At 39.7% G+C, this 109,418-nt stretch overlaps 3 protein-coding genes, 1 non-coding gene and 1 pseudogene across 15 annotated transcripts; 2 read left to right on the top strand and 3 right to left on the bottom strand.

Moving 5' to 3' along the window:
- Positions 1-20,529: 20,529 nt before the first annotated feature.
- LOC120363712 (U6 spliceosomal RNA) lies at positions 20,530-20,636 on the bottom strand. Its single transcript, XR_005579165.1, has one exon. It is a non-coding gene; the product is annotated as a U6 spliceosomal RNA (small nuclear RNA).
- A 4,837-nt stretch (positions 20,637-25,473) lies between these two features.
- ABRAXAS1 (abraxas 1, BRCA1 A complex subunit) lies at positions 25,474-51,665 on the top strand. 2 transcript variants are annotated; one of them, XM_003923971.4, is made up of 9 exons: positions 25,474-25,634; positions 28,667-28,757; positions 35,978-36,014; positions 40,591-40,657; positions 42,586-42,779; positions 43,822-43,941; positions 45,319-45,403; positions 48,686-48,800; positions 49,687-51,665. In XM_003923971.4, exons 1-9 carry the CDS (start codon positions 25,548-25,550, stop codon positions 50,118-50,120), a joined length of 1,230 nt encoding a protein of 409 aa, XP_003924020.1. In that variant the 5' UTR covers positions 25,474-25,547; the 3' UTR covers positions 50,121-51,665. The 2 variants fall into 2 exon arrangements, with proteins under 2 accessions (XP_003924020.1, XP_074252483.1); XM_074396382.1 differs by lacking the exons at positions 25,474-25,634; positions 40,591-40,657 and having other exon boundaries at positions 28,743-28,757.
- LOC104650722 (brain mitochondrial carrier protein 1-like) lies at positions 33,154-35,130 on the bottom strand (annotated as a pseudogene).
- Positions 51,194-57,483, bottom strand: MRPS18C (mitochondrial ribosomal protein S18C). The gene is made up of 6 exons (XM_003923972.4): positions 57,292-57,483; positions 56,467-56,522; positions 54,535-54,618; positions 53,152-53,209; positions 51,573-51,632; positions 51,194-51,484 (listed from the first exon to the last, which is right to left on the bottom strand). Exons 1-6 carry the CDS (start codon positions 57,389-57,391, stop codon positions 51,408-51,410), a joined length of 435 nt encoding a protein of 144 aa, XP_003924021.1. The 5' UTR covers positions 57,392-57,483; the 3' UTR covers positions 51,194-51,407.
- A 4-nt stretch (positions 57,484-57,487) lies between these two features.
- HELQ (helicase, POLQ like) lies at positions 57,488-108,867 on the top strand. 11 transcript variants are annotated; one of them, XM_010334756.3, is made up of 18 exons: positions 57,488-58,073; positions 60,123-60,837; positions 65,450-65,628; positions 67,687-67,887; positions 68,634-68,706; positions 72,088-72,198; positions 74,621-74,719; positions 76,060-76,205; positions 78,697-78,936; positions 82,961-83,102; positions 83,472-83,576; positions 85,199-85,421; positions 87,197-87,354; positions 88,802-88,900; positions 92,157-92,330; positions 95,963-96,076; positions 97,298-97,432; positions 107,355-108,867. In XM_010334756.3, exons 6-18 carry the CDS (start codon positions 72,127-72,129, stop codon positions 107,460-107,462), a joined length of 1,815 nt encoding a protein of 604 aa, XP_010333058.2. In that variant the 5' UTR covers positions 57,488-58,073; positions 60,123-60,837; positions 65,450-65,628; positions 67,687-67,887; positions 68,634-68,706; positions 72,088-72,126; the 3' UTR covers positions 107,463-108,867. The 11 variants fall into 11 exon arrangements, 10 of the variants coding, with proteins under 10 accessions (XP_010333058.2, XP_003924019.2, XP_010333054.2 ...); XM_003923970.4 differs by having other exon boundaries at positions 72,088-72,185; positions 107,355-108,861; XM_010334752.2 differs by having other exon boundaries at positions 57,488-57,962; positions 72,088-72,185; positions 107,355-108,859.
- Positions 108,868-109,418: the final 551 nt, after the last annotated feature.

Below are 109,418 nucleotides of genomic sequence, written 5' to 3'. Positions count from 1 at the left end.
CTGAATGGTGCAATGGTAATAACAGAATTTGGAGTCAAATTTCAGGATCCTGTTCCTTCTCAATCAAGGATTCACTTTTGTGTTTAATTCAGCCCTTGGCAGAGGGAAACTCAGGAGTAGGTTTTCAGACATCTTTACCATGTGGCTACAGCAGATGAAGGTTTATTTCAGGGCAGACACAGAAGCTTTCAGGTCTTTTATGTGGAGCATGACCTGAGAATTTGAAGGCTTGAGTTCATCCTTTTCTTTTCCTACTACTCGGTAAAGTTAGAAACAATCAGCAAATCTCATTATGTACCGTAGTTTGAGTAAAAGCAAATACTTGGCCACCCAGGACCTTGCCTCCTATAGATATTTTATTAGGAGTACCCAGGACCATGCCTTGCATATCTCTTAATATCATAACGTAGACTACCAGTACCCTCTTTATAACTGAAAATAGAGGCACTGGTGCCTTCAAATCTAATCAGATTAGAAAACCGAGAGAGATCCAAGATGGCTGATTACTAGCAGCTCAGGATTGTAGCTCCCAGTGAAAGCACAGAGAAAGAGAGGACGCCACACTTTCTGACGAATTTTTGTTGCTCATGGGCCAGGAGATTCCCAGCGGAGGAGCCCCATGGGTCGCCAGCGCTACTCTTGTGGCCAGCACAGCGGTTTTGCCGGCGCCCCGGTGCTGCGGTTCTTGGTGCAGAGTAAACGGGACTGGGTCCCCTTTTGGTCCACGTTTGGAGCTCCGGGAAAGCAGAGTCGCCTATTCAGCTGATTTGAAAAAGGGACTCAAGAAGGAAGCCAGACCGGAGATTCCCAGGCAGAAAAGCACGACTAACCTTAATGCCGCTATTTTGGCCTGCGCAGTGGGTTGCTCAGATTCTGGCACTGGAATCAACAAGTTGGATGTCCACTCAGACCTAATTTGAAAGTCAGTAATTACAAAGTCGACAGGTGGATAAACTTACAATGATGGAAAGAAACCAGCGTAAAAAGGCTGAGAATACCCAAAATTAGAATGCCTCTCCCTCTATAGGGGATCACAGTTGCTCATTAACAAGGGAACAAGGCCTGATGGAGAACGAGTGTGTTCCATTAACAGATTTAGGCTTCAGAAAGTGGATAATAAGAAACCTCTGTGAGTTAAAAGAACATGTTCTAGCCCAATGTAAAGAAACTAAGAACGTTGAAAAAAGGTTTGATGAAATCCTAATGAGAATAGACAATCTAGAGAGAAATATAAGTGAATTAATGGAACTGAAGAATACGAGAACTCCACGAAGTATGCACAGGTTTTAACAGTCAAATGGATCAAGCAGAAGAAAGGATATCAGAGGTCGAAGACCAGCTTAATGAAATGAAACGAGAAGACAAGATTAGAGAACAAAGAGTAAAAAGGAATGAGCAAAGTCTCCATGAAATATGGGACTATGTGAAAAGACCTAAGTTACATTTGATAGTTGTACCTGAATGTCATGAAAAGAATGAATCCAAGCTGGAAAATATTCTTCAGGATATTATTCAGGAAAACTTTCCTAACCTAGTAAGGCAGGAAAATACACAACTTCAGGTAATACAGAGAACACCACAAAGATATTCTTCAAGTAGAGCAACCCCAAGACACATAATCGTTAGATTCACCAGGGTTGAAATAAAGGAGAAAATTCCAAGGGCAGCTAGAGAGAAAGGTCAGGTTGCCCATAAAGGGAAGCCTATCAGACTCACAGCAGATCTCTCAGCTGAAACCCTACAAACTGAAGAGAGTGGGGGGTCAATATTCAATATCCTCAAAGAAAAGAATTTTCAAACCAGAATCTCATATCCAGCCAAATTAAGCTTTATAAATGAAGGAAAAATAAAATTTTTCATGAACAAGCAAGCACTCAGATTGCATCACCACCAGGCCTGCTTTACAAGAGCTTCTGAAAGAAGCACTATACACAGAAAGGAATAACCAGTATCAGTCATCTCAAAAACTTACCAAAAGGTAAAGAGTATCTCCATAATGAAGAATCTATATCAACTGATGGGCAAAATAGCCAGCTAGCATTAAACGACAATATTAAACTCACAAATATCAATATTAATCCTAAATTTAAATGGATTAAATGCCCCAATCAAAGACATAGACAGACAAATTGAATAAAAAGTCAAAACCCATAGGTTCACTGTATCCAGATCCATCTCATAAGCAAGGACACACAAAGACTCAAAACAAAGGGTTGGTGGAAGACTTACCAATCAAATGGAGAGCAAAAAAAAAAAGAAAGAAAGAAAACAGGAGTTGTAACTTTCATCTCTGACAAAATAGACTTTAGTAGTAACAAAGACTAAAAGAAGCAAAGAAGGACATTACATAATGGTAAAAGTTTCAATGCAACAACAGGAGTCAATGATCATAAATATATATGCACCCAATATAGGAACACCCAGATACATAAGAGAAGTTCTTAATGACTTATAAAGAGACTTGGACTCCCGCACAATAATAGTGGGAGACTTTGACACCACATTGTTAATATTCGACAGATCAACGAGATAGAAAATTGTCATCTGTGATTTGAACTCAGACCTGGAACAAGTAAACTCTGTGAATATTTATAGAATTCTTCACCCCAGGTCCACAGAACATACATTTTTCTCAGTATCATATTACACCTATTTTGAAAGTGACCACATAATTGGAAGTAAATCACTCTTCAGCATTTGCATAGCATTTCACAGACTTAAATGAAATATTGGTTGGCTGTTTGTTATTTTCTTCCCTTATTCCTTCCTATCTCCGCTGTTAAGCACAATTATCAGTATAAAAGAGATTTTTAATACCTATTTTTAGATTGCATTCCAGCCCGGGCAATAGAGCAAGACTCCTGCTCTCTCTCCCCCTTTCTCTTTCTCTTTCTTTCAAAAAAAAAGAAAAAAAAGAAAACCAACTCCAAAAAACTCATTGTTATGATTCTGTTTCTCTATAACGACTTCCACTACCAAAATTTCTATCAGTCAAAATCTATTTTTTTCTTTTCTTTTTTTTTTTTTTTTTTTTTTTTTTTTGAGACGGAGTCTCACTTTGTCACCCAGGCCAGAGTGCAGTGGTGGTGTGATCTCGGCTCACTGCAATCTCTGCCTCCCAGATTCAAGTGATTCTCATGCCTCAGCCTCCTGAGCAGCTAGGATTACAGGCACCTGCTACCACACCAGGCTAATTTTTGTATTTTTAGTAGAGACAGGGTTTCATTATGTTGGCCAGGCTGGTCTTGAACTCCTGACCTCAAGTAATCTGCCTGCCTCTGCCTCCCAAAATGCTGGGATTATAGATGTAAGCTACCACAACTGACCTCTGTCAAAATCTTGATCAGAGAAGCATAACAGAAAAAAAAATATGTATTAAGAGATACTGTAAAGAATCACTTATGCAATTGAGGGGATAGGCAAGGCAAGTGTGAAATCCATAAAACGGGCTCTCAGATGTGGCTGAAATTCTAAGGCTATAAGAAGCTATAAGTCCACTTGGAATTTCTTCAGAGAAACCTCAGCTCAGCTTTAAAGGCTTTTGGACTGATTGATTCCACCCACCCAGATTATCTAGGATAATCTCCTTTTTACTTTAATTCACTTTAATCACATCAATAAAATAACTTCACAGTAACTTCTAGATTGTAACTAGAGGACTACAGCCCTGGAATAACTGGAGACAGTATCTTGGCCAGGCTGACGCTTCAAAAACATCATCAATCACATGTATGAGAGAATGAGGACAGAAAAAAAAAATGATATCTCAGTATTATTTTTAAAAAATAGTTTTGACTTCATGGACCCTCTGAAAGATTTTTTTTTTCCCAGGCAGGGTCTCACTTTGTCACCCAGGCACAGTAGCATGACCACAGCTCACTACAGCCTTGACCTCCTGGTCTCAAGCAATCCTCCCAGTTCAGCCTCCAGAGTAGCTGGGACTACAGATGCGCACCACCATCTCCAGCTAAATTGTTAATTTTTCTGTACAAATGGAGTCTCTTTATTCCCAGGCTGGTTTTTTTTTGTTTGTTTGTTTTGTTTTGTTTTGTTTTTTCTGAGACAGAGTCTGGCTCTGTTGCCCAGGCTAGAGTGAAGTGAGGCGATCTTGGCTCACTGCAACCTCCACCTTCCAGGTTCAAGCGATTCTTCTGCCGCAGCCTCCCGAGTACCTGGGATTACAGTTGCCCACCGCCATGCCTGGCTAATTTGTTTCGCCATCTTGGCCAGGCTGGTCTCAAACTCCTGATCGCGATCCACCCTCCTTGGCCTCTGCTCCCAAAGTGCTGGGATTACAGGTGTGAGACACCAAGCCTGGCCCCCAGGCTGGTCTTGAACTTCCAGGCTCAGGCAATCCTGCTGCCTCAGCCTCCCAAAGTGTTATGATTACTGAGATGAGCCACAGTGCCCAGTTCCCCTGAAAGGTGGTGAAAACTTCCAGGAGTAGCTGAGCTATACTTGGAAAACTGTTGGATTACACGAAGTTAAACATCAAACAAAAAATAATAGTGCTTGAAGATGCATTATTTACAGTGGAGTTGCCAATATCCCATGCCTTAACATATGTCAGTTAAATTCTATGACTAAAATATTGTAAAGAAAAAAATTGAAATAGTGGTCATTCCACAAAGAGAGCTTTTTGAAATTGGGAATATAAAGGTGCTTTTTCTTCTAGAGGTCTCAGTTCCTGGGGCAGGGTCTCTCAAAATGTGAACATTTTTTCCATGGAGTACAATTCTTGTGTTTAAAGCTATAGTTCGTATTTTCAAACTACTCAGCCCTAAAAGCCGCACAAGTACTTCACCTGTGCTCAGCCCAAGAAGCCGTGAATCTATTCCATACTGGAAGTGTAACTGCCCAACAGGTTCTTCTTACCCACTGCCCAAATAAGCCAATTTATTAAGGCAAGAGAATTGCAAATAAGAGTTTAAGCCAGGTGCAGCGGCTCACGCCTGTAATCCCTGTACTTTGGGAGGCCAAGGTGGATGGATGACCTGAGGTCAGGATTTCGAGAGCAGCCTGGCCAACATGGTGAAACCTCATCTCTATTAAAAATACAAAAATTAGTCATGTGTGGTGGCACTTACCTGTAATCCCAGCTACTCAGGAGGCTAAGGCAGGAGGAGACTCACTTAAATCCTTTGTTATCCCAGCTATCATCTTTGTTTCAAAGTTAAATAATAAGCTAAATTCCTCCTGTAGTTAGCTTGGCCTATACCCAGGAACAGACAAGGGCAGCTTGGAGGTTAAAGGCATGATGGAGTCAGGCCAGATTCCTTTCACTGTCATAGTTTTCCTATGACAGATTAGTTTTTACGGTCATAATTTTTGCAAAGGTGGTTTCAGAAAGAAAACTAACATAGTAAGAGGTGGTCTAAAATGATCACCATGATGGAGAATTTCTAGGGAAATTTTCAAGGATGATATTGATACATCCAACTTTTTCTTTATGGGTGGACTTAGAGCCTAATTCTTGGATCTACTATTGCAAACTTTAGACAAATTAAATTTAACAGAGTTTAATTGAACAAAGAATGATTTCTGAATCAGGCAGCCCACCTTCCCAAACCAAAAATAGATTCAGAGCGACTCTGGCACTACTGCCTGGTCAGGGAAGATTTATAGACAGAAAAAAGAGTGACAGACAGAAAATGGAAGTGAGGTACAGAAAGAGCTGGATTGGTTACAGCTCAGCATTTGTCTTGCTTAAATTGTTGGCCCCCTGTGGATGGTTGAAGTATAGCTGCTGTGATTGAGAGTCAGCTTCTTACTCAGTTACGGTCTGTTTACACATCCAGTTCACTATGTACAGATAAACCTTTAGGCCAAACTTAAAATATGTAGGGAGGTAGCTTTGGGCTAAACTAACTTTCTTTCTTTCTTTCTTTTATTTTAAGAGAGACTCGCTTTGTTGCCCAGGCTTGAGTACAGTGGTGCTGTCTCAGCTCACTGCAACCTCCACCTCCCCGGTTCAAGTGATTCTCCTGGCTTGGCCTCCCAAATAGCTGGGATTACGGGCATGGACCACCATACCTGGCTAATTTTTGTATTTTTAGTAGAGACAGTTTTTCTCCATGTTGGCCAGGCTGGTCTAGAACTCCTGACCTCAGGTGATCTGCCTGCCTCAGCCTCCCAACGTGTGGGGATTACAGGCATGAGCCACTGCACCCAGCCATGGCTAAAGTTAACTGAACATTAGGATGGGACCCTGCCACAGATGATTCTAATCTAGTCTCATTGGAACCACCGTCATAGCATCTCATACCTGAACCTACTATATCAAGTCTTCAAAGTAATAGTGAGAACTAAAGGTGAGAATTTTCATCCCAGGGCAAACAATGATGTCACCACACACTTTCTGAATTGAATGGAAGGTCTCACAGGGGCAAGTATGAAGTTTGAAGGAGTGTGTACACAGGGGAAGAGAAATCTCTGAAGAGGGAGCCCATTTATACACTGGTTATATGTAAATCAGCAGTCACAAGCCAGAGGGCCATGGGCTAGATGGCTTTTACAAAGGTCTCATAAAATGTTCTCTAAAAATTCTGAATGGGCTGGGCACAGTGTTTCCCACCTACAATCCCAGTACTTTGAGAGGCTGAGGTGGGAAGATTGCTTAAGCCCAAAAGTTTGGACCAGCCTGGGCAACACAGTGAGACCCCATCTCTACAAAAACTGAATTGTAAAAATTAGCCAGGCCAAGTATTTTACACCTGTCGTCCCCGCTGCTCAGAAGGCTGAGGTGAGAGGATTGCTCTAGCCTGGGACATAGAGGGTGCAGTTGAAACTGCCATTGCAAAATTATGATGATAAGAGAAATCTGATATTGTTGGCACCATCTTGCTTCTAACCTCCAAGCTATTCCTGGGTGCAGATGCGGGCCAAGCTAACTTTCAGAGAAATTTTGTCTATAGTTTAAATGATAGTAACCTTTCTCAAAACTAAAATGCCTTTGTAAAACTAAAGAAAGGCCACCAGGTAAGGATGACCTGAATTCTGAATTCTGCTCAAATGTAGGCTTAGTTTAATAATTACCAGCCATTATTCTGGAGACTACAAGACTTGCAACTTTTACATTTCACTATTGTAGAACCTAAGATTGGCCTTTTCAGACATCTCTTTAGTCTTTTGCATTTCTAACAAGTAGATAGCCTCACCCAGACCCTCAACTCTTGGTTCAATCAGTCCTGTGGCCCCTCCCCAGAAGCAGACTCAGTGCTCAAGGACTATTTCCATAGCTCTATGATTGCATCCCCAACCAGTCAGCGGCACCCATTCCCCTAGCCCCCTGTGCACCAAATTATCCTTGAAAGACCTTAGCCTCTGAATTGTCAGGGAGATTGATTTGAGTAATAACTCCATCTCCCTATGTGTTGTGGCCAGCCTTGTGTCAAACTCTTTCCTTACTACAGTGCCATGGTCTCAGTGAATCGATTTTGTATTTTTGGTAGAGATGGGGTTTCACCATGTTGGCCAAGCTGGTCTCAAACTGTGAAGCCCACAAGAAGAAACTGTTGGGTGATTACATAGTGAGCCATGATCATGGCACTGAACCCCAGCCTGGGCAAGAGAGCAATATCCTATTTCAATAAATAAATGGCCAGGTGCAGTGGCTCGCACCTATAATCTCAACACTTTGGGAAGCTACGGTGGGTGGGTCACTTGAGGTCAGGAGTTTGAGACCAGTCTGGCCAAAATGATGAAACCCCATCCCTACTAAAAATACAAAAATTAGCCAAGTGTTATGGTGGATGCTTGTAATGCCAGCTACTTGGGAGACTGAGGCAGGAGAATCACTTGAACCCAGAAGGCGGAGGTTGCAGTGAGCCAAGATCATGCCACTGCAATCCAGCCTGGGTGACAGAGAAAGACTGTCTCAATAGTAATAAAAATAATAATAATAATAATAAACAAATACAACTTTAAAAATTTGAACTAATTGCCCACATATTAAAATATTCACACTAGGCTGGGCGTGGTGGCTCACACCTGTAATCTCAACACTTTGGGAGGCCAAGGCAGGCAGATCACCTGAGGTCAGGAGTTCAAGACCAGTCTGGCCAACATGGCAAAACCCTGTCTTATTTATATATATATATATATATATATATATATATATATATATATATTCACACTAAAATAAAAATGCCTATATTATTCTAAAATCAGGTGTTGGAGAGGGAAAAAATGACTTCCCTCCACCTTTCTCTGTTCTGTGACTGTGCTCTAAATTAAACTCACATAAAACAGAGTAAAAGGAGAAAAACCATACTGGATTACATATATATGTATGAATCCCACAGCATATGGAACTTGAAGAGGAGCTAGGTGATTGAAGCTTTTATAGCACTCTGAACTACTTAAGAAAATCCAGGCTTGGAAATTCTGGTACGTAATAAAGAAAAGTTATGAGAGCGTGAGGTGAGAAAATTCATGGTAGATAAAAGCTGTCTTGATTTTGGGGATTTTGTTTGTTTTTGGTTTTTTTGAGACAGAGTTTTGCCCTGTCACCCAGCCTGGAGTACAGTGGCACAATCTCGGCTACTGCAACCTCCACCTTCCAGGCTCAAAGCCATTCTCCTGCCTCAGCCTCCCGAGTAGCTGGGACTGTGTGAGTGTGCCACCAAGCCTGGCTAATTATTGTATTTTTAGTAGAGATGGGGTTTCACTGTGTTGGCCAGTCTGGTCTCAAACTCCTGACATCAGGTGATTTGCCCACCTCGGTTTCCCAAAATGCTGGGATTACAAGCATGAGCCACCACACCTGGCCAAAAGCTATCTTGTTATGCAAATGAAGCCTCTCAGGTAATAAAAGTAATCTGGAGTAGCCCTCTTCCAGATACAGATACTTTTCTAATGTAGATTTTCTTTATAGATCTAAATTTCTTTTATAAAACAAGAGCTTTTCAGAGCTACTCCTGTGTCTGCAGTTCCTCAGAATAACGAGCTCAAAATATGCCAAAGAAGTATACATTGAAGTGTCATAGTCTAGTCTCCTATAGTCATATTTTGGGGTGGTGGGTCCTGAGCCCTAACACAGGCGACCCTGAGCTCAAATGTCTGCAGAACATAACCTCTTCAGTGTGTCCTCTCTCCATCTTTCCCACAGTCTTTTGTCATCATGCTGGCATTGTTATGTCACTTATAATAGAAGAGACTTAAGAAGAAAATGACGTGCCAGTCATGGTGGCTCATTCCTGTAATCCCAGCACTTTGGGAGACCTAGGTGGGTGGATCAATAACCTGAGGTCAAGAGTTTGAGACCAGCCTGGCCAACACAGTAAAACGCTGACTCTACCAAAAATACAAAATTAGCCAGGCATGGTTGCAGGTGCCTGTAATCCCAGCTACTGAGGATGCTAAGGCAGGAGAATCGCTCGAACCCAGGAGGCAGAGGTTGCAGTGAGCTGAGATCACACCACTGCAGACTGAGACTCCGTCTCGGAAAAAAAAAAAAAAAGAAAAAAAGAAGAGAAAAATAACATGTACTTTGTACCTAAGTAGTTAGGAAAATGTGTCTTAACTTCGACTTACGTTCTCCTTTTCATTACCTGTCTAGCCTCTTTCAGTAGGCATTTAAATTTAAATGCTGATAAACTTCAGCTAATGTCAATTAATCAGAACCTCTTTCCCTGGGACTTCTAATACCCTCCCCCCTCACCCCCCATCACTCCAAAGCTGCTTTAGATTTTCAGGTTTTTTTTTTGTTTTTTGTTTTTTTTTTTGAGACGGAGTCTCAAATGGAGTAACATTTTGTCTAGATGCTGATACAATATCTAAAATCTCACTCTGTTGCCCATACTGGAGCACAATGGTATGATCTCAGCTCACTGCAACCTCCACCTCCCAGATTCAAGTGATTCTCCTGCCTCAGCCTCCTGAGTAGCTAGGACTACATGCGTGCCACCACGCCCAGCTTTTTTTTTTTTTTTTTTAATAGAGATGGGGTTTCACCATCTTGGCCAGGCTGGTCTTGAACTCCTGACCTCGTGATCCACCCATCTCAGACTCCCAAAGTGCTGGGGTTACAGGCGTGAGCCACCGCACCTGCCCTCTAATTTTTGTATTTTTAGTAGAGACAGGGTTTCACCAGGTTGGCCAGGATGGTCTTGATCTCCTGACCTCGTGATCCACCCACCTCCGCCTCCCCAAGGGCTGGGATTACAGGCAGATTTTCAGTATTACTAAGAGCTATGTAGGGATGGAAAGTGTGATACTTTTCCTCACTCATCACCTTCGTCACAGCCAACAGCCCTATAACAAAAGATGGGTTAACAAGAGAAAAGCATGATAAATTTAGATAATCAAAGTTTAACACAACATAGGAGTCTTCAGAAATGAAGACCCAAAGCCCCAAGGAAAACTGTCTATTTTTACACTACACTTCAATGAAGAATGGACAGGTGTGTGGAAATGTAATTGGACAAAAGGCTACGGCCTAATGGTAACAGACAGGGCAGACACCCAGCAAGGCCTGTCCAGATTCTTCTTGGCCTCTCTGTGTAGCATTCTTTCCTCCCAGGTAAGGCAGGACTGTTACAGGAAAGAGGTCTGGATCTAGACCCCAAAAGACAGTTTTTGGATCTCAAGAAAGAAAGAATTCAGGATGAGTCCATTGTGAAAGCAAGTGTTAGGAAAGTAAAGTTAAAGCAAGTTGTTAGGAAAATAAAGGAATAAAAGAATGGTTATTCCATAGAGCAACCCTGAGAGCTGCTGGTTGCCCATTTTTATGGTTATTTCTTGATGATGTGCTAAACAAGGGGTGGATTATTCATGCCTCCCCTTTTCAGACCATATAGGGTAACTTCCTGACGTTGCCATGGCACTTGTAAACTGTCATGGTGCCGGTGGGAGTGTAGCAGTGAGGATGACCAGAGGCCACTCTTGTTGCCATCCTGGTGTTGGTGGGTTTTAGCGGGCTTCTTTATTGCAATTTGTTTTATCAGCAAGGTCTTTATGACCTTGTGCCAACCTTCCATCTTATCCTGTGACTTAGAATGTCTAACCATCTGGGAATGCGGCCCAGTAAGTCTCAGCCTCATTTTACCTAGCCCCTATTCAAGATGGAGTTGCTCTGGTTCAAATGCCTTTCGCAGAATCCCTCTGGAATAAGGGTATTTAAGGGAGAAAGGCAAAGAAATAGGACTATTCTAGGTTTCATGACTTGCTTTGGGGCAGAGAGGTTCTAGTTTCCATGACCCACCTTGGAAAAGAGGAATTGCTTCACGGGAGAAAGACAGGCAGGGTGGGCAGACAGGAGGATTTGGGAAAGGTCAGAAAGACCTTGCTTCTGGCTGGACACAGTGGCTCACGCCTATAATCCCAGCACTTTGGGAGGCCAACGTGGGTGGATTATCTGAGGTCAGGAGTTTGAGACCAGCGTGGCCAACATGGTGAAACCCCATCTTTAAAAAATAAATAAATAAATAAATAAAATCTGTAGCTGGGCACGGTGGCTCAAGCCTGTAATCCCAGCACTTTGGGAGGCCGAGGCGGGTGGATCACAAGGTCAAGAGATCGAGACCATCTTGGTCAACATGGTGAAACCACGTCTCTACTAAAAAAAATACAAAAAATTAGCTGGGCATGGTGGTGCGTGCCTGTAACCCCAGCTACTCAGGAGGCTGAGGCAGGAGAATTGCCTGAACCCGGGAGGCGGAGGTTGCGGTGAGCCGAGATCGCGCCATTGCACTCCAGCCTGGGTAACAAGAGCGAAACTCCGTCTCAAAAAAAAAAAAAAAAACCCTTCTCCAATCTTTCTTTAAAAGAAAGAATAAAAGAAAAGAAAACAAGAGAAGAGAAAAGAAAAGAAAGGAAGGAAGGAAAGAAAAGAAAAGGAAAAACTTACTTCTTCATGGTAATCAGCTATTGGGGCTCAAAACATGATACCCCAAAGTAAGGGCATGCTGAGTAATGTTTTTTGTTGTTATTGAGACAGAGTCTCATGCTGTTGCCCAGGCTGAAGTGCAAGGGCATGATCTTGGGTCACTGCAACCTCCACCTCCCAGGTTCAAGTGATTCTCCTGCCTCACCCTCCTGAAGAGCTGAGATTACAGGTGCCCACCACCACGCTCAGATAATTTCACCATGTTGGCCAGGCTGGACTCTTATTCCTGACCTCAAGTGATCCACTTGCCGTGGCTCCCAAAGTGTGGCAGTGCTGGGATTACAGGCATGAACTACCTTGCCTGGCTCTCTTCCTTTTTTAGAGATAGGTCTCGATCTGTTGCCCAGGCTGGAATGCGGTGGTGCAATCATGGCTCACTGCAGCCTAGCATTCTGGGCCCAAGGGATCCTTCCACCTCAGACGTTCAAGTAGTTGGCACTACAGGCATGTGCCACCATGCCCCGCTAATTTTTAAATTTAAATTTTTGTATAAATGGGGTCTCACTGGGATTACAGGCATGAGCCACCATGCCTGGCTAGAGAAGGAATTTGAGGGCCAAGTAACCTGTGTTGCCAGGATAATACTAGGACCAAAAACTCCACCATATACTTTGACACCTCCGAGAAGTGAAGAAAGGTGATGAAGGAGAATAGAATGGGAAGATGATAAAAATGTTGGTAAAAGTTTCCACTTAAAAAACACTCACTCATGGAGGGGCTTCTTCCTCAGGAAGTTTTAGCTACATTATCCCCAGTAATATCCACCTAAAACATTTCCCTGATTTTAGAATTATTATTATAATAGCCATGAAAACTTTAACAGGCTTTTAAAAATTGGCTTTATATTAGAATTTTTTGAATGATAGGAACATTTTGTCTAGATGCTGATACAATATCTAGCCTTCTGACCTTACCTAAGTGAATAAGAGCCTCACTTCTTTAAAGTATTGCAACCACAACTACACACACACGTGCACACATACACATAGAAATATACATAATGACCTGATGATTTGGTGATGACAGGCATGATTTATAAATCTCTAATGGTATAATCACACATCACTGAGAGACATTCGGGATTAGGAAAGTCATAGACGCCGGGCGCGGTGGCTCAAGCCTGTAATCCCAGCACTTTGGGAGGCCGAGGCGGGTGGATCACGAGGTCAAGAGATCGAGACCATCCCGGTCAACATGGTGAAACCCCGTCTCTACTAAAAATACAAAAAATTAGCTGGGCATGGTGGCACGTGCCTGTAATCCCAGCTACTCAGGAGGCTGAGGCAGGAGAATTGCCTGAACCCAGGAGGCAGAGGTTGCAGTGAGCCAAGATCGCGCCATTGCACTCCAGCCTGGGTAACAAGAGCGAAACTCCGTCTGAAAAAAAAAGAAAAGTCATAGAGATTGACTATTCTGTCTTCAGTCCTTAAAGTCTGAACAGTTCAGGGAAAATAGAAATCTTTTACATTTTTTTTTTTTTTTAATTGAGGCAAGGTCTCACCCCATTGCCCAGGCTGGAGTGTAGTGGAATGATCACAGCTCATGGCAGCCTCAACCTCCAGGGTCAAGCAATCCTCCTGTATTAGCCTCCCAAGTAGCTAGGACTACAGGCACATGCCACCATGCCTGGCTAATTTTTAAAAAATTTTTGTAGAGACGGGGTTTCATTATGTTGCCTACACTGATCTCAGATTCCTGAAGTCAAGCCATACTCCAAAGTGCTGGGATTACAGGCGTGAGCCACCATGCCTGGCCTAAAAAAAATGTAAAAATTAGATTTAAAAAAAAAACACAATGCAGCTGTGAATTAAATATTTAAACAGGTGACCCAAACTAGAAACTGATATTTTAAATGTTATTAAGAAGCATACCCTCCCTTTACTAAAGCGAGATAAAAGCAGGTAGATTGATAAAGAGAACAGTCCAATTTTTCCCGGAATTAGACTTGAACTCTTTTATTCTACAAGTTCATGAGCTAAAAATCTGTTCAAATCAAGAGTTGTCTTTAATTAATAGACTGCTGTCACCACCCTGTAATATATAGTGCTAAAGTTTATTTCTGCACTTTGAGCAGAAAGCAACTAGCTGATGGCAACAATTAAAAAGAAAACAATTTGCTGACTAATTAATAGCTTCAATGTACTATGGCCTCTGTTAAAATCTCTTCAACTATGATGACTGTTATAACACATTCCTATTGTTCATAATGCCTCAACCATTACTTTTTTTTTTTTTTTTTCCTGAGACGAGTCTTGTTCTGTCTCCAAGGCTGGAGTGCAGTGGCCTGATCTCAACTCACCGCAACCTCCACCTCCCAGGTTCAAGCTATTCTGCCTCAACCACCCAAGTAGCTAGGATGACAGGCACGCGTCACCATGCCCGGCTAATTTCTGTATTTTTAGTAGAGACAGGGTTTCACCCTGTTGGCCAGACGGGTCTAGGACTCCTGACCTCATGATTTGCCCGCCTTGGCCTCCCAAAGTGCTGGGATTACAGGCCTGAGCCACCATGCCGGGCCACCATGACTCCTATTTGTCCCCCCCTGGTATCTTCCTCCTAGAGTTCTGAAGGAAAAACATTACTCATCAAACCAGAGTTTGAAACAGGTAATGGTGTCAAGGATCCTAATTTCCTAGCATGATTCCTCTGCTTCACTTATTTCCACTATTTTTATTGTTTTACTTATATTGAAATCGATCAGAATATTGTTTTCACTAGAAGACTAACAACATTTAGGGCAAAATCTCAGCATAAATGCAATGTATGAGTAAATAATCCTAGGAAAAGAATAATCTGCCCAGCGGTTCTCAAAGTGGGGTCCCTGGAACTCATAAGGGGTATAGACACACTCTCAAAGGCCCGTAAGCCACCTGTGAAATTTTTTTGTTTGGGTTTTCATCAATAGGGTGACCTACAATTAGCACATGCCTCATGAGGAACCACTTACAGTTGTGTATTACCAAAGTTGCACTTACAATCTGGCTGACATCTGTTCTTTAAATCCCATATTTCTTTATTTAAAAAAGATTTTTACAGCCTGGCCAACATGGTAAAACTCCATCTCCAATAAAAATTTTAAAATTAGCCAAGCATGGTGGCATGTGCCTGTAATCTCAGCTACTCAGGAGGTGGAGGTTGCAATAAACCAACATCATGCCACTGTACTTCGTCCTGGGCAAAAGAGTGAAACTCAGTCTCAAAAAAAAAAAAATAGAGTTTTAGAGAGAGAGGGTCTCACTCTATTGAGTGAGTGGTGCGATCATAACTCACTGCAGCCTTCAACACCTGGGCTTAAGTAATTTTCCCATCTCTGCCTCCCAAAGCACTGAGATTATACACATGAGCCGCTATGCCTAGCCTAATATTTATTAAGTTAGAGTATATAAACAACATCTCTGAGATCTGAGAATTTTCTTGTTTGAGCATCTTAGGAGAATGGTGATATGGTTCTGAATCTGATGAAATTGAAGCTAGAGGAAGTGTTTTTTGGAACCAGGAAAAGCCCAGCTTATGAGGCTTTTATAAAAGACCTTAAAAAACAGGTGATTTTCCTCTAGGAATGCAGTGGAATACAATTAAAAATGAGAAAAAAAAGTAGGTGATTCACTTACCTACATGTGTTGAATGAATCAAGGAAAATATCTGTTTTCTTACTATTGACTGAAGTCTCAGCCTCTTAAAATTTCCTGTTAATCTGCTTTTTTGTGATGATAGGTGTCAACTTGACTGGATTAAAGAATACCTAGAGAAATGATAAAGCATTACATCTGAAAGTTTCTGTGAGGATGTTCCAAGAGGTGCAATTATACACCAATTCATGGACTGTAGCCAATGGTTTGGCTAGATGGTCAGGGACATGAAAGAGACATGATTGAAGAACTGGTGACAAAGCAATTTTGGAAGGAGTTATGTGGCTAGACCTCTCTGAGTGGGCAAACAATATGAAGATGTTTGTGTCCCCTGTGAATGCTCACCAAAGCGTCGCTTCAGCACAGGAAGACTTTGGTAATCAAGTGGGTAAGATGATCTGTTCTGTGGATATCAACTGGCTTCCTACCCCAGTCACCACTGTCAACGGCCAATGGGCTCATGAACAAAGGAACCATGGTGGGAGGGATGGACAATACACACTGGGCTCAGCATCATGGACTTTCACCCAGCAAAGTGGACCTGGCTACAGCCACTGATGAGTGTCCAACAGGACAGCAGCAGAGACCAGCACTGAGCTCCTGATACGGCATCATCCCCCAGGATAGTCAACCAGTAACCTGGACGACTTTCCTCATGGAAGGGGCAGCATTTTATCTTTACTGAAATAGACACTCTGGATAAGGATGTGTCTTCTCTGCATACGGTGCTTCTGCCAAAACTACCATCCATGCACTTACAGAATGCCTTGTCAGGCCGGGCACAGTGGCTCATGCCTGTAATCCCAGCAATTTGGGAGGCTGAGGCGGGCAGATCACTTGAGGTTAAGAGTTTGAGACCAACCTGGCCAACATGGTGAAACCCCATCTCTACTAAAAATACAAAAATTAGCCAGGAGTGGTGGTCTGCACCTGTAATCCCAGCTACTCAGGAGGCTGAGGCAGGAGAATCGCTTGAACCCAGGTGGCAGACATTGCAGTGAGCCAAGACATTGCACTCCAGCCTGGGTGACAAGACTGAAACTCCATCTCAAAAACGAAAACAAAAACAAAATACAGAACATCTTATCCACCATCATAGTATTTCACACAGCACTGCTTCTGACCAAGGAACTATGTTTGTGTGTGTATACACATATTAAGCAAATGACCTGTTTTTGTTCCTCTCTTACTCTATTATTATGTAACATAATATATATTGACTTTGTGTCAGTATTTAAGATTTGCTAATTTTACACCATAGTATTTAAGTTATACATATCAGGAAAAGAGCAAACATCACCCAGGGGCTTTATTTCGTTTTCTGGGGAAGAGATTCATGCATTTTTGGTTGTATAAAGATAGTTTTATCATGTTAAGTAAAATTATTGCTGCCTTGTTATTGTCTTTACTTGGAAATTAAGTATGTTTTAAGGAGACACATGTGGGTGCCAAGCTGACACTGCACCCAGCAGTTTCCACTTTTCTAAGATAAATTCTGGGCTGGGCAGGTTGGCTTACACCTGTAATCCCAACATTTGGGGATGCTAAGGTGGGAGGGATCGCTGGAGCCCAGGAGTTGGAGATCAGCCTGGGCAACATGGTGAAATCCCATTGCTACAAAAATTAGCCCGGTGCAGTGGTGCATGCCTGTAGTCCCAGCTACTCAGGAGGCTGAGGGGCAGGAACACCTGAGCCCAGGGAGGTTGAGGCTGCAGTGATCCGTGATTGTGCCACTGCACCACACCCTGGGCAACAGAGTGAAACCATGTCTCAACACCGAAAAGATAAATTCTAAAATCCTACGCTCCAACACCCCACATGGTCTGGCCCTTCTCACTAGCCAGCTTTCACCTCTGACTCCCTCTCTCCCATACTCCAGGTTTTGAAATCTTCTAATTGCCTCAGGGTGTTCACACATGGTGTTCCTTTAACTGGGAATGCTCTTCCCCACTTCTATTCCTTTTCCCAAGTATCCAGGTCCTTGAGAAGACTTTCTCTGATCTCAGCACTAGGGAAGTGAGTATCTTAGTTATCCTTGCTTCTGGCTTCCTATTTTTCCTACTACATATTTACCAGAATTGTAATTATGTCATCATATGAGAGATGATATATGTAATTTTTTCCCCTCACTGGATTATAAATTCTATTAGGGCAGGCACTATCTCTATTTTGTTATTCAATGTATCTCCAGTGGCTAGCAAAGTGCCTAATGTAAAGCAGGCACTCAATAGCTGCGAATTCACGAACATAAGGAAAGTGGAAAACAAAATTTTTACCCTCTAACAGATTAGAATCTTCCTGGGGAAAGAAAAAAAAAATCCAGCAAACACTTGGATGTGCCCAACTATGCCCAACAGTTCAATAATTAAGGACCAAAATGCCAGGTACAGTGGCTCCCAACTCTAATACCTAATCCCAACTCTTTGGTAGGCCAAGGCAGGGGATTGAGGCTGTAGTGAGAGGCTGGGCAACAGAGCAGAACTTAGTCTCAAAAATAAAAATGGTGTGGCCAGGAAAAATATGATAAATCCAGGGTAAGATTTTTAAATACAGATTAAGGGATTAAGGTGATACCTTCTCCAATGATTAAGTCTCTAGAGATTTAGTCGTTCTTCTCTTCCTGTTTCGGAGAGGGAGATATAGTTACAAATAGAGATTTCCTTTATAGCTGTGAATTTCTCTTACAAAAGCTGTGAATTTCTCTTACAGAACTTCTCCTATGTCTGTAGTTTCTCAAAATAACCAGCTCAAAATAATAATTATGACAGAGGCATATTTAGGATAGCACATTCAGCACTCTACAGTCATATTTTGGGGTGGTATGTCCTGAACCCCATTAATATGTTTAAATTATAAAATTAATGAAGTATAATGTGTATTTTTATTTATTTTCATTTTATTTATTTATTTATTTTTGAGACAGAGTCTTGCTCTGTCACCAGGCTGGAGTGCAGTGGCACAATCTCGGCTCACTGTACCCTCTGCCTCCTGGGTTCAAGCGATTCTTCCGCCTCAGCCTCTGTGTCCACTCTGCCACCTGGCGGTCTGAAAGGCCTGGAAGAGACCCCGGTTACCCCAGGAGCACACTTTCCATGGGAAGCACGCAGCAAGCTCCAGGCTAAGCACTGAAGATCCCTCTCGGTCAGCCTTCCACGTCTTCCAACCAAGACTTACGCCGGAAAGGACGCTGCTGGCCTGAGGGCTGAGGCACCATGTCCCAGGATCTTTGGAAGCAGCCCCCAGGCCAGGAGCTGCTGTGGACCGCGGGGGTGCAGGGTCCAGGCATGTCCTAAGCAAGACACGTGGCTCCCGCAGTGGACCCCGCCCGGGAGCAAGCCAGGAGCCCTGGGCTCAAAATCACCCTCAGCAAGACCAAGGTGTCTGAGCGAGGCCCTGCCTGATCATCGCTTCCTCTTCGTCACCTGGAAAGGGGAACTCACCTCGGGACACCTGCTGGTGATTACTGAGGAGCAGCTTCCATCACAGACCTGACACAGGAGTTATTTATAAAATGCAGAGCAGAAGGGAATACCAGGGCCAGGGGCACAAGCAGGAACCAGGAAGTGACTGTGTACCCAGCCTCACACCTGACCCTGGACAGGGATATAAAAGGCCCGGGCTCGGGGAGCTCCACACTGCCCCTCCCTCTCACCTGCTGCACCCTCAATCCACCAGAAACATGGGCTGCTGTGGCTGCTCCGGAGGCTGTGGCTCCGGCTGTGGGGGCTGTGGCTCCGGCTGTGGGGGCTGTGGCTCCAGCTGCTGTGTGCCCATCTGCTGCTGCAAGCCTGTGTGCTGCTGTGTGCCAGCCTGTTCCTGCACCAGCTGTGGCTCCTGTGGGGGTTCTAAGGGGGGCTAAGGGGGTTCTAAGGGGGTTCTAAGCTGGGACCACAGGCGCCTGCCACCACACCCAGCTAATGTTTGTATTTTTAGTAGAGACAGGGTTTCACCATGTTGGCCAGGCTGGTCTTGAACTCCTGACCTCAGATGGTCCGCCCGCCTCAGCCTCCCAAAGGGCTGGGATTACAGACATGAGCCACCGCGCCCGGCCAATGTGTATTTTTAAAAGTGAAAAGCAGGCTGGTCATGGTGGCTCACACCTGTAATCCCTGCACTTTGGGAGGCCGAGGCGGAAGGATCACCTGAGCTCAGGAGTTTGAGACCAGCCTGGTCAACGTGATGAAACCCCGTCTCTACTAAAAATACAGAAATTAGCTGGAATGGTGCTCACCTGTAGTCTCAGCTACTTAAGGGCTGAGAAAGTAGAATCACTTGAACCCAGAAGGTGGAGGCTACAGTGAGCTGAGGTTGGGCCACTGCACTCCAGTCTGAGCAACAGAGTGAGACTCTGTCTCAAAAAAATAAATAAATATAATGTAATATAATATGATAATCAAAATATACACAAACACCTATATACATTAATACACACAACAATAGACAAAAACCTGAAATAATATAAATGCCAAATCATTCACAGTAATATCTTTGGCTGGAAGGATTATGGAAACTTTCTCTTATCTCATTATTTAAATATATAACATACTTTTTATCTGTTTGAAACAGTAGTATTTTGCTCTGTTGCCCAGGCCAAAGTGCAGTGGTACCATCGTAACGCACTGTAATATCGAATTCCTGGGCTCAAGTGATCCTCCTGCCTCAGCCTCTCTAGTAGCTGGGATTGCAGGTGTGAACCACCTCACCCGGAGGAGGTGCTTTTTTGTGTTTAACCCAAGCCCATCATTTATTCACTATTTAAACTAGTGTAAATTATTCACTGAAGCTATAGAAATTAATTTTCTACCACAAACAACCTTACACCTAGAGTTGTCCATACAAGCTCAGATCAAACTAATGCCTCCTAGAATTCCCTGTGAGAATGCCATCTCAGGTTTCGTTGAACTAACACTGCTGAAACTTTTACTTTGCTCTTGGAATTTATCTTAAGGAGGACTCTGTTGGAATTCAAATTAGGTTCTTAAGCCTGTCTGCAATAATTCTTCTTTTTTTTTTTTAAATATGGAACACTTCACGAATTTGCGTGTCATCCTTGTGCAGGGGCCATGCTAATCTTCTCTGTATCTTTCCAATTTTAGTATGTGTGCTGCCGAAGCAAGCACTGCAATAATTCTTAAAGCATGAGTCAGCACCACTATTTCTACAGTTACTTTAAATCCTTTGCCAGCGTTCCATTGTTTATACATTTGTGGATGTGCAAGGGTATTTTTTAACACTAATGATTCTTATCCAAGCTACGTCATTTAAGTCATTTTTACTAAATCACCATGGATTTTTCAAAGCAGCCTATTTTAACACATTATAACAGATTAGGCCTTATTAACTACTTTGACATAATAATAATCCCTATGGTCTCCATCAGAGGCCTTTTCCTTCATAACTACTATTACAGTGCCCCCTGCAGGTCGCCAAGTAGAGGTGCATCCTGAGCAGGCATATTTCTTAAGGATGTTTGTCCTTATGCCTCTTTAATAGACAGAATGAAATAATAACAAATTGAAATTTCCCTGGAACTTCAGATAAATTTATTTCTGTGTCTATAATCTTAGTGTTATATCAAGTTTAATCAGAGACTTTTTTTTTTTGAGATCGAGTCTTGCACTGTCGCCCAGGCTGCAGTGCAGTGACATGATCTTGGCTCACTGCAATCTCCACCTCCTGGGTTCAAGCAGTTCTCCTGCCTCAGCCTCCCGAGTAGCTGGGACTACAGGCATGCACTATCACGCCAAGCTAATATTTTTTAGTAGAGACAGGGTTTCACTATGTTGGTCAGGATGGTCTCAATCTTCTGACCTCATGATCTGCCCACCTGGGCCTCCCAAAGTGCTGGGATTACAGGCATGAGCCACCGTGCCCGACCTAAAGTTTTTTCAATTTTATTATTATTATTATTATTATTATTATATTATTATTTGAGATGGAGTCTAGCTTTGTTGCCAGGCTGAAGTGCGGTGGCACAATCCCAACTCACTGCAACCTCCACCTCCCGGATTCCTCCCGGGTTCAAGCAATTCTCCTCCCTTAGCTTCCAGAGTAGCTGGGACTACAGGTGCATGCCACCATGCCCAGCTAATATTCTGTATTTTTTAGTAGAGACGGGGTTTCACCACGTTAGCCAGGATAGTCTTGATCTCCTGACCTTGTGATCTTCCCGCCTCGGCCTCCCAAAGTGCTGGGATTATAGGTGTAAGCCACCACACCCGGCCAGATTTGTAAAACTCTCATTACTTTTTCAATACACAAAAATATTACAAAGAAAACAAAACGTGTTTATAATAGTATTTCCCAGATAACAGCCTTAAAAAATAATATTTATCTAGGTGCAGTGGCTCACACCTGTAATCCCAGCCTTTTGGGAGGCTGAGGTGGGAAGATTGCTTGAGCTCAGGAGATCAGCCTGGGCCACATAGTGAGACCACCCCTGCTGTCTCAACAAAACATCAAAAAATAAGCCAGGGATGGTGGCGTGCACCTGTTCCAGATACTCAGGAGGCTGAGGCAGGAGAATTGCTTGACCCTGGGAGGTGGAGGCTGCAGTGAGCCATGATCATATAATTATACTCCAGCCTGGGCAACAGGATTGAGACTCTGTCTAAAAAAAAAATTATGTTTGCCATTAGAAATAAATCATTTCTATAATTAAAAAATAAAATTCATCATATTATATTTTGAGTATGTTTGTATTTGAAGGTTTTTTGTTGGTGGTGGTGGTTTTTTTAAGGGAGATGCCCACTCGTTGGTCCCCCTGGGGGCTCAGGCAGTGGACCTTTAAGGTTTTTTTTTTAGTTGGAAGATATTTGAAAATGTGATATTTATGGTTCTGAAAGTCCTTCATAGGTCATGTGAAAAAGTAAGCATTCTGTTTCACTTTGGATGCTCTGAAAAGCAGACTGAAAGATAGGAGTCCACGTGCTAGAGAGAGACCTACTGGGGAAGTGTCTGTAAAGAATAAAGGGAAGAGAGCAGGAGTAAGCAAGGAGAGGCTGCAGAAATCCATGCTTGTCTGACACCCGGGGAAAGGAGAAAGGGAAGGATAGGCGTCTCAGACTTCAGTGCAAGCTAACATAAACTTAGCCAGGCTGATGGAGAGTCCTTGAGCCAAAGTCTCATTACAGGAATCCTGCATCTTGTAAGAATGGCCTGAGTTAATAGCCCCCCATGCTCACTGATGCTGTGGCAGAGAAGGTTAGAGGGCAGCAATGTTCATAGAAGCTGGCTTTCAGCCAACCATGGGTCCCTGGCTAGTTTTTGTTTTTGTTTTTGTTTTTGGTAGCTGGTGTGCAGCTATAGTTTTTTTTATTTTTAATACAGATGGGGTTTCGCTGTGTTGGTTAAGCTGGTCTTGAACTCCTATCCTCAGGTGATCCACCCATCTCAGCCTCCCAAAGTGCTGAGATTACAGGCATCAGCCACTGTTCCTAGCCAGGTATTTCTTTACAGCAGTTCAAGAACGTACATACACTCTCCCATGAGTCATTATTAAACATACAAAAACCAATAAATTCCTAAGGTTTTAGAAGCTCCATGCCAGGAACTCAGGACAAAGACTAAATTTTTATTTTCTTTTTTGCTATACTACAGACAAATCCTTTATCTTTGACCACCTATTCCTTATAGCAAAAGAATCATCAGAGTTAAAAGACAGCAGCACATTTCTAAAACCCCATTCAGTCATTAATAATCTGTCCAGTCGTCAGCCTGTCATATGAAAATGCCTCCCGGGGTGTGGCCACTCAGGCTTCCATTTGATCTCTCCAGGTTTCAAAAGCAGAGTTCTTAGCAATATGTATCTTCATTATTTCAGCCATCTAATATAATTGAGCTAAGAGACAATATTATCCCTCACTTTGAGTTTCTTTGGAGGTCTTAATGAATATTGGATTTCCCTCATTATATAACCCATTTATGTATTCCTTTACTCTCATCTACTATTTCTCTTTATTGCCACGCATACCCGAGATTTTTTGGCTTTGGAAGGAATATTTCGTTCATCTACTGTGCTGCTCTGGATTGCAGGCAGTAAAACTAGTGATGGGGTTCAGGACACACTACTCCAAAATAGTATAGGACCTGAGCATTTGAGAAAACAGCAAAAGCAAAGAGGTCATTTTCACCTTCCCCTCACTCCTTCTCCCCTGAAGCAGGCCATAACCATTGAAAGAATACTCTGGCCATCTGCCCTGAGGCAGGCCATAAAACCTGGTGTCCTTCCCTGAAGTAGGTCATAAGACCCCCATTTGAGAGGCACCCTCCCCTTACATAGAGAAAAGGAACATCCTTACCTCTGAAGACACAAGGACACAGAGAAGAACCTGAACTAACAGTCCATGCTAAGTTCTCCCGGCTTATTACCATTAGATCGTACTCCCTTTGCATAATCATACTCCTGCATGACTGTCCACTCTTTATCAACCCGACAACAATTGTCTTCCACCCCTTCGTTGAAATTTCATTATCTACTGACTGCAAGAAGACTGAAAGTCAAACATCAAATCTAGAGCCCAGAGGAACTTTGTCAGAAGCCATTGATTTCCGCCTGGGCTCATCCAACTTCCAAAAAGAATCCTTTGCAAGCAATCATCCATCTCTCAGGCTCATCCAAAGAACCATTTGTGACCCTCAAAAGTACTTACATTCCTCCATCTCCCTCACCCCTATGAAAAAGTGTACATAAGCATCTGAACCTCATGGGGTTATTGGGTAATCACTCTCCTGTGATTTTCTCCAGGGCATATTGATAAATTTGTATGCCAGCCAGGAGCGCTGGCCACATCAGTAATCCCAGCACTTTGGGAGGCTGAGGCTGACAGATCACCTGAGGTCAGGAGTTCGAGACCAGCCTGCTCAACAAGGTGAAACCTCGTCTCTAATAAAAATACAAAAAATATTAGCCAGGCTTAGTGGCAGATGCCTGTAATCCCAGCTGCTCAGGAGGCTGAAGCAGAAGAACCTCTTGAACCCGGGAGGCAGAGGCTGCAGTGAAAGGAGATGCTTTCGCTGCACTCCAGCGACAGAGTGAGACTCGGTCTCCAAAAAGGAAAAAATAAAAATAAATTTGTATGCCCTTCTCTTCTGTTCACCTTTTCTTTTGCTAGTTCACGCCAGTGAACCTTTAGAGGGCAGAGCTTTCCCTTCACCCCTACAAAACGAAGGCAAGAAACTTAATTGTAGGGAATAAATATATAAGCATTAATTATATATATATGCATGTATTTTGTGTTACTCAGCCAAACACGACTGCTGGACAACAAATGTGTCACACTAATTCAGTAGTCTGATATTATGCTGACTTTCATTTAAAAAACCATCGCTTTACGTGTGTGTGTCCACTCACCTTATCATTTACATTAAATGAACCAGCACACTATGACTGTGCCCATCATGAAACTATCAGAACATTACAAATCCATGTACCGTTTAAATTAGGCTGAAGTTTTCTAAAAGCAAGGTAACACACAGAGCATGACTGGAGAGTTCTAGAAGAGACAACCCCAAATGGTTATTAGTATTCTAGACGTTTCAGTGAGTGAGGGGCACTAAAATGCAGTTTCAAAGCTAAGAACATATCCATCGTAGCGTATCCATTGTGGTATCGTAACGTTGCTACGCAACTCTGATTCTTGTAACCACTGCTGGTCTTAAAATGACCCTGTCAATCGTGTTCATTTTGCTAGCTTTGCGTCTTTGTGACAGGTCGCCCAGCAGTCGCAGGCCACCGAAACGCGGTTCGCGGCCCTGTGCAGGGGTGCCGGCACGGACCCGCCTTCCGGGAGAAACCGCCAGCAGGAGCAAAGGAGGAGCAGAGCGCGAGGCTGGGGACCCGCCCGCGCCCGTCCTCAGCCCCCGCGCCCCGTCCCTCCGCGGAGAGCACAGCGGCCCGTGCGCCGGCGCAGGCCCCGCCCCCTCACTGGGCCGCGCCCCCTGGTCGGGCCCCGCCTCGCCGCCGCCACAGGATGCGGGCCCTGCGCGCCGGGCACTAGACCTCTAGTGCAGCCCGAGGCGGCGGCGGCAGCATGGAGGGCGAGAGCACGTCGGCGGTGCTCTCGGGCTTTGTGCTCGGCGCACTCGCCTTCCAGCACCTCAACACGGACTCGGACACGGTGAGCCGAGGGACGGGGCGGGGTCCGGAGTCGCCTGGGAAGAGCCCTGCGCGCGGCCTGCCTCCCCGCCGTTGCCCTGGTCCTCGCCCGCGGGCACCCCCGACGTCACCGCGCCTCCTCCCGGCTGTCGCGGCTCTGCCTTCTCTCCCCCTCTGCGGTCCCTCAGATGTCGCGTGCCCACGAAGTCGTCTCCAGCATGAGCCCTCCCTTTGCTACCCTCCGTGTACTTCTCTTTTCCGACCCAAGTGTCCCACACTCCCCCATCTTGCCTCAGCGCCCCTTTCGCTGTGGAAACTTGGGCGTGAAAAGATGGAAAGTTCACGGAGCGTCCAACCGCTGCTCTGCGGAGCCTGCGGTTAACTTTCCGTTTCTCGCGACGCCCGACGGACGTTTGCAAAGCCAGCCGGACTTTTTGGGTGTGTTGAGATGGTAGGATCGTGAGGGAATAAAAATAGCTGTTGCATCCAGTGGCTCTTTTTTTGGCAAATCTTAGTGGGTAGAACAGCTTAATCTGGTATATAAGATAACTTTTTATTTGCGTTATTAAATTTGTTAAACGTTTTTTAAAGTACATTGCTTATTTTCTTAGTTTTGTGAATCAGAGAACCACTGTAAAACTGAGCTCGAAAGTCGTTTATGTCCTGTAGTACTTTCAGTAACTTGCAGAAAGAAATTCTAAGCATCTAAAATACACCTCCCTGCTGTGTAATACAGTTCGGAGAATATCCTGCTGTACAATGCCTAGTAATTTCTGCTAAGTTCATTTTAAGATATAACGTCTGTCTTACAATTGCCTTAATATAGGCGGGGTGGGGCGGCTCACACCTATAATTCCAGCACTTTGGGAGGCCGAGGCGGGTGGATCACCTGAGCCCATGAGTTAGAGACATCAGGGACAACCTAGTGAGACCCAGTCTCTACAAAATATAAAAATTACAAAACTGCTTTCTAGCACGATCCTAATAAAGGTTGGAATTGGTATATTTTATTTATACAATTTCATATAACCTTATAAATTAATACCCAGTAAAGAGCAAATATATGACAATTTAAAATGTATGTGTAGCTGTGGAAATTATGTTTGAATGTCTTTAGCGTAGGTAGAATGGATCCTTAAGTCCTCAGGATTAGCCCTTGGGAAGTACCTGAGTGCTAGAGAGACCCCTGTTTCTCAGATCTTTTTCTGAAAGCCTTTAAAGGTGGTTTTTCTGGGTAGTCGCACTTGAATTGCCCCTGCTTGCCTTCCCTGAGTTTGCCTTTGGGAGTATCAAAATCAAGAATGCTAGATTCTGGATTTAGAAAATCAAGAATGCTAGATTCTGGATCCCCGTGTAATTCCAGTAAAGACTCATATTATGGAAATACCCCTTTTTTACTTTTAGGGGGAAAAAGCATCATTAATTATAAAGAATATAAAATCTTCCTGTAATTCCAGCACTTTAGAAGGCAGAGGCAGCGGGATTATTAGAGCCCAGGAGTTAAAGACCAGTCTGGGCAACTTAAGGAGACTTCATGTCTACAAAAAAAAAAAATTTTTTTTTAAAGACAGTGTCTTGCTCTGTCGCCAGGCTGGAGTGCAGTGGCTCAATCTCGGCTCACTGCAACCTCTGCCTCCTGGGTTCGAGCGATTCTTCCACCTCAGCCTCCCAAGTAGCTGGGACCAGAGGCTTGTGCCATCACGCCTGGCTAATTTTTGTATTTTTAGTAGAGGCGAGGTTTCACCATGTTGGCCAAGATGGTCTCGATCTCTTGACCTCATGATCCGCCCACCTCGGCCTCCCAAAGTACTGGGATTACAGGCATGAGCCACCACGCCTGGCCAAAAAAATTTTAAAAATTAGCCCAATGTGGTGGCGCATGCCTGTAGTCTCAGCTGCTTGGGAGGTTGAGGCAGGAGGATTGCTTGAGCCCAGGAGGTCAAAGCTGCAGTGAGCAGTGATTGCACCAGTGCACTCCAGCCTGGGTGACAGAGCTAGACCCTTGTCAAAAAGAAAAAGATATAAAGTCTTCATTGTCTGTCAAGCACGTTGGGTCTTTCAGTGGGCCTAGAGAAATGTAATTCTCCGAAACTCAGATAAATTACCACTGAGGTGGCAGAATACAAGTAGTTTTAAAAGAATTAGGCTCTCAGCACTCCTTTTAGAAAGCAGACTCTGAAATTGAATTTTAATCTTTCATATTGTGCATGAGTTTTAATCAGAAAACACTAATCATGTCGTTTCATAACTCTGAAGGTTTCTCTAACTCCCAGAAGCACATGTGGTTAAATCCAGATTCTTTGGCTGGTCATTCAGGGTGTTCCATTATTGGCTGGCTCTAATTTATCTTTGATTTCCTTCTGCTCCAAGGCAAAGTGCTCTACTCCCTGCTCAGTATGTGCTCATTTCTGGCTTTAAGTCTTCTGTCCTTACAAGTGTGCTGAGTGTTCCATGCTCTGCCTACACATATATTGCCCAGCCCTTTAAAGTCTAATCTGTGCTTGCTCTCCAGGGCCTTCTCTAATTATTTTGGGCCAGGTTAATCTCTTTCTGCTTCCTCCCCTCTTTATTTCTACTTTTTTTCTTTTGAGACAGGGTCTTACTCTGTCACCTGGGCTGGAATACAGTGGCGTGATCACAAATCACTGCAGCCTCAACCTCCTGGGCCTAGGTGATCCTGAGTAGCTCGGACTACGGGCGTGTGCCAGCATGCCTACTTTTTCTTGTATTTTTTTTTTTTTTTTTTTTTTAAAGAGAGGGGTTTTACTGTGTTGCCCAGGCTAGTCTTGAACTCCTGGGCTCAAGCCATCTGCCCACCGTGGTCTCCCAGTGCTGGGATTACAGGTGTGAGCCACTGTGCCTGGCCTCTTCTCATTTTTATTTAACTCTTCATGTTTCCCAAGTACACTAGAAGCATCTTAGATCTTTCTTGTGCCTCCAACTGGTAGCACATACTTGTATATGTAGTAAAATACCCAGTCAATACTGGTTAGTTAAGTGACCGAACAGTAATTCTATCAGTGTATTCCATATACTGCCTCTTTATCTTCATAGGAAGGTTTTCTTCTTGGGGAAGTTAAAGGTGAAGCCAAGAACAGCATTACTGATTCCCAAATGGATGATGTTGAAGTTGTGTATACGATTGGTGAGTCATTTATTTCTCCTATATTTGAGTCATTTGTGTCTCCTGTATATGATAGTTTATGCTGAAAGGGGTCAGCATAGTGGTTTTTTTTTTTGCTTGTTTTGAGGTGGAGTCTTACTGTGTTGCCCAGGCTGCAGTGCAGTGGCATGATCTCGGCTCACTGCAACCTTTGCTGCCCAGGTTCAAGCGATTCTCCTGCCTCAGCCTCCCAAGTAGCTGGGATTATAGGCGCCTGCCACTGCACTCACCTAATTTGTATTTCTAGTAGAGACGAATTTCACCATCTTGGCCAGGCTGATCTTGAACTCCTGACCTTGTGATCCACCCGCCTCTGCCTCCCAAAGTGCTGGAATTACAGGAGTGAGCCACTGCACCCAGCCAAATTACTGTTTTTAAATCGAGAAATATAGAGGCTGGGCATGGTGGCTCACACCTGTAATCCCAGCATTTTGGGAGGCCTACGTGGATACCTGAGGTTGGAAGTTCAAGACCAGCCTGGCCAATATGGTGAAACCCGTCTCTACTAAAAAATACAAAAATTAGCCAGGTATAGTGGTATACGCCTATAATCCCAGTTACTTGGGAGGCTGAGGCATGAAAATTACTTGAACCTGGGAGGCAGAGGTTGCAATGAGCCAAGATCATGCCACTGCACTCCAGCCTGGGCAACAGAGTGAGACTTTGTCTCCCAAAAAAAAAAAAAAAAAGCAATATATATTAAATTTAAAGTAATTTAAAAAAAGGATATGTTACACTTATTTTGCAGTTAAAATTATGGCCATGGACTGATCTAAAGTAAGAAATAGTATGAGACTTAGGAAGCAGATAAGATTACTGCCAGGGAAAAATAGGATGAAACACCTGCAATTTAGTTGGCAGGAAGATGGCCCAGTAATAGGAAGACCAAGGAAAAAGAGAAAATGTTAAGTACTGCAGAAAAGTTGCAAGATGAGAACTGAAAAAATGCAGTAATTGGTTTATTAGCTGACTGAAAATCATCAGTAATTTCTGGAGTGTAATGGGGAAGAGACCAGGCTGCAAAGGGTTTGAGGGGTGGGCAGTAAAGCAGTTATAGCGGGTGGCAGCTTTTCTTTCAGAGAAAAGAAAAACGGGGGAACATTTAAAATATATAGGGAAAAAAATGTTAAAAATAAATAACATGGGCTGGGCGCAGTGGCTCATGCCTGTAATCCCAGCACTTTGAGAGGCCGAGATTGGTGGATCACCTCAGGTCGGGAGTTTGAGACCAGCCTGACAAATATGGAGAAACCCCATCTCTACTAAAAAATACAAAATTAGCCAGGCATGGTGGCACATGACTGTAATCTCAGCTACTTGGGAGGCTAAAGCAGGAGAATCACTTGAACCTGGGCGGTGGAGGTTGAGGTTGTGGTGAGCCGATATCACACCATTGCACTCCAGCCTGGGCAATGAGCGAAACTCTGTCTCAGTCAATCAATCAATAAAATGAATGAATGAAACATATAGGGAGTTTTCTGATTATCTAACATACAGTTTTTCTCTGTATGTGTATATATATTTTTAAGCAAAATTGGTGGTGTATATATATTTTTAAGCAAAAAAGGTTTGGCATCATATTGTGCCAGGATCACTTTTTGGTGTTACATAATCCTCTACAATATCGTTTTTCTTTTCTTTTTTCTTTTCTTTTCTTTCTTTTTTTTTTTTTTTTTTTTGGAGGTAGAATCTCACTCTGTTGCCCAGGCTGGAGTGCAGTGGCGCGATCTTGACTCACTGCAATCTCTGCCTCCCAGGTTCAAGTGATTCTCCTGCTTCAGCCTCCCGAGTAGCTGGGATGACAGGCACCTACCACCATGCCTGCCTAATTTTTTGTATTAGAGACAGGGTTTCATCGTGTTGGCCAGGCTGTTCTCAAACTTCTGACTTAAAGTGATCTACCTGCCTTGGTCTCCCAAAGTGCTGGAATTACAGGCGTGAGCCATCATGCCCGCCTACAATATCATTTTTCATAACTGCATTGTATTCCACTCTGTGGCCTTACTGTGATTTAAGCAGTCCTTTAAATAAGTTAAAATGATCTGTTTCCAGTTTTTCATTATTATAAAGTATACTACAGTGAACATCCTTGTATATCAATATTTGGCTTTATCTATTATAGATTCCTAGATATGGTATTACTGTGTCACGGGGTATGAACACTCACAAAGTTTTTGATCTGCATTAGCAGATTGCTTTCCAGAAAGATTTTATCAGTTTCCACTCATACTGTATGTTATTTTTGTTTGCTACTTTAAAAGTTTAAAAATAGAAATATGTAAAGTAAGAAATAAAGCATTTAAACTCTCATTAATTTCCTTAGTGGCAACTACTGTTCCATGGATATTTTTTACTAGCTTGCAATATTCACAAAACACACAAATGTAAGAGAGAGAGAGAGAGAGAGAGAGAGAGAGAGTGTGTGTGTGTGTGTGTTGTGCCACTGCACTCCAGTCTGGGTGACAGAACGAGATTCCATCTCAAAACAAAATATGTGTTTTTTGTTTTTGTTTTGAGATGGAATCTCGTTCTGTCACCCAGACTGGAGTGTAATGGCACAATCTCAGCTCATCGCAACCTCTGCCTCTCGAGTTCAAGAGATCCTCCTGCCTCGGCCCCCCGGGTAGCTCAGGCGCATGTCACCACGCCTGGCTATTTTTTGTGTGTTTTTAGTAGAGACAGGGTTTCACCATGTTGGCCAGGCTGGTCTTCCAACTCCTGACCTCAAGTGGTCCTCTCGCCTCAGCCTCCCAAAGTGATGGGATTACAGGCATAAGCCACTGTGCCTGGCCAAATGTATATATTTTTGACTTACACAAATGGGATCTTACTATATGTGCCTAATATCTCCCAAGATATCACTAGTACAGAATAGTATCTGTGTGTATAACTCATCACTCTTTCTTTTCTGTTTTTTTTTTTGTTGTGTGTGTGTGTGTGTGTGTGTGTGTGTGTGCACTTTTTTGAGATGAGGTCTCGCTCTGTCAGCCAGGCTGGAGTGTAGTGGCACAAACACTGGTCACTGCAGCCTCAACCTCCTGGGCTCCAGCAATCCTCCTGCCTCAGCGTCCCATTTAGCTGGGACCATAGGTATGCACTACCATGCCTGGCTAATTTTTTATTGTATGTAGAGACAGGATCTCACTTTGCTGCCCAGGCTTGTCTCCAACTCTTAGGCTCAAGCACTCCTGCCACCATGGCCTCCCAAAATGTTGGGATTACAGGCATGAAACACCATTCTTTCTGCTGGCTGCATATATCCTGTTATATGGACATACCATAATTTAACCATCTAAGAATGATTTTCTATTTTTCTTTTTTGTTAACATAAACAGTATTACCATGAACATTTTTTTTTTAATATTGTACATATCTTTGTGCCTTTGTCTGAGTGATTCCTGGAGGTAGACTAGCTGATTGCCTTTTAGAAAACTTATGCTATTTTAGGCTTCTCCACAGTATATAAAAGTGCCTAGGTCCCCATATTTTTCTGAGGCAGACTCTCGCTCTGTCGCCAAGGCCGGAGTGCAGTGGTATGATCCTGTCTAACTGCAACCTCTGCCTCTCAGGTTCAAGTGATTCTCCCTGCCTCAGCCTCCCAAATAGCTGGGATTACAGGTGCCTGTCACCACACCCAGCTAATGTTTGTATTTTTAGTAGAGATGGGGTTTCACCATGTTGACCAAGCTGATCTTGAACTCCTGACCTCAGGTGATCTGCCGGCGTCAGCCTCCCAAAATGCTGGGATTACAGGTGTGAGTCACTGGGCCCAGCCCCCTTGCTCTTGCCAACACTAGGTGTTATCAAATCTTTTAATCTTTGCCAAGTTGATAAGTGAAAAAATGGCATTTTAATTTGCATTTCTTAAGTACAAAAGAGGGTTTGCTTTTTCATATTTTTACTTTTTTTCTTGGTCTTTTTCTTTGAAAAGGATAGGCCTGTTCCATCTTTGACTGCATTAGTACTAGACTATTTTGCTTTTAGTGATTTGTAATCATATTACTTAAGGAAATTGGGCTTTTGTCTTATGTTTTATATATATGTTAATAGAGTTTATACTTTTTTTTTCTGCCAATAAATACTTTAATGAGAACCAAGGCCTGTAACATGTATAGCAGTAACCACCCTGGCCTCTGCCTTCTGCTCTAGCCCAAGTCTCGGGCTAACCAATTACATTTAACCCACATTTGGAAAGCAGACCGTTTTCAGTGTTATCCATCAGTATCCATTGTCATAGAAGACACCAATCTGGGGCTAGAGTCTCAATGTTAACACTTTGTCTCAGGGAAAAGCCAACATGGTAACACAAACATATAAGTAACTTTGACCCATCCTACTCTTCTTACATCAGGAGGTCCTTAGGAGACCAGTGGTTTGGTAAACACTTACAACTTCGTCAAATATATTTGAACACGGGAAAGGGGAAAATGAATAGAAAGGCTGGCAGGGCTGGGCTCACGTAGAATTCAGTCCTTAGATTTGAAGCCTCTTGAGCTGCTTATATGTAATTTAAAAAATGATGTTCCAGGGTCCAAGCCAAAGCCAGTTTGGCCAAAATTCTTTATAGAGTGCAAAAAAATCCCTCATGTTTCCACATCTTTAAAATAACATCCAAAGTGCCCTTGTACAGATCCACATGTCCCATGATTGCCCTCTAGGTCATCATGTAAGTGCATACCACATCAACCAGATTAGAGGCAAGAGCCCAAGCCAAACCACATGTAAAGCTGGAAACAAAGTGAGTTAAAATTGTGTCTCCCATCATTCCTGACAATATTAAGTGCTTCTTAGTAATGTCATAGACTGGTAGCTCTACTCCCACAATGACTTGCTCAGCATGCTGAGCAAGTTGGAACCACACCCCTCCACAGACCCCAGTGCCTTCCTGTTGGTATATATCGATGAAGCTGCCAATCATGCTCCCTTGGAACAAGCTTCCTTGAGCCTGCATTAGAATCTTTAGAACATAGGTGAGATTGGCTGTTGTGGAAGATATCACTCCTGACACTACCCCACAGCTCATGTTAATTAAAAGAGTTTCATCTTCTAAACATTCTACAAATAATTGCTTCAAGTTTTGGTAAATCTCAATTTTTTCTTTTCTTTTTTTTTTTTTGAGACAGACTTTCACTCTTGTTACCCAGGCTGGAGTGCAATGGCGCGATCTCAGCTCACTGCAACCTCCACCTCCTGGGTTCAGGCAATTCTCCTGCCTCAGCCTCCTGAGTAGCTGGGATTAAAGGCACGCGCCACCATGCCCAGCTAATTTTTTGTATTTTTAGTAGAGACGGGGTTTCACCATGTTGACCAGGATGGTCTCGATCTCTTGACCTCATGATCCACCCGCCTCGGCCTCCCAAAGTGCTGGGATTACAGGCTTGAGCCACCGCACCTGGCAAATCTCAATTTTAATGGTGCCATATTACACTTGTCTTAGCAAAGCAGGAGCAATTCCTGAATACAGAGCCAATACACCTTCCTCTTTCGGGTGTTTTACTGGAAACAAAGGGTGAAACATCCCTCTGTGTTTTGTTTCTTTTTGAAACGAACATCATTGCTTTGGCCTTGAACCTGAAATTGTGTTTTGGTAAGGTCCATAGGGGAGTTCCAAACTCAGCAATGATAGAGGCAAGGCCACCAAATACAAAGAGTTTCCAATTCACACCAGACATCTCATGGCTTACAGTGGTACTTTCCTGCTGCTGTTCAGGCTCATCGGACGACTAGGAAACTGAGGCTTCCACAGTCAGAAATGCCACCGCAGCACCAACCCAGAAGCGTTGAAACCCTGTAGTTTATAATTTTACTGTAGTTTTGTTGTTGTTGTTGTTGTTATTTTTCAGACACTTGAGTTTTAAAAGCAAGCCCTTTGTTGCCCTTGAATTGATTAACATTCTGCAAAGAGCAAATCAGACCATTCCAAAGGAGCTTGTATCAATGGCTGAGAGGTTTAAGGCACATCAACAGAAATTCTCAGAGAAATGGAAAGAAAAATGGAAAGACCTCAAGGAAGGCCCAAGAAGTTTCATTAATGTCTTCTGTACTATTATGGTAGATAATTCAAGATTTTTTTTAGAAATATAATAAGACCAGAAGTATTGGGCATACAGGCAGTGTGAAGAGAACAGACTGATTCTTAAAATAATAGTGTTTGAAAATGTAGAATTCAGTATTTTATACTTTAACAAAAGCAGAAGTATTTAAAAACAAGTCCTTTATAGCAATATAAGATTATTTTTTAAAAATTAAAAAATAGGCCGGATGCGGTGGCTCAAGCCTGTAATCCCAGCACTTTGGGAGGCCAAGGCGGGTGGATCACGAGGTCAAGAGATCGAGACCATCCTGGTCAACATGGTGAAACCCCGTCTCTACTAAAAATACAAAAAATTAGCTGGGCATGGTGGTGCGTGCCTGTAATCCCAGCTACTCAGGAAGCTGAGGCAGGAGAACTGCCTGAACCCAGGAGGCGGAGGTTGCGGTGAGCCAAGATCACGCCATTGCACTCCAGCCTGGGTAACAAGAGTGAAAGTCCGTCTAAAAAAAAAAAAAATTAAAAATTAAAAAATAGAAGTGAGCCCTTAGAGCATTAGTGTGCTACCCAAAGTATCTAACATGCTTCTGAGTATTTGATTTAATTAAGCAAATGTTTACTGAGCAACTACATTGTGGTATTAGGTACAGTGCTAAGCTCTAAGGTATTTGCTCAAATTATTTTAAATGTTGGATTCTCACAGATGTTTAAACAGGTAAAATCCAAGATCAACATATTCTTCCATTGCTTCGGTTAAGGAGATTTTCATCATTTTAAATTCCTTTAGAGGTAATTTTATTAATTGGGTAAATTTAGAACACAACCTTTTTAGATCTCAGTGAAAATGTGGCAACTTTGAATTTATCTTTTGTGTTGGAGTTATTAGACCATTGTTTAGAGGAAATATAGCATTGTGGTTCCAGATAAGGTTCTGGGTTTTGAACTCTGGCCCTACCACTGGATTGGGCAAGCCACTTATCTCTGTTTGCCTGTTATATATCATCTTTGAAAGGGGAATAATGATAGTATATGTTTCAGATTTTTTCTGAGGATAAAAATCAGATAATCAGTGGTAAAGTACTTCCTAGCATGAGGTAAAGGCTCAGTACGTATTATTCAAATGATTGTTAATTGAATTAATGTAATAACTAAAAATCCTTTTTTTTCCCAGACATTCAGAAATATATTCCATGCTATCAGCTTTTTAGGTAAGTACTGGTGCTAGTAAGAGTAAGTAAATGATCTATTGTGTAAATTACTTACTCTCTGCAGGTGAAATAGTTTTTAAAACTAACAGATTATCTTAATTATCAGCTATGCGTGGTGGTACGGATTAGACTGGAAAGGTTTTTTAAAATAGCTGAAAAATCACTTGTGCATTGTCAACCCTAGTAGTTCTTCTCTGTATTTATATTACTTTAAGCTGATCTTTATTACCTTTCCCAGGTACCAGTTTACCTAGAGGATTGCTTTTCCTTCACACACCCAGTCACCTCATTGCATATTATAAATTCAGTGAGGTGTTCTTGTACATTATCAATAGCAGCCCTTTTTTCTACCCTTTTATTCCAGCATATTTTAGCAACTTGTTCCTCACTTGTTGTATTTTTTAGTGTTATCTTTTGTCTGTTGGCTGGTTATGGTCTTTGTTTTTCTTTTTCAGACAGGTTCTCTGTCACCCAGGCTGGAGTACAGTGTTGTAAACACAGCTCACTGCAGCCTTGACCTTCTGGGCTCAGGTGACCCTCCCCACTTCAGCCTCTTAAGTAGCTGGGACCACAAGCATCAACCACCACACCCAGCTAATTTTTGTATTTTGGTAGAGACAGGGTTTTGCCATGTTGCCCAGGCTGGTCTCAAACTCCTGCGCTCAAGCCATCCTCCTTCCTTGGCCTCCCAAAGTGCTGGGATTACAGGTGTAAGCCACTGCATTCAGCTGGTTATGTTCTTTAACCCATTTCCTATTGCTTTTCTAGGGTGAAAACTTGCACTCAGTCCTACAGATAGTCATAGTACTGTTAGCTATAATGCATTGTATATTTTTTAGCTTTTTATTGAGTATAACAGACACATAGAAAAGTACACGAATGAATTTCACAAAGCAAACACATGTAATCATGTAACCATAGCATGGTATAGTTTTAATGAAATGGTTTTATGATTTAAATGGATCACACAAGAAAAATCAGCACAAGCAGCCTGGGCAACATGATGAAATACTGTCTCCACTAAAATTACAAAAGTTAGCCAGGAATGGTGGTGGCATGCATCTGTAGTCCCAGCTACTAGGAAAGCTGAGACAGGAGGATCACTTGAGCCCAGGAGACAGAGGCTACAGTGAGGTGAGGTCATGGCACTGCACTCCAGTCTGGGTGACAGAGCAAGACCCTGACTCCAAAAAAAAAAGAAAAGAAAAATCAGTGTAACTGTCTTACAGACTATCTACTGTGCACATCTTTGAAGTTGTATAAGAATTACAGTGGAACATATGGTTAAAGTGAGAAATAACTGTAGGAAATCGCAGAAAAAAGGAGCTTAGTATGGTCTTAAACTGCTATGCCAGGAAAAGGTACAGCTTCTATACTGCCATATGTGTAATGGATATACGAAAATATTTGTTAGATGACTGAGGAATTCTTAGTGGATACTCATAAAAAGGACTTTATTGAAGGATCCTGTGGACCAGCAAAAGAGTTAAAGGAAGAGTGAAAAGTGATTATCTTTTTCAACCACATTAATGATTAGACCAACTTAGTAGAGGCTAAGACCTGAAGAAACCATCTAAGTGATGAGAAACCAGTGCCTGAGCCTTTTAGCTCTTCTTACATGGTTGGGCGGGGTGGGGGCGCACACGAGGTGGGGACGGCATTAGGAGAGACATGTGAAATACCTCTCATTCAGAAAATAACTACATACTTCATTAAACAACATAAGAATAGGCCTGAAAAGTTCATGATTTAACCAAGGCCACAGATCTAGTTAATGGTAGAACACAAACTAGAAAAATAAGGATTTCTTGAGCTCTAATCCATCATCATACTATGCAGTTTCTTCCTCTTCTGGCTCTAATACAGGGGTTGCTAAAATAGAGCCTCATGACATGTTTTTATATGGCCCTGGATCTAAGACTGTTCACTATATTTTTAAGGGTTGTAAAACAAAGAGGAAAGATATGCAGTAGAGACTGGATATGGCTGTCAAAGCCTGAAATATTTTCTATACAGTCCTTCACAAAATGTTTGTTAACCCTGTGCTAAATAAATTGTGTATCAAACTTTTCCACTGAAATACACTGATTTGGTTACCTCAGAATTCTGGAGGAAGTACCGGCCTACTGAAACTAGGTGTACATATTTTTTTTTTTCTTTTTTTTTTTTCAGACAAGGCCTCACTCTATCAGCCAGGCTGGAGTGCAGTGGTGTGATCTCAGTTCACTGCAATCTCCCAACTCCCATGTTCCAGCAGTTCTCCCACCTCAGCCTCATGAGTTAGCTGGGACTACAGCCATGCACTACCATGCCTGGATAATTTTTTTTTTTTTTTTTTTTTTTTTGGTATTTAGAGATAGGGTTTCACCATGCTGGCCAGGCTGGTCTCAAACCCCTGACCTCAAGTGATCCACCCACCTCAGCCTCCCAAAGTGCTGGGATTACAGGCGTGAGTCACTGTGCCCAGCTTCTGAAACTTAAAGTCGGTTTTTTTTTTTGTTTGTTTTTTGTTTTTTTTTTTTTTTTGAGACGGAGTTTCACTCTTGTTACCCAGGCTGGAGTGCAATGGCGCGATCTCGGCTCACCGCAACCTCCGCCTCCTGGGTTCAGGCAATTCTCCTGCCTCAGCCTCCTGAGTAGCTGGGATTATAGGCACGAGCCACCATGCCCAGCTAATTTTTTGTATTTTTAGTAGAGACGGGGTTTCACCATGTTGACCAGGTTGGTCTCGATCTCTCGACCTTGTGATCCACCCGCCTCGGCCTCCCAAAGTGCTGGGATTACAGGTTTGAGCCACCGCGCCCGGCCTTAAAGTCGGTTTTTTAAAACTTATGCAAGTGGGTCATAGTGGCTCATGCCTATAGTTCCAGCACTTTGGGAGGCCAAGGTATGGGTGGATCACTTGAGCTCAGGGAGTTGGAGACCAGCCTGGGTAACATGGCAAAACTCCCTCTACAAAAAATACAGAAAGCTAGCTGGGCATGGTGACATGCCTGTAGTCCCAGTTAGTAGGGAAAGTGAGGTGAAAGGATTGCTTGAGGGCAGAGGTCAAGGCTTCAGTGAGCCCAGATCACACCACTGCACTCCAGCCCAGATGAAAGAGCGTGAGACCCTGTCCCAAAAACAATTAGGCAATTTGACATGAATTCTACATATCAGTTTCTGCATAAAATGCCACCCTCTTCATGTTCTCCCCAGAAACTTCACATAAACTTAGTGCTTCCACAGATGATGTACACTGTTATCCTATTGTTTCTTTTTTTTTTAACCTGATATGTAGCTATATCCTATTGTTAATCTTACCCTAATATACTGCTTTATTCTCTGATTTGAGGAACTCAGAAGTGGACTATTCTAGGAAAATATAGGAATAAATTCTTGTATTTAGAGAATTTCTTATATTTTCACATTGGAACTGTAAATAGACAAAATATTGTAAATATAAATAGACAACACAGTCTGCTCTGTTGCCCAGGCTGGAGTGCAGTCGTGTCATCTCATGTCACTACAAACTCTGCCTCCCAGGCTCAAGTGATCCTCCCACCTCCCTCTCCCTAGAAACTGGGATTACAGGCACACACCACCACCCCCTAGGTAATTTTTGTATTTTTTTGTAGATGAGGTTTTGCTACGTTGCCCAGGATAGTCTCAAATTTCTGGGCTGACGCCATCCACCTGCCTCAGCCTCCCGAAGTGATGAGCCACCATGCCCTGCCAAAAATTATAAAGCATTTTGCGTAACATATTTCACCATCATAGAAAATATTGTTGATCTTAATGAATGGTAAAAAGAAGAAAATATTATTTGCAGTCTCTGTTATTGGAAAGGAAAGAAAGTTGGAAGTAGAATCTTTTTTATGTATTTATTTATTTTATTTTTAGAGATGGGTTTTCACCATGTTGGTCAGGATGGTCTCGAACTCCTGACCTTGTGATCTGCCTGCCTTGGCCTCCCAAAATGCTGGGGTTATAGCCATGAGCCTCCGCGCCTGGCCTGGAAATAGAGTCTTTTAGAATTGTCTTTTGATTCTTCCTACGTCTTGGATATTCCAACTCCTGAGCAAAGACTAGTATTCTAAAGCAAAACCTATTTTCTTCCCCCACCTCAAAAAGTCCAGCCACCTCCCAAAATACATAGCTTTTGTAACTAGCAGTGAATAAATCGCCCTTTTGTTATTGTGCTTTATTACGGGTTATACATTCTTTTGTATGTATCAATGTTGTAAAAAATGTAAATGAGTAAAATGATTGAATTGTGAACTGGCTATGTGAACTTACATTTTAATGCCCGTGTTTCATGGATAGTTTATTGTTTTTGGTTCAAAAAAAATGATCCTCCAAATTTGTCTCTTAAGTTATTCCCTTTTCCTTTTCATTGCTTTATGGACTATGTTTCTACCACTTCAAGTCAATTTGAGAACTTTCTCTACTATTTATTTTAGGACTTCATCCAACAGCCAAATAGATATATGAACTTTGGATAGTTTGGGTTAGGAATAACTAAAATCTAAAATACTAATAACATTCTTTATATTTTTAGTATGTTCTGAAATACCTTTAATTTTGGCTTTTACAGCTTTTATAATTCTTCAGGTGAAATAAATGAGCAAGCACTGAAGAAAATATTATCAAATGTCAAAAAGGTATTCTCTGTCTTCCTTTTTTGGTGTTCTCTGCATTATTTTTGGTTCTTAAAAACACAGAGCACTTTGTTACAATTTTTAAGTGGTGTTTGACATCATGGTATCCTGTAAAGTAGGTAAGAAAAGGTTTGTTCTTCCTAGAAATTCAAAGGAGTTGCTCTGAAAATAAAACTAGTAATTAAAAATGTTAATTTTGTTCTCTTGACTAGTATATTAACATTAAAAATGTTAATTTTGTTCTCTTGACTAGTATATTAACATTGATCTCTTTCTCTTATATTTCCACCATACCCCTTCCAGCTATCATTTATTCCATGACCTAATCAGTTTGTTATTTTACTTAGCTGCAGTTTTTGTTTTTTTTGTTTGTTTTTTTGAGACAGAGTCACACTCTTGTCACCCAAGCTGGAGTGCAGTGGCGTGATCTCACCTCTACCTCCCAGGTTCAAGCAGTTCTCCTGCTTCAGCCTCCCGAGTAGCTGGGATTACAGTTGCCCGCCACCACGCCTGACTCATTTTTGTGTTTTTAGTAGAGATGGGGTTTCACCATGTTGTCCAGGCTGATCTCGAACTCCTGACCTCAGGTAATCTGCCTGTTTCGGCCTCCCAAAGTACTGGGATTACAGGTATGAGCCACCATGTCCAGCCTCAGTTATTATTTTTGATAGATACTGCAGGGATGTTTCCTATATAGCCTTGAATTTGAATCCTCTGCAACATAACTTCACGTTTGGTTAAAGTTGTTGAATAATCAAAATGGATTTTTTCCCCAAACACAAAATTTTTTCAAGGCATTACTTTTTCTCTGAAAACTCTCTGATTTGAAAATAAAAATAGAGGCCAGGCACGGTGGCTCAGGCCTGTAATCCCAGCACTTTGGGAGGCTGAGGCAGGCAGATCACCTGAGGTTGGGAGTTCGAGACCTGCCTGACCAACATGGAGAGAAACCCCATCTCTACTAAAAATACAAAATTAGCCAGGTGTGGTGGTACATGCCTGTAATCTCAGCTACTTGGGAGGCTGAGGCAGGAGAATCGCTTGAACCTGGGAGGTGGAGGTTGCAGTGAGCTGAGATCGTGCCATTGCACTCCAGCCTGGGCAACAAGAGCGAAATTCTGTCTCAAAACAAAAAGAAAAGAAAAATAGATTAATTGAAAGATGTTTCTTTCAAAAAACATGTTTAGCTGAAAATGCTTGGTTTTCTTTTTCCCAATTATTATTTGAATATTTAAAAATATACCTGTAAAAATGCCTTGTTTTTAAAAACCAACTTTAATTTCCTCAATTTCAATGTGCAAATATAAAATGTAGTCGCTGAAACTCACAGATCTGTAAGCAAAGCGGTTGCTTTTCTCTTTGTCTTAAGTAAAGGAGAATTATTTTCTGACTTAAAGGTTTAGTAATATTAACACATTTGCTTAGTATGTTGTAGTTTACAAAACCCTTTCAAGGATCTTAATCTTAAAACCTACTTTGTCGGGTAGGTGATATCATTCCCATATAAATTTTAGGTAAAAGCTGTAGGGTTCAGCTTAACTTATTTAACAAACCAAATATCAATACAGGCAATCAATTTGTTTTCAGGGAGTGATTGCCTTTTAAGTGAGTCAATGGCATTGATACTTCTTTCATTTAAATTTTGACTAAAGATTAAGACTGCAAGATAGCAAATGCTGTAAAAGAAACTAAAGGAAGTCAAGAATTTAATTCTTCCTTTTAATCTATATTGATCAAAATTATAGCCTTTTAAATGAATGAAAAGTAATTTGTGTTTATTTTACAAAAGTAAAGCATATGATAAAAGTGTATTCTTTGTTTATATATGCCCCAAATCTAAATATTAAGCCATTTTAAGGTTGTTTAATTATAATAGTAAGACATATAATTGTAACTATTAAGATGTATATCCTTTTTTTTCTATATTTCAGAATGTGGTAGGTTGGTACAAATTCCGTCGTCATTCAGATCAGATCATGGCTTTTAGAGAGAGGCTGCTTCACAAAAACTTGCAGGAGCATTTTTCTAACCAAGACCTTGTTTTTCTGCTATTAACACCAAGTATAATAACAGAAAGCTGCTCTACTCATCGACTGGAACATGCCTTATATAAACCTCAAAAAGGGTAAATATTGGCCAGTCACTGGCTGTTAAACTATTAGAAAAATATACCTACTATTTCGTATTTTTTGCCACTTAGAAAGTGTTTTCATATATTGTCACATCAGATTGTCACAATAACCCTCAGAAGTAGATCTTGCCATCTGTTAATTATAGGTAGGAAAATAAAAGTCAGATAAGGAAATTAGGAGCCCAGTGTGGAATGATGACTTGTATTCTAGCACTGAAGGGGATTTGCTCTTATTTACTATTTAATGTGGAAAAAAATTGTTTTATATTGATAAAGGATATAATTTAGAATTTAAGCCTAGATACTTGAGCAGCTTTTCTGTAACTGAGCAAAGAAACAAAGTAGTTCTTGATGGTACACTGAAATGAGTCTAACCAGGAACCCCCCACAGGTTGTATATAGGAAACTATATTTTCATGGAATGTGAGAATTAAGTTAAAAGAGTACCAACTAAGAATAATTTTATTGTTCATGGAAGATAGGGTAAATCTCAACATTAATACTGCCTTATTTATACATGTACTAATCAAAGGAGCCATTAAGCTGTTTTTCCACACCATTGTACTAAGCACATTTCACAGCTTTACATGCCATCTGGGCCCAGTGTGGTGATCCATGCCTGTAATCCCAACACTTTGGGAGGCCAAGGTAAGAGGATCACTGGGCAACATAAAGAGACCTCATTGCTATAAAAAACTTAAAAATTAACCGAGTATGGTGATGGGCACCTGTAGTCCCAGCCTCCTAGGAGGCTGAGGCAAGAGGAATGCTTGAGCCCAGGAAGTTGAAGCTGCATTGAGCTGTGATCACACTACTGCACTGCAGCCTGGGCAACAGAGTGAGACCCTGTCTCAAAAAACAAACAAATAAAAACCAGTTGTCTCAAGTCAGTAAATTATATTTTGGATAAATAGTAAAGAATGGGTTGGGGAGTGTGTTTTTTTAATTTTGCAAGGGACAAGTAGTCTATTCTAGCAGTTAGACACTAATCTTTCTCTGCATTCTAAATTTATACTCTAAAGTTTTATTTTGTCAGCCTTTTTCACAGGATACCTTTAGTGGTTGCCAATCTGGGCATGTCTGAACAACTAGGTTATAAAACTGTATCAGGTTCCTGTATGTCCACCGGTTTTAGCCGAGCAGTACAAACACACAGGTAAGATTCAACTGCTTTCTCACAAAACTTATATTCATCTTTGAAATTAATTTTCTTATTTCTTAAACAACAGCAGAATAAAAATGAAAGGGAAAACTAATTCATTACTCAAGTAAACTAAGATGTTTTTACCTTCCCCTATTCCTGTTAATACTTGTCTACTTACAAGATACAAAAAAGGTTGTGGTTAGTCTAGGCCTGGTGGCCCACACCTGCCGCTGAGGCAGAAGGATCACTTGAGCTTAGGAGTTGGAGACCAGCCTGGGCAACAGAGCAAAATCCCATCTCTACAAAGAAATTAAGAAAAAAAAAAAAGTAGTGGGAGGAACTTGTTGCATGTCCTGTAAAGTTTAACGTATCTGTTCTATATTAGAATAAGTGTATAGACTAAAAATTATAATTTTCTAAGGCAGTGGTTCAGATTAAAGGTGTGAAATCAGATATTTGTAAAAATCAGACTTTAGCCAAGACTCAGTCACACTATAGGCTGCTTAGATACAACTTTTTTTGTGGCCATTAAGGAAGTAATGTCAAAAACAGCAACATTGGTCCTACAAGATACCTATTAGAGTGTAAACTTTATGAGAATAAGGACCTTGTTACTGGATGGAAAGTCTTGATTGTTGTCAAAAAAAAAAAAGAGTGGGGAAGAAAGAATAAGGACTTAGGTTTTACTTACTTTTGTGTCCCCACAGTGCTAGCAGTATAAAAGCTGAATACCATATTTCATTGATCCTCAGATGCACATTTTTCATATTTATCTCTGAAATTCGGATGTCTTACAAATCATGCCTTCTTAGAATTACTTTTTTCTTTCATGGATCATAAAATAATGATGCCTCTTTCAATTAACAGTAACTTAAATTCAGTAAAATATTTTTAAAAATTGACTCTGGTTCCCATTGCCAATAAAGAGACTTTTTTTTCTTTCTTCAGTTTTTGTTTTTGTTTTTTTTTTTTTTAAGATGGGGTTTCACCATGTTGGCCAGGCTGGTCTTGAACTCCTGACCTCAGGTGATTCACCCCCACCCCCCACCCAACCTTGGCCTCCCAAAGTGCTAGGATTACAGACGTGAGCCACCACACCTGGCCTCTTCCTTCAATTTTTATCTATTTTTATGCAATCTTCCTCCATCTTCACCTTTTTGGGATACCTGGCAATAGTACTTAGGAGGCTAAAAAATTTGCTAATGTGAAGATCAATGAAGTAGGTTTTGTGGTTGGTTTTTCTGTATACACAGAGATGACAAAATTATGGTTCCTACAAAACCACTAAAAAGAATCTTCCATTTGCTCCTTGACTACGAATAAGTTTTTCACCTTATCATTAAAATGAGTTTTGTGTATTTGCCTGAGGAAGTGGTAATTTTTTTACAGCTCTAAATTTTTTGAAGAAGATGGATCCTTGAAGGAGGTACATAAGATAAATGAAATGTATGCTTCATTACAAGAGGAATTAAAGGTAAGTTAACATATCAAACACTTCAGCCACTTCTAGATAGAGTTCATATCAAATTAATGACTTACATTTTTTAGGGATAACCTGACATCTTGATTAGATTAATACAGTTCTGAGTTACTTAATGAGGGGTATACCTTCTGAGAAATGTTATTAGGCAATTTCATCATTGTACAAATGTCATATACTTACATAAACCTATATAGTGTATGTATTTTTACTTATAGTTTCACATGTCCCCAAGTCATTACTGAATATCAGTCATTTACCCTATTTGATCTGTAATGCCAATATCAAGTGCTATATATCAGCTTTCTGTATGTGCTCCATTATAATCTTGTGACCCCATCATAGATGCTGTCCCTTGTTCAACAAGATGTTATTTCTTTTTTTTTTTTTTTTGAGACGGAGTTTCGCTCTTGTTACCCAGGCTGGAGTGCAATGGCGCGATCTCGGCTTACTGCAACCTCCGCCTCCTGGATTCAGGCAATTCTCCTGCCTCAGCCTCCTGAGTAGCTGGGATTACAGGCATGTGCCACCATGCCCAGCTAATTTTTTTGTATTTTTAGTAGAGATGGGGTTTCACCATGTTGACAAGGATGGTCTTGATCTCTTGACCTCTTGATCCACCCGCCTCAGCCTCCCAAAGTGCTGGGATTACAGGCTTGAGCCACCGTGCCCGGCCGAGATGTTATTTCTTTAGCTTCACTGACTGAGATATATTTCTTTAGCTGTGTAACAAAGATTGCAATCTCTGGCTTACAACAACCATGGTTTGGTCTTGCTAATATTGTATCTTGGCTGTAGCTCTATTCCTTTTCTGAATGTCATCTTCATCCAAGATCCAGGCTAAAGGAGCAGCCCTTATTTGGGATATGTTCTCATGGCATAAGGCAAAGAGTAAGAAAGCTAGTGGAAATTCAAAACAGCTCTTAAAACTTTGCTTAAAAAAGCCATGTCACTTCCACTCACATTTCATTGGACTGAACACATCACATAGTAATAGGCAGGGATATGTAATCCTTCTTACACAATAGAGGGAAGTATACTTGGGAACAACACAACAGTGTTAGGTTCTATTTCATGAATCAGTTCAGGTCCTTTGAGAACTAGATGTCAAGATGGGGATTATAAGTGCAGAAGATTTATTGGGCCTGAGAAGGATAAAGAGGAAGCAAAAAGAGGCAGGAAGAGCCTTTAGAAAACACTGCAAGTCTGACCCCTGAGAAAGGAGAGGGGGATCAGAGGACACTGGTTAGGAAGAGTCTCAGACTGCACTGCCATTTTAAGAAAGTTCTACTAGGCTGATGGGGAGTCCTTGAGCAAAGTTGCCCCAAAATTGTTCTGTAGGCATGGACATGCACTAATACCTGCACTGTGCTCAGTCATTGGCTAGGAACAGCCCAGAGTGGCTTAAGAGCAAACACAGTGGTACATCCAAAGCTGGGGCTAAGTCAGCTATGCTTCCCCCAGTTGGAGATCTAAGGAGTATATTTCCATGGCTACCATACCATACTCATCAGTAGAGCACACTAACAGAAAAGCAGTTGAAACATTTTGATTCATATTATACTATTTGTCCATATGAATGATACAGGAATTTTAGATGGTAGAAACAGAGCGAGAGTCAGTCTCAAAATAAAAAAAAAAAAAACCAACTTGGGTTAAAATAGAGAATGTAGAGGTATATCATAGGAACTGTAGACAGAAAGCAGCTGAACTTTAGTAAGGAATTGGAACCAGGAGCTAGAATGCCAATAGAACTTTCTGTTTCTGCACATTGCTATCCTTCCAGACCTTTTTGTTTCTTCATCCACTTGCAGGGCAGAGAACAGCCAGCCCACAGTTCCTGCATTTAGATCTCTTTTAGAACATAGGATTTTCCAGTTGGCTATGTAATACCTTCAAATTGCCAGGCAAGAATCTAATTGTTTCTACTTGGGTCAGCTAGGGTGAAAGGTGGGTACAGAGGTTACTGGCAAACTGTTATGTCAGGGCAAAAATGTTCATAAAAAGTAGGCTTGGCAGACATCCTAAAAAGTCTCTACTAAAACAGGCAAAACAACTATTACCCTACAATTGGAAATAAGTTTTGTGTTTTTTATTTAATATTCTCCCCTTTCCCAGTTGTTTCATGTTATACTAAGAAACATCATCTTATATAGATTTTTGTTGTTACTAAGATACATTCCCAAATGGAATTATGGGGTCAAAGATTATTGGTCTTGATACTTTTTTAAATTTTTTGAGACAGAGTCTTGCAGGCTGGAGTGCAATGGCATGATCTCAGCTCACTGCAACCTTCGCCTCCTGGGCTCCTGCCTCAGCCTCCCGAGCAGCTGGGACTACAGGCACACACCTCCATACCCGGCTAATTTTTTGTATTTTAACAGCGACGGGGTTTCGCCACGTTGCCCAGGCTAGTCTCAAACTCCTGAGCTCAGGTGATGCACCCATCTCAACTTCCCAAAGTGCTAGGATTACAGGCATGAGCCACCACACTTGGGCCAGTATTCATACTTTTAAAACTAAAGACAGGCAGAACTGGTCTGCTTTTCAAAAGCAGTTTCTCTTACAGGAAAAAAATCTTCAATAGTATCCCTTCATAATAGTAAGATACAGTCACTTTGTTTTTACTTACTGTTTCTTAGTGTTAAATGTATGTATCTGTATTTTTTGTTCCAAAGTAAGTTAAATTTTTTCCTTTATTTTTGAGATGAGGTCTCACTGTATCACCCAGGCTAGAGTGCAGTGGCGCAGTTTCGGCTCACTGCAACCTCCGCCTGCTGGGCTCAGGCAGTTCACGTCTCAGCCTCCTGAGTGTCTGGGACTACAGTCATGCATCACCACACCTGAATAATTTTTTATATTTTTAGTAGAGATGGGGTTTTACCATGTTGCCCAGGCTGGTCTTGAACTCCTGAGCTAAGGCAATCTGCCTACCTCAGCCTCCCAAAGTGCTAAGATTACAGGTGTGAGACATCATGCCTGGCCCATGAGTTAATATTTCAGTTCATTTCTGTGTATTTTCAGCGAAGTAACTGGCATGATAAAAACTGTATAAATGAGAAGTTACTACATCTGAAAAAGCATTTTATAACCTATAAGGCTTGTTTATAACCTACGAGTGCTTGTTACTGAGGTCCTCCAGAAAATAAAATTTATATAAAAGCAAAGTTTTTGGCATTATATACCGCCAATGATTTTATATTATTTGTGAATCTAGATCGTATTAGTTCAGAGCTTGAAATCTTATTTATGCTCTTAAATTATTTTATTTTGCAGAGTATATGCAAAAAAGTGGAAGACAGTGAACAAGCAGTAGATAAACTAGTAAAGGATGTAAATAGATTAAAACAAGAAATTGAAAAAAGGAGACGAGCACAGATTCAGGCAGCACGTAAGTAAAAAATTAACACATCTCAGCCTGGCTCAGTGGCTATAATCCCAGAGGCCAAGGTCAGTGGATCACTTAAGGTGAGGAGTTAAAGACTAGCCTGGCCAACCTGGTGAAACCCCATCTCTACTAAAAATGCAAAAATTAGCCAGGCATGGTGGCCCGAGTCTGTAATTCCAGTTACTCAGAAAGCTGAGGTGGCAGAATCCCTTGAACCCGGGAGGCGGAGGTTGCAGTGAGCCAAGATTGTGCCACTGCACTCTAACCTGGGCGACAGAGCCAGACTTATTAAAAAAAAAAAAAAAATTAACACATCTCTCCTTTCTGTGCTTTTTATTATTATTATTATTTTTTTTTGAGATGGAGCCTCCCTCTGTCACCCAGGTTGGAGTGCAGTGGTATGATCTCAGCTCACTGCAACCTCTGCCTCCTGGGTTTGAGCAATTTTCCTGCCTCAGCCTCCCAAAAAGCTGGGATTACGGGTGCCCACCACCATGCCCACCCATTTTTTGTATTTTCAATAGAGACAGGGTTTCACCATGTTAGCCAGGCTGGTATTGAACTCCTAACTTAAAGTAATCCACCCACCTCAGCCTCCCAAAGTGCCGGGATTATAGGCATGAGCGACTGCACTCGGCCCTTTCTTTGCTTTTAAAGAACATAATACTATAGTAGCTATATTGCTGACATGAAATAACACAACTTTAATTTTATCTTAGAATACTGTGGTGTATAAATTAGAATTTAAAATTATGTATGTTATTATCACTTTAGAGAATTTGATACAACTGTTAGTAAATCCTTTTGACTTAATTTTACTTACAAATAGTTAATTTTAAGCTTCGTAGAAGAAATGTTGTATGTTGAACTATTATTCTATTTTGTTTAGGAGAGAAGAACATCCAAAAAGACCCTCAGGAGAACATTTTTCTTTGTCAAGCATTGCGGACCTTTTTTCCAGATTCTGAATTTCTTCATTCATGTGTTATGTCTTTAAAAAATAGACATGTTTCTAAAAGTAGCTGTAACAACCACCACCATCTTGATGTAGCAGACAATCTGACCTTAATGGTAGAACACACAGACATTCCTGAAGCTAGTCCAGCTAGTACACCACAAATGATTAAGCATAAAGCCTCAGACTTAGATGACAGATGGCAATTCAAGAGATCACGGCTGTTAGATACACGAGACAAGCCATCTAAAACAGATAGTGACGGTAATAACCAAGAAAAAGCATCGAAAATGAGCAGCCCAGAAACAGATGAAGAGATTGAAAAGATGAAGGGTTTTGATGAATATTCACGGTCTCCTACATTTTGATCCTTTTAACCTTAAAAGCGTTTTTTTGTTTTTGTTTTTTTTTTTTAATTTGGCTGATGTGTAAAGCCAAACTTTTCTATTTTTACTATGGTGGAGCTACTTGCAGTAATCCAGATTTCATTTGTTTTCACTATGTTCACCTGTTTGCAGTAATATACAGCTAAGTCTTAGTGCATTTATTTTACAAAGTACTTTTTCAAACATCAGATGCTTTTATTTCCAAACCTTTTTTCACCTTTCACTAAGTTGTTGAGGGAAAGGCTTACACAGACACATTCTTTAGAATTGGAAAAGTAAGACCAGGCACAGTGGTTCACACCTGTAATCCCAACACTGAGGGAAGACAAGGCAGGAAGATTGATTGAGGCCAGGAGTTAGAGACCAGCCTGGGTAATGTACTGACCCTCTCTGTTAAAAAAGAAAAATATTGGAAAAGCAAGAATAGCCTTATTTTCACAATTTGGAAAGAAATTTATATGAAAATTTAAGTCATTAAAATTCTTAAGTGGTAATTTTTTATAAGCACATTATGGCTAGAGTTGCCAGATAAAATGCTGGATACCACGCAATAAATTTGCAAAATGTGATCTAAAATTTAAATTTGTCCTACATTTGTACTTGCTAAATTTGGCAGCCTTAATTATTACACAACTATAACACAACACAAACAGTAATCTCTCCTCTAGTTTAGAGTCCTCTGCATGAAATTTAGCAAATCCATAATTTTGAGTTCAGTATAAGCCTGGTAATCCAGTGTGTTTGGGATAGGCCAGGGAACTCAGAACTGATACCTATATACATAGATGTCTATCACATTCAATGTCTGTTAGGCCTAAATCATCTCTTTATGTAAAAGACACTACTGGTTTGAGGATAGACTTATCTAGGAATATTTTGTCCTCCTTTGACAGCACCACTATCTGTCCCAATGTAACATTTCTACAAAGGGAAGATCGCTTAACCAGGCATACTTAGATTTGCTAGTTCGAATATCATTCTGAGCAGTTTTAACTCCATTCAGCTGAACAGTATGTTTTTCTATGAGCTACTTGGGGACCAGATATAAATGACAATCACACAGAACCACTTTTATTCAACATGTAAAATGTGATGAGTGTTAACATTTTAAATAAGTGATGTGCTTAATGGACACTGGTATGAAGGGGCAGTGTCATTCCTTACCTCACTACTGAAACACTTTTCTATCCAAAGGTTGGTTTGAGTCAGTATTGGCATCATACAACCATGTATTGTAAGGTAAGTTTATTGGTGGTAACGTGATAGAATTTATTCCCGATATCTGATATTGCAAACTTTAGGGTCCTTGAGATATGCAGGATCCTTGTATGTAACTGGCATAAACCCTGTAAAGAGATAAGTAAAGTTCTTGACAAAACATAATGAGCAAACTTTCAGCTAACTCAATTCAGTTGTTGAGGTGCTCTTTCTTACCCAATACTTGAGCTCTCTTAATTGCTTTTGTGATTTCTTTCTGTTTCTTCCCACAAAGACCTGTAAAATAAAAAATAATCTTATTCATAAAAAGTGTCAGTATTTAAAGTTCACCTTTTTTTTTTTTTTTTTTTTTTTTGAGACAGAGTCTTGCTCTGTCACCCATGCTGGAGTACAGTGGCATGATCTTGGCTCACTGCAACCTCCACCACCCAGGCTCAAGCAATTTTCCTGCCTCAGCCTCCTTAGTAACTGGGATTATGGGCATGTGCCACCAGGCCCAGCTAATTTTTTGTATTTTTAGTAGAGACGGGGTTTCACCATATTGGCCAGACTGGTCTTAAACTCCTTACCTCAGGTGATCCACCCACCTTGACCTCTCAGAGTGCTGGGATTACAGGTGTGAGCCACAGTGCCTGGCCTCACACCAATTTTTAAAGTCAAGGATTGGTAAATCGTTTTCGTCAAGGGCCAGAATAATAATAATGCAGATTTTGTGGGCCGTACAGTCTCTATCACCATCACTCAACTCTACTGTTATAGCACAAAAACAACCATATGGCACTACGTAAACAAAACTACAAAAACAAGTAGGGTTGGGTGCAGTGGCTCATGCCTATAATCCCAGCGCTTTGGGAGGCCAAGGCAGGCAGATCACCTGGGGTCAGGAGTTCAACATCAGCCTGGCCAATATGGAAAAATGCTGTCTCTACTGAAAATAAAAAATTAGCCAGGCACCTGTAATCCCAGCTATTCAGGAGGCTGGGGCATGAGAATCGCTTGAACCCAGGAGGCAGAGGTTGCACTGAGCTGAGATTGTGCCTCTGCACTCCAACCTGAGAGTGAGACTACATCTCAAACAAACAAAAAAAAAGTGGCATTTGTATGCTTTTTTTTTTTTTTTTTTTTATGATGAATCCGATCAAGAAAAAAGGGACAAGTCAGATTTGGCCTATGGGCCATAGTCTGCTCATACCAAGTTTAAGTAGCAATCTAGGAATGAGTATAGGATATTCCAAAACATCAGGAAACAGTTTTTTTGTTTGTTTGTTTTTGTTTTTTTGAGATAGAGTTTCGTTCTTGTTACCCAGGCTGGAATGCAATGGAGCCACCTCGGCTCACCGCAACCTCCGTCTCCTGGGTTCAAGCAATTCTCCTGCCTCAGCCCCCCGAGAAGCTGGGACTACAGGTGTGCGCCACCATGCCCAGCTAATTTTTGTATTTTTAGTAGAGACGGTGTTTCACCATGTTGACCAGGATGGTCTCGATCTCTTGACCTCGTGATCCACCCGTCTCAGCCTCCCAAAGTGCTGGGATTAGTGAGCCACCGCGCCCGGCCCAGAAAACAGTTTTTAAAGGCTAAGTTTTCTATATAGTTAAACTCTGCATAAGACAGCAAAATAATAATCCTTTTGGCCTAAGAGGCTTTTTTCAGAATACCTAGCTCTAGTCCCTCTAGTATCTGATCTAATAGTAATTTACAGCACAATTTGAAAATTTGACAGTTTTCTTAAATGACAGAAGTAGACTGGTATCATTCTTATCTGCATTTAAATTCCCATGATAAAAAACAAAATACCTGTAATGTGCCTTCCATAAATGCATCCAGTAAATGGAGAAACAAACTGGGACAAAAGCTGTTTTGGCGTTTTATTTGGAGGGAAAAAAAAATATTTGTTATTTATTCCTAAATGTGTAAATTTCAAAAAAACAGCCTTCAAGTTATATAAAGCATTACTAAATTTCAGACACATTTCATAAAATATGAGAAAAAATATTGCTATCCATCTTATCTTCTGAAGTAATATTTTCTATCTAGTGTATCAAAAGTCTATATATAATTAAATAGCAGATTAATCAGCATATTCATTCAATGCTAAATCTGTTTTCTTGACTTCTGCAGAGACCTTTCTAAAACACTGCTGAAACGAGCTACTAAAAAATTTCATCTATCAGGACAGGCTATCACATTACCCTCTGATAATCATTAAGACAAATTACCAGAGGGTAGTGAGATTTTCAGGAGGTACAAGTATACCAGGCATTTGCTGTAATTGATGTTTTATTAATTTAAATACTTCTTTAGAACTTTCTAGGTGCTAGTCATTGTTCTTGGCACTTTGCATAATCTTCCTAGTATGTGTGTTTTTGTAATTTCTTGGTTTTCCCTCAAAGGCAGCTATCACCTTACACTACTGTCAATATACGGAATTGGGTTTTGTTTTGTTTTGTTTTGTTTTGTTTTTGAGACAGTTTCACTCTTGTTGCCCAGGCTGGAGTGCAATGACATGATTTTGGCTCACTGCAACCTCCGCCAGGTTCAAGTAATTCTGCCTCAGCCTCCCAAGTAGCTAGGATTACATGCATGTGCCACCACGCCCAGCTAATTTTTGTATTTTTAACAGAGACAGGGTTTCACCAAGTTGGCCAGGCTGGTCTCAAATTCCTGACCTCAGGTGATCCACCGGCCTTGGTCTCCCAAAGTGCCAGGATTACAGGTGTGAGCCACCACGTCCAGCCAATATATAGAATTCTAGTGCTATTCACTTCCTCCAAATCTGAACTTCTAACTTGCTGAGAGTTAGACAAGAGATAATATGTGAAGCAGTGATATGGATGGTGAGTTAAAGAGATCAGCTTCACCAGATGAGCTTTTTCCAAAGTTCTGGCCCTCACCAATTGAGAATCACCACCATAGTGAGCTATTAAAATGTTTGGGGCAGTTAAAAAAAAAAAAAGAAAAGAGTGGAAATAATAGTAAATGAGGGAGAGCCAAGGTGCTTTTACTTGAATAAAGCAGAAATAAACTTATACATAGAATTATAACCAGATTTGAAATTTGAAGTTACGGAAACAGTTACCTGTACAAAAGCCTGCTATAAACTGACTTGATTCTCTTTAAGCAGATCTATCAGAAGCAAAATCCTAAAATAAAGAATAGTTAAGTAAAACCAGATCTCACCTGTACATTCTTATAATCTACACGCTTTCCACACAAGATACACTTCTTAAGTGGTTCTTTATAAGGGTTTTCCATTGGAATGGGCTAGGAAAAAAAAAAATGGAAAGTCTGAGAATAGGATGTGTTCATTCTGAATTTTAAAAGGTTACTATTCTACGTTCAAATCCATTCAAAGGATTAGTTATACCTTTCTTATGGTGTACATATTTTGTACAAGTACTTCATTTTGTTTCAGTTTAGCCTATAAATTAACTCATGGGAAGATTCTGGAATAAAGTACAATCTTTGTAGAATAAGGGTTTATGGCAGAAAAATAAAGTGTGTCTGATAAGAAAGTGATTGTTTCAATGCTTTGCCCAGATTGTAGATAACAAAAAAAAATTTTAGATAACATGCCATTCTTAAATGAGTGCAATCCCTAATTTATCCATCCCCATGTCTCTATCTGAAGTATTTTATCATTATTTTTATACACAGATAATGGCCCAAGACTTACTATAATAAAAGTTTCTTTATCATCCCAGACTACTATATAAGTTTGTATCCACCTTTTTGGCTTTTCTGTTATCACTGTTGCCTCTAATGCTTCTGTCACAGTGCCTTCCTCCTACTGTCAGTATGGCTGTCTCCAGGATGGAGGTTCTTAACCTAGAAATGGCTTTTGAAGCCCATGACTCCCTGTAATTGTATGCAAAATTTCAAATGAATGGGACTGTGTGCCTTTTTCTGTGGAGAGGATCCATAAATTTGATTAGAGACAAAGTGGGATTTATGAACTAAAAAGAATAAAGTCCCTTTTTAAAGTACAGTGGGTGGACTGATTACCAAGACACATGCTCAGAGAAACTAGACAAGTTCTTTTGTTTTTTCCAATTCCTCCAAAATTTCCAATTTACATTCAGCTCACATGACTACATTCCTCCTCAGCTCTGTGCAAGTGCTTTGTATAGTCTTAGTGTCAAATTACCTTTGTATATAGTAGGAACCTTTGCTTTCAAGTCCATGCTAATACATTAAACTCATAAAAATATACCAACAGGTTAGAATAAACTGTATTTAATGTCTTGGTGTAAAACTTTAATTTTGATTTTTTTTTTTTTTTTTTTTGAGCCGGAGTCTCACTTTGACACCCAGGCTGGAGTGCAACGGCGTGATCTTGGCTCACTGCAACCTTCACCTCCCAAGTTCAAGCAATTCTCCTACCTCAGCCTCCCGAGTAGCTGGGATTACAGGCATGCACCACCACATCTAGCTAATTCTTTTGTATTTTTAGTAGAGATGGGGTTTCACCATATTGGCCAGGCTGGTCTCAAACTCCCGACCTTGTGATCTGCCCGCCTCAGCCTCCCAAAGTGCTGGGATTACAGGCATGAGCCACCACACCAGCCTTGATCCCTAATTTCTTAAGGCAGCCTTCCAAAAGTGATGAATGAAACATAAATAGGGAAAAAATGTGAATTCAAAATGGGGACGAAAGCCAACCTACAGCTAAGCATTGTACAGTCTCTTTTCAGTTATCTAAAATTCTACTCACCCAAACTACCTTTAAAAATTCCTAAATCATTTGCTTACAGACAGCTACATAAAAAAAGTGGTGATAAATTTGAGAATAATAAAAAAATAAAAAATAAAAAAAATTCCCAAATCACGTATTCTTAAATTTAAGATCTAGGAAGAAAAATATGGTATTATAGCAGCTTTGCTTCTTGCAAAGTAGGGGAAACTAGGAATTCCCTCACTTCAAAACTCACTTAACTGACACCAATTCATCATAATTTCTGAATTCAGAGTAATTATTATCTAATTGTTTTGTCCTACAGCAGAACTCTATTCAAGTGGCTAAAATAAAAGATGTTAGAGTCCAATATCAATTCTCATTTAAAAATTATAATTTGGTCATATTTGCAAGTGCCTTAACAGAAAAATTCTTACCAGGTCCTCATTGCTGGATACCTGTTTATATTGTGAACAACCTCTTCTCCACAGCACTGCGATTAAACAGAAACAGCAATTAACCATTTCTTTTTCTAAGGTGAATAGCTAAAGATTTTTGTTTTTATGGAGACAGTATAAATTAAGGGACACAATATGAAAGAATGGTTTTATATGCATTACATTCAGAATGACTGTTAAGTACCTTTAATTTATATTTGGGACAGAGTAAGACTTAACATGGGTGTGCATTCCAGGACTTTGGGGGGAAAGCACGTTTTCCCGCCCATACAACCATTCATCTGCTCTCTTTCTGACATTTATTCCCTTCATTCCATGGTTAGAGAAAATGCTTAATGCAAATTCTTACAGGAGAAGCAACAAAATGGCACTGCCATACCAAAAAGAAAATGAGTAACAGACCCGTCCCAGAGATAACTTGTAGAGAAGCACAGAGAAGATAAAATTGCACAAATACAGATGTGAAGACCTCTGTCACAATTTCGCTCTGTTTGGGAAACTTAGACATCTGGAATTTGCTGCTGGGCGATTGTGGAAATGTCCCTTCCTCGCTAAGATTATCCAGAGATCTCTGCTTCTTTTTTAAGAACCACTCCAACTTCCTCATACGTTTAAATACTTTAAAGGAGTGGATTAGACGACAGTAAAACTAGCCATGGGCAGTTACAGATTCCCATCCATCTTGAAGAAATTTAATCGCCTAGAAACCAGAGTCTTTTTGATAACAGTGACGACTCCACCAACCATTAGGACTAAGGTCATGCCTGCAACGCTACAATGGAGCATAGGATATGGAGATTTTACCCGTGTGAATCCCGGGATATGTAAGGCTGGCAGCAGCCGTTACCAGGTATGTCAACTTCTTCCTCCCTAGACCACCGCAAACAGCAACCACAGTGGCCATGATTCCTCGTTTCTTCCACTTCCTTTAGTTCCAAGTCGTTCCGAAAGGTCCCTTCCGGTGCTCTTCCCCTGTTGGCTTGAGTACCCAGTTCAAAGGTTCCGCGGGAGAAGGCTGAGGACCCACGAGAATTGGTGAGGTTTTCAATACGCATGCGCAGCACCCTTGGGTTCAATGGCCCTCGCTTCGCGGCGGGTCACATGATGCTTATGATTGGACAAGGAGCGGGCAGACGTTTATGCTTGCTTCCGGTCCGCGAGCCCAGAGAACTAACTTGGGGGCTTTTCCCAAGGTGGATGAAGAGGCGAGCGCCCTCCTCCCCGTCTCCCTTCCATTCGGGTTTAGCGTCTGGGTCACTGACAATGACTTCTGAATAGGGCCCTGGGCCCTTGCCATGGATGACGGTGGTTCCCGCATCCGCCGGCGGGTGTCTCTCCCCAAAAGGAAACGTCCAAGCCTGGGGCGCATTTTTGTCGCTCCCACCGCGGCGGAGCTCGAGCGCGGAGATGAGAAGGAGGAGGAAATGGTGGCTGAGAACAGGCGGCGGAAGACTGCGGGCTTAATACCGGTCGAGGTACAACCCCGTCTACTATCAGATTCCCCCGATTGTCTTGTCCTTGGAGGTGGTGATACAAAACCGGACCTCCTACGTCGCATGCCCACTGACGGAGGGGTGGGGTATCAGGTACTGAGGGCTTGGAACTTGAAACTGCAAACGTTTGGCGTCCTTCCCAGATGCAGAGTTGACCAGTTTTATCGTCGCCTTAGTTTACTTCTCTCGTCTTCGTTACCGCTGTTAATCGGCACTTAGGAGTTATTGATTGCCTTGTTATCTACATTTCTGTATAAATATGAAATGTAAACCCCTAGACATAAAAGTTGTACACACAGAAAATAAATGGCATGACTGAGACGCAAATCTAGGCTTCCAAATAACAGCAGCTCCTACTGTACAAATAAAATCTGCTGTTTATTGTAGACCCGTTATGTTAAACTAGTTAGATTATCTAGATTTTACGACAGTAATCAGGCCCTGAATAGTTGAGATACTACAGTTCTTACTCCATTTTACTATAATCACTTTACTATATTGCTGCCTCGCAAGTTTACGTCTCTTCTGTGTAGTGGACCACCCCAAGTCAGTGTTCAGATTCTCAGTCTCAATTCCAAATTCCTAAGAACTCCTTCGAGTGTCTACTGGCACAGCCATGATTCTGTTACAGGCCAGTCTCTGTATATTGGAGTCTGAGAGGGCAGAGCTGCAGGTATCAGAACCATCGAATGCGCTTACATTTCATATACATCTACCAGTCTTCCTGCTGTTTTAGTACACGTTTAAGAATTAGAATCTGGGCCGGGCGCGGTGGCTCAGCCTGTAATCCCAGCACTTTGGGAGGCCGAGGCGGGTGGATCACGAGGTCGAGAGATCCAGACCATCCCGGTCAACACGGTGAAACCCCGTCTCTACTAAAAATACAAAAAAATTAGCTGGGCATGGTGGCACGTGCCTGTAATCCCAGCTACTCAGGAGGCTGAGGCAGGAGAATTGCCTGAACCCAGGAGGCGGAGGTTGCAGTGAGCCGAGATCGCGCCATTGCACTCCAGCCTGGGGTAACAAGAGCGAAACTCCGTCTCAAAAAAAAAAAAAAAAAAAAAAAAAAAAAGAATTAGAATCTGGCCGGGCGCCGTGGCTCACGCCTGTAATCCCAGCACTTTGGGATCCCAAAGGCCGAGGCGGGTGGATCACGAGGTCAAGGGATCGAGGCCATCCTTGCCAACACGGTGAAACCCCGCCTCTACTAAAAATATAAAAATTGGCCGGGCGTTTGGCAGGCGCGTGTAGTCCCAGCTACCTGGGAGGCTGAGGCGGAAGAATCGCTTGAACCCGGGAGGCAGAGGTTGCAGTGAGCCGAGACTGTGCCACTGTGCTCCAGCCTGGCGACAGAGCAAGACTGTGTGTCAAAAAAAAGAAAAAAAGAATTAGAATCTGGCCGAGTGCAGTGGCTCATGTGTATAATCCCAGTACTTTAGGAGGCCGAGATGGGAGGATCACTTAAACCCAGAAGTTTGAGTTAAAAACCAGCCTAGGCAACAGAGACCTAGTCTCTACCACAAACAAAAAAAAAAAAAAAATTTTTAATTAGCCAGGTGTGGTAGCCTGCACCTTAGTCCTAGCTACTTGGGAGGCTGAGGCAGGAGAATCGTTTGAGCCCAGGATGTTAAGGCTGCAGTGAGCTGTGATCATGCAGTGGCTGGAGCCACTGCACTCCAGCCTGAGTGACAGAGCAAGACCCTGTTCAGAATCCCAGTATCATCACAACACATAAACTTGCTGTTTAGGCGAGTAATTTAACCTCTCTGGGCGTCCATTTTTTCAGCTGTAAATTGGTGATGATATCTATTTACATACAGATGTATGATCCATATGTGACCACATAATTATATTCTTAGTGCAGCCCTAGCCTGAAGTTTTATTCCTTTTTTTTTTTTTAAGACAGAGTCTTGCTCTGTCGCCCAGGCCAGGCTGAAGTGCAGTGGCACAATCAGGGCTCACTGCAACCTGTAACTCCCAGGTTCAGGCAATTCTTATGCCTCAGCGTCCCAAGTACGGGAGGCTACTGCAGCCAGCTCATTTTTGTATTTTCAGTAGAGACCGGGTTTCATCATGTTGCCCAGGCTGGTGAAGATTTTAATGAAGCTGAAATTACCGCAAGTGTTTTTGTTCTCCTTGCAGCATAATGACAGTGAAGAGGACATGTTTGGTGACTATGATAGCTTTACTGAAAATTCCTTTATAGCTGAAGCTGACGACTTGGAGCAAAAATATATGCAACTTCCTGAACATCAGAAACATGCTACAGACTTTGCCACTGAAAATCTTTGCTCAGAAAGTATCAAAAACAAACTCAGCGTTACTCCCATAGGCAACCTTACTGAATTACAAACTGATAAGCACACAGAGAACCAGAATGGGTATGAAGATGTCACTGATGAACCTGGAGCTGATCTTTTGTATGAGGTACCCTCCTCACAGGCTATGTACTTTGAAAATTTGCAGAACGCTTCAAATGATTTTGGTGATCAGTTTATGAAAGAAAGGGATGGGAGGTCATCCTCTCACAACACTGTGAATGAGGAATTGCCCCATAATTGCATAGAGCAACCCCAGCAAAATGATGAGTCCTCTTCCAAAGTCAGAACTAGTTCAGATATAAATAGGAGAACAAGTATTAAAGATCATCTAAAAAGTACCATGACTGGAAATGCCAAGGCCCAGACACCAGTATTCTCTAGAAGTAAACAGCTCAAAGAGACTCTCCTATCCGAAGAAATTAATGTTGCTAAGAAAACGATTGAGTCGTCATCAAATGACCTTGGTCCTTTTTATTCATTACCCAGCAAAGTGAGAGACCTTTATGTCCAGCTCAAAGGAATTGAAAAATTATATGGTAATGCTTTTTGCTGGAATAAAAAAATTTTTTTTCCTATTGTTACCATAATATTAGTGCAAGTCAATAGAAGCAGATGCTTTCATGGTCCGTACTATTTCTAAAAACAAATTATCAGTGGTCTCTCAACCCCTTCTATCCCTATCATGCTGTTACTGAACCTCTATCCTTTCCTTCACAGTTACACTTATCAAACCAGTTATCCTTTCTGTTTCCTCACCTCACATAATTCCTCTAATTCCTCATCTATAAGAAAGGAATTGACAGGCGTAGTTGCTCACACTTGTAATCCCAGCACTTTGTGAGGCCAAGGCAGGTAGATCACCTGAGGTCAGGAGTTCAAGACCAGCCTGACCAATATGGAGAAATCCTGTCTTTAAAAATAAATAAATAAATAAATAAGAAAAAAAAAAGGAACCGTAAGTTGTTTTACAAGTTAGATTCTGGTTCAAGGACATGCCAAATTACATGTTGGTAACAATTGTCAATAATTATATTAGCCGGGCGCGGTGGCTCAAGCCTGTAATCCCAGCACTTTGGGAGGCTGAGGCGGGTGGATCACGAGGTCAAGAGATCGAGACCATCCTGGTCAACATGGTGAAACCCCGTCTCTACAAAAGATACAAAAAATTAGCTGGGCATGGTGGCGCGTGCCTGTAATCCCAGCTACTCAGGAGGCTGAGGCAGGAGAATTGCTTGAACCCAGAAGGCGGAGGTTGTGGTGAGCCGAGATCGCGCCATTGCACTCCAGCCTGGGTAACAAGAGTGAAACTCCGTCTCAAAAAAAAATAAAAAAAAATAAATAATTATATTGGTAGATTCTAAGTAAGAACTTCAGTAAATTACCCCACTCTAATTCTGGGTTCATCTGATGACTAAGGTGTCTAAACCCAGTGATACTTTCAATGTTTACCTTACCTGACTTCCCAATAACTTACCTGATGCTGTTGACTACACCCTTCTTGAAATTCTTGTTTCTGTACCTCCTTACAACCACTCCTGTTTTTTTACTCTGTCTAGTAGATCCTCAGTTTTCTTAGCTGATATTTCCTTGACTGGCTCTGTCTTCTCTACCAAAACTTAGTTGTTGCAGTATGTCTTCACACACATGTTTTGAGTAAAAGAAGTCAGTATTAGTAATACTGTTGATTAAAACTAAGCATCTTTTTTTTTCTTTTTCTCCCTCTAACCTCCCACCAGCAGCCACAGCCACCTCTCCCCACAGGTGCATCCCCGCCACCACCCAGATGCTCGGCCTTGTGCTGCGACTCCCAAAACTAGACATCTGCAGTTAAAAGTCAAGGATGTCCAATCTTTTGGCTTCCTTGGGCCACATTGGAAGAAGTATTGTCTTGAACCACAATAAAATACACTAACACTAATGATAGCTGATGAGCTAAGAAAAAAAAATTGCAAAAAAAAAACACAAAAATCTCATAATGTTTTAAGAAAGTTTACAAATTTGTGTTGGGCTACATTCAAAGCCATTCTGGGCCTCATGAGGGCCATGGGTTGGACAAGCTTAAGTACAAAGAAACAGTAATATTAAGGTATCTTGTAATGTTTTTCAAAAATCCAGGGTCCTTGCATATATTTCGGATACGTTTCATTTTAGGCAAAGAAGGGACAGTTGCTGCCATACTGGAAGGTCAGCCCATCAACCTTCTACTTCATAACTTTTCTGGAACTCCTGTTAGACTCTTACAAGTGATATGAAAAATTGGGTTCTTAGGGAGAAGACAATCAGGTTGGAGAAGTAGAACTACAGGAAACAAAGCCTAATAAAAGACTCTACAAGAATCTAAATTGTGAAGTTCATGGTTTAAGAGCTAATGGTGTGCACTACCCTGGAAGTAGATGTTAACTTACTTCCTCTGCTCTTCTCCTAGCACCTTGCATTTTGTTTATTCTGCCAGAATGAATACCCTGATAATAGGGCTCTGTATAACTCATCTTTTTCTTAACTAGCACTGTGCCTGGTACACTCTGATAGGTTCTCAACTGCTGGGGGTTGTCACTTAAAAATGCAACTTTAGCACTCTGGCCTTAGTTCCTCATCTGTAAAAAAGGGTACTTTCTTTGCAAGTTAGATTCTGTGTCAAGGACATGCCAAATTAGATGTTAGTAATGATTGTCAGTAATTATATTGGTAGTTTCTAAGTAAGAACTTCACTAAAGAACAACTTTTTAAATCTTTTTACCTCGAAATCTGGCTTAATAACATGACTAAATTAAAGCATAAATACATCTGATACTTTTTATGAAACTAAAACAGTGGTTCTCAAGTGTGGTTCCTGGACTGCAGCATCAACATCACCTGGAAATTTGTTAAAGCATATGTTCTCAGACACTTCCCCAGACCTGCTGTATCAGAACCTCTAGAAGTATAACCTGGCAATCTGTGATCACAGCTCACTACAGCATCAACCTCCCAGGATCAAGCAATCCTCCCACCTCAGCCTCCCAAGTCATGGGGACTAATAGGCATGTGCCACCATACCCAGCTAATTTTTTAATATTTTGTAGAGATGATCTCATTTGGTTACCTATGCTGGTTCTGAACTCCTGAGCTGAAGCAGTCCTCCTGCCTCAGCCTCCCAAAGGGTTGAAATTAGAGACATGAGCCATTGCACTTGGCTAATTTTTGTTTTTGATGTGAAGATGATATAAATATTTTCTCATGTTATACTTAAAAATCTGAATTGGATAAAATGTGGCTATAGTTAAGTTAAATTTTGGCATAAACATCTAATTTGATAATTTGATTGACACCAATCTGAAGTATTTTTGAATATTCAATATTTAAGTATTTTTGAAGTATTTTTAAAGAAAAAATACAGTCACTTGTAATATTTGGGAATCACCCTAAAGCACAATAAGTTAAAGTTACTTGTAACTGTGATTCAGATATAACCTTTTATTTTTTTAATAGACATGGGTTCATATTGAAATTCTGGGCTCAAGTGATCCTCCTGCCTCAGGCTGCCAAAGTGCTGGGATTATAGACATGACCCACCACTCCAGGCCAATGATCTACTTTTTTTTTTTTTTTTTTTTTTTGAGATGGAGTTTCGCTCTTGTTATCCAGGCTGGAGTGCAATGGCGCGATCTCGACTCACCGCAACCTCCGCCTCCTGGGTTCAGGCAATTCTCCTGCCTCAGCCTCCTGAGTAGCTGGGATTACAGGCATGTGCCACCATGCCCAGCTAATTTTTTGTATTTTTAGTAGAGACGGGGTTTCACCATGTTGACCAGGATGGTCTCGATCTCTTGACCTTGTGATCCACCTGCCTCGGCCTCCCAAAGTGCTGGGATTACAGGCGTGAGCCACCGCGCCCAGCCATGATCTACTTTTTTAACTTAACTGTATATTGAACATACATAGATCCATCTACTCTTCATTTTTAAACTGTAGAGAATCACATTGGGTGATTGTACAATAATTCATTCAGCCTTTACCCCCGCCTCCATGGCACTTTGTACCCACAAACAATGCTGTGTGAACATCCTGCAAATAATCTTTATATGCTTTGGCTTCCGTTCTGTAGACGTAGAATCCCAGAAGTAATACTACCACATCAAAGGCAATGTGCAGTTCTAGTTTTGATGATACTAGATTACTTTCCACAAAGATTCTATCAGTTTATCTTCTCACAACCATACATGAGAATGGCTTTTTCCCCCCACGTTAGTCAGTTCCGGATTTTACATGTGTAAGGTTTTTTGTTTTTGTTTTTTTTTTTTTTTGGTGGTTATTTCTTTTTTATTTTAAAAATTTATTTTGCCAACCCAGTAGAGAACAGTTGAGCATCTCCTCATGTATTTATTGGCCATTTGCATTTCTTGCTATGAAATGTCTTATATTTTTTTGCTCAGTTTTCTAGTGATAAAACACTAAAGCACATTTTTAAAGACTTTTGATGATTTTCATTGTCAAATTATCCTACAGAGTAATTAATACTAGTTTTCACAGAACATCTTGGATCTGGTCTGTTTTCATGAATCCCTCCTTGCTAAATTGTGGGAATCCTAGTCATGCCGGTTAATGATCCTAGTCTTGTAGTTTAAGCAGTCTGAACATTTAAAGTGGTTTTTGAGCCATTCAGAGTTCAGGTCTCCATGAGAGCTAAAGTTTTTAATGGTTTGTGTAAAACCTAATAGATTTTGTTTCTCTCCTCCCCCTACTTCTCTCTGAGATGGCTTTTGGCTGAATGAGGAAGGGAAGCTTACATAATCTCCTTGCAGAACATAAGAGGAAAACATTAGAATACACACAGATCCTTGTACTGTCCCTTTGCTCTTCTGGTATCCCAGATGACACTCCCGTCCAGCAGGCTGCTACCTGCCTTGCTGTAATATTGGACCCAAGTCTGCAGCTGGTGAATAAATGGGCTGGTTTTCGAAACATCTTGCTGCCTAGGCCTGAACTAGGCCCTCACTGGCTGTATTACTTGCACATTTGGTATTTTTGCCATGTAACATTGGTTATAATTACACTTATCCTTATGAGAAGACTGTTCCACAAAAAGTGATTTGCTTTTCTTAGAAAACTTTTGAGATTCAAAGTTTGGAAGGGGAAAATAATGCCTTCTTTTTTTTTTTAATTCCACAGAATGGCAACATACTTGTTTAACATTGAAGTCTGTGCAAGAAAGAAAAAATTTAATCTATTCCTTGCCAACAAGTGGTGGGAAAACCCTTGTGGCTGAGATTTTAATGCTACAAGAACTGCTTTGCTCTCGGAAAGATGTTTTAATGATTCTTCCATATGTGGCAATTGTCCAAGAAAAGGTGTGTATGTGTTTTAAAATATATTATTTGCTTATACTTTGACATTAAGATCTGAAAATTAGCATAAATGTAATAACTGAATTGTCGAGAAGTACCTCTTTTTTTTTTTTTTTTTTAAGATAGTCTTGCTGTCACCCAGGCTGGAGTGCAGTGGCATGATCTTGGCTCACTTCAACTTCCACCTCCCGAGTTCAAGCAATTCTCCTGCCTCAGCCTCCTGAGTAGCTGGGATTACAGGCGCGTACCACCATGCCCAGCTAATTTTTGTATTTTTAGTACAGACAGGGTTTCACCATGTTGGCCATGCTGGTCTCAAACTCCTGATCTCCAGTGATCCGCCTGCCTCAGCCTCCCAAAGAGCTAGGATTACAGGCATGAGTCACTGTGCCTAGTGAGAAGTGCCTCTTGATGGAGAATTAATATTTTTAGAATGTATAAAAGCAGTGGCCGGGCGCAGAGGCTCAAGCCTGTAATCCCAGCACTTTGGGAGGCTGAGGCGTGTGGATCACGAGGTCGAGAGATCCAGACCATCCTGGTCAACATGGTGAAACCCCGTCTCTACTAAAAATACAAAAAATTAGCTGGGCATGGTGGCTCGTGCCTGTAATCCCAGCTACTCAGGAGGCTGAGGCAGGAGAATTGCCTGAACCCAAGAGGCGGAGGTTGTGGTGAGCCGAGATCGCGCCATTGCACTCCAGCCTGGGTAACAAGAGCGAAACTCCGTCTCAAAAAAAAAAAAATGTATAAAAGCAGTGTACAGTACCTAAAATCTCTTCAAATACTAACTACCTGTTGTTGAAAGTTTTATTTTTTTCTAAACTGGCAGATTAAATGTCATCTTAAATATTCTGTTACTGTTTACCCTCCTTTTTCTTTTTTGAGATGGAGTCTTACTCTGTCACCCAGGCTGGAGTGCAGTGGTACAATCTCTGCTCACTGCAACTTCTGCCTGCTGGGTTCAAGTGATTCTCCTGCCTCGGCGTCCCGAGTAGCTGGGATTACAGGTGTGTGCCACCATGCCCATCTAATTTTTGTATTTTCAGTAGAGATGGGGTTTCATCATGTTGACCAGGCTGGTCTCGAACTTCTGACCTCAAGTGATCTTCCCACGTCGACCTTCCAAAATGCTGGGATTACAGGCATGAGCCACTGAGCCTGGCCTATTATTAAAATTAGATTTATTCTGATGCTTTTTTTTTTTTTCAGAGTCTTGCTCTGTCGCCCGGGCTGGAGTGCAGTGACGTGATCTCAGCTCACTGCAACCTCCACTTCCCAGGCTCAAGCGATTCTTGTGCCCCACCTTCCCACCCAGCAGCCAGAATCACAGGCACATACTACCACACCCAGCTAATTTTTGTATTTTTAGTAAAGATGTGGTTTCGCCATGTTGACCAAGTTGATCTCAAACACCTGACCTCAAGTGATCCACCCACCTCAGCCTCCTAAAATGCTGAGATTACAGACGTGAGCCACCATGCCCTGATGCTTTTTGACATCAAACATTGAAATTTATTTTCACATGTATTTTAAAAGTTGCATTTATTTTGCAAAGATCAAGACATTATGGCATTTCTTATGTATTTCAAAGTATGTCTTACCTGTGACCTTGTTCCTGTTGATGGGTATTAAATGCTATAGCTTTTTAAACTCTTAATAATTAGAGGATTTTTTAATCTGTGTTTTTCGTTTGTGTGTGTGTGTGTGTGTGTGTGTGTGTGTGTATGTGTATATTTATTTATTTATTTTTGAGTCAAGATCTTGCTCTGTCACCCAGGCTAGAGTGCAGTGGCATGACCAAGGCTTACTACAGCCACAACTCCCTGGGCTCAACTAGTCCTTCCATCTCAGCTTCCCAAGTAGCTGGGACCACAGGCAAGCACCACCACTGCCAGCTATTTTTTTATTTTTTATAGAGATGAGGTCTCACTACGTTGCCCAGACTGGTCTCAACCTCCTGGGCTCAAATGATCTTCCTGTCTCAGCCTCCCAAGGTGCTAGGATTACAGGCATGAGCCACAGTGCCTTGCTTGTTTTTCTTTATTTTAACTAATATTCTAGATTTCAGGTTTGTCAAGTTTTGGTATAGAACTCGGTTTCTTTGTTGAAGAATATGCTGGAAGCAAAGGAAGATTTCCTCCAACTAAAAGAAGGGAAAAGAAATCTCTATATATTGCCACTATTGAAAAAGGACATAGCTTGGTGAACTCCCTGATTGAAACTGGAAGAATTGACAGTCTGGGTCTGGTTGTTGTAGATGAGGTTGGTTAATACTTTTGTAATTTGTCAACATTTTTATTATACTAAATATTTGTTATTCTGGATATTGTGTAGATCTGCTTAGGACCTTAGTACCTCTATAAAAATAAATTTGTTTTAACATATAGACAATATAGGTGAAGACAGTCCATGCTTGATAATCTTAAATTTGGTTTTGTGTCAAGTGTTTCTTGAAGTCTGAATACGTATATGTGTAGTGTACAATTTTATAGGCCGGGCACGGTGGCTCACGCCTGTAATCCTAGCACTTTGGGAGACTGAGGCAGGTGGATCACTTGAGGTCAGGAGTTTAAGACCTTGGCCAATGTGGTGAAACCCTGTCTCTACTAAAAATGTAAAAATCAGCTGGGCATGGTGGCAGGCACCTGAAATCCCAGCTACGCAGGAGACTGAGGCAGGAGAATCACTTTAACCTGGAAGTTGGAGGTTGCAGTAAGCTGAGGTTGTGCCACTGCACTCTAGCCTGGAGGACAAGAGCCAAAATCAGCTTCAAAAAAAAAAGGAAATTATAATAGTACTTATTAATCCCAGATTTATCAAGATTTTGCACCAAAAGCTCATTAATCTAAATACCAGCGAAATAATATACATGTACTATAGTTATTATATTCAAAATACTTACAAGTTGTAAGAACTCTTTACAAATTTCATATGAATATATGTATGTTTTATATGAGTATTATATGAAGATTTACTTCTCTTCCCTTTTTTAAAAAAAAATCTCAAAGTTGCACATGATTGGTGAAGGAAGCCGTGGAGCTATACTGGAAATGACCCTAGCAAAAATCCTGTACACTAGCAGTAAGTATTTTTTAAATGAGGTCATGAATTGATTTATAACCAAGAAACTTACAAAAGACTTAATTCTTTCACTAGCTACATTATATAACCTAAAGCAAGATACTTAACGCTTTTTGCATTTGTTTTAATATTTCTAATGTGTAGAATTTTGAAAGTAAATGAAATTGGTATTTGAAGAAGTCCTCTGTTATTATCACCCTCTTCCTCTATGTTTCTTTATCTGTAAAACTAGGATAATAATGGTACTAGCCTGATAAGATTGTTGTAAGGATTATGTGAGTTAATGCATGTATTGCATTCAGCAGTGCTTAGCACACTGCATTCAGTGAGGGTTTGCTGCTGCTACTGCAGCCATTCTCATCATCACCATAATAATACCACTAAAGCAATACATTTTAATAGTCACTTTAAGGAGCTATTTTGCAACATCAGATAGCCTTTAAAGTATATGAAAAATTTATTCCAAATGTCATAACTTACTATTTATTGATACGCTATTGCAATATTTACCTTATATACGGAAAAATATAACGGTAAAAATCTTAAAATGTATTTTAAAAATTTCAACAGCAATAATATTTAAGCAGGTTATATAGCATTTTATAATTGTTCATTCAAAAAAATACTGAGCACCTACTGCGTGCTAGGCAGTATTTTTAAGTACTAGGGTTATAACAGTGAATAAAACAGTTCCTGCTTTCATCAAGCCTGTTTTTTAGTGAAAGTAAACAGTCAATGAGCAGATAAGAAATCAAATGGTATGTCAAATGGTGATAAATTCAATGGAACTTAAAGTGGGAAAGAGAGGAAAATAATCACCTGCTTATGGAATCCAGTGTGCACTAACTGCCCTTATCTTGATTTTTCTTCATTCAACTACTTATCATTGTTTTTTGCTTTGGGTGATGGAGCATTATTCTCTCTTGGCTTTCCTACTGTCTCTCTGTAGAGGTATCATGTCTCAGCATTGAGAGATGGCATAGCATAACAGCTGAGAACAGACTCTGGAGCTAGTCAAACCCTGGCTCACTTTTACTAAGTACATAACGCTACGCAATTTATATAAACTATGGCTCTGTTTTCTTAGGCATCAGTGAGTGATGGTAACAGAAGTTTTCTTGCTGAATTGCTGCAGAGATGGTATAAATTAATCTTTGTAGAGCATCTGACATAGTACCTATCACATAATGGACCTGTGTTTGCTATTCTATAATTATTGTCTTTCTGTCATCAGTGACTTATATTCATATCTAGTTCATAGGCATTTGAATAAAATCTCTTTAGTTTTTCCTTCTCGTTTTCCTCTGTGACATCTCTTTCTAAGCTTGTTTATTATGAATGTAGGTGTCACTATAGATTCATGTTAGGCTCTCCCTTGTTTGCTACAGTTTCGCTAATTCTCATGCATACTCATGACTTCAGGTACTTCCTGTGTGCTGCTGGCTTTAAATCTGAATTTCCAGCTTGCATCTCTCTCCTGAGTAATATCTTTTTTTTTTTTAAGGTTTTTCTCCTACCCCACCCCTCTCCTGAGTAATATCATCTGCCAACTGGGCATCCCTATTTGAATATTCTTTGAACAGCTAAACCTAACTAAGGCTTAGTCTAAGCCTAACTCATTTCCTTCAAAGCCATTCTTCAGTCTGAATTCTTAGCCACCACTCTCCAGCCAGCCAAGCCAGGATCCTACATATTCTATCAGCATCCTAATTCTATCTGATTTACCTCATTAATATATTTTTACTTCTCTCCCTCCTATCCCTCATTACCACTAAGTCCTTAGTTCAGTACCTCATCCTTTCTACCTGGATTGCCCCAGATACCACCAAGTTCTTCTGTCTGCCTTTAGTCTAGATCACTGCCCTTCATCCACCACATCCATCTTTCTTCAGTGCAAATAGAATGATCTTCCCAAATGCAAATTCTATTAGTTTATTTTCTTGTTTACTAGTCTATAATAGCTTCCCTTTGCTTTCTGCATAAATGCCTAATTTCTTAGCACAGCCTTTCTTGATTTGACCCCACACCCACCCCTTCAGCTTCATAGTCTATCCTTACGGAATGGGAAGGATACTCCTACATATTCCTCTTTCAGTCAGCTTCTTGAATGATCATTTCAAGACGTAGGAGCAATGAAGAAGCATTTGCAAAGAAACCCTGTTTGGGTTTTCATTTAATAGCTAAGTCTATAGAAAGCAGCCATTTTGTATTGCCCAAGATGTCATATGGCTTCATAAGTTTCACTCCACCTTTATTTTAAAAAAACAAAACAAACAAAAAAACAAAAACACTGTAGCCCTGGCTGCTCGGGAGCCTGGGGGCAGAAGAGTTGCTTGAACCCAGGAGGTGGAGGTTGCAATGAGCTGAGATCGTGCCACTGCACTTCAGCCTGGGCAACAGAGCAAGACTCTGTCTCAATCAGTCAATCAAATAAAAAGCTTGATAGCAAGATCTCATAAAGGACTTTTCATGTGGCAAGAGTTTGAGACTCATTTAGCACTCTATCCTACTAATTCTACATCTGTCTATAGCCATACCTGTGGAACATATCATAGCTCTTCATAAAAAGGATCCAGATAGACAGTTATAAGCAAATTTATACTCATTATTGTTGTTTAGAAGCCTTAGTATCCTACTTTATGCCAAGTTTAAAACTCTATAAACTTCTAAGTTGTGTCGCCCAAGGTGCAGTGCAGTGACACGATCATGGCTCACTGCAGCCTTGACCTCCTGGGCTCAAAAGATACTCCCACTTTAGCCTCCTAAGTAGCTGGGACTACAGGCATGCACTGCCATGCCCAGGTAATTAAATTTTTTTGTAGCGATGAGGTCTTGCTATGTTGCCCAGGCTGGTCTTGAACTCCTGGCCTCAAGCAATCTTCCCACCACCTCACCTCCCAAAGTGTTGGCATTACAGTTGTAAGCCAGGCACTCAGCTATTTGTATTTTTCTTTCTTTTTTTTGAAATGGAGTCTCACACTGTCGCTCAGGCTGGAGTGCAGAGGCATGATCTCGGCTTGCTGCAACCTCCACTTCCCAGGTTCAAGCGATTCTCCTGCCTCAGCCTCCTGAGTAGCTGGGATTACAGGAGCCCACCACCATGCCCAGCTAAATTTTTTTTGTATTTTTAGAAGAAATGGGGTTTCACTATTTTGGCCAGGCTGGTCTCCAACTTCTGACCTCGTGATCCACCCACCTCAGCCTCCCAAAGTATTGGGATTACAGGCCGTGCCTAGCCTATTTGTATTTCTCTTACTTACCTCTCCCACCCCTTTCCCAAATCATTCAGGAAGAATTCAGAGCACAAACAATTTGCTAAAATTACTTTATGATGTATTAAATATTTTCCTTAACACTTTTTTTTTGTTGTTTGTTTTTTAGAAACCACTCAAATTATTGGTATGAGTGCGACATTAAACAATGTTGAAGACCTACAAAAATTTCTTCAAGCAGAATATTATACCAGTCAATTTAGACCAGTATGTACCTAAGGTTTGCACTGTATTGATTTGTTTTGTGTTCATCTTACTTAGAAATAAAAGTAGTAAACATAACATTTAAAGAATTCTACAGAGTAGTGAAGGGGCACGTTTTACTTACCATGACTATATGCTAATAAGACGTTGTGTATGAGAATTTAAGAATTTGTGTATAGGTTAGGGATCTTGAGTTGGGTCACTAATGTATCTATAACCTGGCCCACAGGCCCTCAATGAACATTAATTAAATGAGTTTTCCCAGACCCGCATTTTATTTTTTCATTTCTTATTCTCTAAAGTAAATTTTTTTATTTGGTAAAAATTTAGTGAGACATGTTTTGAGTTATTGGCATGTTAAAAAACATATCTTAAAATTTAAACTATTTTAAAATATTTATATATTAGTAGTTATGATACTTTTTTAGTAAGTTAAGGCTTCATGTGGATTTACATGTAAAGTCCTCAATAGCAGCATTCCCCAAATGCTTGAAGAAAGTAAACAAATGTAATTTGTAGTTATTTGAAAATAGCTTATATCATATATATATTATTTGTGTGTAGTACTAGCGTGTATGTTTTGTGTCTGAATAGCTTTTCAGTTTCTAAATAGGCTTTCAGAAAATTATTTTTTTTAATTGCCAAGTTTTAATTTGAAATTTGATGTTTTAGCCAGGTGCAGTGGCTCACACCTGCAATGCCAACACTTTAGGAGACTGGGGCAGGAAGATTGCTTTGAGTCCAGGAGTTCATACCAGCCTAGGCAACAGGGCGAGACCCCAGTCCCTACAAAAAATTTAAAAATTAGCGAGATGGCCAGGTGCTGTGGCTCATGCCTGTAATCCCAGCACTTTGGGAGGCTGAGGCAGGCGGATCACGAGGTCAAGAGATACAGACCATCCTGGCCAACATGGTGAAACCTCGTCTCTACTAAAAAAAAAAAAAAAAAAAAAAAAAATTAGCTGGGAGTGGTGACCCATGCCTGTAGGCCCAGCTACTCAGGAGGCTGAGGCAAGAGAATCACCTGAACCCAGGAGGCAGAGGTTGCAGTAAGCCGAGATCGTGCCACTGCACTTCAATCTGATGATGGAGTGAGACTCCGTCTCAAAAAAAAAAAAAATTAGGGCATGGTAGTGCACACGTAGTCCCAGCTACTTGAGAGGGTGAGGTGGAAGGATCATTTGAACCCAGAAGGTAGAGGATACATTAAGCTGTGTTTGTGCCACTACACTCCAGCCTGGGCTACAGAGTGAGACCCTATCTCAAAAAAAAAAAAAAAAAGTTCATGTTTTTACGTTTGTACCAGATATGAACATTCTCAAGATTTTTTTTAACTTAATTGCCACATTAGACATTATTATTGTTATTTTAAAAATGCAATGAGCTGTGTTTACAAACTTTTTGTCTATAAATTCTGAAAAATAATGTGGCGGTATTTAGAATTAAAACTGATGAGTAATAAGACAGAAAGTTTTGACTGAACATGGTGGCTCATACCTGTAATCCTAGTGCCTTGAGAGGCTGTGGCGAGAGAATCACTTGAGCCCAGGAGTTCAAGACCAGCCTGAGCACCATAGAGGGACCCCAATCTCTATAAAAATTAGCCTGGCATGGTAGAGTGTGCCTGTCATCCCAGTTACTTGGGAGGCTGAGGTGGGAGGATAGCATGAGTCCTGGGGGCTGAGGCTGCAGTGGGCTATGATAAGGTCATTGCATTCCAACCTGGCTGATAGAGACCCAGTCTCAAAAAAAAGACAAAGTTTTAGATCTTGAGACATGGTAGATAATAGTTTAGTAAAAAATAAGAACACCACGACTCACGCTTTCTGTGACAAATACGGAAGTGTGTGGTTTCTTTTTGGATATGGTGTTTACCTAATTAAAAATATTTCTTCAAGGATATTGATCTCTATTTTGATTTAAAGGAGAAAAAAGACCAAAAAAGAAGAAGAAATGGTAAAGCAAGAACTTTTAAGTTGAAGCATGTTTTATATATCTTAGAAAAGCTAAAATCTTTTATAGCTGTCCTTTTTTAACCTATTTTTTTTTTTTTTTTGAGACGGCGTTTCGCTCTTGTTACCCAGGCTGGAGTGTAATGGCGCAATCTCGGCTAACGGCAACCTCCGCCTCCTGGGTTCAGGCAATTCTCCTGCCTCAGCCTCCTTAGAAGCTGGGATTACAGGCACGCGCCACCATGCCCAGCTAATTCTATATATATATATATATATATATTTTTAGTAGAGACAGGGTTTCACCATGTTGACCAGGATGGTCTCGATCTCTTGACCTCGTGATCCACCCGCCTCGGCCTCCCAAAGTGCTGGGATAACAGGCTTGAGCCACCGCGCCCGGCCCTTTTTTAACCTATTTTGTAACATTTAAAACTCTGGAAGAGGAATTTATATGTGGTATTAATTGCAAGTGTCCTTTAATTCAAGGTTGAATTAAAAGAATATCTGAAAATAAATGATACCATATATGAAATTGACAGCAAAGCTGAGAATGGCATCACTTTTTCACGTTTCCTTAATTATAAGGTAATGTTGATAACCTTTAAATTCTAGGTTGCCAGACTTTGTGTCTGGGGCACTGCTGAAGTTTCCAGTGGGTTCCATAGGACAGTTTAGATTTTTGAGAGAAACAGCTGATGCTTGACATTTGTTGGACAACATGCAGACTACCAGTTCAAGATAGTTCATTTCCAATTTCAACTTTAGATCACACCATATTCTTTTCTATGACATCATATCTTTGTGAAGTTGGGGTTTCTACAGTTGCTGTAAGCAAGTACCATGTGAAAATCAATCTGGAACAGAAGAGAACAGCTGTGTCCAGTCTTATTCCAGAGTTTTAAAGACAGTACCAAGTTGTACACACATCCCATTAGTGAGCCACTGTGGTTATTTCAGAATAAAATAAAAATTTTTTTTCATTCAACTAATGTGTATTATTTATTCTAACAGCTACTAAGTTGTGAGGAAGTACATATTAAGTTGTTTGGACCTCACTATTTAATTAACAAAACTGTTAAGTATTTCTTTTGGCACTGGATCTGTGAACCAGGACAATTTGGAAACCTCTCCTGTAAATGTTTATTCGTTTAACAACAACAAAAGAATAATTTATAGACCATCTAGATCAGATACTATATTAAAATGTTAATATCTACTATGTAAATTTTAGTGTTTTATAACTTATATGAAGGATATTAAAAAGGGGAAGAAGGGACTATACAATAGTTTTAGACTTCTATGAAGGTGTGTTATTCTGAAGTATGTTTTCGTTAGTTTTTAGTACAGTTGAAGAAACTGAGATTTTAAATAACTTTACATTTTTTCTTCATATTCTTTGTGTTCCTCGTGTCTGTTACTCCAAAAATTGTCATAATTCAGTAGTGTGATTGAATCTGTGTTTTTGAAAACTATTAATGGCTGTAAAGGGTATGTCTTATTCACATAGTCCTTTGGCTGTAAAGGGTATGTCTTATTCACATAGTCCTTTGACTATTACTAAGATCAACCTGTGTTTCCCTCTGTGGACCTTTTCGTTCTGCTACGGTGGAGATGGCATGTGGTGAGGCTATTAATAACATTAACTATTTTCACTTCTTTAATTTTCTTTAATTCACTTCTTTAATTCTGAGGTTTCTTCTTAGACTAACTAGACCTAAGAAAATCATAATAACCTAAAAGAAATGTGAGAGTGAACATTTTGACATTGAATATATATTTCATCTTTTATTTTAAGTGATCAGATTTATTAAATTGCAAGTTTAAAATTATAGATGGTTTATTTACCTTTCAAATCACACTGGTAAAAAATAGACAGGATTTCATGTTTACTAACCACGTTGTTCCTACATCTTGTTGTTTTGCAGTATTCTGATACCCTAAAAAAGATGGATCCCGATCACTTGGTAGCACTGGTGACAGAAGTTATTCCCAATTATTCCTGCTTAGTTTTTTGTCCTAGTAAGAAGAACTGTGAAAATGTAGCAGAAATGATATGTAAATTTTTAAGCAAGTATGTTAATCTTTTTTAAATATCCTGTTTTATTTTTATTATGAATTACAGACTGTGTATTATGTTTATTGAACAAGCACTAATTATGCCTTGCAAAATATTATATTGTTATAGTATACTAAAGGCCTTGACATTGAAGAAAGAAATTTTAATTGTGAAAATAAATGTTAAATGGCCAGAGAAACATACTGAGGTGGCTGGGCACCATGGATCATGCCTGTAATCCCAGCACTTTAGGAGGCCCAGGCAGGTGGATCACTTGAGGTCAGGAGTTTGAGACCAGCCTGGCCAACATGGAGAAACCCCGTCTCTACTAAAAATACAAAAAATTAGCTGGACGTGGTGGCTTATGCCTGTAATCCCAGCTTCTGGGGAGGCTGAGGCACGAGAATCACTTGAACCTGGAAGGCGGAGGTGCAGTGAGCTGATATCGCACCACAGCACTCCAGTTTGCACAATAGAGAGCAAGACTCCATCTCAAACAAAAAAAAAACTCTAAGGTTGCATGTAAGAGAATGTTAACTAATATAATGGCTTAGGTCAGTGATTCAAAACCTTGGCTACATAGTTAATCATCTTGGAGGCTTTTAAAAATTCCAAAGCCCAGGCTACATCTTAGATAAATCAGAATCTCTGGCAATGACTCCCAGATAACATTTTGTAAAGCTCCCCAGGCAAGTCCAACATATAGCCAAGGTCAGGAACCACTGGCTTAGATAGTCAGAGGACTAATCACTGTTACCACTGTGGAGATGAATTGTATCTTCCATCCCTTGTTTTTCTCCTTTTCCTTTTTTTTTTTTTTTTTTTTCCTGAGACAGTTTCTCACTCTGTCACCCATTCTGGAATGCAGTGGCACAAACACAGCTTACTGCAGCCTCAACCTCTTGGGCTCAAGTGATCCTCCCACCTCAGTCTCCTGAGTAGCTGGGACTACAGGCACACACCACCACTCCCAGCTAATTTTTTGTAATTTTGGTGGAGATGGCATTTTGCCATGTTGCCCAGGCTGATTTCGAACTCCTGAGCTCAAGTAGTCCACTCCCCATGGCCTCTCGAAGTGCTGTGATTACAGGCATGAGCCACTGTGCCTGACCTGCCTTTCTTGGTAAACTTCACACTTAAGTTGGGTGGAGATTTGGATGTAATTTCCTGAGAAAGAAATGTATTGGCTTGTAATTTTGTAGTATCATAATATTGGCTTTGTCATATTCAGAGAGATAAGGATGAAGTTACTTTAAGTACTAACAGTTCAGTTTTTTATCTACCTATTTGTCCCATGTGTGGTTTAATCATTTTCTGGGATTTCTTTCAACCCCTTAGCTAATGCTGTCTCACTATTCATACAGGTAGTCTATTAACCTAAATGATAATCTAGTCAACATCTACCTCCTCTTTCAATCCTACTGTCATTGATTGGTCTAAGAAGGACTTAAATTAATTAAACAGCAAAAGATAAAAATGTTTGGGATAAGATAAAGGAGTTGCTCATTTCGGTAACTTTTGCTCATTTCGGTCTGCTTTTACAATGATGATTTTGATTATAAAAACTTAAGAAAATTATCATTGAAAAAAATATTCTCATTGAATCACTTATCTTCTTAGAATAATTCAAGGTAATAAGATGGAGACACTGGCTAAGTGATGGAAATATTGTAGGATATGAATGAAGTTTCTGAAGTGCTAGTGTTTAGACAGTGTTTTACCATAGAAGTATGATTTAATAATATATATGTTTCCATTTTCAGAGAAGAAAATTTGTGTCTTAAAATAACTATCCCCTATAAAGATATCTGTTATAAAGAAAAAACAGTCATAGCATCTAGAGCAGAGATCTAAACCTGGTATCCATGGATTCAAAGGAAGTACAGGAATTAATATCAGGAAATCCATAAACCCTCTGAAATTATATGTAAAATATTGTATTTATGTAAATAGTTGTATTTTTCCTTATCTTTTTTTTTTTTTTTTAATTTTAGACAAGGCCTTGCTGTGTCACCCAGGCTGGTAGATTTATAGCTCATTGCAACCTTAAACTCCTGGGTTCAAGCGATCATCCCACCTCATCCTCCCCCATAGGCTGGGACTACAGGTGCATGCACCACTGTGCCCGGCTAAGTTTTTGTTATTTTTTGTAGAGAGGTGGTCTCACTTCATTGCCCAGGCTGATCTCAAACACCTGGGCTCAAGCGAATCCTTCTGCCTCAACCTTCCAAAGTGCTGGGGTTACAGACATGAGCCATTGCACCCCACCTTTCCTTAGTTTTGATAAAATTTTCACAGGGTTCTGTAATTCACAAAGAGATTGAGAGACTGCCTAATAGTTAATGAAGTCAGAATCAAAATTCTGAGAATAGTTAATGTACTTAACTCAGTGAAAATAGTACATTAAATAAAGAATGTTTACATTAGCATCTACTAAAATGAAAATGGTAGGAATTTTGGCACTAGAAGATCAAGGGTTTATATTTCTAACAGATCTTTTTCATAGGGAATATCTGAAACACAAGGAGAAAGAAAAATGTGAGGTGATTAACAACCTGAAGAATATTGGCAATGGCAACCTGTGTCCTGTCTTAAAGCGCACTATCCCATTTGGAGTTGCCTATCACCATAGTGGCTTAACAAGTGATGAAAGGAAGCTGTTAGAGGAGGCCTACTCCACAGGAGTGCTCTGTCTTTTTACCTGCACATCTACCCTAGCGGCAGGTGTCAACCTACCAGCTCGAAGGTAAGAGATAAGTGAATATTGACCAGGCTCAGAACTTTTCCATTCCTAGCTTACAAGGAGTTTTGTTGTTTATCAAAAATTTATCAAATGTTCTTTTAGCATATGCTGAGTTGATTGGTTGGTTCATTTTCTTTAATATTTAAATGAATATTTAATGAAATATGTAATAAAAAATAACATTCATAGATTTTTTGATATTAGAATTCCACCCTTTTATGCTCTTCATATCTGATTTTGATGTTACAGTTTATTATTTTGTTTGTGTAGAAGTAGTTGGCAAGTGTTTCACCTTTTGTGTAATCTGAAGAGTTTATTTAACCTAGAGATTTCCTTGAAATCTTGGAGAACTAATCCATAAGCCAATTTGAGTCCAATATATATTTTTTAAAGCAGATCTTTGGTTACCTTTTTAGTATTACCAAATATGTGGGCCTAACTAATTGACTTCTGTCCTTTATAATCTATGACCATGGGGTATCTTGCTAATAAATTATCAATTTTTATAAATTTTCCATGAGTGTTAAAAAATATGTATTTTCGGTTGAATATACAGTTTTATACCTCTCAGTGAGATCACAGTTGTTCATTGTGTTATCAGCTTCCCTATTTTCTTACTATATTTGATTCCTTTGTCAATTTCAGAGAAATATGTTAGTCTCGTACTTTAATTATGTAGTTATCAGTTTCTCCTTTTTGCAGTTCCAGAAGTTATTACTTTTTATATTTCAAAACTATTTAGATATACAAAGGTTTACTTCAAATATCTTATTGCTGAATTATACCTTTTATCACTTCCACAAGTACTTGTTTTGCTCATACAATAATTCTGCTTTGAATACCAGGATTCTTTTTTTTTTTTTTTTTTTTGGCATGTATGTACCTTTTTTCCTTCTTTCTTTTTCAATTTCTGTATCTGATTAAGTTTTCCATTTTTCAGACAATTGAAGAAAAAAATGAAAGTTAGATATCCTATTTCTGTTATTCCAGTGGTTACTCTTAAAATTTTAAGTTGTAATCAGTTTTTATTACTTTAGAATTATTCAATATCTATCCCCTTCTGAACATAACAAGAGTCTTAGCATGTCCTTAGTATGTTCTACTCTGCCCCATGAGTGTTTCAATTACCTAGAATTTTAGTGCCAGAGTTTAAATTTTTGTTTTATCTTACATAGTAATTATTTAAACTTACCTATAAATCATACTTGTTTATTGTTTACCATTGCCTCAAATATGCCACATCTTCCTTCTCTGATTTTTTTTTTTTTTTTTTTTTTTTTTGGTGCCTTCCTTGAGTAATTCTTTTTAGAATACTGCTTTAGGGGTAAAAAATTTTGACTCTTTGCATAGTTGAAGATATCTGTATTTCGGCCTCACACTTTAATACTTCACTAGCAAAAGAATTCTAGATTCTGTATTTTTTTCTTTAGGGACTTTGTAAATATCGTTTCATATTTTCTAGAGGTCAGCATTGCTCATTTTTTTCTCTCTGCATGGATTTTTATTTTCCAGAAGCTTTTAGACTTTTCTCTTTAACCTTCCAGTTTCATCGTGGTGTATAATAATAGTTGTAGTTACCACATTCCTCTCCCATTCATGTAGTAACAACTTTACACACATTGATTTAATAGAGCTTCACAACAACTCTGTGAGGAAGGTCATATTGTATTACATACCTATCATAGAAGGGGAAACTGAGGCACTGACTAATTAAATAACTTTCCCAACTTTATACCCAAAGTGAGTTTTAAAGCCAACGTTTGAACCCAGGAAGATTGATTTTATAATCCCAACATTACTACTTTTCATTCATAGGTCTTAGCACTTGGATGGATGTTTTTAATCTAAGCTTTATGCCTTTCTTTTTTGAGTAAGTTTTTTCTGTTATTTCTTTATTTTTTCTTCCCATTATCTCTGTTCCTTGCTTTTATAATTTCACTTAGACAGGGTTGAGGCCTCTTAGATTCACCTTTCATATCTCTTTTATTACATATTTTCAAAACGTGTAAGAATGTAAGCACACAACTTGTGCTACGTGATTTTTTTAACTTTCCCTTCCATATTAAAAAATCAGTTTTTTGTAATCATAGCACTTTAGGAGGCAAAGGTGGGAGAATTGCTTGAGCCCAGGAGTTTGAGACCAGCTTGGATGACATAGCAAGACCTCATCTCTATTGAAAAATCAAAAAAGTTAGCTGGGCATGGTGGCATACACTTGTGATCCCAGCTGCTCGGGAGGCTGAGGTGGGAAGATTGCTTGAGCCCAGGAGATCGAGGCTGCAGTGAACTATGATTGTACCACTGCACTCCAGCCTGGGAGACAACGAGACCCTGCCTTAAAAAAGTATAAGTTTTTAATGGTATCCATTAACTATTCTCATTCATTATTCAGTTCTTCAATTGAATTTTTTTTTTTTTTTTAAGATGGGGTTTCACCATCTTGGCCAGGCTGGTCTTGAACTCCTGACCTCAGGTGATCTGCCCACCTTGGCCTCCCAAAGTTCTGGGATTACAGGTGTCAGCCACCATACCCAGCCAGATTTTTTTTTTTTTTGAGACAGAGTCCTGCTCTGTTGCCCAGTGCCCAGGCTGGAGTGCAGTGGCATGGTCTCGGCTCACCGCAGCCTCCGGCTGCTGGGTTCAAGTGATTCTCCTGCCTCAGCCTCCTAGGTAGCTGGGATTACAGGTGCCCACCACCACACCTGGCTAATTTTTGTATTTTTAGTAGAGATGGGGTTTCTCTGTGTTGGCCAGACTGGTATTGAACTCCTGACCTCAGGTGATCCACCCACCTCGGCCTCCCAAACTGCTAGATTTACAGGTGTGAGCCACCACATCCTTCAATTGAATTTTTTAATAAATTTAATTATTTTTATTTCTAAGAACTCTCTTTTGTTGTTCTTTCCTTATAATAGTCTACTCTTATATTGTGGATATAATACTCTGCAATTTTCTGTGAATGCTAATTAGGATTTTTTAAAGTTCTCCTCTGTTCCCTGTACTATCTGCTTTTTGTGGTCATTTATTCTGTATATTCATGTTAGGTTTCTTTTATGTTATTAGTTTTCTTCAAGTATTTGGTAATCTTTGCTGCATATTGAAATTTATAAATAAAGAGGAAGCTGATTAATATAGGTAAACAATAGATTTTTTCTTTCCTTTGGATAGGAAAGCTGACTATAGACTTCTGTATATATGAAGATGATTGAAATTGCTTTTTTAAAAAAAAGATGGGGTTTCAATCTGTTGCCCAGGCTGGAGCACAGTGACGTAATCATGACTCACTGCAGCCTCAACCTCCTGGACTCAAGTGATTCTCCCACTTCAGCCTCGCAAGTGCTGGGACTACAGGGGCATACCATCATGCCCAGCCAAGTTTTTGTTTGTTTGTTTGTTTTTGTAGAGACTGCATCTCACTATATTGCCCAAGCTGGTCTCAAACTCCGGGACCCAAGCAAACCTCCTACATGAGCCTCCCAAAGTGCTGGGATTACAGGCTTGGGTCACTGAGCCTGGCTGAAATCACTATTTCTGTAGGTCAAAAACAGTTGAAGTCTGCAACTTTATACAGTTCAAAATAATGTAAATTCATAAATAGATATGTATATGTTAGTGATGTATGGTCACATTTTTTGTTTAAGGGGTATAAAGTCAAAACACTTTGGAGACTGCTGCTATAGATTGATCATAGGCGTTGCAGCTAGGCAGACTTGAGTTCAAATGATAGCTCTGGTAATGACTGATTTTTTAGTTTAGGGTAAATCACTTAACTGAGTTGTAATTAATTCCTTTATAAAAATGAAATGAAATAAAAAAGTGTATCATTACTAGGAGTTTTATAAGAATTATAGATAACATATGCAAAAAACTAAGAAATCATAGATTCTTGGTAAATACTAGTTATCCATTATTTTGTGGTAATATGTCATTAAATTTAATATCACAAATATATAATGAAATTAAGGATTTTTAAAATTGGCACTGTTTCCTGTAGAGTGTCATTCTTAATTATTTATTAATTCCATAGAGTTATTTTACGAGCTCCCTATGTTGCTATGGAATTTTTAAAGAGGAATCAATATAAACAGATGATTGGCAGAGCTGGTCGTGCTGGAATAGATACTATTGGGGAGAGTATCCTCATATTGCAAGAAAAAGACAAACAACAGGTAATAATTTGGTTGGTTGGTTGATTTTTGTCTTTTTCTTGGTTTGGTCTAGCCCTTTTATGAAATCATCTTTTAAAATTAATTATTAATTTCCTTTAAATGATGCTTTCTTTTCTCTGTGATTAAGAATTAGAAAGAGTGGTTTGAAAATGTATATATTTCAGAGCATGAAAAAATATTTTTCCTATTTGTCTTTCTTCCATTTTTATGATATCAAATGTTAAATTTGTATTCATCTTTATTATTTTATTTATTCATTTTTTATCTCCTTCTAGCTCTACAAGATTTATGTGAAGTATAAACTATTTATATGAAATGCCATTTATTTTTAATAATAACACAAACACGGTATTGCTTTAACTTTTATAGGTACTGGAGTTAATAACTAGACCTTTGGAAAACTGTTACAGCCATCTTGTTCAGGAGTTCACCAAGGGAATCCAAACATTATTTCTCTCTTTGATTGGTTTGAAGGTATTTTTTTTAAATTCTTTATCTTATTACTGTTATCTGAGATAATACAGGTTAAAAAGTTATGCAATAACTTTATATATGCAACTGTAGATTTTATACTGTTTTTTATTTAATTGTTTTTCTTTTGTTTTTCTCTTATATTTTGTTTTCTCATCCACTTCAGTGATTAAAGTAAATAATTTTTAAACGATCATGGAATTGTCAGGCACAGTGGCTCACACCTGTAATCTCACCACTTTGGGAGACTGAGGCAAGAGAATCGTTTGAGCCCAGGAGTTCAAGACCAGCCTGGGCAACATAGCAAGACCCCATCTCAAAAAAAAAAAATCACTGAATCTTTGCTAAGATTACAGACATGAGCCACTGCACCTGGCCTGATTTTGTTGTTTGTTTTTCCTTTAATCTGGGACATGGTGATGAAATTAACTTTGGAATTCAGCATGGGTGAACTTGCAAGTTGGGACATCCATGGAGAATCTGGCTTTGAGAAGCCAGAAACAGAGGCTGGCCCAGTGGGTTTCAATTACTATGTCAAAAACTTTTTCAGGGAGGGATAGAAAGATGACATAATGGTAGATAGAGGGATCACATAAAGGTTCCCCTGCCCCCCTGCACTCTCCCACTCCCAGTGTTAACTCTAATCATTTAGGTAGGAAACAGTACAAAAAACAAGTACATTAATCCAAAAACCAAGTATCAGTTCTTAAATATCTTAAAAGTGTAATTTTAGCTTAATTGAATACTATATTAAGAATGATTTTATTAAAGTGGGAAGAAGCAATAGAAAATATGCCCCATAATATTTTTCTTGCCCCTTATATCAGTTTAATATGAAATAATGACTTAAATTTCCAGTTTAAATAGCATCAGAATTATGAGAGAGAAATATACTTATTGATTGACTATATTTTAGTATACATGCTGATTTCGTTGAAATTGGCTAATAAAAATTACTCTAATTTAGAGTCAACTCTACATCTGAATGCTAAATGGGAGGGTTAAGTATTATGATTGCCATTGTAGGTTATAAATAGTGAATAACAGGAAAAGAAAAAGGCAGTGAAAGAACAAGAAATGGAGATAGGAATGAGAGAGTGAAAAATAGGTAGAGATCAACTATTTTTGGTAACATTTTAGGTGAAGTATTGTCTGACCTTGTTTTAGTGGAAACTGTTGTATATTTGCCATCTTTTTTTTTTTTTTTTTTTTTTTTGTAACTAGAGCTAAAGGATGCTTTCACAGGTGGGTGGAAAGCAATGCAGGTAAGATTGATAAAGGAGGCTGAGTGAGAATTAGTGAACATTGGTTGGGGAGTAAATAGACAGTTTTGGAGATACTGTAAAAAATTATTTAAAGGCCTATTCAAAGGAGTTTTGGAATGAAAAATGTGTACATGTTTTCATAAAAAGTATGAATATAATAACTATCATCCCCCTACATTTTTGTTGTTAATTTTAAATTGTCACTATAAATTTATATATACAACTGTGTAGATTTAATACTGATTTTTTTATTTAAATAGCTTTGAGGTATGGAAATGAGTTATCATCTTGATTAATGTGGATTCATGGTGATGCCTTGAATTAAGGAAAATGCTCCAATGATATCCTGAATTGTTTCAGATTGCAACAAATCTTGATGATATCTATCACTTCATGAATGGTACATTTTTTGGTGTTCAGCAAAATATTTTGTTGAAAGAAAAAAGTCTCTGGGAAATAACTGTTGAATCACTTAGATACCTGACAGAAAGAGGACTTGTACAAAAAGACACTATTTATAAGTCTGAAGAAGAGGTCCAACATAATTTTCATATTACAAAGTTGGGACGAGCTTCATTTAAGGGTAAGAGCTCACCTAAATCTTACTGATCACGGGAAACACATTGGGAAAAAATGAAAATTAAATTATACTTTCTTTAGGCTGGGCACGGTGGCTCATACCTGTAATCCCAGTACTCTGGGAGGCTGAGGCAGGTGGATCACCTGAGATCAGGAGTTTGCGACCAGCCTGGTCAATATAGTGAAACCCTGTCTCTACTAAAATATTTTAAAAAAATTAGCCAGGCATGGTGGTACATGCCTATAGTCCCAGCTACTTGGGAGGCTGAGGCACAGGAATTGTTTGAACTTGGGGGGTGGAGGTTGCAGTGAGCTGAGATCATACCATTGCATTCCAGCCTGGCCAATAGAGCAAGACTCCATCTCAAAAATAAATAAATAAATAAAAATTTAAAAAATTATACTTCAAGTTATATTTGTAATTTTATATTAATCATATTAATCTTATTTTATAAGCTGATAAACTCCGACTTTCAAAAGTTGAAAAATGTTTGAATTATAAGTAATTAAGGTACTGCAGAAGTGTATAGAGGATAAGGTAGGCATCCCTCCTTCATGCCTCCCTCCCCAGCAACCATACAAATCTTAATATTCTGCCAAGAATAACAATTTAGTGTATATCTTTCCAGACCTTTTCTGTACGTTTCATTTCAATGCATAATATGTATGTATGTACAGTATTGTTTTTTCTTTAAACAATCATTTATAGTATTCTGAAACTTTTTATAAATTTTTTTTTTTTTAATATAGAGGCAGAGTCTTGCTGTGTTTGCCAGGGTAGTCTCAAACTCCTTGCCTCATGCAATCCTCCTTCCTCTGCCTCCCAAAGTGCTGGGATTACAGGCATGAGACACCACACTGGGCCTGCAACTTGCTTTTTTTTTTTTTTTTTTTTTTTTGCTGACTATAATGTCTTAGAGATTGTTTCATGACAGTGAATAAAGTGTTGTGGGGTTTTTTTTTTTTGGTTGGTGTGTTTGTTTGCTTGTTTTTGACAGGGTCTTACTCTGTTGCCCAGGCTGAAGTGCAGTGGTGCAATCTCAGCTCACTGCAGCCTCCATCTCCTGGGCTCAAATGATTCTCCCACCTCAGCCTCATGAGTAGCTGGGACTACAGGTGTGTGCCACCATGCCTGGTTAATTTTTTTATTTTCAGTAGAGATGGGGGTTTCACTATGTTGCCCAGGGTGAGGCTCTTTTTTAATGAAAAATAATACATGTCTGTTGTTTAAAAAAAAAAAACCTAAGAACTCAAAATTATGTTAAGGAAAGTGCCATGCTCCTATCCCATTTCTACTCTCTCAGGAGCTACTACTACCAATGTGATATGTATTCTTCCAAATATTTTTATGTGTGTATTTATTTTTCAAATTGAATCATAATTTAAATATTCTTTTCCAAATTATATTTCTCACTTATATCATGAACATCTTAACAGAAGAGTTCCTTTAAATTGATCTCATTTTTCTTTACTACTGTTGTCATCTATAGTGTGGATGTACCATAATTTATTTAACCATTTGATGTTGATGGACATTTGCATTAGTTCTGATTTTTCTCTGTTATAAACAAGGCTACATGGACATCTCTCTGTATTTTGGTGTACAAATGGAAATATTTCTCTAGGTTAGATTCCCCAAAATAGTTGGATCAGCAGGTATGTACTTATTAAATGTTAACAAGCATTGCTATATTGAAGTAACATGTAAACAATATTTAAAACCATCTCTTTCCCTCTCTGGTAATTGTGAAAGGTTAAATATTTGTATCTTTCTTTTAGGAACTATAGATTTAGCTTATTGTGACATTCTCTACAGAGACTTGAAGAAAGGTCTTGAAGGACTTGTGCTGGAAAGCCTTCTTCATCTAATCTACCTAACAACCCCTTATGATCTGGTTTCACAGTGTAACCCTGATTGGATGATATACTTCAGGCAGGTGAGAATATAACATTTTTCAACTTAGGCTACTTATTAATTATTACATGCTGTTTTGTTTTGTTTTGTTCTGTTCTGTTTTGTTTGGTAGAGATAGGCTTTGCCATGTTACCCAGGCTGGTGTTCAACTCCTCGGCTCAAGCGATCCTCCCATGTTGGGCTCCCTAAGTGCTAGGATTACAGGTGTAAGCCACTGTGCCCAGCCTTTTATATGCTTTTTATAAAGTGATTATTCACTTTTTTCCCTATTAAAATATATTTGGAATTAGATATTTTTTCTTTCTGTTTTTAAAAATTGTAATCTGGCAACAGATTTTTGGTTTGTTTTACTTAAATGTTACTTTTCTGTTAAATATAAGCATATTTGTTATTGAAAAAATAAAGGTTGTCAAAAGAAAAAAGGATTACCCTTGGTCCTGTTTCCCCACAGAAAGTTACTGTTATGATCACTACCTTTTATAATGCCTAGAATGCAAAGAAAACAGTGAAAGCCATCTCTGATGATTGAGAGTTTAATTATATGAAAACTCAGTCAGAGCCAAGTATGATAATACATTAAACCCAATGATGTTAGTAACTGGAAAGGAATATTTATTTTACAACGTATCACAAAGTAGAACTGTCCATACTTATTATAAAGCCAAGGGTAGCATATAGTATATTATGATTTTACTGTGAACAGACTAGCTGTACAAATGTATATTAGGGCTGGGTGTGGTAGCTCACACCTGTAATCCCAGTACTTTGAGAGGCCAAAGCGGGAGGATCCCTTGAGGTCTGGAGTTCAAGACCAGCCTGGCCAACATGGTGAAACCCCCTCTCTACTAAAAGAATACAGAAATTAGCTGGGCATGGTGGTGCATGCCTGTAGTCCCAGCTACTCAGGAAGCTGAGGCAGGAGAATCACTTGAACCCAGGAGGCGGAGATTGCAGTGAGCTGAGATCATGCCACTGCATTCCAACCTGGGTGACAAAGTGAGACTGTCTCAAAAAAAAAAAAAAAAAAAAACAATATTAGGCAGAAGTAGTATGCAGCTTTTAATCACAGGAAATTAACTTTCTTTTTAATGTCATATTTTAAAGTCATTACTGTTTTTTTTTTCTCCATCTCTTCTCAACTTCCTGAATTTATATTACTCAGGCAGTAAGTTTTTAAGTGGCATTATATAATGCAATTACTCTCAAAACCTTTCCTTCTTCCCCTCAGCCATCTGATATTAAACATAATCACATAGGAAACTAGTACTTGTGGCCATGCCTTTAGATAATTCTACTAAAGAATGTTATATTCTAATGATACAACTTTAAAATCTGCGATATTTACAAATAAATTTATCTTGCTTTTTGTATCCTTAATCATGAAAATGTGATATCAAAAGAAATCCTGGATTTGGTTCATGTGACAGATTTTTTGATATTTCCATCTATTTGCTCTTTTTTCCATGTAGTTTAGCCAACTCAGTCCAGCAGAACAAAATGTAGCTGCCATTCTTGGAGTCTCTGAAAGCTTTATTGGGAAGAAAGCATCAGGTCAAGCCATCAGAAAGGTACCACAATGTTTTTTTCCTCCTAAATAATAAGTTAACTCAACACTTAGTTCATTCGCTAAGTTCACTCAACAAAATACCATTATACTGATCTTTTTTGGTTTACATTTTTTCCCTTAAATTAGTATAATTCTCATTTTACTACTTAAAACATATCTGAGCACCCAAAATGTATTAATATTTTTTTCTTGCCCTTCTCCTGATTGTAAAATGGGTGTATCTTATTACATATAAATTATACCTCAATGAAGGATTTTTGTTTTTTTGTTTTTTGATTTTTTTTTTTTTCTTTTGAGAAGGAATCTCACTCTGTCACCCAGGCTGGAGTGCAGTAGTGCAATCTCAATTCACTGCAACCTGCGCCTCCCAGATTTGAGCAGTTCTTCTGCCTCAGCCTCCTGAGTAGCTGGGATTACAGGTGCACACCACCATGCTGGCCAATTTCTGTATTTTTAGTAGAGACAGGATTTCATCGTGTTGGTCAGGTTGGTCTCGAACTCCTGAACTTGTCATCCACCCTCCTCGGCCTCCCAGAGTGCTGGGATTACAGGCATAAGCCACCACACTGGGCTTTATTAATATTTTTAAACAACATTTATTTCTGGGTGGTATGATGATGGCCTTTTTTTGGGTAGCATGAAATGTTTTCATATTATACAATCCTGATATAAGTTTACTTCAAGGGAGGAAATACATTTTCTAGAAACTTTTTATTAGGCTTATCTTAGAATCCCTGATACTAAGCCTAATATAATGTATTTCTAGAAACTTTATATTAGGCTTAGTATCAGGGATTCCAAGATAAGACAAGTCTGGGTTTTTTGTTATTGCTTTTGCCATCCTCAAAGAACTTCTCGTCTAGTACTTATATTACATAAAGCATTTTATAAAGTTAAAGGGGATAAGCTAATACTCATTTGTGTGATATCTTTTGGTGTTTTAAAATTCAGTCAGCAGGCATGAAGCAAGTATCAAATACGTACACTAACTTTAAGAGAAGTTGAAGTAATTCTTTGGTAACCATATACTATATCTTCAAATTCCTTAAGAGAATGTTATTTCCCCCTGTAATACACTTTTTTTTTTTTTTTCATTTTAAATTTTCTTTGGCAATCCAATTTACATAGAAACCTAATTACCTACCATTTTCCCCCATACTTTTTTTTTTTTTTTTTTTGAAGTGGAGTCTCACTCTGTCACCCAGGCTAGAGTGCAGCAGCGTGATCTCGGGTCACTGCAACCTCCATCTTCCAGGTTCAAGCAATTCTCCTGCCTCAGCCTTCTGAGTCACTGGGATTATAGGTACCCGCCACCATGCCTAGCTAATTTTTATATTTTCAGTAGAGATGGGGTTTCACCATGTTGTCCAGGCTGGTCTCAAACTCCTGACCTCAGGTGATCCACCCACCTCAGCCTCCCGAAGCACTGGGATTACAGGTGTGAGTCACTGCACCCAGCCTTCTGTATACCTTTTAAATTTGCATAGACAGTAGAGATTTCATTTTGTAGAATGGAAGGTGACATTTACTTACACTTATTGAATGGTGCTGTGTTCCATGCAGCACTGTGTCATAAAATCAAAAATATCCACGAGCCCACCACAGTGGCACACACCTATACTTCTAGCTGCTCAGGAAGCTAAGGCAAAAGATTTGCTTGTACATAGGAGTTTGAGGCCAGCCTGGGCAACATGTGAGACCCTGTCTCAAAAATAAAAATGAAAAGTATCTGTGTAGTACTTAAGCATTCACATTATCACAATTTTTAGATTAGGTCTTTTACTTTGGAACTGGCTATGTTGTTTAGACCTTCAAAATGCTGAATAAAAACATTTCTTAAAACAAAACTTTATATTAAACTGTAAAATGTAAAATAAAACAATATTAATTTAGAACTCATTATCAAATAATAAACATGCAAAATCTTACTAGGATAATGCATCTTTTAAAGCTTGAATCCAGAGTTTACTTTTGTTACATTTAATGTAATATAGTCAACAACTATTTGCTAAATTGATAGGTATGTAAAGTAGTGTGGACATGAATTTATCTTAATTACGAATGGATTAATCACTAGTTTAATGTTTTGGAGGTATAATTTTTAAAAACTCTAAAGAACATGTTTAAATACTTAAAATCTAATTGATTTCTCCACATTGAAAAACAGCCCCCCAACCTTTTTTGAACATTTCTTGGTTTCTTGCAAAAGATCTTTTTTTTTGAGATGGAGTCTCACTCTTGTCACCCAGGCTGGAGTGCAATGGCACAATCTCGGCTCACTGTAACCTCCACCTCCCAAATTCAAGTGATTCTCCTGCCTCAGCCTCTCAAGTAGCTGAGATTACAGATGCCCACCACCATGCACGGCTAATTTTTGTATTTTTAGTAGAGACAGGGTTTCACCATGTTGGCCAGGCTGATCTCAAACTCCTGACCTCAGGTGATCCACCTATCTCAGCCTCCCAAAGTGCTGAGATTACAGACATGAGCCACCGTGCCTGGCTGCAAAAGATCTTGAAATTGGCATAAAGCATTATATTTTGCCATATAATAATTATATCATTTTTCTTGGCTTAGAAAATACATTCTAAGCACAAACCTACATTGACTCAATTTGTTGTTAGTACTGAAGGTGCACTAAAACTGGGAAATTAAATAGCAATCTTTTCTACTTGATGTTCAACTTTCATGCTTTTTCAGCTTAATGCTTTTAAAAAAGTGATCCAGTATCAACATGCAGAATCTGTAACTCATGCATCCTTTGTTATGTCACCGTAAGTTCTCATCTCATTCTTCTACTGTGGAGGATAGTAGAAGAATGAGATTATATAAATATTTTATATAAATATAAAATAATATCCTCTACTATGTGGAGGATATAATTTTATATTTTATCTTATTTTTTTATTATTTTATTATTATTATTATTTTTAAATAGAGACAGAGTTTCATCATGTTGCCCAGACTGGTCTTGAATTCCTGAACTCAAGAGATCCTCCCACCTTGGCCTCCCAAAGTGCTAGGATTACACGTGTGAACTACCACTCCCAGCCTCTAATTTTACGTCTTATATTTACTTTTTCTTTTTTAAGGTCATCTTTTTTTTCCTCTAATTTAAGAATTAATTGGTTTCTAAGCTTGGTACTAGCTATGAAATACTTCACCCACAATTTCCTTTTGTCCAATTTTAATAGCATATATTTAACATACATATAAATTCATCTAGTAAATGAATTTATTTGGTTGTGTCTTTCTAGAAGGTGGACAAGGACGTTGTCAACAGGCTATATCTGTCTTTTGTTCTTTATTCCTTGCTCAAAGAGACCAGCATTTGGACTGTATCTGAAAAATTTAATATGCCTCGAGGATATGTACAAAATCTTCTCACTGGAGCTGCCTCATTCTCATCTTGTGTGTTGCATTTCTGTGAGGTAATTTCATTTAATATATGATATGTACTTTGTACATCTTCTTGTTTTAACTGTTACTAAACTAATAAGCCAGTTCGTATGTCAGCATTTTCTCATTGTTGACGTATTCTGTTGTTACATAGCACTAAAAAAAAACTTTTTAATGTACCTTTGTTTTTATCTGTTTATGTAAATACTATTATGTATTTATGGTGACAATACAAAAATTACTGAATCGACTAAAACACATAATGAACAAGTAAAAAGTGCATTTTTAACCCAACTCTTACAGCCACCATTAATAGGTTTACATATTCTGAATTAACTGTTAAAAACAACCTTTCTCTATTGATGTAGATTCCATGTGAATGCCTTTCATCTGAGTAATAAAAGTGTCAGGTGTTTGGTTAGTAAGTTGCCTGTATTCAACAGCTACTATTCAACTATTTAGTACTATATTCTCTTTTTAAAACATTTTAATTTTGACCAGATCCAGTGGCTCCCACCTGTAATCCTAGCACTTTGGGAGGCTGAGGCAGGTGGATCACTTGAGCCCAGGAGTTCGAGACCAGCCTGAGCAATGTGGCAAAACCCTGTCCCTATAAAAAATAACAAAAATTAGCCAGGCATGGCGGCACACGTCTGTGGTCCCAGCGACTTGGGTCTTACTCTGACGCCCAGGCTGGAGTGTAGTGGCACTATCCAGACTCACTGCAGCTTCAACCTCTGGGGCTCAAGCAGTCTTTCTCCCTTAGCCTCCCAAGTGGTTGGGATCACAGGTGTGTGCCACTACACTTGGCTAATTTTGTTGTTGTTGTTGTTTTTGAGATGGAGTCTCGCTCTGTCACCCAGGCTGGAGTGTAGTTGCATGATCTTGGCTCACTGCAACCTCCAGGATCTCAGTTCACTGCAACCTCCACCTCCCAGGTTCACACAGTTCTCCTGACTCAGCCTCTCAAGTAGCTGGAATTACAGTCATGGAACACCACTCCCAGTTAACTTTTGTATTTTTAGTAGAAATGAGGTTTCAACATGTTGACCAGGCTGGTCTCGAACTCCAGACTTCAAGTGATCTGCCTGCCTGGGCTTCCCAAAGTGTTGGGATTACAGGTGTGAGCCAATTTTTTAAATTTTTTGTAGAATGGTTGGGGATCTCATATGATGCCCAGGCTGGTCTTGAACTTCTAGGCTGAAGCGATCCTCCAGGTTGGCCTTGTGCTGGGATTACAAGCGTGAGCCGCTATGCCTGGCCCATATTCTCTTGATTGCCATTGTAATTTACTATATTTGCTTCCACTGGCAGGCAGCTATTTAAAGTTTTTACATCAGATGTGTATTTTATAGAACAATTTAAGAAGAAAACCTTATTCTGGCCATATGCATTTCCAATAGATTTAAGACTTTATTAAAATAAGCTTTCAGAATTTCTTTAAATAGCACAATAACGATTACCAGACTTTTCCATCCAGATAATTTTTGATATGTTTATAATATAAGCCATTTTTGCAGCATTTAAGTCTCTTCTTATTGGGTGGCATAATAATTCTTTCCATATTTGTTTCCAACTCAGTTTTTAAAAACTTTTTTCCCCATGAATTGTTTTCTAAATTGAAAATGTATTTTATTTTCTCTTTCTTAAACCTTCATATTCTGTATATGATATGACAATTAATTCTATCACATGTGCTAAAGAAGGGAGTAAATAATTCAAAAATACTTGGCTTTGGACTGAATGATAATTATTTTAACAAATTTAGCTTTCTAAATATCTTTTCTTGTGCTGATTTTTAAATGTTAGTTTATATTCCGTAAGCACATGCTAGTTAAACAGAAGACAAAAATTATGGGTAATAAGAAGCAGCTAGCTTTTAAAATGTATTTTCTTACGTTTTTTATGTTTGTTGTTTCTTATATTTAAAGATGTTCTCCCTAATATTTTTTTCCTTTGTTTTCTTTGTGACTATGAGGCCTTGAGCCTTATTGAGTTGTTCGAGAAAAAAGAAATCTATAAAGCATCAAGAAAGTTTGATAATTAATCCTAAGAAAAATCTAGCTGACAATTTGTGCTCTAATTAATTTACTTCATTTTACATATAATTATGTAATATATAATTACATGTAATATAAATAGTATATAATTATATGATATGTATTACATTATGTATATAATTTTTTAAGTTATTATCAATAGAGACAGGATCTTGCTGTGTTGCCCAGGCTGGTCACAAACTCCTAGACTCAAGCAATTCTCCCACATTGGCCTGCCAGAGTTCTGGGATTACAGGCATGATCCACCAAACCTGGTCTACTTTCAGTATCTCAAGGCAAGGGTGTTGAATCTTTTGCCTTCACTGGGCCACATTGGAAGAAGAATCATCTTAAGCCACACATAAAATGCACTAACAATAGCTTATGAGGAAAAAAAATCTCATAATATCATAAGAAATTATATGAATTTGTTTTGGGTGGCATTCAAAGCCATCCTGGGCCACATATGGCCTGTGGGCCACAGGTTGAACAAGCTTATTTTAAGATATTTTTTCTTTTAAAAAGTTATAAGGCCGGGTGCAGTGGCGCACACCAGCACTTTGGGAGGCTGAGGTGGGCAGATCACAAGGTCAAGAGATTGAGCCAACATGGTGAAACCCCGTCTCTACTAAAAATACAAAAATTAGCTGGGTGTGGTGGTGCACACCTGTAGTCCCAGCTACTTGGGAAGCTAAGGCAGAATCACTTAAAAACCGGGAGTCGGAGGTTGCAGTGAGCTGAGATCGCACCACTGCACTCCAGCCTGGTGACAGAGCAAGACTACGTCTCAAAAAAAAAAAAAAAGTTATGAAATAGTACATTAATTGTATTAGTTAAGATGCTTTTAACTACAAGTTACAGAAAAACCCTTCAACATTTAAGCAATAAGAAAAAAGAATCATTTTATATAACAGGCGTACCCAGACTAAGGCAACTTCAAGGTTGATTGATTCAATTGTTCTGTTCAAGGGTTTTCTTCTTTTTACTCTGCCATCTTCATTACATTGATTTCTTTCTTAGTGGTCACAAGATGCTCGCTAATGATGTTCCATTCATCATGTACTCTCACAGTGATACCCAAAGGCTAGAAAGGGACCTTTAAAATAAAATAAACTACTATAGCAGAATATTTCAAATATATATGACAGACTATTATATTGAATTCCCATTTACCCATCTAACTTTAACAATTATTGACTCATGGCGTTCAGTATTTTTATCATTTTATTGTTGCATTGAACATTATGTTGCATTTGAATTATTTCCATGTTTAGTATTTGTCTTCAGGATAAATTCCCAGAAGTAGGAATTGTTTTTAGTCACTTGGGAAAGAAAAACTATGCATTTGCTTCCAGGTATTTGATTTAAATGACCAGAGCTCTTTTTATTGACTTATTTTTCAATTTTCAATCTTTTCTTCATCCTAAAACCAATTCTTCAAATTCTTCAGGGTCCTCACCATGTTTCTTCACATCCATTTTGCCTAGAATCATCTTTCATCTCTGGCTTAACTCAAGTTCTAGAACTTATATAAGGAACATTCTTTCTGAGCCCCCTATCACACAAACCAAACTTTGAAATAACTTACAAAATTTAAATTTTATATATTTCTTTGTGTTCTTCAGGAGCTTGAGGAGTTTTGGGTTTACAGAGCCCTTTTGGTAGAACTTACCAAGAAGCTGACTTACTGTGTAAAGGCAGAACTAATCCCTCTGATGGAAGTGACTGGAGTTTTAGAGGTCAGTAGCTTCCTAGCTTCCCAATTGAAATTAGGTCGATTAACACAGAAGCCAGGTTTTATTATTTTGTGAAGTCTTAGTACAGGGGAAGTAATAGCAAGAGCCTTATTGCTCATTTGTCGTGAGAGTGTTTTATTTAAAACAAATAGCTGTGATGGCCTTCCAGAAATCCAGTTATTAGATGGAATACCTGATGAAAAAAATCTCAGTTGTAAAAAAAACAACAACAGGAAGTGTGGGGGTGACTGTCTCCAAGTATGTTATGCTACCATGTGTCCTTAACACCTCTTCTTTCTTCCACTCCTTTGAAGAATTACCTTCTGTTAGTTTGGACGCAGTGCTTGTTTAAGGTAATGGTGATTCAGTAGCAGCAAAGGTCCTTTGTATTTTTTCCAAGAGAGTAAGAAGAAAGGATTTGCAACTAGTTTTTCAGCTTTCTATTTTCAGCCAATCTTCAACTTCAGTGTATTCTCTATTATTCAGTTCTTGAGTCAGAGGAGTTCTACTTGGAATACACACATACACACACACAGACACCAGTGGTCCCCTGAGTAGATGGTGAGAACATTGAAAGATACTGGACTTGGCTGGATGCAGTGTCTCAACGCCTATAATCCCGGCACTTTGGGATGCTGAGGTGGGCAGATCACTTGAGATCGGGAGTTCAAAACCAACCTGGCCAACATGGTAATACCTCATCTCTATTAAAAATACAAAAATTGGTCAGGTGTGGTATTGCACGCCTGTAATCCTAGCTACTTAGGAGACTAAGAAAAAAAAATTTGTGAACATGGGAGGTGGAGGTTGCTATAAGCCACAGTCACACCATTGCACTCCATCCTGAGACTCTGTCTCAAAAAAAAAAAAAAAAAAGAAAGAAAGAAAAGAACAAAGAAAGACACTGGACTGGAACATTTTGCTTTAGGATATGAGATGATGCCACCAACCTAAGTGCCTTAATGGGTTTCTATTCTTGATTGCAGCACAAGTTAGTTGACTCCAGCTGCATGGAAAGTTTTCTTGTAGTCAGTTTGGAACCACCCAAATGCATTTTTAAAAATTTCTCAGGATTCTTATGTCTTACATCTTCATATTTACTTTATTATCTTAGTTTATCCCGGTCTCTTACATGCAGGTGTTTTTTTCTTTTCAGTTAAGGTGCTTCAATTTCTTTTTTCTAAACCCAAATTGTTATCCTGCTGATTTTGTAATGCTTTTCAGGGTCGAGCAAAACAATTATACAGTGCAGGTTACAAAAGTCTAATGCACTTAGCTAATGCAAATCCTGAAGTGCTCATAAGGACAATTGATCATTTATCAAGACGCCAAGCCAAGCAAATTGTTTCATCAGCAAAGGTAAGCAAACAAATCATTTTTTAACCTTAATAATCTTGTGTTATTTCCTTGTATTGTAGACATCAGAACAAAAACATTTAACATTGCATAACTGTTTATTTCTGTAGATAGAAAAGCACATACTCATATCTGTGAGTAAAAATAGCGCATCTGCTGTGACACAAGCCTTGCTAAACAGATAAAGGGCCTGCTCAAAAATACAGAAAATTTCCAAGGTAGCTCATGCCTGTAATCCCAGCTCTTTGGGAGGTCAAGTTGGGAAGACGGCTTGAAGTCGGGAGTTTGAGACAAGCCTGGGGAACATAATGAGACTCTGTTTCTATGAAAAAATGTAAAAACTAGCTGGGCATGGTGGTTCATGCCTGTAGTTCTAGCTATTCAGGACGCTGAGGCAGGAGGATCACTTGAGCCCAGGAGTTCAGGGCTGCAGTGAACCAGGGTGACAGAATGAGACGCTAACTCTTAAAAAAAAAAAAATGGCTGGACTGGAGTATAATGTGTTTTAAAAAAATTGCCGGCCAGTTGCAGTGGCTCACACCTGTAATCCCAGCAATTTGGGAGGCCAAGGCCGGTGGATCACTTGAAGCCAGGAATTTGAGACCAGTCTGACCAACATGGTGAAGCCTCGTCTCTACTAAAAATACAAAAATTAGCCAGGTGTGGTGGCCCATGCCTGTAATCCCAACTACTCAGGAAGCTGAGGCATGAGAATCACTTGAATCCAGGAGGTAGAGGTTGTAGTGAGCCGAGATTACACCACTGCACTCCAGCCTGGGTGACAGAGTGAGAGTCTGTCTAAAAAACAAATTTAAAAAAAAACAATTTCAAGGATTCCTTGAAGTACAAAGAACCCCAAAAGTCATTGAGCTCTGCATCCCAAAGTTCTCTTCACAGGAATCCTTTCCCCAGCATCCCTGACATCTGGTGTCGCCACCTTTGAGCACCATCATTGACAAGGAGCTTGCTCATCAGAAATTAGGTTGTTCTATTTTTGTATGCTCTTAGTGTTACAAAAATTATCCTGATATACTGAGGCTAAATTTTACCTTCTTAAAATTCCTAGCATTGCATCAGCGTGCCACCTCTGGAACTAGACTCTTCTTTTGTTTGTACACTGTTTTTCACATATTCAAAAACAGCTCTCCTTGCCCCCAGGGGTTTCTCTTTTCTGTTGCTTTTATCTGCATTAAATAATTGAGTTTTAGGCCATTTGCTGTCCTAGTTACCCTTTGCTAGATGCAATCCAGTTTGTCATTGCCTTCTGCTCCCTGTGGGTAAAGCCATTCCACAGCGATTTGAGATTATCTCCTTCTTCATCTCAACTGCAGTTCTAAGTCTGAAACTTCTTGGCTTCTTTGAAACTTTGTTGTTTTACTATTTTTGTGTGTAAATCAGAATTAGCTAAAAAGCAAATTTCCATCTTTTTTAATGATGCTCACATTACTTATATTACCTTAATTCTTCTTTACAACAAACCTATGAGGTGGACAAAGTCAGTGTTACCCCCAATTTATAGAAGAAACCACTAAGACTGACCTTGTCCCATTAAATTAGGAGTTCTTAGAGTTGGTAGGGATGAAGTTATAGTCATTTCCTTTGCTATAGCACCTTAAAAAAAAAAAGTTCATTAAACTTTCACACACTTGTTTTAGCATTTACTAGTGATGTTTGCCCAACTCCATTATTTCCATGATGTTTGCCAAGTGGTGATTTTCTAACTTCATTATTCCTTCTGGATTTATTCACTGGTGTTTTACTATGAAGAAAAGCTTTTCCTTTATTTATTCATGTATTTATCAGTATGCGCTCCTAGGTTCAAATGTATTCAATATGGGTTATAATCCATTACAATCATTACTTATGTTGGTGCTCAGATGACCTCATATTTGGCCAGTGGAAGCGCCTGAAAACTGGTCATCATCATTCTTCAAGTATTTTCTTATTTTCTGGCTGTGTCTGTCAGCATCTAAACATTAGGAGGCAGAAGCCACACAGTAATTTGAACAGGCCTCTAAGGGGTCAACAGAACTTTAAAGAATTCAGGAAATAATACATTTGAGAGATGGTTCACCCCCTCCCCGCCGCAGCACCCACTGTGGGTAAGATTCAGACTTCATTGCCACTGTATGCTGGGACGTTTGTTGTGATACTGCAGCCAAGGCTAATAAGCAGAAGCTGCCACTGGAGTGCTGACGAAACTGCCAGGAAGCCGCCTACAGTGTGCTGTTGAACTTGCCCAGAAGCCGGCTCTGGTGCCCATGGAAGCAGGGCACTAACTCGGAATGCCCTTGTTGATGTATGTCTATGTATTTTTCTATACTTACGTTTAAATTATTAAAGGCCATGAGCTCATACTGATAACCCTAATTCTGATTTTTCTAGGTACATATGCTACGTAACAGTCTAACTCCAAAATTTAGTGGCTTAAAACAGCCACCTTATTTTGCTCATGTTTTCGTAGATGAGGAATTCTGGAGGGGTTCAGCTGGGTGCTTCTCATTTGGGTCTCATGTAATTGTAGTCAGAAGTTGACTGGGGCTACAGTCTTAAGGCCCAACTGAGCTGGATGACCCAGGTGGCTCACTCACATGACCAACAGCTGATAATTGGAGGCAACTGGGGCTTTCCAGCTTTCAGCTGGAACAACTACGTATGGCCTTCCCGTGTGGCTTCCGTCTTTATGGCATAGCAACTAGGTTTTGAGAGGGAATGTCCAGAAAGTGAGCATTCTAAGATATCAAGGCAGAAAATGCAAGAAGTCTTCTGAGCTGACCTCAGAAGTTATACAGTATCACTTCCACAACATACTGTTGGTTACTAGAAATCCATTAAGACCCAGATAAGACCTCTTCATGAGAAGAGTGTCAAATAATTTGCAGTCATCTTTAAAATCTGCCCTCTCATCACAAATTGTTTCTGTTCCTCCCACATGTAAAATATATTAACCCCCAAAAGGCTTTTTCAATTATAACCTCTATCAGGAAAAACTCAGTTTTTTTGTTTGTTTGCTTGTTCCTCCACTCAACATTCAACAACACAACGCAGACAGATGATTTCTGTGACCAAATGTGAGGGATTTCTCCCCAAAACACAAGCAATTATTTCTGCAGCGGACATCAGCTGGGTGTCCTCCAATTCAGTCCTGACACTGTCTAGTGCCTGGGCTTCTAAAGTCTGGGCTTCTAAAACTTCTTACCAACCACCTCCAAGTTGGGGTTCCCACAGTCTCTTCTCTGGGTTCAATCAGTTTGCTAAAGTAGCTCACAGAACTCAGGAAAACATGTGAATAATAAAGGATATCACAAAGATACAGATGAAGAGATTCATAGGGCAAGGTAGGGAGAAGTGGCATAGAGCTTTCATGCCCTCCCTGGGCACAGCACCCTCCTTGTGTTCAGCTGTCTGGAAGCTCTGTGAACCCTGTACTCTTAGACCTCTTATGGAAACTTTATTGGATTGTCATGATTGACAACTATGTAGAAATGTGACTGGACAGAAAGGGTATGATTTATTAATAATACTAACAGACTGAGTGGGGAAACCCAGCAAGACCTGTCTGTTCAGATTCTTCTGGCCTCTCTGTGTGGCATTAATTTCTTCAGAGTATGGGGCAGGACTCTCTGGGATAAGGGTCTCTTATTTATTTATTTATTTATTTATTTATTTATTTATTTAGAAACAGGGTCTTGCTCTGTTGCCCAGGCTGGAGTGCAGTGGCACAATCATAGATCACTGCAGCCTTCCTCTCCCAGGCTCAAGCAGTTCTCCCATCTCAGCCTCATGAGTAGTTAGGACTACAGACAGGTGCCACCCCTGGCTAATGTTTTTATTTTTTAATAGAGACAAGGCTTTGCTTTGTTGCCCAGGCTGGTCTTGAACTCTTGGCCTCAAGCAATCCTTCCACCTTGGCTTCCCAAACTGTTGGGATTACAGCATGAGCCACTGCACCCAGCCTGGAATGCAGGTTTTAATACCCATTGATCAGATTAGAGTTCTGCCTTGGGCAGGTGAAAGGAGGGCAGAAGAAGTTCAGACAGAGAAATTCTGTTTTCTGAGGTCTAAAGTGCCCCAATATTGTAATAAGGGCTATGGAAGTTATGAGCCAAGAACTGTGGATAAAAACCGATATATATATATATATATATATATATATATATATATATATATATATCATAATATCACAGCATCAGACTCAGATCCAGTATTCCAAATTAAGTCCAGGTGTGACTGATGCAACTTCAGCACAGTTTCACAAGTCATTTCTTCTTATGCTGAGGACAGTGAACTAAAGAGACAATATATGCAATGGTGAAATGAGAAATAGGATACCATAGTACACTCTCGTTCATAAAGGAGGAAAATGGGTAGTGCATAGCAGCAGTTCTGAAATCTAGCCAGCCATATGTGGCCAGTTCTTTAATTATGTCCCAGTTCTCTCTGGGAATGATTTTTCTTGGCTTTGGGTTCTCTCATTTGAGTCATTATCTCTTTTCCATAAGCAATAAGCCCATGTTTGCCACTAGATAGCTTTCTCAATGTGCTGCTTATACGTAGTTCAAGAATATTGACGTTCAAGAGTTCAGGGTCAGGTGTCGTGGCTCACACCTGTGATCCCAGCACTTTGGGAAACCAAGGTGGGAGAGTCACTTAAGGCCAGGAGTTTGAGACCAGCCGGGACAACATAGCAAGACCCTGTCCCTACAAAAAAAAAAAAATTTTTTTTTAATTAACCAAGCATGGTGATGTACACCTGTGGTCCCATCTACTCATGAGGCTGCAATGGGAGGATCACTTGAGCCTGGGAGATGAAGGCTGCGATGAGCTATGATCATGCCACTGCACTCCAGCCTAGGCGACAGAGTGAGACCTTATCTCTTATTTTATTTTATTTTATTTTATTTTATTTTATTTTATTTTATTTTATTTTATTTTATTTATTGAGACAGGGTCTCATTCTGTCACCCAGGCTGGAGTGCAGTAGCATGATCTTGGCTTGCTGCAGCCTTGACCTCCCAGGCTCAAGCAATTCTCCCATTTCAACCTCCCACGTAACTGGGACCACAGGCATTCACCACCATGCCCAACTAAATTATCTTTTTTTATTTATTTTTCACCATGTTGCCCAGGCTAATCTCCAACTCCTGAGCTCAAGTGATCCTCCTGCCTTGGCCTCCCAAAATACTGGAATTACAGGAGTGAGCCATCGTGCCTGGGCAAGACTCTATCTCTAAATTTAAAAAAAAAAAAAAATTAAGTCAAAGGCAGTTGATGTTTTATATTGTTTCTGTCTCTTTTTATTCAGTCTGGTATAATATCTTTTAAAACATTGCAGCTTTTTATTTATCTATTTATAATCTCCCTGTTGCTTGGCTTGTTTGTTTGTGTTTGAGACAGGGTCTCCCTTTCATCCCAACTAGAATGCAGTGACACTGTCATGGCTCACTGCAACCTCAGCCTCCCAGGCTCAGATGATCCTCCCACTTCAACCTCCCAAATAGCTGGGACCACAGGCATGCACCATCACATCTAGCTAATTTTTGGTTTTTTTTTTTTTCTTTTGTAGAGATAAGGTTCTCCATGTTGCCCAGGGTGGTCATGCTACTCCTTGGCTCATGCAGTCTGCCCACCTCTCAAAGTGCTGGGATTACAGGTGTGAGCCACCTTGCCTATCCTAGATTGACTTTCTTACAGTGTTGATGCTAGGGTCTGAAAGGGAGGATTCATATGACCTTGGAATGATCTCATTTCAAGACACCAAGGCCTTTTATTAACTGAGCCCTGTCATATAGCATAATTTCTTCTGCATTCTGTTAGTTATAAGTGAACCACAAAGGCTAGCACAGATTCAAGAAGAGAATTAGATTCCATCTCTCAACAATGCTGTCAAAGAATTTCCAATCATCTTTAATATGCCAAACTAATCCCATACAGGACTTGCTCTAGTCTTCCTCTTTTTCATATTTGTACTTCCTTTCTCCAATAGTGAGAAACCTCATCCCTGTGTTTATTAATATATTTCTCTGTTTTCCTCAGTCTTAGAATGCACTGAAAGTAACTTCAGAATTGTTAAATTACACCACTCCAAAAAAACAAATTCAGTATTTATTTACAGCACTTTGTGTCTTCAATCTGAGAGTATATAATTACAATGATGTATTAAAATGTTACTTGGTTTGGGGTTTAAAAAGAAAATCTGCTTCAGTGTGGTTGTTACACATTTGAAACACAGATTCTACTGGCATTTCATTTTAGTTCCCCTCCTTCCATCACAGATATTTTTTGAGGTGATGGGAAGAACTAGGTCTCTGTCACCCAGGCTGGTGTAGAGTGGCACCATCACAGCTCACTGTGCAGCCTTGAACTCCCAGGCTCAAGTGATCCCACCTCAGCCTCCCAATTAGCTGGGACCATAGGAATGGGCCACCATGCCTGGCTAATTTTTTACTGTTGTAGAGACTTGATCTCACTATGTTGCCCAGGCTTGTCTCCAACTTCTGGCCTCAAGCAGTCCTCTCACCTCAACCTCCCAAAGTGCTGGGATGATTACAGGTATGAGCCACCACACCCAGCCCCCTATGGACTTTTAAGTATGTAAAACATTATCCTGTGTTTTCTTTTTTAATCTTTAAATTCAAATACTTCTACTAGGATAGATATTCATTTTATTTTATTTCTGGAAGCTTACTTGGGTTACAGTTTTAAAGGTTAGTTCTAATCCATTTCATTTTTCTTCTTTAACAGTTCCTGTTGAACTTATGTTGGATCTTTTTTGACATCTTTCATTTCAGTCTCTCTAGTTCTTTTTACATCTTTTTAAATCATTTATTTATTTATTTGTTTGTTTATTTATCTTTAAGACAGAGTCTCACTCTGTTGCCCAGTCTGGAGCACAGTCTTGGCTCACTGCAACCTCTGCCTCCTGGATTCAAGCGATTCTCGTGCCTCAGCCTCCCAGGTAGCTAGGATTACAGGCACCTGCCACCACACCCAGCTAATTTTTGTATTTTTAGTAGAAACAGGATTTCACCATATTGGCCAGGCTGGTCTCAAACTCCTGATCTCAAGTGATCCTCCTACCTTGGCCTCCCAAAGTGCTGGGATTATAGGAGTGAGCCACCATGCCCAGCCTATCTCATTTTTATTCTCTTGTTTTCCTGCTTTTTAAATTTTTTTCAATGGCCCTAATTAGGCTTTTTATTTAAATCTGTTTTTCTATGGACACCCAGTTATTTAGTTATAGTTATAGTTATTAGTTTTTATTTCTAATATGATTTTGCCTTTTTCTTTTATTCCTTTCCTGAGCTCGATCAACTTTTCTGTCATTTCTTCCAGTTTTTGTCCATGTCAGTTATTAGTTTTTGAACTTCTTATTCAAGGAACATTTCCACTCCTCCTCACATCTCCAGATTTTTATTTGAGGATATTTAATTTTGTTTGCCATGTTGTGTTACAGTTCTTCTGCTTCATTGTTTGTTTTCAGGGAGGGAAATTTTTATGAGCTGAAGAGTTTGGGTTCTCACTTGTTTCCTTTTTATATAGTAGTTTTGTGTAGATGAGAACTGCCTGTGCCTCTGCATATCTTGGACAACACAGTCACTTGGAATGGTTTATGAGATCCCAGTTCAAGAGTGTTCTCTTCTGTCAGAGTAGCAAAGTATTTTTCTTTAATGAATGACTTTGGGTGGGAGAGGAATGCAAGGAGGGTTTGTGTCTATTTTTTCTTATTTCCTTTTGCCCTACAAGATTGTACGTTTTGTCCTTTTTTCCTCTTCCCCTCCCTGCTGAGCTTTTAAAAGCCACCTCTCTTTTCATCCATTCTCTCCCCTAAAAGCATTGCCTTTCCAAGACTGTCTTCTAGAGTCCCGTGTGCATTTTAAATATCTTCCTATAAAGAATGTTTTAATCAACCAACATTCTTTTGTCAGTATTTTTATATTTGGGTAGGTTTTTTCTCTCCGGAGGTGATTTTATTTCATTTTAGACCCTCTGTTTCCCTCTTATCTTGTTCATGTGGTTTTTTTTCTCAACCCCATCTGGATCTCTGCAAACATTTGAATAGGAGCTCAAGAAACTGGTTTTGGCTGAGTGCAGTAACTCACATTTGTAATCCCAGCACGTTGGGAGGCCAATGCAGGAGGATCCTTTGAGCCCAAGAGTTTGAGAACAGCCTAGACAATGTAGGGAGACCCTGTTTCTACAAAAAACACTTTTTAAATTTTTTAATTAAAAAAAATTTATTCTTCCAGAAATTGGTGGGCTTTTTTAAAAAAAAAAAAAATATATATATATATATATATATATATATATATATATATATATATATATTTATATATTATTGCATTTTAGGTTTTGGGGTACATGTAAAGAACATGCAAGATTGCTGCATAGGTACACACATGGCAGTGTACTTTGCTGCCTTCCTCCCCTTCACCTATATCTGGCATTTCTCCCCATGCTATCTCTCCCCAACTCCCCACCCCCCCATCCCTCCCCCATTTCCCCCAACAGACCCCAGTGTGTAGTGCTCCCCTCCCTGTGTCCATGTGTTCTCATTGTTCAACACCCACCTATGAGTGAGAACATGCGGTTTTGACTTTCTGTTCTTGTTTACTGAGAATGATGGTTTCCAGGTTCATCCATGTCCCTACAAAGGACACGAACTCATTGTTTTTGATGGCTGCATAATATTCCATGGTGTATATGTACCACATTTTCCCTGTCCAGTCTATCATCGATGGGCATTTGGGTTGGTTCCAGGTCTTTGCTATTGTAAACAGTGCTGCAATGAACATTCATGTGCATGTGTCCTTACAGTAGAACGATTTATAATCCTTTGGATATATACCCAGTAATGGGATTGCTGGGTCAAATGGAATTTCTATTTCTAGGTCCTTAAGGAATCGCCACACTGTCTTCCACAATGGTTGAACTAATTTACAGTCTGGTGGGCTTTTTTAAACAACAACTAACTTGAGGTTGATATATTCTCTGTATTACAGTAATACTGACACATCGGTTTTGTTTAGTTTACTTATTATTCTTGATCTATATAGCTTTTAGAGGCTATGTTAGATTTTTTTCTTTTACATGATCACCATTACCTCAATTACTAGAAAGTTTACCTAATTACATTTATTCTCTTTTATGTGATACTGTACAATACAATGCTTTGTCAGATTGGCAGAGTGTTTTTATTTTTCTCACTTCACTCTTTCATATAGTTTTTCCTCCTGTGATTGTGTTAAACTTTTTATAATAAAAATTTTATAACATAAGTAGTACCAGTACTTCACCCTTATGTACACAAAGCCCAGATGAAACAAATGCCAGTATTTTAGTTCTGATTCTTAGAAGAAAGACAAAAAAATTTATTATTCAGCAAATATTCATTGACATGTTTTATATCCCATGTTTTTTTGCTCATTATGTTGCTTTTGAAATTAACAATTTTAAGTTTAGGAACTTGAATAAAACTTTTATTTGAAACACTGGTAGGTTTTTAAAAGCATACTAAATTTTGAGGAATAATAAAGTGCATATATATAAAGGATAACATTTTCAGGGGCTAATTAAATTTTTACAAAATTGTCTTAGATTTTATAGATTAAGAGCTCATTTTTAAGTGGCTGAGTCTTCAATAAAACAAATCTTTAGGAGAATTAAAACTCCTTTATTTTTGGTATACTAAAAGGCAGTGATCAGCTAAAATGGTTTTAACTAAATGCCTCATCTTCATTGACTATAATCATTTATTCTTAAGTGGCCATCTTTCAATCTCATTATAGTTTTAATGTCTAGAGTTCTGATTTGTAAGGATTCAGGAGTTCAATAGACAGTGGTAAAATTGTTGGCAATTCTCTAGCAATGCATATTTTGGCCTCATGTCTTAATTTTTTAATGTAGAATTAATTTTTTAATGTAGATGCTGCTGCATGAAAAAGCAGAGGCCCTGCAAGAAGAGGTAGAAGAGCTGCTAAGATTGCCGTCAGATTTCCCTGGTGCCGTGGCTTCTGCCACTGACGAAGCATGAAGCTATCGAATGAGCATTTTCACATACAAGTTATTTATTGTATATGTGTCTATTAAAGATTTCTTATACTTCATCAATGAAAAAATACATTTTAATTATACATTAAGAACTACGAGTAGTGTTGGAATCTACCTCTTCCCACTAACACTTCATTCTTTGGAATACTTACACATGATTTCTCTGCTACACGGTCTGTAGGGTCCACCACAAAATGAAATTCAGCTTCATCAACATTATGCTCAACCTGCCTTTGTACCCAGATCTTTCATTATTCTCTCACCCATTTCTTTCCTCAAATGGGACTATTTGAAATGTCCAGAATTTTTCTTAGGATTTCCAAACTCTCCATTTCCGAATTGCTTTATGTTATTTCCAGTGCACAAAAATTATCTTTAAAATGTACTAACACTTCAAGGGTTAACTAGAAAATGCTGAAATGCTGTCTCCTCTGTGAAATTATTCCAGGTTCATCCTCACCCCTCCCCCACACCTGGGTGCCGTCTCCCTCCTATAAGCATCATAGGCCCCGCATTTATGCCCAGGTCTTTTTTTGCTGCCACTACTTTATAATCTGGATGTCCAAGTCCTCTGTGTGTGTGCAGCCAGCACCCACACACTTCACTGCACAAAGTAGGAGTCTCAGTGAAGAATTCATTGAAGATTTTCTTTAAACGCAACTTAAATACTGCCTCTCCTTTTCTACAATCATAGCTTAAATGTAGATGACGCTAGTGCAAGAAAGAAAGTATAACTAGCAATGTTTGTGAGTCTGGAACTTGTTTGATTAACATTCTACCCACCTGTCTAAGAAACATCCTTTGGAAACTTTGCAAATAGATCCATAGTCTAAGTTATTTATGCCTTAACATTTTAGACCATTATAATCTAATAGTGATTTACTTAGGGTACTAGGTAAATACATAGAAAGTATCTGTGTGCCAGGAACTCTTGTAAGTGCTTTATATGAATTAACTAATTTAATTCGTACACAGTAGTACTTGTAAGGCAGGTACTATTATGATCCTCATTTTACAGATGAATAAATTGAGACACAGAGAAACTAAAGTAACTTTCCCAAGGTCATGAACTAGTTAGTCACAGAGCAGGGACTCAGACCCACTCAGCCCCAGTGTAACATCCACACACTTAATTATTATACGATAATGTCTTGGTAAATTTGTCCATTTCATTCCTTCTTAAGTGTTCCTTACACCTGTCCTTGATTTTATCTTTAGCATTGCATCCTATTATCCTTGCCCCACTCGCATCCCTACATTTCCTTACCCAAATCAAAGTATGGCGTCCTAATGTCCTAATAGAATTCTGGGCTTCACCACACATGTTCCATTCGTTGTAGCTAAAAAGGTTGTAAAACAGCAGCGGCTAACCTGCTAGCTATTTGGGCCAGCCTCTGAGTTGCAGCATTCACAGTGGGCTGTAGTTCAGCCTAGAGGTTTTTGGTTCTTCTGTTTTTGGTTTTTGTTTTGTTTTGTTTTTGAGACAGAGTCTCGCTCTGTTGCTAGGCTGGAGTGCAGTGGTGGGATCTCAGCTCACTGCAACCTCCGCCTCCTGGGTTCAAGTGATTCTTCTGCCTCAGCCTCCTGAGTAGCTGGGACGACAGGCGCATGCCACCACACCCAGCTAATTTTTGTATTTTTAGTAGAAACGGGTTTTCACCATGTTGACCAGGATGCTCTCAATCTCTTGACCTCATGATCTGCCTGGCTGAGCCTCCTAAAGTGCTGGAATTACATGCATGAGCCACTGCACCTGGCCAGTTTTTTTAAGTCTAGAAACCCCAAGTTTACTAGTTTGCCCAAGTAAGTAAAGCTCTATTTATTTATTATTATTATTATTTGTATTATTTGAGATAGGGTCTTGCTCTGCTGCCTAGTTCAAGGCTCACTCCCATGTCAAGTGATTCTTCCACCTCAGCCTCCCAAGTAGCTGGGGACT

The sequence above is a fragment of the Saimiri boliviensis genome, chromosome 3 (genome assembly GCF_048565385.1).
Source record: "Saimiri boliviensis isolate mSaiBol1 chromosome 3, mSaiBol1.pri, whole genome shotgun sequence".
Taxonomy (NCBI): Eukaryota; Metazoa; Chordata; class Mammalia; order Primates; family Cebidae; genus Saimiri; species Saimiri boliviensis.
The sequence above is the reverse complement of the archived record's forward strand: the minus strand, read 5'-3'. Positions and strand labels throughout refer to the sequence as shown.

What these genes read in the sequence shown, in the direction of transcription:
- HELQ (XM_003923970.4), top strand. Translation starts at nt 57,783, where the DNA reads ATGGATGACGGTGGTTCCCGCATCCGCCGGCGGGTGTCTCTCCCCAAA. An exon ending in GTCTGGTTGTTGTAGATGAG is followed by an intron (nt 67,888 to 68,633) that starts GTTGGTTAATAC and finishes AAAATCTCAAAG; the next exon opens with TTGCACATGATTGGTGAAGG. An exon ending in AAGAAAAAGACAAACAACAG is followed by an intron (nt 83,103 to 83,471) that starts GTAATAATTTGG and finishes TAACTTTTATAG; the next exon opens with GTACTGGAGTTAATAACTAG.
- MRPS18C (XM_003923972.4), bottom strand. Translation starts at nt 57,391, where the DNA reads ATGGCCACTGTGGTTGCTGTTTGCGGTGGTCTAGGGAGGAAGAAGTTG. An exon ending in TAGATTATAAGAATGTACAG is followed by an intron (nt 53,210 to 54,534) that starts GTGAGATCTGGT and finishes ACGCCAAAACAG; the next exon opens with CTTTTGTCCCAGTTTGTTTC. An exon ending in TAAGAGAGCTCAAGTATTGG is followed by an intron (nt 51,485 to 51,572) that starts GTAAGAAAGAGC and finishes ATCTCTTTACAG; the next exon opens with GGTTTATGCCAGTTACATAC.
- ABRAXAS1 (XM_003923971.4), top strand. Translation starts at nt 25,548, where the DNA reads ATGGAGGGCGAGAGCACGTCGGCGGTGCTCTCGGGCTTTGTGCTCGGC. An exon ending in TGAAGTTGTGTATACGATTG is followed by an intron (nt 28,758 to 35,977) that starts GTGAGTCATTTA and finishes TTTTTTTCCCAG; the next exon opens with ACATTCAGAAATATATTCCA. An exon ending in CGAGCAGTACAAACACACAG is followed by an intron (nt 43,942 to 45,318) that starts GTAAGATTCAAC and finishes ATTTTTTTACAG; the next exon opens with CTCTAAATTTTTTGAAGAAG.